Source organism: Tympanuchus pallidicinctus, unplaced genomic scaffold (genome assembly GCF_026119805.1).
Source record: "Tympanuchus pallidicinctus isolate F22 unplaced genomic scaffold, pur_lepc_1.0 scaffold22, whole genome shotgun sequence".
Taxonomy (NCBI): domain Eukaryota; kingdom Metazoa; phylum Chordata; class Aves; order Galliformes; family Phasianidae; genus Tympanuchus; species Tympanuchus pallidicinctus.
Window position 1 is genome coordinate 30,496,357 of NW_026294739.1, and position 144,179 is coordinate 30,640,535.

Here is a 144,179-nt window from a genome sequence, read left to right on the forward strand (position 1 = left end):
ATAGAACTATAAATGGTTACCTTAAAGCATTAAAGAAGGATTTTACACACATCAGGTTCTTGCATTATATACCCTAGGAAGTGTAGGGAAAATGATTTCCCATATGCATATAGAGAGAGAGCTAACACCTGGCTGGACTCAATACTACTCACTATGGATTTGCTTGGGAAGATTATCCTCTTCCCCAGCTCTTTTTTTTTTTTTTTTTTTTTTTTTAAAAAAGATGGCACACTGAATAGCTTATTTTATTTTCCTTTAAACATTCTGTGCACATATTCTCCCAACTGTTTACGTGAACTTATATTTAAAAGCATTTACATTAAAAGTTGTGGCAACTTGAAGTCAATTACTTATAAATAGAATGATTTAGTTAAGAGGCACATGTTTATTAGTAATCTGCAGCTATTTTAAACTTTTTGCATCTTTCTTAATATACAAGGTTACTCCTTTCAGGATAGGACTTTAACAAGGCTTCAAAAGGCCAACTTTCTTTGCCATCCAGGCTCAGCTATTTCTACTAACTGTTGGCATAATTGGCCTGACTAATAATGGAATTTGGCCATAAGCAGCAATCCAAGACAGAAGCCTTAATAATACAATGTCTTAAATTGAACTACACACAGAATCAGTCTATATTTTTCTAAGTGTAGTAGTTTTACCCAACAAAATATCAAGAGCTTCATTTTTTCAGTCTGTATGCCAAGCATATATTTTGTTATCGAAACACACTGGCTGGGAACAAAGGTTATTCATTATATGAAGTCACAGAATAAAGGCTAATGTGGAATAAAAGCAGAAAGACTCATAGGCCACATCTTCAGCCATTTATTCCACAATTAAAATACCATTACACATTTTAGGATTTAAAAAAAAAAAAAAAAAGACTTTCCTTTGATGCCTTAGTTACTCTAGAACACAAATGAGTAATCTATATTTAAGCTCTCCCTAAAATCGCACCCTATTTCAGAATCTTGGACAGATGTTCAATAGCTAAAGACTACTCCACTGAATCCAGTTCAGCTATTCTGACTTGTAAGATAGAAGAAACAAGAAATTGAATTATTCTATTACAAAAATAAAAAAAACAGTACAGACAATGTAAATGCAACTGTTAATACATTGTTATTAGACAACATAACAACATTCTCTCCCCCCTACTTCCCTCAGACATTGCATTGATCTCACATTGAAGGTGATATTTTGAATAAATCATCTGAACTACACGATTTAAAGGGGCACTTCTGACAGCACACCTATTACTCAGCCAAGTTCTGTGATCCTCCATGGGTTTACTGCAGAAAACGCATGTGAAGATGACACATACCAAAGACATTGCCTAAGGATTATCAAATCAGGTTTAAAGTACACTTTGCTATAAAATTTGGATCAATGCTTGACAAACTGGAAACATCTGATTGCAAAAGACAGCTGTTAAATTCATAAAACTTTTGAGATTATCTCATCTGAATTTCACTATTTGGATTTGAACATATACTATGCATAATTATTGTATCTACAACAGAGCAACCTATCTTAAGTTGATCACAGTCAGATGTAAGCAACAATCCTGCTCATGGTAATGAGAAAGGTAACCTGAGCACATCAATTCTTTGCTAATCAGAGGTAAATCACTGATGGCTGACAATACGCAGTGAGATAATTGGCTTTCAGAGTAAACAGCAGAAATCTTAAAATACACATTCAGCTAACAAAACAGTTGCAGAAATTCACATTAAGAGTCCATTTCACAAAGATGACTATTCTCAAGCAGTCTATTTCAAGTAGAAATGAACTTTCTTCCTAACACCTTTTCTTGATCTTTACCCAACATGCGAACAAGGAAGTATTTCTGACCAGATCCAAGCAGTCTATTCTCAAAGGAATGCATTCCCCACCACTAAAGAAATACATGTGCAGGCATGTGTGCTTATGTATGTAGGTGACATGAAATATCAGTGGTTACTTTGGGTTCTCTTCATAATTCATATTGGCAAATACAACTTAATTAAGGCTTACCTTGCAGATTTGTATGCTAAACAGTGCATTAATGATATATTAGATTGTATGATGTGCAACACTGCCATCATGAATAAAACACAATTTAGCAAACAATATACCATTTTCCTACACTAGAAAACTGAAGCTGTTTACGTCAAAGTCTCTATCAATAACAGTTACTCCTCCACTGCTAGACTTCCAGTAAAATGTAAGAAGTCTGCGATAGAGCATCTACTTGTTACTGTATGAACATAAGAGTGCTCTTGCACAACTCAAGTTCATCTGTCAAGAAACTAAGCCAATGGTGAATGTTTTAATTGGGGTAATTAATATGCTAAATACTCGATCTTTTCTATGTTATAAAAAATATGCAAAGGGTAGTTCTGCAAAAACATTTCAATATTATTGCATTTGAGAATAAAGGCTGACAAGCAAATTAACTACAAAGTGATGTTGACAATGACCTTTACATATATCTGCAAGAATGTGCCAAACTATAATCCGCTTATTATTAAGTAGCCTTAATTAATGTAATGGTTCCAGTCATTTCACTACTACAACTGTACTACAAGTCCATGGCTTATTCATGATTACTTTTATAAAATATTCTTTTGTCAGAATGAAGGTGTTCTATCCCAAGCAAAAGAGTCACACTGAACAATTCTCACATTGTTTCCCTTTTTTTTTGCCAACCTAAACTCTTTAAAACTAAGCTTCCTGTAAAATTAATCTAAGAAAACAGCATTTTAATAGTCATGCCTGCCACATTTGATAGCTCTTCAGTTCAAGGGACTAAGATAAACTATTTACTCATTGACTGCATCATTTCTAATCATAATTAGTGCACATTCTCAAACTCTGCAATTGAGAATGACAGCAGTTCAGCCTGTCCATAGCTAATTGCTATGAATGAGCCAGATGTTGTAAAAATCTGGACATGGGGAAAACGCAGCAAATACTCAAAAAATACAGAAATGCATAATTTAAAAGTGTTGTATGCATATTTGTCATTATAGGTCAAAAGAAACATAGTAAGCATACAGAACATTTATTAAAATTGCAAAGGGTTATTTCCCTTACATTGAAAATGTGTACCAACCACTACCACATGATCTTATTAGTCACCTTCCAGGGACCAAACACACGTATTTTGCAGGACAAATAACTTCGCATTCACATACTTTCACAGTATGGTTGCTTATTTATTCAGAATTTGTATTCAAACAAAATTGAAAACATTTCTGCTATACAAACAAAAGATCACATAATATTACACAGATTTTGTTAAATGCAAATGGAAAGGGGCTGTTGTAGGAATGTGGGAACATAGCAGAATGGGAAAAGTAGACAAAATAGTTCTACACCTTCTAGGAATATCAAAGTTCTACAGCTATATCTTCCCGGATCTGGAATGCAAGAAAACAAAGAAAGAAGTGCAAGGATAAGCCATATCTGAGAACTCTTAAGCTTGCGAACTTGAGAAAGCCTGCCTAATCTCAAGAGAAAATGCTCACAAGAGCACACAATGAGAATTTAACGTGTAGAGATTCACAAGACAATACTAAGAAAGAACATTTTTGCTATAAAGGACCAGGACATATAGAAAACAGATCCCAGCCAATTTTTCAAAATGACTGATATAAAAATAGACTTGCATCAATTACTTTTCGGTGTGGAAAGTACAAGTTGTCATAGCTTTTAATACATTGTCCTAGAAGCGACTTCACTCAGGCTCCAATTCACTGATTGATTACAGGAATCAATCTTTTCACAAGACAAATATGCAGAGAGATTAAAGCAAAATTCATTATGCATCTTTAAAGCTATTACTAATTTTATTTTTTATTTGAAACATAACATTAATAAGACTGAAGTCAAAGGCTAAGAACATGTTATTGGATGTCTTAGATGAATCATGCTATGCAAGAGGTGTTCTGAAATCTCATTTTTAAGAGGATCATCAGACCGAAAGCTCTTAATACACTGCTTTACTCTGTCAAGATTTCCTAATACCTCCAGCTACACTGCTTGATATGCCTCAAGGTACATCTTCCTTGTTCTCTCAAGAAAAGACAGAGCATCGTAATGAGTGCATGAGACCAAGCGATAAGGTGCTGTCTGTGAAACATTCCTCTGAAGTCTGCTTATACCACGACCCAAGCATAAGAGTCACAGTTAATGATGTCATTTGCCACACTGTGCCCCAGGCATTTCTCTCCAAGGTCATTCGGTAGCATTTTGTTTTTTCATATCTCCGTTGTTTGTTGTCTTTAAGCACAAATGCAATTATAGCTGTCTGCATGTCCAGGCTTCTGAGGTTGACTAATAGAAGTCAGTAAAAACAAAACCTCTAAATGCATCAACCCTTAACATTCTCAACAATAGAATACTTGTCACCCTTCTAAAAATTAAAGCTTCACCTTTAATACGTTATTTTTCTGTTTTACAGTACTTATGACAAAGAAAATCTCTCAAAATTGCACCTCCCTGTAATGAGTGATAACTAAATCTAAAAATAAGGGCTTATAGACGGACAGTTAAACTGTGGGTATACGTGAGTAACAAACCGCAGGCATTTAAGATTTATTGGTGACCCGAGGCTGACACAAGGCTTGTTATTGCAAAAATTTACATATGAAAAGGAGGAGGGCAATAATCACAATGAGCAGTTAGGAAAAGACACTTCAGAATTGTATGTTATACATCACTCTTTTTAGATCTTTTTAAGAGCGATTACAGGTAAGCAAGGCTTCCCTCCCCATCTTTTCTCCCCTAGATAGTTTAAAAAAAAAAACAAAAAAACAAAAAAGAAAAAACAAAACTACCATCCACACATCCACAGAGCAGAGTCAACATGCTCTTAGAAGTAAACACAGCTGGGAAATAGGACAGAAGAGAGCTTTCTTTTGCTTTACTTTTAGTTATTTGGGTTACATTCCTGTGACTTATTTAGTTCTCTAAAGTGTTGCAGTGAGAAAATTACGGGTCACTTCTCTACCTAGCAAAACGTACTCTTTCAAGGATGTATCACTGGCTACCTAATAAGAGTGATCTGCACATGCACATAAAATACAAAAATCTACAAACCAGAGTCTATTTGATTTTAAATGAATTACAGCTCATTTCTCTTTTAAGTCCAATTTCTGGAAAGCAACAAGTTCCAGAGCGAAACACAGCCTAGGCAAATGACAATTGCAGACAATTCTTACTGGTGTTTCACTTGACATCAAATGCGCTCACTGACCCCGAGGCTTTTAGAGCAAGTGGAATATGTCATAACTAAACCAGCAGAACCATCAAAATACTTTTTCTACTTCTTCAGTTAGGAAGCAGAGATTAAGTCCCACAAAAGACATTTAATTCATTTTGTCAAGCCACTGGAAGTCATCAAGATAGAGAAGTGTGCAGTACTCTGTGATAGAGAAGTGTGCAGTACTTAGTGAGGATGCAGAACCTCACTAATTGGTTTATGCATGTCAGAACACCATGGAAAAGAAACAGCACAGAAACCACCGTTTCAGATCTCCCACATGTTCTTATGCTTAGGGAAAGAACAAGAGTCAGCAGTCATGATGTTACTGTGCACGTTGGAAAAAACTTCTGACAGTCACTGCTACCCTCTAAAGAAACAAAAAAACAACACCAGTGAAGTTAAAGGTCATGTTTGCATTCTCACTGGTAACAGTAAGGTTGTTATAAAGGTAACATCAAAGCGCTTGCGTTGCTATTATTATTTTGCACACTGTTTTCACTGACACCATCCTGGGACAGGACCGCTTCCATTAATTATTTTTAGGCACTTTTATGTTCACTTCCAAACTCTTCCTTCCCTCGTGGAAAAGGTTTTCTCTCCAAGTCCTATTTCTACCCTCAAGAAAGCTATGCTCAAGCATCTGAGAAAACTGCAGAGTTGAGACAAATGTGAGAAAGTACAGACACCATGTAATATAATAATGGACATAGCTTTGCAACTGTTGAGGCGGATCAGTGCAGGGAATAAAAGATGCAAAAAAACCTAATTAAAAGAAAACACATTTCCACTGCGAGGCAAAAAAAAAAAAAAAAAAAAAAATTGTGCCAATGATTCATTTGTCCTTTATTGTAGGCAAATCAACTAGCCTGAAAACATTTCGTTGTAAACATACTTATAAGAACTAATAAAGCATCAAATATATAAGTTGCTTTTATCCTTCATTGCACAATACATATTTTCCTTAAGCAATCTCTTTACAATGAACTTCAATTGTGAGCAAATGTTAAGAATTATTTGACAATAGGTATTTTATTGCCTTAACTACTATTTGTGAACTGCTGCTGAGATAGGCTTTCAACTACTAATCAACTGCTAGGTTCATTTAAAGCAAGAGCAATGAAAAGCTGTAGGATGTGGATACAGGTTTTTTTTTTTTTTTTTTTTTTAAAGGATATTCTAAAAAAAAAAATGATCCACAAATCCCCTAAAAAAAAAAAATAAAAATTCAAGAGTCTGCGATACACACTACTCATTTTCCTGGAATCAAATAAAAACACATCATATTACTCAAAGTTATAAGAATGGTGGCTCTTGAGCTTTTCCATGATTGTTTCTTACATGCATTCTACCTCAGTAAAGAGCAATACTTTCATACTTTACTTTATTTTGGCTTTGTCTTGCTTTTGCATTTGTTTTTTTTTTTTTTTTTTTTTTTTTTTTTTTTTTTTCCTAAAGTATTACTCTTACCAGTTGTTTTGTGATAGACACCCAAGGTTACAGTTACAACTACTTGAAAATGACTGGTTTGAAGGTTTAATCTCGTAAAACAATGAATATTCAATTCTTTTTATTCATATGGATAGCTAATGACATTGTCTGAAATACTCAGCTCCATGGGTTCTCAAAACATAGTGCTGCAACACTATAACATGATAGAGAGTAACGTGATAGAAAGCACAGCAATGATAACAGGGTGACAAAGTCCTAGGCTGCAGAAAGAGAGGATAAGCCCAAATACAACAAACATAAACACAGAAACAAAGGAAAAAGAAAAAAAACACTTACTCTCAGAAGGCCTCAGGTTGGCAGGAACCTCCAGCAATAAGCCCCTATTTCCACTGCCAACCCTTAAATGAGATCAGAGAAGGAGTGCATCCTCGTTCCACCCCTTCTGGTCACTCAGGTTCATTGCATGCACCTGAGCTCCCCTGAGTTGGCCCTGCCTTCCCACCAGGTGCTCAATCAGTGCTTCAAGCCATAACTTAGCATTTCAGCTACAAGTGCAAAAACCCTATTTCTGTATCTGATAGGTGACATCACCAGAAAAGAAACAAGGATGAAGGATGGAAAAGAAAGTATAATTATCTTTTGTTTTCAACATCCTTTTTTTCTCATGACTAAGGTTTTCAGCACTTGTCTAGTTAGATGACTCTATTGCATCAACTGCACTGCAGTGTCTTTTTACAGCACGCTACCTAGGGTGTAGAAGTTGTGTATTACTAAGTACTGTTTGCCTTTGCATGCCATAGAGCACACATGCAGTTGCAGCAGATCTCTTTCCCTTTGAGGCTCATACTCAAAGCTTTTTACATTATTAACCAAATAATGTGCTAAAAGTAATCCCCTTCTTTCATCACTGCTGTGGAATTTTGCACAACCATTCTACACTGGCATTAAAAAAGCACTTCCATTGACATCATAACCACTCAGACACTTGCACTGACACTGTAATGACTCCTCTGGGGCTGTTACCACATCGATGGAAGTATGAGAGACACTTCATTGACACTGTAACAGCTCCAGTGCCTGGAATGTGATGGTAATGGCTCCTTTGGGGCTGTTACCATGACAGTGAGAATATATAAGACTCTTCCATTGATGCTACAAAACCACTTACACCAATATCAGAAGTAAATCCACAGAAAACAGGCAACAAAAATGAAATAATCCAGCTAAAAAAAAGGTTAAAAGTCCTAAAAGACAACAGAAATTTTCTGGAGGTGTGTTTGTTTCAACTTCACTGAAACATGCTCATATATAAAAATGCTACCACAAAGAAACAAATAAACATCCATTTTTTCCATTCAGAAGTGGGCAGACAGGTGAAATGAGAGTCTAATATCCACAAAAAAGCAACGAAGATTCTGGCTCTTTACAAATTCTACTTATAAGGAACTTTCTGGCTATGGAAGTAATTGTAAAGTTTCCTTATTACTCTTCATCAAATTACCAAATTAAGGGCAGATCTCTAAAGTAGGAAGACTCAGAACTATGAAGCATATGCAGTAGTCATATTATGAATGTAACCTCGAGGTTCTGATAATACTTTACAGCTTCTTAAGAAAAATAATTGGAGGGTTAGAACTCAAAATAAGTCATTTTCATTTTGTTTTTCATTATTGAACAGTTTGGCCAACGTTAACCCTTCAAAACATTCATGGAAAATTTGCTGATGTACTTAATTTATTATCTGAAGCTGCAAAATAATTAGGAGTCTATGAGCAATTTGTTAAACTAAATTAACAAATCCAATTAGCTTTGACCAGCTACATACAAACTAACCACAAACAAGAATTCTAATTGCTATTTAAAAAAAAGTCACAATTTTAAGTCCCAATTTCCCTCTTGGCATCCACTTTATAGGCTGAGCTTTTCCATTTAAAAAAACATCTCCTTTAATAAATCCATCAAGAATTGCTTTTGGAGCTGTGAAAGATTGCTAGGATCACAGACCTAGTGCAGAGGTTCCTTGTTCTATAGTCCACATGACTGACAGGAAGAGACTAGGAAAGCTCACCACAAATAACAAACACAATTCAGTGCTGAGCTAGAGCAGCACACTAGTACTTTAAAGAAATGCAAAGGCATCATCACTTATACAATTCAAATGAGGAAACCTTGCACTTCCAGGTAGAAAAATACCACAGCCAAAACTTCATTTTGATTACTTTTTCTCTGTTGATCACAGTGTAGATCACTTCCAGACTGCATCTCCATCACGTAAAAGATAAGTTTGTGCATGTTACCTATAAGATCATGTGATTTAATTCCTGCAATTGTAAAACATCGTTTTGACTTTAGAGTTTTCTATCTGGTTTCAAAACATTCATTCATACAACTTAAAAAATGTTACTTCCAACACACGCAGAAAAGTTTTTGTGCTGAATAGTTATTAAACTGGCAATGGTAAGAAGTCACCTATTAAAAAATTATAATCACCATCTTACAAGGTGATGCACTAATAGCTCAGATACTACTTATATTTTCCTAAGTTTCTCTTCAGTTTTTCTTCAATCAGTAGACTGCCTCCATTTGAAGTCTACTACTTTTTTTTTTTTTTTTAATTCAATTCTTCTTTTGCTTAAAATGTAGTTATAACTTTATTCTAACATTTATTTTTTTCAGTGTTATGCAATAAAGTTGGGCAGCAGCACCACTAAGCAGTCTGACTGCAGGGAGGAGCAATCTTGGAGACACCTACGGAAGCCCACACAGAGCTGAAGGGACATGATTGCCATGCTGGAACTGAATGTCATCCTGAAGAGGATAGTACTTGTCACACATGAGATTAATAACAGCAGTGGGAAGCTAAAGGCACAGCCTTCACCTAGAAGTAAAGCATCATACAACAGAAACATCCCTAGAAATACAGAAGACACCCGAGGTAGATTTAGGCAACATTTCAACCTAAACGTGCCAGCAATCAACATCCACAAAGGAAAAAAAAGCGGCAGGTTTATTAACATGCATTTGACAAGCTTTGAAAAAAAAAAACACGTGGAACTACTACCGGGTTTTGTTTCTACCCAGAGGATGAAGATTTGGCCATTCTGGGAAGGCAGGACGCTGGTATAACACTACAACTGGAAATAAAGCACACTGACTGCAGGGAACTCCCACACAAAGCCATCATGAGAGCTAGATTTTGCCCAGGATAACAATAAAAATCTCTGGTACTAATGGAATTAGTAGCAAGGATTAGAAGCCCATGAAGTCCTTGGTCTTATGAACGTGACACACACATTTAAAAATAAAAACTAAAAAATAAATAAAAAAAAAATGAGAGAGAGAGAAGGAAAATCAATGTGTGCTTTGTGAAAACGTGGGCTGTCTGAGATACCAAGCTTACTGCTCTGAAATATGCCAGGTACAGGAACCCACATACTGAGTAAATATCACGATCGCTAGGAAGAATTCTAAGTTTACAAGCAGATATAGGAAAAACGAATAACACCACGTGAGGCAAAACTATTTCTAACAGCTATATCAGTATAGAAACTGACCTCCGCAGCCCCGAAAAGCACCCACACGAAGTCACCGTATCGTTTGGAGTAAGATGGCGATGCAGGACCGGCCGCCGTCCCGCCCGCAGCCGCCCCCATCAGCCGCGCACGGAGGCGGCCCGGCCGCGCGCCGCTCCGCTCCGCGCCGCACCTTCTGGAAGCTTTCAGCACGAGGCCGTTGAGGTAACGCAGTAGCGGGGCGCGTGCTCCCCCGCGGGACAGGTTTTTTCCTTCTGAAACGTCGTCTGCGTACCTCTGTGAGCCTGCAACTGGACTGAGAGGTAACGCCGAACAACTTGTTTTGCTTCTTATTTCTTATTTTCTTAGTTGCTTATTTTCGTAACTCTAAGCTGTTTGTGCACCTGCTTTGCTACAGTTCTGAGTAGACAGTTCTGTGCTGTGCTTTGAAGAAAACCGCTTCTTAATCATTCAGATTTGTTTCAGCTTGTGCTGCGAGTAGGAGGTGAGGTGAGGTATGCATACGTTCAGATTCCTCTGCCTGGCAGATTAGCAGAGCCGCACTGTGGTAAGGCGGGTGCTGTGCCTGAGGGCACGGTTTGTTTGGCTGCAAGCGCCGTGCAACCACGTGTTGGAAGCGAGCTCTCTTATTTCGGCTGACCTGGAGCTCTCAAAGAGAAATTAGACACCTTATTATTTTATTTTTATTTTTATTTTACCTGTGAGAAATAAGTGATGTTGTTCAGTCAAGTCTCCTGTGGATGGTAGAGACTTCACAGACAGAGTTGGCTTTCTGGAAGCAGGAAAGAAAATTTCAAAGGGTAACTTTTTAGCTGGAAAAGTTGGATGTCTGCATGAGGTTCTACAGCTGTTTTGAACTTGTCACTGAGTATAGAATAGAAAACTTTTAGAAGCTCAGATGTTAAAGTACATGAACTGTTCTCTACTTTGTGTGCAAAAAACTAGTCTAGTTCTGTGGCAAATTTGGCTGTCTGTTCATTAGCTGCTTGAAAGTTCAGCATTCAGGAAGGTGATGAATCTCGCAAGTACTGATATTACTAATGCTGATGAAATGTAAGAGGTTATTTTTATTTTAATGATGGATATTAGATATGCATTGATTCCTACCTGTGTAATGTATATTTTTTTTAATGTTGTTTGATGTCATCTAATCACTTAAGCATTTTCAGTGGTGGAGCAGTGATGTTTAACTATACAATTCTCAGATAAAGATACGCTATTCAACCTATATCCGATAGTTTGCTCATATATACGTGTTACTTGTGTAACATTGGCCTGGCTGAGTGTGGGGCAGTTAGATTAGATGGGCAGGCTTTTTGAGGGAGGCCTTCTAAATTTTTCTTACTGCTGTTCTTTCTGTTACAAATTATGGATATACCTCAGTAGGTTGCATATGTTAACAAGTGGTATCTTAAGGAAAATAGCATTCCAATATTGTTTGCTATTGTCAACAGTTTTATCGTAGTCATTAAATATTAGTAGCATAACAAGCAAACATATGAATTTCTTTGGGATATAGGTACCATTTTATTATCACAGATGATAAGTCACATTGCACTCTAGTAAAATTTTCCAGCTTAGCATATGCTGGTTTCATGTAGGCACTACCACCTGTTTCTGTTGTGTGTATGCTGAGAAACAGAATACAAAGTCTGTGAAAGTATAAATAAGCACTAATTTGTTATATGTTTCATGCATCTGTTTAACAATGCTGGCATAGTAATTTTTAATAAAAAAAAAAATATTGATTTAAGTATTTAGAACAGGAACATGCTGCAGAATTAGTTTGCATATTCATAACACTCTGGTCTTTGGTATTTTACCTTTTATCCCAGACTGGATTCTTTCTTGATTGGAAGCTTTATTTTAGGCTTAGACTGCAGCATTAGTATCCTGTTGACTCAGAGAGACTCCTTTCTACTCTGGCTGCAATTCTTTCATGACTGTTTATTAATGTACTTGTCCAGTATCTTCAGGCACAAAACAAACAGCCATACAGTAGGTTAAACAAGAAAATGATGCAAACATTAGCACGTTTATAACTGTCATTCCTTTATTTACCATGCAGTGATGTAGACGTACAATCCCTGCAGCAAAAGTCTGTGATTCTCTGCCAGCTGGCTGCCTGCCTTAACTTAGGGGAATAGTGATAAATGAACCTCAAGCAAATGGCCACCGCCTGGGTAAAGCTCAAGTGAGCTTGTTTGGCCAAGGCTCCAATGTCACATAAATAAAATGGACTTTAATATTAAGATACATCTGTGAACAGACAATTCCTCCTCAGTCTGTCTTGATTCAGTGCATGTGCAGAGGTTTTTAAAGATGAACATTGTTCACATGTAGAAACAGCCATCTGATTTTGTTCTTTCAAAGCAGCCTTGGAAAGATAGAGATGCTATTAAAAAATAAGTAGAAGGAAGACAGTATGGAGTTATATTAATAATGAGTTCTATTGGGCTTATTTATTCATGTTGACTTTCCTACTTTTATCAGTATGAAATACTGATTCTTTGTTGTAGCTAAATACTTGTGCATTTGCTAAGACGTTAAAACTTTTAAATGTTAAACAAAAATGTTATATTTATGTAGCTGAGTAACTGTAGGAAAAGTGTGTATATTTTTAATCACTAAAATGTAGTGTATTATTGAATGGTTAACTGAGTCACGGCCTGAACCACTGATTGAGCACCTGGGGAAAGAGCCCCATCAGCCCTGGGAGCGCAGGTGAAGGCAATTCAGCTGGGTGACAAGAAGGGGTGGAGCCACGCTGTACCTCTCTTAGACCTCATTTGAGGGCTGACTGCCACTGGGGTAGGATCTCTAGATGGAGATTCCTCCTTTGTGGAGTCTTTCCTCTGAGCCCAGGTCTTTGGCAATAGGTGAGTACTTTTCCTTTCCCTTGTAAGACCCTTCTATCTGCACTGGTCCTTTTGCTGCTATGCACCTCTATCACCTTTCCACTGTGTTGTTCTTTTTGATTGTAACAATTATTTAAAGGTCTATTATTTTGAGCTCTTTCATTAGCTGAATCCAGATTTATTTATTTTTATCCCTGATTACAAAAGCATTGGTGGTATAGTATTTGACTCTTTCTCAACCTATTCTTATTATTAGTACTTAATCTAATTCAGTAGAAGACTGCTTAGCTTTGATAAGGTACTTAATTATCGCTGAAGTCAATATGATGTGCAACTCCTGATATGTTCAGTCACTTAGTCTGTTACTTTACTCCTATCTGTGCTGTGTGGTTAACATATCTTTGACAAAAATAGCTTGTGTATTTGTGTGTCACTTTAGTAGTCTTACCTGATTTTTCAGCTGTAGTTCTGAGGTGTGGAATAATCTTGCCAGTTAGCCCTGATATAGTTTTTTAGAATTATGGATATTCTTCATTTGCAATTTTGTCTTTTTCATTTTGTATGTTGTTACGTATGCTAAGTACATATGTAGCTCAGGAGAGTTGGAAGGGGAAAAGGAAACAAAAATCCCTATGTCTGTAGATCAGTGTTACCTCCTATGGTTGATTCAATCATTACCAGACCAAAAAATGTGAAAGAAATTTATACTTTGCAGCTTCGTATTAAAACATATTTTAGGGATTCTGACAGTATGGTGGCATCCATGGTCAACATCTTCTGATTTGCTGTTTGCCTTCCTGCCCTGTACTAGTGCTGTAGCTGACAAATGGATTCCCATTCATGCATATTCCTTTTCACTTTTTCAATATATAAAGGCACTTTCTACCTACATGAGAACTTTTTTTTGTACGTATAACAGGGCATCTGCCAAGTACAGTTAAATTCTATTGCGCTACATAATCACTGAGTACTACTATCTCAGCTGGACTTGCAATGTATATACCCTTTACAGTAACAGAGCTGAGACGTGAAAAAGCACTCTTGTGGTTCATAAACAGCAACTCCTCCAGCTGAAATAAAGGGATCATCCTTTTTATTGAGCCAGTGGGAGCTGTGCTAAGCTTCTCAGCTGGAAGTCACTCTTTACATCGTGCGGGAGACTGATTTAAAGTCATTCCTTTGAGGGCAGCTGGGGTGAAGGATTTGTTTGGGAATTAAGCAGATGCCCCTCAAAACTATCTGCTTCCTTTTAAAATCCAGTTACCATAACAACTGTACAATATTCTTGCTCTCAAACAAAGAACTTTTTTTTATTTATTAGGAAGCTTGCGCTTCAGGAGTGAAGCTGATTTACTTTCCCTGAGGAAACTTACTAGATGACATGCAAAATGTCAGGGAGTGAAGAATTCAAACTGGAGTTACAAAACCACATTAGAAGTAGAACACCTTGTGGGAAACTGTACTTTTTGAGTTCTTTTTAAATAAGATAACAGAATTGCAAGAGTTGGAAGGAACCTCAAGTTAGCAAGTCCAGCCCTCCTAAAACATGTACCCTACAGTAGATCACATAGGTAGGCATCTGGGTCTTGAATATCTCTGTAGAGAGAAACTCCACAATCTCTCTGGGTAACCTGTTCCAGTGCTCCATCACCCTTACCGTAAATAAGTTCTTCAGCATGTTTTTATGGAACTTCCTCTGCTCAGGTTTTAGGCCATTACACCTTGTCCTATTGCTCTGCACCACTGAGAAGAGCCTGGCCTCATCCACTTGCCTCCCACCACCCTTTAGATATTCTTAAACATTGACCAGATTCCCCCACAGTTGTTTTTTCCACATGCTGAGCAGACCCAGCTCGGTCTTTGCTCATACAAGAGACGCTCCAGGCATCCTTCCAGGAGATCCCTGTCTTTTGTGAATTGGGGAGCTCAGAACTGGCCACTATTCCAAATGTGGTATTTAGAATCAAAATGCTGACAATGTGTGGAGCCTGTATCGTAAAAACATACAACTTATTCTCTGCTTCTCAGATATTTTCCGATTGTTTTCTAGTATGCTACAAAAGACTTCTGGACAATGAGAATCTAAAACTGCTTTAAACATCATTACTGTATCTTATTAGGGATTGAAGTGGGGAGTATGCTTCAGCTTGTTTGTTTTGTGATGTTTTTTGTCTAAAGAGCTATTTGTAGACCGTTTTCATTTTCTTACTTTCAGTTAATAGCCACACTTTACAAGAAGCTCATTTTTTTATAAATCAACTATTTCACTTTTATTATTGACTTCAGAATGGCAACATCATAAAATGTTGTTTCTGATGTCTGTTTATCATGATTCTTAAATTAAAACATTTAATTTTCAGCACTATTTTCCTTTTTTTTTTTTTTTAACTCTCACTTTGTATTTTGGACATATTAGTATTAATACAGGAGTAACATCAATTGTGGGGTTTGGGTTTCTTTTGCAACACAACTGGTTTTGAAAGAAGAATAAATGTTGTTTTCTTTTTTAAAAGAGAATCTGCTTTTTTTATTTTTTAAGAGTAAAGGTTTATCTATGTTTAACATACTTGCACCTAAACTCTATTACTGGCATATTCTTAAGTTGCTGAATTGGAGTTTAGAGGCATGTATACTGCTTAGTGGAAAAAAAAAAAACAATTGTTTTCTTGAACTTATTTTTTTGAGACTGCAACAAAGGAGTTTTCGTACATAAATGTTTCTGAACAACATTACTTTCCGTGCTGGGAAGAACCGGAAAAGAAAAGATACTTTTATAAACAAGTAGTGTCTTTAAAAGAGATGCAATTTAAGAAAATGGACTGAAACAATGCGTTGAACCCTTTGTTGGTGGTAATCTGCCTGCTGGAGTTCAGGTATCAAAATGTCCAAACTCTTCCCTTTGAATCAGTCTTGATATGGAGGCTATGAGTTTTTTTCACAACAAACTTAATATAATCAGATTATTTGTATGATTAATACACTGAAATAAGAATATAAAAGAAATATTCATTTTTTTTAACTAGAAATCCCACATAGAGTAGCTGCTTTAAATCTAGATTTAAATCAGGAAACTTTGAAGAATGCTAAAATGTTCAAACGTAGCTAAATAGTTTGAATAAGTAAATGCCACCATCTTTTTAGTGTTTAGTATTACTCAAAGGCTTATTACTCCTGTGTGACAAAATTATCGTCCTTGAGATTGAGTTTATTGAAAGCTGTTTCATTTTAGCTCTCCTGAGCAACATAAGGCAAATGTTGGAAACCCTCTGCTAGTCAGCTCTGTGCCACTAGTCTTCTTCACTATGCATGCTTAATCATAGTTGGGAAGTAATTTGTGTGCCTATATTTACTGTAGCTGAAATATCTTTAACTAATAGAAGATATTTTCTAATCTGTCAGTTAGAATTTGAATTATATATAAAGCTGTTGCACAACAGAAAGAAGCAAGCTATCAGAAGTCATTTGAGATTTTGGAGACTGTGGTGTTTTGTAGAGTATGGGGAGGGGGAGATTGTTACTGGGAAAGCCTTTTGGAGAGCCAATAAAACATTTTGATGCAGTTTGTTAAAACTGGGATCTGTGACATCCACTTCAGATCTGACCATCCACTGACTCACCAGTTGAATGGTCAGAGAGCAAGGTTAAATCAAAATAGGTGTGTTACAGATGACAAAGTTGGAACTCACGACAGTGGCTGATAATTTTTTTTTTTTAGGTCGTTAACTGAGGGAATGTGGAGTTGTGCTTGTGTGAGAGAAACTTCCTGCACGCGTTCATGAGCCCACTTTATGCTGCTTCATTCAGTTAGTCTACCATAGATTTTTCACTTTTGTACCCACTGTTACCTTTTCTTAAAAACAGATTCCCTGTAGAAGCTTATTTTACCAACAGAAAGTATCAAATAGTTTGACCTAACTGAGCAAAATTAGGCTTGCGTGTATTTTTAAATTAATGTACAGCAAGAATAAATATTGAAAATAGCACCAACCCTGGAATGTGAAAACATGAGGGTTTCTGACTTCACTGGCTGGGAAGCTTTGTTGTGTTACAGCAGGTTTGAAGGCTTCAAATCCACAGTTCTTATGAATTTAATTACCTCGATTAGAATTTAAGTGCTTTTCTTTACCTGGGAAGTCACTAGCTGCTTCCACTGTGTCCTTGTAAACACACACACACACCTGTTTCAAATTCTCTCTGACACTGATATCCCCAGTCTGAGAATTGCTGTATTGAATTGAGTAAGATTCACATGAGAAAGTGTTTTTACTTTATGTAATGGAGTAAATTAAAAAAAAAAGAAAGTTTGTGGCCTTCTATTGACAAGAATATTAATAGTATGCTCCTTCTGGAAAACTGAGTCTTAAGGATTGTAATCAAGTCCAGAAGCTTTCAATCTTAGCTGAGGTGATCTAGTAGAAAACATTTGTACCTATGTAATTCATGTGAAAGTACTTAGTCTTAGATTACTGTTAGTCAAGAATGGACTAGGAAAGGCTAAATGGTGCATGCCAAAGAAGAGTGGGTATGAATCTGTAGTTCTTAGTAAGTGAATCTTGGTCAAAATGGAGTCAAAAATCTGACAGTCTTATGGACTTACTCAGAGTTATTGTGAGACCATGGCACTGAAGCATTTAAAATGTTATTTTTTAACTAATATTTTGCAATATATAGAATGTGCATTTAGAATGAGTAGAAATGTGTATAAATTGCAGATAATCTGTTCAGATGAACTTGAGCTTTAGAGTATCAGCTAGTAAAATTTTATTATTTAAACCTGATGCATTTATTTTAGCTGTTACACTTTCAAGAACACCATGTGATAAAACATTAAGATACATCAGCTTTCTGAAGTGGAAAGATCTATTCAATCTAATGATTAAGATGACTTTGAGCAATAACACCTAATGTAGCTTCCTTTCCTTTTCATAAAATACGTGGAATTACAGAGGCAATTAGAACTTAAAAGACAAAAGATTGTATTTTATGGAAATGAAAAGAAAATGGTATTTTTAAGGCTTCTTTGGAAACTGAAATGATTACAGGTCATTCTTTTGTAAAGGTCATAGATACAAATAGAATTCAAACTTCTTTGAATTTAATGTTCTTCAGTCATGCTACTCAATGGGAGTCTATATGATGAAGTAAGATAGTAATTAATGTGAAACAATAGCAGCATTGTATTTTCTTGACTTCCAGAGGCTTTTCAATGTGACCTGTGATTCCGAATAATTTTTGCTTTCATGTTAATGCAGTAGAAACAAATACAAAATATCTCTAGGTTTAGTGGTTATCTTCAAAGGAGAATGCAGAAATAGCCTCAATATATTTTTCTATACTTTCTGGTAGACAAAAGGATTACTGAAACATGAGGGATAATTATGAATACTGATTCCTTAGATGTATTAGTACCATCCATTTTGTATGCATAGAAGCAAGAAAATAGATTTTGTAATTTCAATACGTGTGTTTTTCCTTCCTTGCATATCTGAAATGTAAATGACCTTTTATTTATTAAATTCTGAAAAAGCCATTTTAAAGTTCTTTGTACTTGATGTGTATGGGGGGAAATAAATTATATTCCATATCAAGTTGTTTCTTGAGAAATGCAGCTATCTCTATTAAAAATCAACACAGATAGCATAAAAAAAAGTGTGTGATTGCTTTCTTAGCAGGTGCGTTGTTTTCTTTTTGGTTTCAGAAAATTGTCTTGAGATTGGATTTTCCATTACTGCTGTATACGGTAGCATGTAATATAAAGTATTTTTTTCAACTAAGTTTTCTTTTTGGTATTATGAAGACTCATCACAAAGCACACAAGAACTTCACCTTCAGAGCGTGAACAGAGTACCTGCCTTTGGACTTAAACAGAAGTTTTAGTAGTGAACCATCTACATAAATAATGTTGCATTGATCTTTTGCTCAGGTGGTGGAGCCATCTAATGCCTCAGCATTAAGGTGAAGGGAGAAGGCAAGGTGTGTGTTTGTGTTAGCACCAGCAGTGCATTAGCACTGAGTATTGCCAGCTTAGAAAAAAAGCAGGACACTTCATTCTATTTTCTTGTGCGTAGTGTGTCTAGCAGAAATGCCTACTGATTCATGTGAACTTGTGGGTAGAAAGCATTCTTAAGGAATGCTTAAAGAGGAAACTGTTTGACATGGAGGAAATGAAATAAGGCTCAGTGTAATTTTTTTTTATATATTTGGATAGCATCAATATCACGCTGCACTGAAAGTAATAGATTGAGCTTCACTGAAATTTAGAAGACTTACTTGAAACGTGGGCCTTGCTACCAGCTGATTTCCTCTCAGCTGATGTGGGAACAGCCTGTATAGAGGTCTGCAGCTCAGGTAATGAAAGCTGCTGAACTGAGATGAGCCAACAATGAGTAGATGGATGATTTATTTCTGTATTCTTGTAATAAAAAAAGAACCTGTAGAGCAAAGTGTTTCTATTTTTCAATAACATATACGTTAATTGTAGTTGTATGTATCATAGTGGTTGATTTGAGAGCCTCTTTGTTGTTTTGTTTGTTTTTCAGAATGTAGTGAAGTGGTTGCTTGTATTTCTGCTTTAAAACTTGGCAAAATTGTGTCCTGTCACCAACTTCCTGGTTTTCTGGAATGATTCTATGATGCTATTATTGCTTTTACTTTCTGTGTGTCAGAATGAGAGGCGTAGAGAGGAGTTCTTTTGGCATATTGATTAGAAATTGCACAAAATCAGTTTCAACTCAAAGCTTTGAGTTCCTTTCCTGCTGTTATGAACTACTGTTGAGAAACAGTTAAAATGGAGTCTTTCTCCTGTAAAGCAGTTGAAGGGTGACAAACAGGACAAATATATTACAGTGTGGTTTGTGAGGAATGTGAGGTCTTCTCTGAAACTAATGCCTCCTATTTAATTCTGTTGGCCCACAAGATTGGAGGGTGATGCTGGTAGGTGTGGTAGTAGATGCTGGGTGTGATAATAGAGATAGAAGTGCAGCATGCATTCATTGCTGGTAAAAATGCATAGCTAATGTTGGTGACTATGATGAATAGCTGTGTTTTGTAGCTGAGAACTTGCTTTATCAAATGATATTATACTCTTTGCATCTGTAGTAGTTTTCATGGAAATAAATAGGAAGCATTACTTTTGGAGTGACCTAGGAATAAAAAAATATTTTTTAATGAAAACCTTGAGCATCTTGGTGCTTCAGGACTGAGTTCTCTGCTTATGTTGTCCTCAGTGCCTGCTGGAAGTGCTGCTTTAGTGCTACTTTAGAAGAAAACCATGTAATGGTACCATAGGAAAACTTCAATAGGAGGTATCAAGTTTTTTTTTTAATTTCAGGTAGTCCTGTCTCTGTAATTCCAACATACATGCTTCTATTTAGTGCATATCTTCACCCTGGTTTCAATTGTTTTGTGCTTCACGTAGTATAGAACTTAAATCAGCAAATGCAAAGGCCCACCTTTTACTTTTTTTTTTTTTTTTTAGCTTATAGTATGTTATGAGCCAAGTAGTTGGCATTGGTGTATAATGTTACAAGATCACAAGACTGAGAGTTCTTAGTGTTACCTCGAGAGGAATAATCTTAAGTGCTATATAAAATTTTGCTTTTAAGTGAAAAGGAATATAGCAACAATACCCATTCAGTTGCAGATAAATACAGAATCTTTCATCCTTCAGTGTTTTCTTTTGCAGTTCATGTCATGAATATTTTGGATATTTTTAGTAAAGCTTGATAAATGGCTCATTATCTAACTTTAGGCCATTGCTCTGATCACTTAAACTTATTTTTTAAACACCAAACCATACCCTAGCCTTAGCTGCTTTTTATAACTATGAAAAGAAATTGTTTCTAAGCTCTCTAGCTTTCTAAATCACTTAGTTCAGACTGCCTGTTGTTTGTGTAGAAACTTCTTTTGAACGACTTCAGTGTTGTTTTGAAATCGAGTTCTCAGAATTGCTGAGATAAACAAAGATTTTATTTGTGCCTGTGTTCTCTTAAAATAATGCTAGTGTGTGCAGCCAGTTAATCTAGCATCATTAGGCATCAGATGTTTTTGCTTTTCTGTGTGCCTTTTGACATTCCATCTACAGTCAATCAGTGTATGAAAATATGAAATGGAAATCATTAGTGGATTGCGTGTCAGCAGAGTAGTTCTACAAAGTGAATATTCTAGTACTCGTTACATATGAAGCTCCTTATTGTTTGGTTATTTGTTATGGAACAGTACAGCAGCTTTGCTCTCTAACACTGCTTTTATTGCACTTAAAAATTCAGCTGTTTCCAACTTAATGCTTGCATAGTATGTATTTGGAAAGAATTCTGATAACTAAGTCCTGTCTCGTGTCCCTGAAGGCTCTGTCAAACTTCGTGTGTAATACTATAGCATACGTAGGTGACAAAACTTGTTTGGTTGGTTTTTGTTTTTTTCTTACAGGTGATGAAGGTGGTGGAAAATAAAATAAAAGGTGAAGCAGGCAGCACGTTTGGTTGTCCTGGCTGAGTAGCTCTGTTCCACCAAATTAGCATTACGGTAGTAATTTTGCTATTCCAAATATACTTGAGTCTACCTTATTTCTCCAGGCAGAAAGGATCTTGTGTGCATTTCATGTGAGTGAGATAATATTCAAAAGGTAGTAATTGAATATTCTGTCCTAACAGAAGTATCTTATTATTGGTTAATTAACATATTTGGATAATCACTTCCCAGGTGTCTACACTTAATAATTGTAATCTAGATAGAAGGCAAGAATTTGAGTCAGTTTAGTTCAAATCTATTTTAAAAATATTCTACTGAACAGAATGTACTGTATGATTGTTATAACTTGCTTTGAAAAAGACAAAAAAAAAAAAAAGTGAGGTGATGTTAGCTTTTTATTTGAAAAGCACTTGGAATATACGAAATATCACCGAATGGGGATAATTGGAACTCTCCTGAAGACTTTAATGCTAGACATGCAAACTTGACCTTCATGTGGTATACAAAGATGTTTTTTTTTAAAAAAAAAAAAAGTATTTAAAAATATTTGCTTTAGTTACTTTTAGCTTTTTAGTTTCATTTTTATTTACTTAAACAGTCTTTTACAAAATCTTCATTTCTTTATTTCATTCCAAGTAAACACTTCAGCTTTGCTTTCTAAAACTGCCTGTATGGGACTCTATACACATAACGCATTGCACTTCACATACAGTCCAGTTTTTTGTGTAACTTAAGAAGTTAAAATTGCGTTCATCTAAATAATGTGAGTGTACATACACTCCAATCACTCTTAGTTCTCTCAGACCATTTAAAATAACAGCCAAACCTATGAGGAATTCTAAGAATTTCTAGAAGTTACTGGTCATCAGCTGAAGTCCTCCAGCTGAGCAATAAATTGCTTTTGATTAACGTAGTCAGGCTTATAGTAAAAGCACTGCAATAAAATGGAGAAAGATGACTGTGTGAAGTACAACTGTGTGGAACTTCTGTTCCAGGAGAGGAAAAAGAAGCTCCCAAACTTCAATTATTTTAGAAATCAGAATCAGTGCTTTGGATAGTAAGAGACAATTGCAGAGGTTCTGCAGCTTTATAAAGGCTTATGTTACTTAATTTATGGAGCCCGGTAACAACTTGATGTCATATGGAGAATCTCAGTATGGCAAGGAATGAATTGGGAGTACTCAGGAAAGGGAGGAAAAAATGTAGTGAAAAATAACTTGTAACCATTGTTAGGGAGCTGCAGGGTTCATAGTATAACATGATGTCATGGCCAGTGTGATGAAAGTGTGCAGCTTATGTTGGCTTGCCAGTACTGATTATGAAGAGTGATTATTTGGCAGTGGCTTCATGGTTAGTGCAACTGACTGTACTGGATGATCTTCAAGGTCTTTTCCAACCTTGATGATTCTATAAATGGTGGTAGGCAGGCCTTCTATATTTGAAGGTAACTTGTGAAGTAATTTATTATCCTCTGCTCTGTGCTAAAAGAGTTCTATGATGTATTTACTGAGGTGGAAGGTTATTGGAAAAACTGAGTTCCAAAAATAGCAAAGTGTTTTCTTCCTGTGAAAGTCATCTTTCTTACTCTGAACACAACTGTCTCAGAATTCACCAAAGATGATGTGAAAAGAAGGTGTTACACAGTCATACAAGGTTTTAGTCCCACTGTAAAGACTTCATTGCCTTCTTTCTTTCAGTGAAGAGGAAAGAGAAGTGGAAGTCATCCCTCACCACCTTCATACCCATGTTAAACAAGTAACAGCCAAAGTAATCAGCATTAGCGGGGGGGGGGTTGGAGATTCATGATCCTTGAGGTCCCTTCCAACCCTGGCCGTTCTATGATTCATTCAAGAGACTGTAGCGATACCTGTATCCCTTGCCTAGGTTGTTATTTTTCTACTGTTACCTTCTCGTGCAGTAACATAACAAGAGTATGTATGGAAACATAAAGGTAACAGTTGATGCAATACCATTTTACTTTATTTTACAGTTTATAGCCATTGTTTCCCTTCAAGCATGCAGGTGCTACATGCTCCAGGGTGTTTTCAAGGTTTGTAAGTGTTGTTATGACTTAAAAACAAACAATAAAGCACACAAAGTACTAATTTTAAGATGAAAATTCACCTAATTGAGCAGCGTCTTTGTGTAGTTAAGGATTAAATAAAATGGAAAAATTGTCTTAGTAGCCCTTAATGCATAGCATGCACCTAAATACACTGCCTCAAGTATGTCAGTGTCCTGCAGAAATTAGTATTGAGAATACATGTGCTGAGTTGTGTGACTCATTAGAAAATCTTTCAGAATGTTTGGTTTACTCAATACTACAATTAAATTAGCATGTGCATTAAATGAGATGATTCACTGTAAAACATTGTGAAACATGTGCTATCCTTCAAGATGTTACATCCCTTGAAAGCTCTATCTCTTACAAACTTTAATTGCACCAGAAATGACAAAAATATTTAGGGTTTTATTTTGAATTATTTATTTTCTTTTGAAAATAGTTGTTAAATGACAAATTCTAGGATTATATATCAATCATCTTTGTGAATAACGTTGCCGAAGCTCTCTCTTATCTGCCTGCACAACAGAGTTGCAATAAGTTCTCCCAGATCAATAAGCGACTTTTCACTCTGTGAAGCTGAAACATTCTTCTCCCAAGTGGATACAGCTAGATTGCTAAGTGACTGCTTTACTGCTGTGCAATTGTACTCACTGCAAACTGACAGAAAGCCAACTTGGAAGGTAAGCAAGGAGCTGCACAGCTACAGGATGATTATGTGTATGCTCATTGCAAGCTATTAGAATTTTGGGCTTCCTAACTCAGCTCTTGGTGTAGACAAAACAAATATTTTTTGTTCGGTGAGGTAGAATAGCTTTGTCTGCTCCTCTGGGCAGTATTAGTGCTGTGTAATTAGCTGCTTTTGTCTTCTCTCACATTTATTGTCTATATAGTCTGTACAACTGCCTGTGTTACTGAGGAGCAGGAACGAGCGCCTTTCCTGATCCTGCCACACCAAGCATAAACTGGTCTGCTTTTTTTCTGGAATCAGAAAGATATAAGTGGTAAGAGTGGTAAATACCTTTAGTAACCTGTAGGAGGGATGTACTGTTATATGGCATACCACGTGCATTGGGAGATCCTGGAGTTCTTACATTAGATAACATCTGCAGTTAGAACAAACATACTAAATGAAGGAATCTGAGCCAGTTCACAATATTGAGAATCATGTAGATTTCTCAATTTTAGAAAGGAAATGGAGATATCTGGTAAATGTAAACAACAGTTATGGCATCTGTTTGGATTAAAGGATTTTGATGTCTAGAACAGATGGTTCTAGGCACACTTGATACCTGAAACCTTTTGTATACAAATTATGAAGTTATGATGTTTGATTAATCTCAATGTTTTACTTTTCATGCCAGGCTTGTGAGTAAAACTAAACATTCTGTGCTGAAGAGTTCTCGTGAAACCCAGATCCCCTAACTGAGTTAACTTTCCCAGTTCTTCTGGTTTTTACTTATGTGAAAGCAGTCAGTCTGCATTTTTCAATACCTTTACTTCAGGGTTTATTGCATAAAGGATATACAAATTTCCATAGTACTTTTCTGTTGTTTCATGTTAATTATTTCTGCAGTCACACAGAATCTGAACATTTTTGAAACTTTCATCTCTGTGACACTTTTTGTAGAAGTTAGATTTTTAAACTGGTGTACAAAACCATGTATTTTCATTTAACCCTGCATGTATGAAACCCGGAGAGCTACCAAATGAGTACAAGGGACTGTTAAAATACAGAGTAAAAGCTTAGTATCTAACTATCCTGAATATTCGGCTATTTTGAACGATATGAATCAGAGGAATTGTTAACTTGCTGAATTCCCAGACATCATCTATTATGTACAGACATGGCTATTCATGCCTATGTAACCTCTGGTGTGATGAATGCTTTAGTAAATCTGAAGGGTAAGTGCCCTTTTCAAAGCAGATGGCAGGCTGGTGTCAGTTAAGACACTTTCTGAATTCTGTGGTGGCCTTTATAAAGATCATAATTATTTAAAATACTGCTGTAGCATTTCTATTGCCAACTAGCACAATAAAAAAAAAAAAAAAGGAATCACAAGTAACTTTTGTATTTAGGAATACAGTAGAAATTTGGGGAATTGTTTTTTCCCCAAGTCAATAGTAAACTCTAGTTGCTTTTAGTTCTGCCAAAACTTTATTCTCAGTCAATTGAAACTATTACAGAAATGCATTGCAGGAATACATATGGCACTCTGAAGGTAATGCCTCCTATTTGTTTCCACAGGAACTACAACAGACACAAAAACCTGGATAACACTATCTGGTAGAGCAAATTCTGAGTAGTGAAACACCATCATTTTCTGTGCCTTTTCATAAGCAATTAACAAGAACCTGCATGCCATGCTTGTAGGGAAAAAAAATAATAATCTGTGGATTGTTTATTGACAATTTAAACTCCTGTCTAGATTTCTTATTGCATTGGTTAATTTTATATTAAAAATATTGCATTAAATAGTAAAGCTTTGTTTCATGATCCTCTGGATCATAAGATAGTGTTGAAGTTCATTTTCAGTTATTTGCCGGTTGGTGTATGGAATGAGATGAGATAATAAAAAAGTTAATGATTTTATTACTTTGTCCTGGGAATTTTGACTACTTCTGCATTGATTCATATAATGTTGCTACACAAATTGAATAGCATCTTCTAAAACTGTGAGGGAGGGGGGGGGGGGGGGGGGAAGTAAGATTTTTTTTTTTCAATCTGAAATTCCCCTAAGCAGTGTAATAGGTCGGAAGAAGTAGGTATTTGAATATGAAAGTACAATTGTCCTAGTTCCAGCTGAGATAGCATTAATAGTTCTGTTTCCATTATGTTTTGTTCCTGAGCAGGTTGCCTAGGTGGGTAGTCTTGTTATCAATAATGCTTTTCCATACCTGACTGATGTAAAGAAGAAAATGTGTGCAATAGTTGCCAGAGGTGATAAGGATGGACAGGATTGAGGATGTCACTTAGTGCCCAGGTAGTCTAAGAGTATCTTCTGGAAGATGGGAAAGCAGTGGAAGTACATTGATTGTTCTGGAAAGACGTCTGTAGAGAAAAGTGGCAGCTGGGTTTTATGGCAACTTGAAGCATATTCATAAGCTCATGCTGAATGCTAGTGGTTTTAATGTGTGTCTGACTATCTTTGGAAGTGAAGCCCATTTTGCTAGTAGGAGATGCATTGTTCATAGTCATTGTTCATAGTCATAGTCATTGTTCATAGAAGATTATTTCCTGATTTATGGTATGGGATTTTGTTGTTTTTGCCTCCACTGATTTCAGTAGGAATTTCAGCACATGCAGATCAATGACAGGATATTTGCTAGTGGTGAACTTGTCCAAAGCAGCTGTATGTATTACATAGTTGATTGCATATCATAGTGCTTGAAGCAGGAGGAAAGGAGAAAATATCAGGCACAAGTAATTTCAGTAACCAATGAAGTTTTCCATCAGTTGTTCCTGTGGCTGTTAGTAGAATTTACAGTATTTCAGGAAGAGGCTATGACAGATATCTCCTGTGAACTATAGCTAACTGGAACTGTTATTGACAAAAAGTTTCACCTTGACTAGCAACAGGGGACTGTTGATGCCAGAAGGCTTTCAAATGCACTTTGTAACATTACCAACATGTCTAGTAGATCACTTTCTGGCCAGGAGTAAGGTGAGATTTTGCCATTTCTCTGCAGTCTGTAAGTGAAGATGGATGAAAGAAAACAAAATCCTCAATGGACTGAAATTTGAAAAAGTAAATTGCTTTGATATTCCTGTTAGGGCCAAAGCCATGGCAGGTGTATTCTTTGTTCCAAGTGTATTGTTTTTTCATTTTACTGACTGCCATATCTAAATGCACAAATGTGGTGATAGCTAGCAATGAAAAAATTTTGGTGCTAGCTGTCTGCTTACATTTCAAACTACAATGAGTTTTCTTATTTGTAAGTTAGTCTTAAAATGCTGTTAACCTGATTGTTTTTCTTCTACAGCTGTCATTCCAACTGGTGTGAATTTTCCTGCTGTGATTTGAGGGATATTTTGATGTTTGAATGGAAAAGAGATCTATTTGAAGTTACTTTAATTTTCAATCTGTAAATTCACAAAATGAAATATTAATCATCTTGACCTCTTATTATTACAGTAGTTCTTGGGAAGGATGAAAAGGTAAAATTATTTGCATAATGCTATTGAGTTAGAAATATCTGGGAATATTTGTGTTGTCTCTATGTTTATACTTGTCCATGAGTACTTCTTTTGGTTCTTAAATGGCAAGTATGTTTGATAGATTAGATGTCTTTCTTTGTTCATTAGGGTAGAGAATGAAAAAATCAGTGTTTTCCTAATTGTAGTTTCAGTATTTTTCCATTATTTGCCATTGGCACTGTCCTAAAACACGTGTTGGGCTGCAAAAAAAAAAAGGAAATAATGTTGTTCTCCCGCACACAGTGTGTTAACTAAACCCACTTCAAGAGAATGTACAGAAAAAGTGCCAGCAGGATGTCATTATGAGGAGAACTCATTCATAGCTTTTCAAGGGAACTGGCATAGCTTGATGCCTTTTTGAAGTGCCTGTGCACAGCAAACAGGAACTGTGTGCGGTTTTAGGGCTGTGATCTTACTGGAGCCAGAGATGTGGTAGGACAGCTTGCACAACTGGAGTTTGACAGTGGCTGGACACACCTTCTTTAGGAAGGAGTGCTTTAGGACTGCTGGAATGGCAAGCATGAATAGTTGGCCTTCATGGGGTGACTAGTGGGATGTGAAGAACTCTGCTTTGGAATTGGTGCTAAGCCAGCTGAGAGCTAATGGATGAGAATTGACAGACAGGCTAGTATGAACGGTATGGGGATGGGTGTCTGCTTTAGATGCTTAATCTGAAAGAAATTGATGCCTTCAATAAGTGGAAGAAGCCACACTTTTGCAGGCTATCAACCTTTCCTAACACTTGAGCCATCCCAGTATTCATTGGAAGTAAAAGACAACGTTTGCAATCCAGGATGCTTCCAGACTGCATAAGTGCCAAATTTCTGTGGAAAGTGGCTGAAGATTCGATGAAGGAGGAAGGTGATTTGCTGGACCTAATACTTACAAAGAAAGGAATTGTTGGAGATGTGAAAACTGGAGCAGTGTTGGCTGCTATGACCACAGGATTGTAGAGCTCAGGATCCTGAGAAGAGTTAATACGTATAGGGCACAAGGAGCAATGAAGCTTCATTGTGGCAATGCTGAATGTCATATCTTACCTAATAGTATATGTGGATTAATACTAACATAAATTATCAGAGAAGGCTCAAGTGACCTATTTGTATTCTTGTAATGGGCAAAAGGCTTTTAAATAGTAGGCTTTACAGCTCTTGTAAAATTTCTACCTTTCAGAAGGCAACTTCTGTAAGTGTTGTATATTTAATAGTCAGTGGAAGCACCAGTGTTTTTTCTCTAGTGATAAAGAATCTGTGTGAGAGACTTGCAGTTTCTTAATGCTGCACAACTACGTAACCAGAGTAAAAATTGTATAACATCCAAGCATTTATACTCAATTAAAATTGGTTTTCCTCCCTCTTCATCCTCTGTGAGTATATATTGGCAAATAATGTGAAACAACAAAAAGAAAATATTTTCTGTTGTTGTAGGAAGGTCTTTCAGTTAATAGTAAGTTATTGCTTTTAGGTTCATGTCATTCTGACAGCCCTCTTATTTTCTGTCTTGCAATGAGACAGATAATATCACCGCCTGCCATAAAGATAAAGGATTCAAGGGGCAACAAAGAATCAAAAATAGGATTTTAGATTATTGATGTATTTAGTAATCCCTTTTTTTCCCCCTCTATTATTGTGAAGGTGAAATGGATAAGTTTCATAGGAAAGCAGTGTCCTGGTCTTACTGTTCTTTCTTCCCATACCTCTGTGCCTTACTTCTGGCTACTGACAGTTATTGTGGGGAAAAAAAAAAGAAAAGTATTAAAATACTTGATTGCTATAAATGTCAACATGTAACAGAGATGGGATGCTTTTTCAAGACAATAATTTTTCATTATCTGCCCTTTTTTGTTGTTACAAAGAATTCCATCTACAGTTAAAAAATCATATAAATATGTGGCCACAAAAAGGAACATTTTCTACAGGGCTTACTGAGTGGGTCTTCTCAAGGCTTTTTCATAGTATCTCGTAGCTTGGAAACTCAATCCAAGCTGAACTTGCACTACTATTCCTTAGCACTCTGCATATTTGTATGGTTTTATGTTCTTAACCACTACAGCGAGCATGGATTCTGTTAGCTAATACGAGCCCTGAGATCTTAACTTCATACAAAATGCTGTGGATTTTTCTGGTGAAGCTCATCCAAGCTGAATGGGAGCATATAGTATATATGAACTTTGTGATGTAGAATTCAGTGGAGTATAGATTTAGGACTGGGAGGGATCAAGCTTTTACATATCACAGTGACTTGCATTGTTAGTTTTCCTTCATTTAAAGAAAGGAAGAAAACCCACTTTTTTCCTTGTCCAGCCTCAGATTATATATTTAGCAGTTTTCAATAGCTATAGAATTCATTTTATGTAGCATGGCTTCTCTGGTCTGTCAAATCCTCTCAGATCGAAATCTGATGGGAAAAGTGTGATTTTACTTGAATCAAATCACCACCTTGATAGAGGTGTTCACCTTCTGCTATAGTGCTATTCTCCAAATTCAGTCCCAGCTGCTGTGTCAGTGAAGGTCACGTAGAAAGATAAAAACATGACTTTCTTGGTTTTAATTCAGAACTTTTGTGCTGAAAATACCCAGTTACAAACAAGTATTTCCAATCTAAACTGACTTTTTTTCCTTTACGGAATAATCTCACTGCAATGAAAATGAAACAAATGTTATTTAAGAAACAAAGAGTTTCTGTGCTGGAATTTGTCTGAAGAGGTGAAGTAGTAAAACCACTGAAGAAAGAAAGCAATACTAAGTACTTAGGAAATAATAATGAATATTTCTTGTAGATCTCTTTTCTTTCTTCTACCCCATGTCAGTTTTTATTGATGGCTTAACTAAAGTCAGAATACCACTGATGGCATCAAAATCAAAACATCAAAATGTAAGTGAGAATCATTTCAAAAAGGAACCAAATAGAGGAGTAGAAATACAGGGTTTTTTTGCTTGTTTGGATTCTTTGTACATTTTTCAGTATAAACATAAGCCAGATGATTCTAAACTTCTAATAAGCCAGTTGACTTCATCAAGAAAGTTGAAGTCATAATGTTCCTTGTATTTCAGTAGCAAAGTATAGATGACACAAATCCCTAGGAAAATTGTGATCAAGCAGAATCACAGGCTTGGGCTTGATGTAGTTTCTTCTTTGGTTCCTTCACTTAAAGATTAATTTATAGGCAGGAATCAAGTAACTCTGTGAGCCCCCAGAGCTGATGCCTACTTTCCTCTGGATTTTCATTGCTTGGGTCAGCTTTGTGTTTATACGTTAATGGTAAATCTTACAGGCTATGTTCTCACAAAAGCCTTGCATCAATAAAAGCACCCTCAAGGCTTCTTTGCTTCACCAATCCACTTATTCAGAAGTGGGGACTGAATTCTTTGTGACTTCTCCATTGTCTAACTTGGTTCAGATTCACCAACAAAAATTAAAGCAGTTTGTGTAAAGAATGGAGTGATGCAAACGTAATCTTCTTAGAAGCAAAACTTGTGTTAATTTGAAATAAAGTAGGAATTGCTGGTATTGTTTGAAATTCATTTTTAAAATTAATTCTGACTAAAATCATGTTCAGTTCTGCTGTCACATTTTGACTTGTTTGCTTCACCAATAGCATTTTTTTTATATTTTTCATAGAGGTTGTCTTCCATAAATCCTTGGCATAAAGTCAGTATTAATTAGGTGGTCCTGATTAGCAGAGTTCTTGTCATATTCATTTTCACTCTTTCTACTCAGCATAAAGATTGGATGAGGGAGTGATATTTACATGTAGGCTGGAGAAAGCTGAGATATTTCTTGCAGCATGGGAGTTTGAAGCTGATGTTTGTTCTCTGCTGCATTTCAGTTATGGCAGCCTGTTTGTAGGCTTTAGGAATGCTGCTCCTATTTGAAAAGTCTTCTGCACTGCTTTCATTGTCTGAAATTTTGGTACTCTTGTACTAGAAACAAAGTGAAAGATGATGAAAGTTTATCTGCTTAATACATGTAAAACTGTTCATACCCCTGCCTAATACATCTTAAAACTTTAAGAATACTTAGCTAGTTCTGGGCTTATTATAAATACAGGAAATAAAATTTTCATTGTTAGACTAAAATAAATAAATAAAATTAAAAAAAAAAGAAAAAACAAACTAACAAACCAAGATGATGCACTGAACTTCTGTGAACACTCACTCTGTTCAGTTTTGGGCCCCTCACTACAAGAAAGACATTGAGGCCCTGGAACGTGTCCAGAGAAGGACAACGAAACTGGTGAGGGGTCTGGAGCACAAGTCTTATGAGGAGCGGCTGAGGGAGCTGGGATTGTTCAGTGTGGAGAAGAGGAGGCTCAGCGGAGACCTCATTGCACTGTACAACTCCCTGAAGGGAGGTTCTGATGCAAAAGGGTCTGGCCTCTTCTCCCAGGCAAATAGTAGGACCCGAGGAAATGGCCAGAAGTTGTACCAGAGGAGGTTTAGGTTGGATGTTAGGAGAAACTTTTTCTCTCAAAGGGTGGTCAGGCACTGGAATGGCTGCACAGAAGAACTACAGATAGGTCCAGTTCTAAATGGATGTTAATAACATGTTAGAGGTATGATTTTCATTCAGGAATTGCTCTGGTTATGTATGTGGAGCTTGACTGAAGGTTTGCTTGAATTTGTAATGTTAAGCTTGTGAACTTCTTCACCAGAATTAGCAAAGACTGGAAATCTTTTGTAAAGCAGAGAGTCCCTAAAACTCATAGAGCATGCATTGATTATGTGGCAATCTGTAATACTGTTTCAAGACATCTTGATTTCTCTACTGAAATATTTCCTTCAATTTCTGAATAAATCTTATGAGCAATATCCATCTGCTCGTATTTCTTATGTCCATGTTCTTTCTTTCTGTGCCATTAGGTATCTTTCCCCTACTTAGCTAGATCTATATCAATTGTTGTGATTCTAATCATGTTCATTTTTTGACTGTAGACCAGTGCTCTTTTTGGCTTCTAAATAACTGGGATTTGAAATCAATCAAGCTGCTTCTCAGCAGTTGTTCAGCACTAGTAAGGTCACGTTCCTTGTGCACAGTGAGGCACTGAACAAGTTTAAATGGCTTTCTTGATTGGTAAATACAAAAGAACCAACCTAATGTAATAAAATTTCTTTTTAGAACAAATAATGATGAGAAGCATTTCAATAAAAATTTCTTCTTGCTCACAAGATTTATATTATACTGAGAGCTGTTTCTTTTTACCTTTATTTTAGTTAGCTATTTGTATTAAGTTGCAGGTTTCTTACGGTAAAGCCCTGATTGTACATATAGCTGCTACAAATGCTAAGAATGGTGTTACTGTTTGAAGGGTCTCACCTCTCGCAGAAGTGCAGCCGTTGTCAGTCGTGGCTCACTTCTGCCCAGCTGAGCTCCCTTTAGAGCCAGGTCTTATCAGTTACCAGATGTGGAGCAGCTCCTTGGGTTTTCTCACAGAGGCCACCCTTGCAAACTTCCCCTGCTATCAAAGTCTGGTCAAGTAAGCCCAGCACAACTGGGTGACAACTGTAGTTCCTTTCTGGCCAAAACAGTTCTATCAAATTACATAATCAGTTCTTCCCATGTTCTGCAAACAGCAGAGCGGTTTTTGAAATGCAGTGCTTTGCAATATTTGTTTAAACTCATTTGTATCATGAAACTACAAAGTAGTAAGAAAAATTTTGTTGTAGGTTGTTGAGTATTAATTGGAAATGTGTGTTACTTTTAATATATAAGAATAATCTGAGAAGAACTGAAATGTTGCCTCTGTATGCAATCATTACATATATACTTGTGATGTGAGGTATACATGTGCACATGTATAAATGTGTGTGTGTATATATGCACATGCTCAAGGAGAGAGACATTTGTTGATATCTTCATGAGCTGTTTGGAAACGATTACCAACTGAAGCACAATATTTAGCATAATTAGAATTTGATGGAAAGGACATAATACAAGGAGAAATGCAAAAAACACCTGTGTGAATGGAGACATTGTACTTAGAAAAATAAAATGATTCCCAAGATAACTGAGCTTTTGTTTTACTCTCAGAGTAGAGATTTACAAGTCTGCTGAATTAGTGCCAACAGTGCTTTTGCCATTTCAGCATCTGGAAGCCCAGCTGTTAAATAATCAATATTTATTATTAAATACATACATTTACTACACTCTCCCTGGAGATATTCCTTACCTGCCTCAAAAATCTTTCTTAATAAAAACTTTCTGTATTGCTTTTCAAAGTAGCTCAGCATATTTAGTGGAGAGTAAAGTTCCAAACACTTCAAAATTAGCCAGACAGAATAGTGTTTAGGAAGTTAAAAACATGAAATCGCCATAATTATAATAAGCCCCTCTTAGTGTTTTTCTTTCTTAAATCTATATTTGTGTGTTGACACTTCAACTTGTTCCTCAGTTTATCTGAGGTGATGATGAAGCACCTTGAGAGCTCCTTGTTTTAATCCTTAGGCACACTGCAGGTAGTTTAAGTTCACATAGGTGTGTAGAGTGAGTTGCATATTTGAAATTCTTGAGTAAGTTTCTGTGTTCAACGACAACCTCTCTATTCCTTACTGTGAAGTCAGGTTTCCCTTTATTTTTCCTATCTCTCAGATAAAGCTATTCTGTGCTGTTATCTGGCAGTATATCAACAATAGTGCTCTAAGGAATTAACTGAAGGCAGAGCTCACTGAAGTGTGTGAAATATCTCTGTATTAATGCTCACTGTTGACGAAATCTACTAGCCAATGATTTAACTAATAGTTTTTTGCAGGAGAGAAGCAATAACTTGATTCCTGGACATTTCTCTGGAGAAACTAACTACTGGGGAAAGCATTTGGTTGCTTAGCATGCTAAATCTTACCTACAGGTGCATGTCCTCTTGGGAACCAGGTAGCCTCTTTGGTCTCCAGGTTAGCGCTTTTGCAGACTCTGTTACAGGCAAGCCATACAGAGATAACACAGCAAAGAGCCCTACAGTCTTGCTAAATGCTTGAGTGACAGCCAAGGCTGACATGACCTCCTGACACTTGCTTTGACTTTGCTTTGTAACAAGAGAATTTTTAAGGTGAGGAGCATGGCATTCGCTGTAAATCCCAGAGAGAGGAAGTCAGAAGAGTGTGATTGTGTTTTTACTTGTACTAAAAATCCAAAAGCTTTCGTAACTTTACTGAGATATGAAACTTCAAGAGCTTCACTGACTCTTCAGTATTCAAGATACCCTTTAAGACTGTCGTGCAGAACTATCATGAGAAGTTATTAGCTGAAGCATAGAGTTTGCCCATCCATACTGTATTCTGATAGTGGATGGATTTTGGAAGGAAATCCTTGATAATATTTTATTTATCTTAAAATTGAATAGATTGAGTAATGGGATTTTGGAGCTCAAGTGTATTGTAGCATTTTTCTATGTGCCTTTCTTTTGTTTAGAAAAAGAGAAGGAATTCATAGTGATGTGTGAATTATTTGATTTAGATATAAACAGCGGAGGTAATTTTCTTCAGAATTCAGACTTTGGTTAGATGACTGTAACTGGCAAAGCAAGGCAGTTAGGGCAGTGTAAACGAATTGCATAGCTTTAATAATCCTTGCTTTTATATAGAACTGTCTTCATGGATGAAAAATGTGATTTGTGGAGAAATGTTCTGCTGTTTTTTTTGTTGTTTGTTTGTTTGTTTTTTGCTTTTCTTCCAAACCTTTCACTATAGAAGTGCTCTTCTTCTTTCCTACTCTCACAGGCAAAGCAGTAGGATTGTTTTTTAGCCTGAATCCTTCAGCTGCAATCTTCTCTTTTAAAGCTATGCTTATATTACAATCCCAATTGAATACACCATGAGTGGAAACTTTCATTTGGGTATTCTTGTTAATTGAAGTGACTCACAAGTGTTTCAAAACAACTGTACTGTTTATTCATCCTGAAGAACATAGGAAGGCCTGTCCCTCAGGGAGTTAGATTTAGTTTTCTGAAAGTTTAGGAAGAGTGTGCTTGACCCAGAAACTTAGGGCTCAGGGCTAGGAGACACTGTGTTTTCGCCTTTTAAATTTTTAAATCCAATGTAGGATTTTTGTAAGAGACTGGTATTTTTCTGAGATGATTGAGATCTATTTCTCTCATCTTTTTTCTTTGAATGAAAGGGCTCAGCTCTTGTTCTGTCTTGAACACCCAAGTCTGGTTCTATACAAAGATACAAAAATGGATTTCAGAGATGCTTTATCTACTGAAAATATTTTCTGTTTTAAGTGGTGAATTTGTTTTACTTAATAAAGGCTAGAATTCATGATAAGATTTAATACAACTCTTGCTAACAAGTTGTAGACATTACTGTTGTGTCAGAACCACACTCCTAGAGGCATTCTGGCATCAGGCTGGACTGATAAGTGCATTGCAGAGTAATAGCTTTTTGACAGCTGTTTTATTCTCGAACACTTCTGATTAAAGTGAGTTTGAGTTCTTAAAACTGTTATTTTCTTTTCCGCAGATATTTTCATTCTTGTGTTCTCCCCCCCTGCCCCCACCCCGACACTTACAATGGTAAATATTGTAAAATTAATAAAAATGAAAAGCTAAGATTTACATTTGAACCAGATATGAAATAGAGTTGTATGTAGGATGCTCTTAAAGTAATGCTTCCAACTTATTTCCATGGAAACTGCAACTGCAGATAGAGCACAATGGCACTATTTGACTGAGTAAACTCTTAGGTACCAAACTTATTTTTCATCATAGTCACCACCATTAGCTTTGCACTTTTACAAAAGCCTGCATGCTGTGCTCATTGAAATCTGCATCAGCTGAGGTGACCTACTGTTGCAAAGCTGCTTTGTAGGCATCATTGCTAGGAAAACATTGCCCATGCAGTCGGTCTTTCATTGGCCCAAATAGGTTGAAGTCAGAAGGCACCTAATCCAGACGATACAGTGGGTGTGCTAGGGCAGTCCAGCCAGGATTAGCAATGTGTTCTGTAGTTGTCAAACTGTTATGGGGTCTGGAATGTTGCAAGGGGAAGGTTGTCTTCTCTGCCTTGACACTGGAAGTTTGAGCTTAGTCAGCATCATGGTGTAGCAGTCAGATACAATAAAACAGGATACATTACTTTTGGAGTAATCCTTCTAAGTATTTTCCTCCCTGTTTATGCTGTAGAAAAAGTTTCCTCTTATCTCTGCAACTTGTGTGTATTCCACATTCATTGGAGGAATTTTTAGGTATCTACGCTGTGTGTTTATCCAACTCCTTCAGGACGTTAGCTTTGAACAGAGAGAACTGATGAATCTCCTCAGTTCAATAGTGTTAAGCAAATGTGAGAGAGAAGTTTGTTTAAAATGAGATGGAAGTTTGCTGTCTGCTGAGCCTGAAGTCTTAAAGATTGAAGCATGAAACCCTGGAAATTCTTCAGAGGAGGATTTGTTCTCATTCTAGGAATGACATACATCAGTAAGTAGTCAATTTCCAGAATGTAACTATCAGTGTATGTAAACAGACATCTGTTATCCGTGGTGATACAACAGTTGCTCTTACTGAGCTGAAACAGTAGATAATAGTGCTACAATGCTGTTTTACATATACTAGGCTGTTGGATGTCTTGTTTTAAACATGCTGATGTTGCATTCTGAAACAATGCAGTCATTTTTGTCTGGTGCTTGTACTTGTGCTGTATGGTATCTGAACCTTAATGTAGATGCCCAGTGCTGTTTTGGATGCATCAGTGTAGCTGTGACATCTGTATTAGCTGTGGCAGCTACAGTGTGGGAGACTCTTACTGTTCTAGAGCAACTGCTGGATATTAGATAGGATGCTCATGCATCAAAAGTGTCATTAGGTGCCTACTTTTAACAGCTGAATTATTTCCCCAAACTCACTTAGAACAAACTTATGGATCTGTGTTAGCCATGTCTATAAAACAGCACTTCACTAACCCCTTCAATGGAATGAAAGGTGAAGATGGTTTTACAAGTCAGAGTTTTATTTATTTATTTATTTATTTTTACAGAAACTTTCTCAGGAAAAAGCTATATCTAGCTCATGACAACATGTATATTGGTGTGGGTAATTTTCACATGGACAAGGTCTTACATTTTAGGTCGTGGAGACATTAGGAATGGCAGATTATATGGATCTAGATTTTATGTCAGCAGTCATAATTTAAAGGTTGCTCTTCATGTTGCCAAGAGCTTAATCATCTTCATTTTCCACGCTCACTACTATTTAGTTGTGTATATGAAATGTGTAATTTCAACATAAGACTATTTATTTATATTCTAGAGCTTAATATATGTCTAATTACAAAACTAAACGCAGAAGACGTGTCAAGTTAGTGGCCTGGAGGGAGATTGGGGGGAGGAAGTAACCAAACGGTATCTTTACTTGTACTCCTGACTTATCCATTCAAGCATTTTAACTGGCAGACTCCTTCTAATCCCCTGACAGCACCTGGAGGAGTGTTGGTAGAACACCAAACGGATGGTGGAAAGATATGATATGTGACACTGGGGCAAGATCTGAACTCAGACAAATGAAATCTGTCAGCCAGCTCCTCAAAGGCTGCCACAGTTCTTATCGCTGCTTGGTTGAGCTGGCTTGATACACAGCCTTATTGTATTATTCAGCTGGTTTGATTTTCCTTTTTATGACAACCTTACCCTGGAGACCATCCATCTCTTTGCTGTGCTGGAAAACGACCATAACTGAATGATATTTCAATATAGTTTATAATCCTATACTGTAAACAAAAGTGATGGTTGCTTCCAAGTGCCGTGAAGAATTCTGATAGGTTCATTTGGACCCTCGTTGTTTTTTTGTTTTTTTTGGGGGGGGAGGTCGGAAGTCTGGAATTGGAGGATTTTTTTGTAGTTCTGCTTAATAAATCTTTTACAAGAAAAGCTGTTAAAAACACTGAAAAAGACAGGAAATGTTTCAGAATCTGTCCAGGCAACTAATGATGCATGTGAACAACTACAGCTGCAACAAATTATTTGCCAAAAGTTTGAATAGTAGTTATTATTTTCAGCTTTTTTTTTTTTGGATAATATCCTGGAATGAAGGGCTTAATGATGATAAATTGTTCTTAAGTGAAATATCTGAATCTGAAAGCATTTAAACTAAATTTGGATCCTAAAATCCACACTTGAACTAGATGCTACGGTGAAAATGTGAGGTGAAATAGTTTTACTGCTGTTTTCTGTGGCAAGTTCGTGTGTCAAGTTGTGCTTTTTGCATATGTATCCCTCAGTTTCAAGTGAGGAAAGGTGCTTAGATTACATACAACATTGCGTGTAGTCACAATGTCTATGTGAACAAAAAGCCTATAATATATATAGGAATGATTAGTTGTGTCAATTCAATAATTAGCTATATGTCAGGCATTAATTGCACAAAAGTACACAGGAAGTTAAACTGAGTCAGTCTTGGAAACTTTTTTGCATAATCTGACAACAGCTGGCAAAGAATGACTGGGTAAGAGTGCTCTGTTGCAATCTGTGCTGTGCTGCCAAACCTCAAAATCCCTACCAATATAACCATCCATTATAAAATGCAACTGTGAAATCCTTTGACTTGAAGTCTATCAGAGTTCAGAAGATGGTCATGAGAAATCAAGCGATACATACCTGTGTAACTAGTAATCAGCTACATGCTACTGAATGGAATAACAGGAAAAAAGGGAATTATGTTATTGTAGCTAGCTAGCTTTTAATAAAATGCTGATGTCCAAGGACAGACAATCTGAATGAAAGTTGAATGAAATGGAATTATTAACAGTTAAGAAAGCTTTCATAAATTGAAGCAATAGCAACCCAAAGGAAACTTGGACTTTTATTATCTTCTTTTAGAGAATTAGACAAAAGCTTTAACAGCAAACTGTCATGCAGTGAGTAAAATATTAGATATTTAAATACAGATAAGTGATCATTATGATGACAACAGCCTCTGTATATTGATACATCACTTTTATCCTGTTACTCAGTTCTAATTGCTCAGAAGTCATGGGGGGGGGGGGAGGGAAAAAAGCCACAGCCATACTTGCTGGGATTCTCTCACTGATCTTTATTCGTATTACTTGAAATAACTTAAAATTATTGTACAGAAGTCCTGTAGTGTTAAGCATTATGTAATTTAAATGTTAAGAACCGTGTTACATTGTTACTCTATTAGAATATTGTATTCATTAAGAAATTCTAGTTTAATGTTTTTGAGCTCATTTATGGAACGGCAGGCCTTTTGCTGATAGTGGTCGTCAATATATTTTGTTTCTTCATAAAACAGCTTGGTTTTGCCACTTAAATTCCAAAACATTTGCTGCTCCCATGCAATCATACACACCAAGTTTTTCTTAAACTCTTGGTTCTTCTGTTGATTCCAGTAACAATCCTATGTGTTTCTTTACAGTTGGATTCCATCGAAACCAGTGGAAATGACTGTGATACGTATGCTGAAGCTATACTTAAAAATACCATCGCTGCGTCTTCAGTGAAGATGGGAAACAGGAAGCAAGTAAGAGAAAACAAAACTAGCTCACAGATCAGTAATATATCTTTGGCACATAGATAATCATTTCCTAACACTCTCAGCTTCTCTCCGCTCTTCCTTTCCTTCACAAATACTGATGTAACTTCAGCTGGATGTTATATGAAAAAATGAACACTCCTGAGTGAGGTAAGGATTGTGACAGTTGTGACACTTAACTTCACTGTTACGTTTCAAAAATCTTTCTTTTATGCTCCAATTCTACCTTTTTGCTCTAAGTTTTGCTCTAGTATTGGTAAATCTAATATGAAATAAGGTTATTCAGGTGACAGTTAATATGACATCATTTCTTGTTTGAATGTATATATATATTTGTTGATGGAACTGTGAAGCACCATGTGTCAATTTGATAAGGATTTGACTTCAGGTCACTTTAATTTACTTCACACTTTCATGTTTTAACTCCTTGGTATTGTGCTACTCCTCCTTGAAAAGCTATCCAAGAGCAGGCATCATAGCAGACTTTCATTTAAGGAAGTATGTTTTGTTACACTTTTGTCTCACCTAAAGAAGGATATTTAATGTTGTTTTTTTTTTTTTTTTTTTAATACAGAATTTGAAAGTTAAAAAATGCTTAGATATGTATAAACACTCAGTGAGTTGGGAGACATGCACATGTACAAACAGGATTAGGGTGTTCTTTCAGACATCTTTCAGTTTCAAGTTTTAACAGAACTTTTTTTTTTTTTTAATTATTTAGAGCTTTAGCATATTGTAGCAAAAATAATTGTGGCAAGATTCATCAGTAGCTCAGTGAATTTTTCTAAAACTTATTTACTTAAATATTATCTTCTTACAATGTTTAACAGTATCTTTAAATGTGCTGTATTTTCTAATTTTTAGTTTGTTTCTTTCAGAAATGTCTTAAACAAAAGTTTTGGGTTTTTTTTGTTTGTTTGTTTGTTTTTAGTTTTCTGGAAAAATCAGTTTATTTTGAGTGTCTCCAGGTAATGCCTACATCATAAACGTCTTTAAGCCCATGAAGCCACTGTCACTTAGAGCATAGCTGGGCAAATTGGGTTAACTGAGACCACAATCTGTTCAACATGTCCTGAAGTAATTTGGTCACTGAAGGAAAAAGATATATAATTCTGCCTTACAATAAATAGAGAATGTAAGAAGTAATGAAACAGTCCACTTCTAATCAGAAGAAGAAAACAGTTTTCTATTATTGACTTGTTGATATAAGCATCATGCTAGCAATCTATAATATCTTACACTTCTCAGTACTTCGTGCTGAGCAAGGTTCATCTTGCAGAAGAAAGTGTATCAGCTTAAAAACACAGCTGTAACTGAAAACTTTAACAGATGCTTCACTCAGGTTATGTATATTTACTGACATTTGACAAACAATTTGAATTTTCTTTCTTGCCAGTGTGTGATACTAGTTGTTTTTTTTTTTTTTGCAGTGTTTACCTCTGGGTACAGGAATCAGACCTATTGTGATAATGCTCTTGCCATGAATTCATTTGATCCATATTTTTTAACCATATAGCTTAAATAATAGGAGCCAGATATGTTTACATAATATTAATATAAAATAAAAATATTCAAGTAATTAAAAATAACTGCTAGAACATTTGTGAACCTTGTTTTATTGTTGTTTCTTAAGCTTAATGGTATTTTGAAACATAACACATCAAAGTGTTTAACAAAGCAACCTGCTCTTAATATAACTTTTTCTTTTTAATATTATTGTTACAGATATAAAGTACAAAGAGAGGCAGTTTACAAAGACAGTAACTGAAATGGAAGTATACAGTATAGCTCAATTGTAATCTCATTAAGTAATTCTATTTGCTGATGCAATACAAGGCAAGTCGAGTACAGTCTTTTTTGTACACGTCAGGTGGTTCTATAATAATTCAAACGCTGACAGTTGGCATTGTTCTCTGGCAAACAAAGCAACTATTTCAATGTTTGATCCATTTTTTTGTGAATGTCTAAAATGACATTCTGCATCAAACATTTAGAAAAAAATAATAGGGAAGAGTTTTTCTGTAGCGTGTTCAAGTGAACTAAGAACTGCTGACATATTCAATTTAACAACAGCTAATCTGCAAACGACATTAACAAGGACTGCAATATTCCCTCTCACCACAACCAGGTATTTTTCTCTGACCAATATTAAATGGGCAGGAGTCAATTCAAGGCTTTTTTCAGCGGTGTCCAGTAACAGAACAAGGGGCAATGCATACAGATCAGAACATAGAAAGTTTCATAGGAACATGAGGATAAACTTCTTTCCTGTGAGGGTGGGAGAGCACTGGCACAAGCTGCCCTGAGAGGTTGTGGATTTTCCTTCTCTGGCAGTACTCAAATCCTGCCTGGACTCTTCTTGAAATCCACTGCAGGGAACTGCTTTAGCAGGCATTTGGACTAGTTATCTCCAGAGATTCCTTCCAAACCCTGTCATTCCACACATTTCAGCATGAAAATGTTAGAGTGATCCATATAGGCTTGTAATACAAATTGAGCAAATGTAGAGACTATTAACCTGGGCAGCAGAAACTTTCTGTTGATTTCCTCACACAGAAGATTCCATCTTCTTATATCACAAAACCCACTGCCTTTTTGATTGTGTGAATACTCAGGCATTATCAGAACCTATGGTCTGAGAATGCAAGAACACACTGAGGCAGAAATAACTGATGTGGTGAGGAATGCTGTAGTAGGAGGGAAGAGTGGAAGAAGAGCATGGGATCAACTTTAATTTTAGAGAGATTAGAGATGTCCTATGATAGCATAAATATAGAATCCTAATTCAAGGATCAGTCTGCCTAAAAATGGACCTGTGCATCTTTTTCACTTTAAATCTCTTTTTCCACAGACCTACTGTAATAAAACACTGTGGAACTTTTCAGAGATGACAAAATCTGTGATGGTTCATGTGCTCATACTCAGCACAATTCCGCTCCACAGAGTGTAACTGAGGGATTCAAGAGAGGATATGGGCTTTGTTTTGTACCACAGCCAATATGCTATTCTGTGTATTCTATAACACTTCATGCTTTCAGAATCTTACTATTTCTATTTCTGAAGATTGATGTAAGTTGTCCTGGACATTTCAGCTCAGGTCTTGTTCAACTGCTAAGCAACCTACACAACAACCTTCATTCATAGCCTATCATCTGTCGCCTTATGCCATCATCTCAGTTCTGTCCTGTTTTTTCTGATTTTAAAAAATGAGGCAGGAGTCATCCCTGTTGCTCGTTTCTTCCCTTTCCTTCCCTGCTCAAAACCAAGAAAACTATCAGAACATTAAAAAAAAAAACAAAAAAGAATGCAGTAACAAATATTCCCTGTACAAATAGATTCATTACCATAGCACAGTTATCCTTCAGCTACTAGCAGCTGCAAATGGAACAGAGAGATGTTAGTGCTCACTTCTACTGATCTCATTATACAAACCACTAAAAGAAGCAAGGGAATACATTTGGAGAGCTTTCATGTGGTTAAAATGACAGGGGAAATTCATTCTTTGATATCCCCTTGTTCAATGTATCTAGCTCACTTTGTGCCTCCCCCTCAAAAGGCAAGGCTGTAAAAAAATAAATAAATAAATAAATACAAGATTGTTGAGAAAGGAATTTGAAAAATGAAAAAAGACTCTAATTAAAAGGACAGAAATATTCTTAGAAAGTGTTTCTCAGTGTTTTTAAGTTCAAAACCTGACCACCCATCCAGATCTCCTCATTAAGAGTCAGATTCAATTTTCATGTGGAGAGCTTGTACCAGTTTTCTACATACCAGGACAAATGCTTACTACTTTGATTTCTGTATTGTCAAGGTGGATAATTACCACAGATTAATTTGTATGTTTGTGACCTGATGATCTTTGTAGGAAAAAGTGAGCATCGCTTTTTTTAAATTGGGAATGAAAGCACAGATTTGTCCACAGTAACCTGGAATGCAAGACACAGTATCTGTCTGTGGAATGCCATGTCACCCAGCATTTTTTATTTCTTTTTTCCTTCAACTTCTCTCTTCTTTTTTCATTTTCATTTGAACAGTATTTGTAGGAGAATGGTCCATGCAGAACTGTAGGTAATTTCAGATGGACAATGAAGTTAATTGTATCTATATACTTATGCATGTGTTTTTTGGGGTATGTGCATTTTGAAATAGGTGAGGCAGAGAAAGCCATCGTAAGGTTTGCGTAAAGAATTAGAAATCCTGACAAATCTACATGATGTCAAAAATAACAGTGGCAGTAGAGGATTCACTGCCTTTCAGAGTGTAACAGTGTGTATATATAGTATTGAATATGGAGATAAAATGCACCCCTTTTGTTTTCAGGCCACTGATTAAATATGTTTTACTTTCTTTCTCCATTAGACCCATAGTTTAAGTCCCTGCACAGTTAATTCTTGCTCTTCAGAGAATCCATCTGTATAGTCCTTACTTCTACAGCCTTTCCAACCTAGGGGGATATACTGAAGTCTGATAGTAGAAAGAGATATGTGCATGGCCACTTTGATGGGACCTCCAAGTTATCATCATAAATAGCTATGTGGTTCCCTTAAGAATTTAATTAGTAATTTCATTTGAATTATTCACTTGGAAAAAGGCACTGCACTGGGTAACTTCTAATCTAATTAGGCTATTATCTAGTAATAGAAGATGAACATCTCCAAATAGAAGATGAATGTTAATTTTCAGTCAATAGGGGTATTAGTCTTTGAGGTAATGCACATGGTTTTATAGTGTTCCCCATTCCCGTTAAAGCAGAAATCTTTAAAACAAACAATAACAAATAAAGAACAATAACAAAAACCCTGAGGTTAAACGATGCTTTGTCTAATTTAGTTACATGTTGTAAAATAGAATGAAAATTACGTAGGGGAGGAAATGGCCTGTGAGAGTGAGGATTAAATTTATATATGTATTGTATATATTAATAAATAATATATAGGTTGCTCCAGAAGCAATGCCTTCTCTTTATTTCCGTGAAAGCTACAACACATACAAAGAGCACTATTTGATAGAGAAAATTCTCAGTTGCAAAGTACTATTTTTCTGATTTCTCCTGCTTGAAAATATTGTGATTAATAGAGTAATGAGGCTATATTTTAATTTTACTGTAGTACTGCAAATAGATGTATTTTTTTCTTCACCGAACAAAAGCATTTAAGCAGGAGTTTATATTACTGTTATGCATCAGTTATATTAACTCTGGGACTTCAGTCTGCATTACTACAATGATTAATTTAAAGGCCTTGTTCAGGATGAGTGAACATCATTATTGTTTTTAAATAGGAAAGGCAGATAACCATTACTGATTATTCCTCAATTCCCAGTCTCACTTGTTAAAGACTAAAGAATATTAAAATAGGTTGCGTAGTTTTCATGAGGCTATAAAAGGAGCCAAAAATAATACAATTAATGCGCAACGTATACTAAGGTAAAGAGTGAGAGTTGAATTAGTTTAACATTACAAAAATGCAGCACTAATGTAATTGCCAGCAGTGCTGTTATTTCTATTAGTAAAGTAAAAAATTTAGACTATAGCTTTCATTTAAACAATTTTTTGTAATTGCACATTTTTAGAACACACGTATGCTGCAGCGTAACTTAAAGCGTGTATGTGAACAGAATCCAAGTAGCTAGCCTTAAGAAGTATGAATGTAAAAATCATGTGATCTTGAGTACTTCGTACAGGTAAGGATACTAAAATTCAAAACTGTCTGCTAATTCATTGACCATTAGGTGTGAGGCACATGGTTTAAAATCAAAATGACTGAGAAATACTCTTGTTAACTTGGCTGAAATCAGGATTTGTAGCCATACATCTGTGCTGAGACCTCCGGTGGGCAAAGTCATAGCTTTAAAGGGGGATAAGCAGGCAGACATCCAGTAATGTTTTTGATATTCAGCTTGCCGAAGAGACTATTTTTGAGTGGTTGGCTTTGAGTCCTGGGGAAGAGAAACGAGAGTAGGTTTCCTATCTCAGTCAATTGCATCAGCAGGTGTATACTTTGCAAGCCTTACAATCCAACAAAATAAGTCACATGCTATGCACAACATTTTTAATCCCATGATTCCCAGAACAGATCTAGAAACTAGAAAATGTTGTATACAGGCATTTGCAATTGCAATAATTAGAAATTTAAGTTATGGAATCAGATTGTAATCAGTCTAGTTAAAGCTGGTAGATTTAACCACTAGGTAAATTAGAATTCCTCAGAATTGTAGTTTAAATTGCTTTACTGAAGATGTTATTTATCCAGTTTTAAAGAAGGAATGTGGAGAGGGAAGTAATCTGAGCATAACTGGAGCATCAGATACCTCAGATGTGATAAGTAAGGAAGAAGGATTGCAATCTTTTGTTCTTCTCTACTTTTTTAATAGAAGTCTGTAGAACAATGATCTCAGCTCTCATCTTCCATGGTGCATCTGTTTCAGTAATGTAATTAAGTATTGTTCTGCTTTATGTTCCTACCTTAATCCATGTTTCTTCCATCTAGTATCGTGACTGATTTCTAGCACAGAAATTGTAAATGGGGCAGTTAAGGATGGTGTGATGTGTGTAACAGCTACAGACAAAGTAGCTCTCAACTACAGCTTGCACCAAAATAGAAGCGTTTGCTTGGTCTCACCTTTTGGCCAGAAAGAAATGGGAAGAGCATAAATTTTTACAGTATGATGAAAGGGAGAAAAATGCTTGTACTGATTATGGAAAAAAAAGCACTCTTTTTAAGCAAGTTGATAGATAAGCAGAAAATAATCAAGCAATTGAGATAATGTGTTCTACTAAACAACAGATGTCAGCATACAAGGAAGGGACGAGGGTCCAGGATTCTACTAGTAAAAAGATTTTTGAAATAACGCATGACAAATCTTCAAATAGTGTAAACTAGAATTACCAATAATAGACAAAACATAATGTTTTTCAAAAATCCCTTTGACTCCAGTATCCTGACTATATACTTACAACTTTTATGCATGCAAAAAAGTGAAACAGTAAGATTGACTGTGGATTTCTCTCTCCTTCCTTCAGAAGGAAAAGATTTCTTCCTTCAGAAATGCTGAAGAATAGCTTTCTAAAAATCTTTCTAGTCATAAATAGGGAAGATTGGCTATCGTTTCATTTATGATGGACTTCCAATTGAAGTTCTGTATGATAAAAAAACAAAAAACAAAAAACAAAAAAAACCTTCATCTCTAAATATTTCTCAAAAAACATTTTTCTTTGTGTGTGGTGTTTTTTGAATTATGTATTTTCTTTTAGGTTAAATTAAACATTCCAGACTATCCCAAGAAACTTAGCACTTTGTCTTCCATTCTCTAGTTCTCTAACAAGTGAAGTCTTTTTGAGGAATTGAGACATCTATTATTTTCCCACTTTAGCCTTCCAGAGAGAGCATTTCTAACTTAGTTATTTCCATCCTAATGCATTGTGGACAAGTTATTGTTCTATATATACATTACTGTAAATTAGAGAAAAAACAGGCTAAAAATATTTTTCAGAACAGCTGCCTGAAATGGTTTCAATTTTGCATTGAGGATGACAAAAGGCAGTATTTGATTTTCTTGAGGCTGTAGAATTGAATATTTTAGCTAGAAGGAAACTTTGTGTGATACCACTGCCATCTTGAGTTTAACAGTTGAATTTCTATTCAAACCAATTCTTTACATCTGAGACTGAGGGTAAAATGCTGAAAATTTGCTTCAGTATTTGTATTTTAATTTAAATATTCTGCTTTTACCGTTCACCTTTTTAAGTTCTGAAACTACGGTCGTCTGGAAGCTTATCATGTATTTGGATTTTGGTGGGGCTAAAAATAATGGAGAAGTCCATTAATAATAATGAAGTGTAAGGCCTCATCCAGATGAGAAAATCCATAAATGTAAACTACTGAGAGTCGAGTCTGTAAGTACTCGACTTTCTCTGTTCTCTCCTAAATAAGACTTTGGAGTTGTAATAATTAATAGCTGAAAAACTAGGGAAAAGAGACCCTTTGCTTGGGCCAGTATGGAAGCTCTCATTTTTGTGAAAATGTTCATTTTTGGAAAGCACTTGGATAATACGATAATTGATGCATTAGAAGAATGAGACATAATTTTAGTTGGCTCGTTCCTACAAATGGTGTTGGAAAACTATTCTACATAACTTTCCTGAGACCATACTGGGTTTGATTCTATGGATTTGAATATTTCAAGGCAGTTTCAGAATCAGTAGTGCAGAATTGAGAGAAAGGGATTACAGTGAACTAATTCATATCAGTCACAGTATTTGCATTCAAATAGTGTACTCTTCCTTGTATAAGTAAAATGAACATCATTCCAAGATAATGCTATCCATAGTTGAATGTTACAGCCTCATGCTTACCACGATGACTGTCATTACAGGCTCCCATGTTTCAAGCTGTGCTATTGATTGTCTTCTACTTCCTGTATTTGAGTTCTATTAGCCTCAGTGGTTGCTGGATCTAAGGGTCTCTTTAGCCTTGCTCTGTCCTTCTTGGAACACATGCATTTCTTTGCAGTAGGTCCGTTTGTTTCACAGTACGTTATAGTGGTTGTCTCTGCTACAAACTATAGGAGCTCAGCCCCCGTGCTGTAAAGAGGGTTCTACTTTTATTTTCAGTTATTGTACATCTAGGTCTTTTCTCCTCTGTTTTTAGCTTCAGTATTTTTTCCTTGTATTGAATTTCACTTGTTATACTTTGTTAGTTACCTAAGTGGGTTTCTGTTTTTGTTTTCATGCTCTCTGTGAGGAAAATCTTTTTCCATTTCAGACTTCTTTTTTTGTATATAAATAGTATGATGTCTATTGAGTTAGAATTTTTTTTTCAAGTTCCATGAAATGCAGTGTTTAAATACTGCTTCTAGAAATAGTTTGATTTCACCAACTGCCTTTTTTTTTTTTTTTTTTTTTTTTTTTTTTTTTTTTTGCTGTTGTGTAATGCATGATATTTTCTAGCTTCTACTTCCAGTTTGTCTTTTAAGTGGTCAGTTGCTAGTATGGTTACTTCAAACTTTTGACCTCCGCTCCTCAAATTCAGTATCCTCAACATGTAGTATCAATGCATTTCAGGTTTTTGGTTGATCTACTACTTTTCTGTCTGTATTAGTATGTAACGTGGTAATTTTAGAACCTAATTTTTTGAAGATTACAGTAAATGTAAAGAAGTTTCTACGTAAAAAAAAAAATAATTCCATCTTTTATGGCTAGAGGAATACTTTCGTGAAGTATTATGAGTACGATGGTCTATGAAATTCTGCACTATGATTGCAATGAGATTTAGGAAAGCTTTTCAGCAACTGGATTTTGGACTTTTATTTTCAGTTTCAGGAAGGTAAAGCTCATTTAAGGCTTTTGGGGTTCAGTGATTTTGAAACTAAGCCACTGTACAAAACTGTCACAGGACTTACCCATGTGGAAGCCCAGGAAAGATGATCTAAGCTAGAATTATTTATGTCTTGTTTTTCATGTTACTGGTGAGTGAATTACTATGTCAGAGGGTATAGCCAAACTGTATAGCCAACACAAATTATTTCTGGAAATCCAGATTCCTTTTTGCGTGTGGTCTGAAGTAACTTTACAAAGGCAGATTGGAATGCTTTTTAGAAGTTTTAGGTAGCCCACTCTGCTGAAGCTTGCTGAGAATCTCTATTTCTATGTGATTATCAAGTTTTATATTTGAACTTCAGTGAGAATATAATGCTTGTTGTCTATGCAATCCTTTCACAGTTTTTGATGAATTTGGCAACCTGATATTGTTTTTTGTTTCTTTTTTCCCTTGCTAATGCTATTTCTTCAATGAGAATTTGGTGCAAACACACTAGATCTCACCAGGCTATCATCAATAAGTTCTTTGCAGTCAATTCAGTCCTGAGTATAGGCCTGTGTCTAAACGATGGTATAAATTACGTATGACAACTCACAAGGAATCTGTCGTCTACTACCAAGGCCTTTGTCTGGTCTAAATGCTGCAGATGCATATTGAAAATTGTAGGTTTATTTGATCTAGGCTGGACTTCCAGGGACTTTCATCTATCTATATTCACTCTAATTCAGAATTCACTTCAAAGTCAGAATGAATCTGTCTGACCTGTACTGATCATATCCAGAATACCAGCTTTTGATATGAACATGCATAAGCAGCTTGAATGTGCTGTAATGTTCTTGTTTCTGATGTTTCTTTGGGCAGCAATGTGCATGCTTTATACCACTTACTGGCTGTTGAATGGAGGAAAAGGCAGTGACAGCTGTCATACAAAGTAAGTAATGGAAGAGGAAACCTTTAAGGATGAGATAAAACTGACCACAGCTAGTGGGTAGATGATGGCATCTTGAAAAAATGAACTTATTACATTTTTTTTTCTGTCAGAATTTAGCAGAATATTTGTCTCCTTTTCTTTACAACCAGCAATTTCAAGCTCTTTATAAATGCATCTTAAAAGTGGCTGAAGATAATAAAAAATATCACAATTAGCTACTGTGTAGGAAAGCGATCAATGAGTTGTAGATTTATGATAAGAACTCAGAAGAAAAGATAATGCACAGTACTTGTCAGTGCTGTTTACTTTTGGGAAAGGCCATTATATTTTTAGAGTATTATGAATTACAAAAATGGTGAGTAGGCAGCATTAGTGATTAAAGTTAACTGTGAAAAGCCAAGTGGAAGTGGGTAAGAGTTTGTATGGAGAAAGGGCGTGGGTTCCATGCAAGCTGTACTTGGAAGAATGACTAGAGGTGTTTTTGTGGGAAATTGAAAGCGTACATCAGACCTGAGAAAAATAGGCTCTGGGGAAAGCTGATTGCTTGCTAAAGCTACCTGACAGCAGATTACAGGAAGAAGGTGTGGTCTCTTTTCTTATGAGACAAGTGATAGGACATGAGGCGTTGTTCTTAAATTGCATCAGAGAGGTTTAGATTAGATGTCAGGAAGAATTTCTTCGTGGAGAGAGTGGCTAGGCATTGTAACAGACTGCCCAGAGAAGTGGTAGTCGCCTTCCCTGAAGATGCTTAAAAGATATGTGGATGTTGTGCTTAGGCACATGATTTAGCGGTGGACTTGGTGGTGGTTGGACTTGATGATTGTAAAGGTCTTTTATAATCTAAATGATTATATGATTCTATGATCAGCGAAAGTTCATTTATTTTTGTCTTGGGAAGTGCTTACTGCGTGGCATTTCTGTGTGTCAAACAACTTGCCTGGATATAATATGTCGCTCTTTCCTGTGGTCATGCATTTACATTACAAAAATAGCTTAGGTTATTTAAAATCATTCCCTAGATCATATACTCTGAACAAAATATAAGCTGCTCTTCTTGAAAAAAAAGTTCTGAAGTGTAGTAAAATGTGTGCTTGTGAGTTGTTTTTTTTTTTTTTTTTTTTAAATGGCCTTGGAAGTAGAAGTAAATCATTTTCTTGTAAAGACAAAGCCCACATTTACTTTTGTCACGGCAGACAAAGTCAGTGTCACATTAAAGAATGTGAACAGTGAATGGGTAGAGTGAAGCAAGACCAGATATACTGAATGCAGGCTTTAGAGATTAATGGGCATCTTTAACTCTGTGAAACAGGGAACCGTAAGAAGGATCATCCAAAATAGTCCTTATTGGCTGGTGGGGTAATGTAGGTCTAGAAATTAGCTTTGCAGAGCTTAGCTGTAGTTTTAGATTAGTAATTGCTTTGTTTGACAAAGGAATAATTTTTTAAACCTTCTTTGACATTTATGTTCAGTATGGGAATTGAAAGGGAAACTGATCAAAAGATAGTTTTCATTAGATCTGGGCTGCGATGGTTAGGAAAAGACAATCATTTGGCCTGCTGAGAATATGGGAACCAATTGCATCATTAAATAAAGAAGGTTAAAATAAATTGTTTCATTCTGTATTTCCTGTGACACTTTGAATTGCCCTGGATCAGTAAGATAGTAAAGGACAGATTACAGTTGTAAGAGGTATTTTTAAATGTGTCTCTGGTCTAATAAAAGGACTTAATTTGTGCATTAAACCTTTTTGGATGGAAATTTGTGCAAAGAATTAAGATGTGTCTGGCAGATATAAAGAAGGAATTCTTTGCTGCTACAAATTTAAAATTCTCAGAGTGCTCTAGTAATGGGAAATGTTTGTTTGCTTGTATAAGGAATTGTCATGGAGAGAAAATGTAATTCGATTCATACCCGTCTCTAACTGCCTTCCATATTATCTCTAGGACTCCTGGACATAATGTTCAGGATAGGCAGAGATCATTAACGCTCCTGTAAATAATCAGTTGTAGAATTTAGTTTAATTTTCAGGTCTTTTTTCATTGTGAATTCTGGTTTAAGGGCTAATTGTTGCAGTTTAAATTAGCAGGTCTGATGTTGAATTCTACTTCATAGCAAGATTATCTTCCAGTTTATGTAATCTGATGTAAAGTCCTTTGAAATCACTTTGAGATTTCTGCTATTATCAAGTGTGTTTGGTCCAAGCCTTTAGAATCAGTCTTACCTGTGCTCATTTGTGTGAAGACACAACAAATCTGCACTGCAGAATAAGAAAGTAGATTGTATTTTCTGCATGTTTTTGTTAATATTTTTCTCATGTTGTTATGTTTTTGCCATAATCTAAATCTTCCTTTGCACTGTTGGCAACACAGTTGACAGGGGTTGCAATAAAGCTTACACAGAGAGAAAGAAGTCAAGTATTATGGTAATTTTAGTTATCTGTCTATTCTAGTAATGGAATGTGAAGGAAACTCAGCTAAAACTATTCCTAATTCAAACAAATATTCTGTGAAAATGCTATGGAAGCTCTGATTCATCTAGTGATTTAATGTTTGTTTAATCATGATATTGTGGAGGAATGTTTGTGAAGCTTGATAAATTAAGCTAAAATTTGGTATGGCAGCAAATACAAATGGTATCCACGTAAGTATTCAAATTCTGATATGTGTGCAGAAACCAGGTAGAGTGGTTTACTTACTGAACCCACTAAAGTGTGGTTTGATGCAAATGAAATATGCAATTCCCAAATGTGAAACTACATTATTTTATGAATATACATCTCTAATAATGAAAAGAATTTGTTGAGACTAAAATTTGTTTTAATGAATATTATGATGACATAGGAAACAAGTGATGACACTTACTAGAAATACTTTCTCAATATGCATAGATATATTTTCTGCTATACTATAAACTACTTTGGAAAAAATGCTGAAATTTGAATTTAAGCATCATGTGCTAGGGTAGCGATTTTTCTCTTTTAAAATGCGCACTTGTGTTTGAACTTTAATTTATGTGAAATTTTCAGGGATTCTGGTGCGAATATTCTACTTTCTATGTGGACTATATAATGAACCTGTGTAGTAATTACTGCTCTAACAGAATCACAGAATCATAAGGTTGGAAACGACCTGCAAGATCATCTAGTCCAACCACCCTCCCATTCCTTATCAGTACCACAAGCTACTAAACCATTTCTCTTAGCTCCTCATCCAGGCGCCTCTTGAACACTACCAGGGATGGCGACTGCACCACCTCCCTGGGCAGCCATTCCAGTGCCTGACCACCCTTTGAGAGAAAAAGTTTCTCCTAACATCCAACCTAAACCTCCTCTGGTACAACTTCTGGCCATTTCCTCGGGTCCTACTATTTGCCTGGGAGAAGAGGCCAGACCCTTTTGCACCACAACCTCCCTTCAGGAAGTTGTAGAGTGCAATGAGGTCTCCGCTGAGCCTCCTCTTCTCCACACTGAACAATCCCAGCTCCCTCAGCTGCTCCTCATAAGACTTGTGCTCCAGACCCCTCACCAGTTTTGTTGCCCTTCTCTGGACACGTTCCAGGGCCTCAATGTCTTTCTTGTAGTGAGGGGCCCAAAACTGAACACAGTACTCAAGGTGCGGCCTCACCAGTGCTGAGTAGAGGGGGATGATCACCTCCCGGCTCCTGCTGGCCACACTATTTGCTCTAGCCTTACTTCTCCTAGTGACTCTGTTGTACTTTTGCGAAGAGAACAGATAAACAGAGATTTATCCAAGGATTTGATGACAGTTACTCTAAGTAGTTCAGAATTCTGCCAATCACAAAACATTTCCAGGCCACTGTTACAGCATGAATTACATATTCATTTCTTTATCCACTGAGATCCTGTGTGTTCTTGCATAAGAGGATGATAGAAGTTACAGGAGTTCATGAGTAAAGACTGAAAATGAAAAATGATGTTAAAACTCATGAATTATATTCTTTTGGTAGCAACTGATGAACTTCCTACACTTCAAATCTCCAAAGAAAAATATTATAAACCTAGTAGTAGTATCACTTGTTCCATCACCTAAAACTCCAAAACCTCTCAGCAGTCATCGTATTATTTCTACTGCTAGAAAAGCAAGATGACTACAATTTGTTGTTATACTCTTGGAGTGTCCAGAGATGTTTAAAAGAGATGAGTCAAGTGCTTTAAGTGTGGTCAACCATGATGTGTTTAGTAATTCACACCAACTATGAGACTTAATATTTTATAGTCTTCATGACTGTGGAAAAATTTTTTTTTTTTAGGGGCTGAAGATTTTTTTTGTGTGTGTGTGTGATAATCTCATTTACTACATTTTTTAGTTCATTTAATTACATATAAATTTTGATAAATTTAATTGGGATGTTGCTTAGGAACTCCATGATACGCTGTCAACAGCTTTTTTTCTTTTCTACTTGCTTTCATGGGTGTAACTGCCAAGATAATAGTAAGGTTGGCTTGGCAACAGACCTAAAAATGAGCCAACTGGGGGATGCAGCTGTGAGCAGGCTGCCATAACTGTGATCTGGGCAGGTGGATTGGATTAGATGATGTCCGGAGGTCCCTTCCAGAGTCAACCATTCTGCAATTCTTTGTTGACACTTACAATGCATACTTTCCTTCCAATGAATAGCAGCACAGATGTAAAAGACATATATGTAATACCTACAATTAATGTGGAGCAGTGCCACTAATGTCCATAAGAGCCATCTGAAACTGCCTGAAATGATGGCCTTTGAAAATAAATTGCACTCATATCACCCAGCTGCAGACAATTTTAGCAAAAACATTGCTGAGCTGATATGTAGGTTGATGATGTTTCCATTGGTTATGGTTTGCAAACCTATTAATTTCTCAACAGAAGCTGCATAGTCATTCATCTTTAGAAAAGCTATTTCAAAGACTTACGAAAGCATAATATGAAAATAAGACTAATGTATTATCTGTAAAGGCCATTAATGTTCATGCTACTCACAGCATAAATCAAGGGTCAAGTGGTCATTCATATCAGGGTAGGTAAGACTCCCTCTATTACTCCCTTTAATTCACACCTACTAGCATGCATTCTTTCTTACCTGCAATAAGAAATGAGCCAAAGTACATTGCTTTTGTGGTCTGTACCTAAAAATATCACAAAAATAGCAACACCTGGAGAGACTAGAACAGAGGGAGAGAAGTATATTGAAGATGAACATCCACTGTCTCCCTGTGAGTTTGACCACACTGTGTGCAATAGAGTTGTGTTGAGAGCTAAGAGATGCATTTTGTTCTGAGACAGCATTTGTAATACTGGAATTATATATTCCTAGTCCCAATTTGGTGAATCGCAAGAAGTTCCTCAGTTTATTCTAGTCTTCTGTGTATTAAAGTACAACTGTTGTAATTATGCTGATTTGGGCCTTCAAAGAATGATGAGAATAAAAACACGTCTTTTACAGAAATGATTAAAATGCTTGTTTGTTTTCCTTTCAAAATTTTGAGGGATTTTTAAATTTTTTCTTTAATATTTTGCTTATGTACCAATAAATCCAGGTATCCATGAAGTGAAATGTAATCACCAGAATAGAGAACAGCAAAGCTACAAAATCATAACAAGAGTGTCATTAAAAAACTATAGGTGTGAAATGGCATTTAGCAGTAGATATCCCAATGGAATGAGAGATAACTCAAGACAGGATAATTTCTGAAAATGCTGCAGTGTTGGATGATTATGAATATGCCTTTATAAAAAATTTTTAGAGTTGAGAGATCCAGGAGAAAAGTGCAATGTTAACATAGACTCTGTGTCAGGGATTTCAAAATTGCACCAATTCAATACCCTTACATGAAAAAAGTTTTGCATAATTTAATGATTGCAGATAGCAGTCCATCCTGTATCTAGTTCAAAAATTATCTGTCTTGACAACAGCTGGACAAGCAACACTTTCAGTCAAACTGAATCATTACTTTGCTCCTTGTAATGTAAAGCCTAGCAAATTGCCCATTTCTTTGTCTAGGTATTTCCTGAAGATTTCATGTAACAGTTTTGGAATTTCCAGCTGACTTTGTTTATTACATATGTTTTAGGTCTGGGGTGGAGGAAAAAGTCCTCAGTAGCATGCATCTCATCCAAGGAAAATTTCTTTTTAATAGTAAAGGCTGATACATACGTATTCCTCTAGTATCACATATGTTTTAGCATATGTCAAAGTAATATTTTCTATAGTATCACACACTGAGCAAATATTAAATTTACGTGTGCATGTATACCCTGTTGCATTAGCTTGAGGTCAGTTTGATCATTTCTGGTCTTTTCCTTCAGATACTCAATTTTCAGCTAAACTAAACTGTGGCACCTCAACAGGTTCCAATACGAGAAGTTCTATTTTGAATATTGCCTGAGGATATTGAGCCAAGAGCTGGCAAGAAGATGAATGTTCATCAGAAGTAACAAATTCAGTTTCCTGGAGAAACTGCTGACATCGCTGTTCCAAATAAAGGTGCTTATCTGCCATTTGAGGTGTTGTAATGACAGCAGCTGTTTGGGGTGATCCTAAAGAGATAACGGACTTGATGAATTTACTGCAGAGTCCCCCTTCCTTGTAAGTTTAAGAATAAAATGCATTACTGTGGTCTCAATAGGTAATATAGTAAGGTAAGAATTTCAGATTGTATCCATGCAATTTCTTGAGTGATCTTTGAAATTTATACTGGCTTTGAAAACTTCTTATGTGATTGAAGGCATGACATACATGTTTGAGTTGTTAGAAGGACTGATTATAATCACTTACCTTTTTGTTACTGTTCTATACTTCTATTAACTAGTTCTATTTGCATATCTGTAGCTATGTTATTTGACATAAGAATTTTTCCTAATAGTAAAAATAGCTGTTTTGTTAGTGAATTGAGCATAGTCAAAAAAAAAAAAAAAAAAAGTGAAAATGTACGAAGGCCATAAAGTCAAACTACCCAACTAATATCAACAGATGTAATGTAGAGTTTTCTTTTAATTATTCAAGTGCATTCAAAATGGTTCAGATAAAAATTTTGCTGAGAATCTGAAACAGATTTGTCTAGCATTGACTCTGTTTTGATAATATGCATTTTTTGTTGAGACTCTTAATAGCTTTTTGATGATAGGTTATTCTTGTGATGCATGTTAAAAAGGCTAATAAATTTATTCTTCAATAAGCCAAATGACAAGCGTTGCCAAATTTCTACTCCTCACATTGTAGCTAAAAGAAGCTGAGTCCAAAAAGAGTAGTCAAGATAATATGAAAGTGAGGAATTAAAATTTGGGGATGTAATAATTTACATAGTTCTGTGATCTTCTATGTGGTGTAGGTAAAAGTTTTTCTACAGCAGAAAAAATTAATTTTTATCAGGTATGAGTTTCATATTGTACTGATCTTTCCAACAAGGTTATTATTATTCTGTTAGAGTTTATTTTGTTCTGGGAATATCACTTAGTGATGAATCCTGTGCTGTTTTAATAATCATGAGCCTTTTGAGAAAATAATTACAATATAATGATTTCTACAGAAGACAATTTATATTTTGATCAGAGGTTATAGATGTCAAACTTGATATATTGCTTATCAGCATTTTTCTGACATAATCAGTAGGGATTTTCTTTATCCATTTTCTAATTTTTTTAAAGATTTCCATCTAAGGTCAAGAGAATTTAAAATCTGAGATCTGCTTTTATTTTATCAAACTTTAACTGATATATGGGGGGTTTGCCTTTTCTTTAAGGAAGTGCCATATTAATCTTATTCTGAATTCAGATGCAGCATAGTCATTGAGGTCTGTAAGTATCCATTTTTCAGATGCAACTTTTGTTTCATATGCTCTATCTTTAGGAGAAGCTTACGTAGTGTAATTTTTCTTTGCAGATTAAAAGCAGTGCGAAGTTTTAGCACATATAGGCACCAGGCATGTACTTTTTATGACTATGCCTGTCAAGGCACTTGCAGAAGTTTCCTCTGTCTTTTTGAAATTGCAGTGAGCTGTGGAGATGTTGTGTCCAAATTGTACTGAGAGGGAAGAGGGATACTAGTGCTGTTATGGTCAGATTTGCAAATGCCTGTACATTTAGTGATGCAGTGAATGACTGTGAAAGATGAGTACAGATTAGGAAGATTCTATTTGCATTAAAAACATAACTTTTCTTTATCTGGGTACATAAAGTATTGTTTTGCATACTTTGTGAAGCCTTGCAATGCATGCTTATGTGATTAACTTGTGTCTTAATGCTTTATGTTCTTAGCAAGTATGTCATAGCATGGATATATGGCTTCTGTGTATCTCCATTCAGTTTTTTAAAATATGTCAAAATACTTAATTAGGATATGCTTCTAATTCTTGATTCATGACAAATATGCACCCTTGATGCACCATAACAAATATTTTCTCCCTACTCATTTATATTCAGAGCCAAAAGTATCACAAGAGCAACTGAACAAGTCTATGATTAGGAAATGCTAATAAATTGTGGCTTTTTAACTGACATCCCAAAGCACTATGCTGGTCTGCTGAAGGAACAGATTATGTACATACCTGTAACTGTGAGCTCAGTAACCAGAATTTTTTAAGTTGGTATTTAATGTAAAAAACAAACAAAAAAACAAAAACACCCTAGAAATGAAGGAAGGAAAAAAAAAGATGGATTTCCAAACAGAAAATAATTACATGAGATTACGTTCATGTTAAATTAGGGGAAATTTTTCAGGCTCTTTAATGGACATTTCTGTACTGGACATCAAAATAATTTCTTCCTCTTGGCTGCTCACAAGTCTCAATTATTGGAGTTATATTTTGTGTCTTTTGAGTCATTAATGCAACTGCTCATATTTAAACATGGATAGAGCATTCAGATATGTCTTTTCTGGATTAGCAGGCCTTCCTTACCTTCAATTATCTATTGTACTTTATCAGATCCTAATGACTCTGTCTTGATCATATGAATTTCTGTATGGTTGCATTTCTATATGGCATGCAATCTTCTTGAAGAAAAGGAAAATTATCTATTTCCCTCAATAGTCTGCTGTAACTGTTCCATCATAGTCACTGTTTAAAACAATTGTTCCTTTGTTTTAATTGTAATTTTCCTGGCTTTTTTTCATGTTGCATTGTTCTCTGCTCAGAGAGCCATTTTGTAAGTGATACTTTCTTCTTATGCATGAGCTAATCATTTTTAATTGCTTTCAATCTACTTTTTGATAAGTTAAATAGACTGAACTCTTTAAATCTCACTGCAAGTATTTTCTTGCAGTCTTCATATAATGTTTTATGTCTTTCTCTGAGCTTTCTCCTCCTTTTCAGAATGACTTTTAGCATTTAAGCAATCTGCATGACATATTCCAGGAATGGCAGTGAAATTATTTACTGTTCTTTGTTTCCTTTTGATTTTACCTCTGAATTGCCTAATCACTCTGGCATCAACAGTATGAAAGTTTCCTATTCTGTTTGTATGTCATGTATTTACTGCCTATGGTGTGCCAGTTAAATTAAAATGAATCTTGTCAGTGGAAGAGGTGGAGGAAGTGTTTCAGGGACATTTTCTTTCCATGTATCAGGACTGCTCAGTGTTAGAAACTGGATTAGCAGCTGGCATTCTAGCTGTGAAGGGTACAGTGCTTGCTCCCAGTTCTTTCCATCTCTGCTGAAAGCAGAGGAAAGGAGGTAGTGTTATGGTAAAGCAAAATGAAGTTTGAATTTCCACTGCTTAGTTAATTTGTTCTCCATACTTTGCACAACTAGAAGTTGCTTTTACATATCAATACAGACATCAACCTATGTGAGGGAAACTGCTTTAGTGGGGCATTTGACTAGATGATCTCCAGAGGTTCCTTTCAACAACTCTGTGATCTAAAAAACTTAGAGCCAATCAAGATTGTTTCTCACTCCTGGACTCCTGTTTTCTGTTCCCTATGAGTCTTATTGCTTTTAGTCTGAATGATAGAAGATATCACTGGATTGCTAATGTAGACTGTGTTTTTCCTCAGAATCACTGTCAGATACTGTGCTGTTTTCTATTCTTAATTCTGCTGAAGCTTTGTTCTTCCTGTAAATTCTTTATAAGGCCATTTTGCTCAGTACATTCCTATCAGTATTTCTAAGTGAAATACAAATATATTTCCAGCTGTATTACCTGTAACGTAACAGTATTCTCCTACTGAAAACCTCTATACTCAATCTCTTATTTCTGCATTGGGCAGTTCATTTTCTGATATTGTAAATAATGAAAAACTTATGGGATGTTTTCTTTTTTCTTGGCTCACAAACTTCCTACTGAACAATTTTGGTTTTTAAAATCCTTTGCAGAATAAATCTCTGTAGGGCAAATCCTATCCCTAGGGTAAAACCCATACAGGTAGGATATGTGTTAATATGTGCATCTAAGGAAATCTTTGGTCAGCTGATATTTCTCCATCAATGCCCTCTGCAGGTATTTCAGTGTCCTCCACTCTCTTTCCCTAAAGATACATGTCATTATTGATCTACTGACAGCACAAGCCTGCTGATAAATCTTCCATAATCCGCTGCAGAATGTGTATGTACTGACACTATAAGCATTTTATGGGCTTATAAAGGTGAAACCGTAAAGTTGTGTTTGTTGCAGGATACGATCTTTTCAGCTGCAGGAGAGAAGTAAAATTACCTTCCAAGTTATAGAGTATGGAGTCTTTCCCAAACAATCAAGCCTTCAGAAATGGGAATCATTTTTGAGTCTTTCTGTACTTAATCAAAATAATATTGTATTTAAAAGCAGACAAGGCTAGCATCTTTTTTTTTTTTTTTTTTTTTTTTAACAGTATGAAGCTGGACTGGTTTGGTTTGCATAACAAACTAATTTCCAAACTTAAAATGTGCAAGAGTCTTCCTAAGCTCTTAGTTCATTTCCCGAGTTGCCTCTTGTTTTTGCAAGAAGTGCTTCAGAACTTTTTCCAGATCATAAAACCTCCTGCTGCAGTCTTGGAGATGAATGATCTCATAAACGTAATTAATAACATTATCTAAGTAGGAGAATGAGATCAAATTTTGGTCTAGTCCTGTTATTCTCTGGATGGTCCCATTTTTACTGTGACATATCTTTGTGCAGGAGGTTGAAAAGCAACACTTCAGTCTGTTATTCTCACTTTGTCTATTTGATTGGATTTTTAATTATTTAGCCAATTTGTTGAAGTTTCCTTCAACACGATGTTCTGGAAATATGTTGTTTACCTTACTCATGTGAAACTGCTCTTCAGTAGTGCTCCAGCATATCAGTTTAAAATCCTCTGACATTCTTACATTGACTATGGTCTGATTGTAAATGTAGACAATTTGTTTTGGTGGTTTAGCCATCAGGGACTGGATTGCAGCCACCAAATTAGCTGGAACTATTACAATGTTATGTAGCAGATTATAAACACGGGGCATTTAGTATAAATAATCTAGAGGAGAGTCCACTGCAAGCTGTTTGGTTTTCCTTCAGGCTTTCTGCAAAACTTTCTACCTTGCAGTCAGCCTCCAATGATGCAGTCTGTGTAATGAGTTAATTTCCTTATTAAAATGCAAATTGGTTTCTTTAACATAAAGTGTATAATATGCCCTAAATGGCAACACTAGTGAGACAGATAAATATATGCAGATTCATATACTAAAATTTAAACAAATAGGTGTATCAACTCCTACATTAAGTTGGAAAAAAATATATAGTGCATATAGAACATTCTATTTTGGGGAAAATAAATGAGTATTAAAAACTTTAATTGAATCATTTCATTGTTGAGATGAAAATGAATATGAAGCCAGGATTCGCTTTGATATGCAGAGTTGGAATTGATAACTTTTAATATTTTTATCAGTGTAATTTCCACCGTTCGGGTACAAAATTGTGGGTTGTTGGTATCAATGAAACAGAACGTTCTGATATGTGAATAATTATTCCTTGGAATATCCTTAAAAGTATGGTGTCAGAAGAAGTAACTTGTCTCTAATGTATTTCTCACAGTACTATAGCACATGAAATACGAGTATAATAGGATTCCATACACATGTTCTAAAGCTGGTATTGTCTAGGTAGAATTCCAAGAAGTGGATGTATAGCTTCCTAGAAAGCTTTTATGCTATGTGGATTTAAGTGTATTCTTCTCTTCATGACCAACACAAAAGTTGATCTTTTTCTAAGATCATTTTAAGCATATAAATGAGATACAGGAGTGCTAAACAGAAAACCCTCAGGATCACAGATGTCGCGTTTACTGCATTGCAAAGGACTGTTAGACTGCACGTGCTATGGGGCTGTAAGGCATGCCCAGAGTCGAGACTATTTCTACATCAACTGTGGGGTAATGACTTCCAGCTTAAGGCATTGCCTGTATGCCATCTTGATACTAGAATCCCCTCCTAAATGATTTCCATGCTTTAAAACAACACTAGAGCTAAGCAGTGAAAAAATGTTAAAGATCCGTGTTGTCTCCTTACCTTCCTAGAATGGTGTCTGCGCAGCAGGTTTTGCAAGTAGAGTGGCCTAACCACAGAGGGGTATGGAATTTCCATGGTCTTCTCCATTTTGCATGGTATCTGCAACCATTGCTATTCAGCTCGTTTTAATTTTATTCTCTGATAATTTTAATTAAGATTATTTAGCAGAAAACTTATTGTCATATATTTCCCTTCTGTTAGTGTTAATGTTGCTAGATTTCCCTCTTCTGTAGTAATGCTTTGTTGAACATTTCTTAATTTAACTAAAGAAAAGGGTTATTTAAGTTCTCAATGAACTGAGTTTCTGAAATTAACAAATAAATGGAAACAAACATACAGTCTAAAGTTAAATAGCAAAGGTATCTTTATCCTCATAATTACTTGCAACATAGCCAGTTCCCTTTCACAACTCTACTGACTTTGTTGAAGTATTATGTTGAAGTATTCACAAGAGATTTTTCTTCCATTAAATATTTAACCTTTATTTTCTTCTCCATTTCCTCGCTGATCATTTAAGCCAAAACAGCCCTAATCTTGTTTCCTACTTTGACTCCCTGAATCCTATCTGATTCTAGAGACAGAAATTTGAAATTGCAAAGCTTTAACAGCTTCCCTTTTGCTTCTGTAGAGTACCGAACTCATTGCTATGCTCACTAGATCTCTAAGTGCAGATCTGTTCTCTGCTATGCTCAGCTCTATGTTAATTTGTATTCAAGTTAGCACTATACCTTACAGACGTTTTGAAAAGGCAAGTTTTATCATTCTTTGCTCAGTCACAGGCCTTGTGTTTGACTAATCCTTCAGTGCTTCACTACAGTATGAATTACTCCCGAAATGAACGACAGTGTCTGAGCAAACTGCCCACATTTACAAGGCATCTGTGCTTCATGAACTGTACTGAGGTATTCTGTGGGATTTCTCATGTCTAATGCTAGCTTCTGTAAACAGTTTTTGACGGTTGAGAAGGTTTTGATTTCCAGTACTTTGTTACATCAACAATAATAATTTTTTTTTTTCTCATCATTAGTGGCTTACAGCCATAAATCACTGGGCAAATGTGACACAGTGGTGTAGCTTTCACATGTGTATCTGATACCACTTTGCTTGTATTCAAAACTGCTTTTAGAATTTTCTCTTACCTCTTGAGAATTGTTCAGGCCCTTAAAAACCCATTCTTCTCATTAGTATTTGGATTACTGACAGTGAAAAAGCCCAGTGATTGTATATGTCCACAGGAGAATGTAAGCTGACATCTGGATCGTTCAAACCATCAGTCAGAAAGCACTCTAAAATTCAGTGGCTGGAAATGAGGGTAGATTCACTGGTATTGATGTCTCTTCAGAAGATAAGTAGTTTAGGGAAGGTAGGAGTTCTGATCATCTGACCTTATGGCCTTAACGTATTAGAGAGCAGTCAAAGAGCAGCTTCCAGGCTTTGTTATATAAAGTAGAAATCTAGTTCTGTTTTTACCTTTAAGGGTGGAAAGAAGTGGCTTTTCTTCCAAATTCTTAAAATGATTGCTATTTTAATGTGTGATTCTGATATTTTGTTCCCTAATGTAGAAATGGAAAAGAGATGTCTCCTGGAAATATTCTGCATCTTGGCAATAGCATGCTATCTTGTGTATATAAGTAGGAACTCAGGATATTCCTTTATTATCGTTATTTTGACAGTTATATCACCTTTTGTATCTATATGCAGCGAATAGAAGTCAAAGAAATCACTTCTTAGAAACTCAAAACCCATTTTGAGTCTGGGTTTAAATGTTACACTGCTAGAAGCATTATTTAAGCAACCAATAATAAATACTGCTTCGAGCTTCCAAAAAGACAATATAGGTAGGCAATGGCAACCATGAAATAGGCAACCAATTTGTAGTTTTAATATGCTGTTCTGCATGCTTGCAGTAGCAGGATGGTCAAGTCAGATCTTTAAACTGTAAGTTAGACTGTAGTCTGTTTTTGATATGAGAATAGGAAAAGTGGATTTCAGGAGGGGAAACAGTTATATTTCCAAACAAAAAAAATAATTTTTCATTAGCTTTCTAATGATTATGATAATGATTTAAAGATTAAGTGTATTTTTAATAATATGCTAATGATTATAGCAGAGCAAGCTACAATATATCAAAATGTAGCAGAATGGAAGTCTTGCAGGTTGGTATAATGAGAGCTATTATTGTCACTTATAAGATTAAACCGTTTCATTTAAGCAGTTCTGAATGCCAAAATGCTCAAAGTAAAATATCAGTAGTTGTTAACTGTAATGATTTTTAAATCAGGATCATTAAACAGAAGGATTACTGCAGAAGCTGGTGATGAAAACTGTAGCAATGATGCATTCCATTTAACTATGTGTAACAAGTTGTAACAAAGATCATGAGTGTTAAAGTTAACAGTTCATGATTTAGAAAAGAAATTGACTTCAGTCTTTTTCATGTATCCATAAACAGATTTCAATCTACATTTTCTGTATGTTACCACTGAGTTGATCACCTCGTTGTACACCATCACCTACTCATGTATGGCCAGAAAATTCCTCCTGAACTTGCTAAAAAAAAAAAAAAATCAATGTCACTTAAGTTGGCAGTTGCAATGTATGAATGTGTTCTATAGAGCAGTAGAGTTCAAGCGCATAGGTGATGCAGAGTAGGCTGTTGGAGGCAATAATTGCTCTATGATCTTTACATCTGCCTAAGTAAAATGGTGTGCAGTCTGTACCAGATATCATTTTTTTTGTCATTAAAAAATGGAAGTTCACTCTGTCCTGATTCAAACACATACACTGTATGAAATCTTTTACATCTTTGTTCTTTCATGAAAAAGTATCCTATTATAGAATTAAAAAAAAAAAAAAAAAAAAAAAAAAAAAAAAGAAGTAGAATGCTTAGACTTCATCACTATAAAATTATCAATCAGTCTTTGTTGGATAAAAATCTCTTAATATTCAATGTTATTATGTATCATTTTATTTATGCTTTTGGTTGATCCTCTGGACTTTTCAGTGGTTTTTCACTAAATATCTTCTGCAGATTTCACATCTTGCCTTTTTAAAGGAAGTTTATTCATAGAATAATGCCACAGAATCATAGAATGGCTGAGGGAGCCATTGAGGGACCTCAAAGATCATCTAGTTCCCAACCTCTGCCACGGTTAGGGTTGCCAACCACCAGATGAGGCTGCCCAGGGACCCAGCCAGGCTGGCATTGAATGCCTTCAGGGATGGGGTATCCACAACTTCTCTGGGCAGCCTGTTTCAGTGCCTCAGCATCCTCTAAGCAAAATTTTTTTCCTCATGCCTAACCTAAATCTTTGTTATTTTAGTTTCAAGACATTCCTCTTTACCCTTTCACTGTCTACCCATGAAAAAAGTTTGTCCACCTCCTGTTTATAAGCTCTCCTTACCTACCAGATGGCCAGAGTGAGGTCTCCCTGTAACATGTGCCTTTTCAAGCTAAACAAACCCAGTACCCTCAACTGTTCTTCATAAGAGAGATGCTCCAGCCTTCTGATCACCTTCATGACCCTCCCTTACTGTCACTGAAGTGTAAGTTATGTGTCTACTCAACTAAAACATGGTTGTAGTTTGATTCCAGCAGTGATGAATTGCTGAAGTGAATTCATGCAAACAGGGAAATTGAAATTAAATTCATCACAGTAAGAAAACCATCCCTCCCCATGTAAATTAGTAGCTTTTTCTGCTAAAATCAATTTGTTTTGGTAAATTATGCAAAAATTCTCTGAGGACTTAGGTAGGTGATTTATTACACTCTCGGTTGTTTCCTAATGTTAGAAAATGAAATTTATTCACACAATATTAGATGGCATAAGCTGAGAGGTTTAGTGACAATTTCTGTTTATTACAATTAATCTAGGTTGTCAGTGGTGAGAGAATTCCCACAATACAGAGGACATAATCTTTATGAGAGATGCTTCTTATTAATCTTCACACAAGTGTCGCTTTGAATAGAACAGATCAATTATTTCTGTATCAAAAGATCTCTCAATTGTTCTAATAATCTCTAATGAAATCCAGTGTTTTCATGAAAGTGCTTTGTATTTTGAACTCTTAAAACATCAAAACTTAAAAATTGTCTCAAAATAAGAACTTCCTCAGATCTTACAAGCAGCTTAAGTGGGAACCGAAAAAAAAAAAATTTCTTTAGACGTCATGTTCAGAGCTCTAAAGGTCTGTTTTGTAGTTCATTCATGCTGAAAGAGATCTGCAGCTGAAATGATCAGAGTTAATGCTAAGTATGTGTTGATATCGTTTGATGGGATATAAACCCCTAAAGAAATAAACTGATAGCTAGTGTGGTAGAGATACTTTAGGGAGAAATAGGATTGTAAGGGATATGATACATCTTAATTATGGTACGTTTGGTGTGGCAACTTAAACTGTACCACTAGAATAAGAGTAGCATATAATCATTTAGGTTGGAAAGGAGCTCCAAGATTAAGTCTATCGAATATAGACTATATATCTAATAATCCACTGCTAACTCATGTCTCTTAGTGCCACATCCACTCATCACTTCAGTACTGCCAAGGATGATGACTGCCACCTTTCTGGACAGTCTGTTCTAATGCTTGACCACTCCTTCTGTGACAATGTTCTTTCTGATATTCAAACTAAATCTCCTCTGGCACAGCTTGAGTCTGTTGCCTCAGACCCTACTGATTATGATCTGAGAAAAGAGATTGACACCTTCTCATTGAAACCTCTTTGCAGGCAGCTGTAGAGAGCAATGAGCTCTTCGGTCAGCCTCTTCTTCTCCAGGCTAAACGTCTTCTTTCCTCAGTAGCTCCTCATTAATTCTTATTTTCTGGTCTTTCACCAGCCTTGCTGCTCTTCTCTAAACAGGTTTGAGCATCTGAATAACTGATAATTAAATTGATACTTTCAAACAAAATTTAAGTTCTAACCAACAGTATCAGTTAAAAAATTAATCTTCTGTCACAGAGTTACTTTACAATCATTTACTGCATCCAGTCATGCTGTTCACAACCTGAGTCAGTGAAATGTAGCAGCAGGTCTTAGGGGTTGAATGAAGCTTTGTGAGTATTAATTACAACGTCAGTGGGCAGGCAAGAGCTGCAGTCCCCCAAAGCTACTATTGTAAAGTGCCTGGTGGCAAAATGTGATGACCCTCTAGATGGGCATATTAATTGACCATTGAATCTAGCAGTTTCAGTGCATTCCCAAACCTTAAGTTCAAGAATTTTGTAATATGAGACTTAGGATATGCTAAGTTTGTGACCATAGGAAAATGAAAATGCATAAAACTGTCTGAAAGTACATTTTTCCAATAGAATGTTTTTATTATGTTTTTTTCAGTTATAAAATCTGGGACTTGCTTCAGAAACAAATATGTGAACTATTCTTACTCTGCATAGAAACCTTATTTAAAAATGCTTGAAGACGTTTTTACATTAAAATAGTTATGTAAATTTAAAGATCAGAAAAGTCATTGAGGAGTTATGTAGCAGTTATGATGACTCACATTCATAGAATCACATGTTCATTGTGCCACTAACATCTACTCCTGATGTTCTGGCTCAACAGAGCAAAATAGGAGGCATTACCTTTGGCATACCTAATGGTCCCTCTCATGCAAGGGTTGTTCCAAGAGTAGCATAATATATATATTGATCATGATCATGATCATCTTCAATGTTTTGTGACATTGAATAGTTACACTATTTACATAACCTTATGCTTTAAACAATAGTTCACTCTTTAGAAAAATCCAGTCCTCTAATTAAAAGGGAGCTATACAAAAAATTAAAGCTGTTTTTATGACTGCAGTTGCTACTTTTACATTTCAGTTCTGTCTACTAGAAGTGATCAATATGTTATTGGGAAAATGTAAGTAATTTATTCAAATTGGATTATTTTTCTCTGTTTGGTACCTTTAAATTAATAAAGTCACTTCTTTTGACTTAAAAGATTTTCTTTCTTTTTAGAACTTCCATGTAGTGAATTGGCATGGCCATCTGGAGTATTAGAAAGCATTTTTCCACAAGGCAGTAGGAAAGAGAAATGCTAAATAAACAATATTATGCTGTGGGTCACCCTCAAGATGGCAGTAGTAGAAGATTTTGTAGAAGTTCAAATACTCAGGAAGCTCTCCTTTGCTTCTGATAAGTATTTGGAAACTTAATTTAGGTCAGAGAAAAGCTGAGACAGAAGTTGGTTTGTTGTCTTCTTGTTCCCAGAATTATAATAAGATTATTAAAAATAGAGCATGAACATGCGTACAAATGTCAAGGCCATTGGTACAGTGGAATTTCTACTACACAAAGTTGTGAATGACATTTATCTTGTCTTCTTCCATCCAAATTCTATTTTTGGTGAAAGGACTCAACTGAAATGTTTTCAGTGTTTGTCAAAGGACTGCAAGATTATTTGTTAGGAATTAAACATTCACATAAATGTCCTAGTTTTCCATCTTCCCATAAATTTGAATGAGATCTCACTACATATAGGGATTTCTCCGAAGATCTAAGCTCCGAATTTCAAAAGGTATTTAAAAGGTATTTAGTACCTCTTCCATATGAAACTGTGCCTCTGAGGGTTTTTTCTGGCATGCTCCTACACTCTGAGGCCTTTCAATTGGAGGGGAAGGGAATAACGTTCCTTTTGCATTGCATTTGCTATAAATCCTCTAATTCATTTCTTCTGCTGTTGTTGTTGTTCAAATTTAGTAACAAAGTGAATTAATAGGTGGCAGTCTCATCTTTCTTGGCATTAATTTGAATAAGGATGATAGGTTCATGTTCCCTAGGTTTAGATGCCTATCAAGACTAATTTGGAGCTAATGTACTGCACTTTCTATAAAACAAACACTGGATTTCAGCGTCTTAACCCTCAGCAACCTCTGAACTGTCTCCCCCTCTGTCTCCACCTTTCAAACTGAGAGTGAAAGAAACAATTTCAATATATGCAACCATGAAGTTGGTAAAATGAAAATACTTGAAAATAACAGGTGTTGCAGTCAGTAAGTACCTTATAGCTTACCTTGAAGTTTCCTTTCTCCGCTGCCCAGCGGACAATCGCTAGGTAAACAGTGCAGACATCTTTAGTGAACTGAGTCTCCAGTAGGTGAAAAGATTGAGTGACACAAGGCAGTAATTCTGTCTGGTGCTTTCGTGCAATAGACTTTGTTTCTGGAAGTTCAATTTCTGACTTCTTTCTCTGACACACAGAATGTGTTATGTCACACTTGTGTCATGTAAACAGTACCTGGATCCTTTACACAGTGAATGGACAGATAAAATGAGATGAAGTATAAATAAAATACTTATTGAATCTGTTGATGATATTTTATAAATTCCAGCTTTTTACATTGTCAGAATGTTTAATATGAAGCTCAGTATTTTATTTTCTGTGATATTTGGCTAGCAGTGAATTTAGAGAGGATTTGAGTAGATAATTGAGCAGATACTTTGTTTCTGTGGAAACTGAAGTTTCAGATGAAATTAGTTTTTTATCTGAACTAATTTCAGAGAATTTTGTAAGCATTGTGATGGTGAATGCATTTGGAAAACAGATGTGTAATATCATTTGCTTAATGTATATATTTAACTGCAGCTGATACCTTGTTGCCTTACCAGCACTATGTTCTTGGTATATGAACAGCTGACATTACCTGAAAACTACAGTGGGAACTTTTGGGTCTCTGGTACAGTCTTATGCTACTGCTGGGTGAGGTTCAAGTTATTTTTAACTTAGTGTAAATAAAGTTGTCTGTTTAAGTCTAAATTTCCATCTTGCACACATATATCAGTTTTGTTCACACCTTTTTGGAGAATACAAGTGTAAAATTTGAGTGATTATTGATGTAAATAGTGAAGCTTATGTCAGCTGACTAAAGAAAGAAAAAAATGTTCTTTTGCTCTTGTTCCTCTCCTGTTCAGTGATGGTCTAAAACTGCCCAAATTATTTTCTAACAATAAACACCAAGACTTATCGACCTACAGTGTCAGTTTTGACAAAAGATCTTTTCCATGTGAAATATTGATGCAAAATCAAAAGGTTCTCTAATACAAAAGAAAGATAGAAATATTGAGAGATACAGGCTATATGTTTAATCACAGTTGGCAAAAGCTTATTTAATAGTTTCCAAACAGACAAAGAATTAAGACCTGGCAAAACTAATCTCAAGATTTATTCCAGAAAAATAATAAAAATAATACATCATTCGTTTTCACGTGTGGTTTTCTATAAATTTTCCTGGTCTTTTTTCCCAGAGAGAGAGAAATTAAAGGAAGGAACTAAGAATTTCTTACCCAAAGTATCCTCCATTTAAATCTTTGTATTGTGAAATTTTTGAAAATAGTAGTTTTCCAAATCAGTTGCAATATTATGCCATTTCCTGTTCATTCCTCTCTTTTTGTTGGACTATTTCTTTGGACTAGAAAATTCTGTGGGAGTGTAGGTAGTAATTTCATTATGTTTTTATTATTATTATGGCCCTAGAGTAAGCCCAATGACTGTGCTGTTTTTGAATCTCTAATGCATTTTAATACCACATGAGGGCAGAAATGATCCATCATTTTCTCTGAAAAAAATAGGATGAGTGACAGTAATTAGCTTGCTCAGTTTCCTTGTTTTCTTCTCAGTAGTTATCTGCAATTCATTAATGCTTGTTACCCATTTTCTTTTTTTTTTGATTTTCATTAGATGAATTCAGAGAGGAGGGAGGAGTTTAAATCTGATCTTACCAAACATCAAATAGTAACTTTCTGTAATTTAGAATTAAAATCACATTTGGAGCATGCCCAGAGAACTAAACATTTTGATTCAAGCAATTTGTTAAAGACAGACTATTCTATTTTCAACATGTTCCTTCATGAGTTGTGCAGTCTGTAGCTACATGTACCCAGTTTGTGTTACAATTCATCATTTTAATTTCTAGTATCTTACTGCTGCCTTTTAAATTCATGCTGCTTTTACCAGGAGCTACTGACATGAGTTCTAGCTTTTGTTTTTTCCGTTTTTATTCTATCTCATGTCTTCAGAAATTCAGCTTGAAAAAGTTCTTTAATCTCCTATTCCTAGTAAGTTACAACGGATATTTAGTTTTAGCAATCTAGAAGTTCAGTCAGACAAATCAAAGACATGATGTCACTGTTATATTTACTAAAAAATTAGTAATGTCCACTGTGTCCCTTATAATTGAGATGGTAGTGGTAAGGCAAGTATTAAGTCTTCAAATTAAGATGCAGTCTTTAAAACTGGAAGTAAAATAGATGTGTGTACTATTTATTTTATTTCTGTTGTATGAGTTCTTAGATGTGCTGTCTTTTTTGCCTGATTGAAACTTTCAAATATTGCATGATTCCAACGTAATGTACTTCTTTTGGTATTTTTATCTTGGCAGAGAATAAAAACAAGTTCCCGGGTGACTAAAGACAATTAACTATTAATCAAATCTCCAGTATATTCTAATTTGACACTAATTACTTTGCTAAAATTCATTAATAAATATTTAATTTGGCCTTGAGCATGTACTGATTGTTTGTTCCTGTTAAGACCTAGCACGAAGTCATTGTTTCTTGTGACAATAGATCGAAACCTATTCAGCAGCAACTTTAGAATCTCAGGAACAAAGTTAAATGGAGTTGAAAAAGTTTTAGCATGGCCTAATACCAACACACACAACAGGCATGAAGAGCTTATGATGCTGAGAACTTTTTATTTGGCCAAGCATTTAAAAGCAGCTCTGCCTGAAAAAAACTTGGCGTTTTGTCAAACAATTTCTGCTTACTCATCTCTTTAAAATTATTTTATACTTTGATCTCAGTTTGCATATGGATAAGCTTAGAAAATCAGTTGTCTTCATCTAGAATTTAGAAGATTTGTAGCTGCCAAAAGAAATGATCTCCATTTAGATTATACCTACCCATAAGTAAAAATATCTGCATGAATACATTGTAGGAGGCAAAGAAAGAAATTGATGAAATTTTGGTTTGTGCAAATGAATAGGACCAACAACTTCTGATCTTCAGCAGTCCATGCATTAATTAACAGAGTGACAGTCTCTATAAGGTTGTACAAATATGTTGGATTGTTAATTACAAAGGAAAGTTTGGATGGGTAGTTTCACAAATGCAACTTTCTGTAGAAATTGAAGTCTTTTACTAAGACTTTATAGTAATGTTTTTTTTTAATGTTGGTGTACTGTTGCTTGTAGGAATAAGCATTTCTAAAGCAAAGAAGGCAGCTTTATTGCTATAAAATATCATTGTTTTTATCCTTGTTTGTGGGACGCGGTTTTTAAGTTCCATCATTCAAAACTTTCAAGATTTGGGTTATGATATAATCTGTGAATATTTCTTAACAGGAGATGTTTTACCTGCTGCAGTAATGAGTAATGATATAGATGCACCCAGTTGTAACAAGCAGATAGAGATTTCAGTTCTTCTGTCCTCGCACAGTTTTCTTTCTTCAGCAGAGAGCTGTAATTTATTTCCCACAGTATCACTACCATTCACATTCAAATAGATAAGAAGCCATTAATAGGAATGCTGAAAAAATGTACAAAGGAGGTAAAAACTAACAGGAATAAACTAAAAATTAAGGAACCTCTCATTCATGTATGTTTTTGGTTGATCTGTGTCAGTTGCTGAAACAATACAAAGAGTTTGACTTCTCTATACCAATAAGAAGATTGCCCTGTACAAGTTCTTTAACACTTGCAGTTTTCTCTGTGATTTTGGAGCTCTTTGGATATAGTCATCGAAGTATATGTGAATTTTCAAAATGATTATTTTTGTCTTCCATTTACGGTTGTAGACTACCTTTTAATTCTTAGTGTCTTTGATCTTAATGGCATATGAATGCATAGATTAAAGACAAGTTCTCTTTTCCCCTCCCTTCCCTACTGCTAACATCTGAAAGTCTGATTCACATCCCTTGTATCTAATGATCAGATATTAAAATCAGATAAGCTCACTAAGCTTTCATACAGACCTTAAAGGAATAAAAGAAATGAGTTCAATAATATGTAGCTTTAAACTTGATTCCTTTGAGAATTAATTTGTTCACCTTTACTATAAAGTAGAGGTGGGGTAGAGTTCCTGTAATTACTGAAGCTGTAACTGGATTAGTTTTCTAATCTAACACATTGAGTATAATCCCTGCTGTTTTTCACGAGTGACAAATGCAAGAAAAATCTGGAAATAACGACTTAACCAAACAACCTGTGCTATGAATCTGCTCATGAGCAATGCTGTCACTTTAATAATAGAATAATCATATCTAAACGTGCTCACGGTTTTTTGTGGAGCCGTACCTCCCATGGTTTTGTTTAATAAATAAATAAATAAATGAATCAAAAAAAGGCCAAAGTGTGAAACATAAATCAATGACTAAAAAGCATTCTTACACTATCTATTCCATCTCTTTATACCACGGGAGGGGAAATTACTCTTGTATAGAGACGCAAGCATTAAATTGAAACTTATTTTTTTCCAGGTGAGAGACAGTTTGACACATGGATAATTGACCTCCGATATGTAATATCCAATTCTGTGTTATTTTTCCTATTTTCTTTTGTTCTAATCTCAGAATCAATAGCAATAGTCACATGTAAATAGCTCAGAGCTCACATTTACTGCCATACTCGATCAAAGCTTTATATAAACAGGGCAGAAGGAGCCTTGTTCCATTGTGCTGCCCTATTAGGTAGAAATAAATCACCTGGAAGTATAATCACAGTATAGGTTGAAAGGGACCTCTGAAGGTCATTTGATCTGCTCAGAACAGGCTGAGTAGCACATTCTGATAGCACTGAATAGAGGTTTTATAAAGAAAAGAATACTTTAGAAGTCTCTAGTGTAGAGGGTTTGTGTAAAAAGACTGTAGGAAACTTGAGCATTTCTTTCTCGTAACATTGTTTCACAACAGAGGGATGAAATAGCTGTTTTGTTTATAAAACTTTAATTCAGTGACTTTGACATAATGTAATCTTCATGTTTTATGCTGAGTATCGCTGTAGGAGATGGTCTTTGCTGCTTCTAAGTTGACTGTGATTGGACAAATTTTGAGTTTTGATGCTGTTGCCAATTTTCAGTGGGGGAACTCTGGAGTGCATTTTTTAGCCAGCAGTAAGAATAGATACACAGGTTGTACAGCATGATTTAAGGGGATTAAAAACATACTGGACCATTCAATTCCCCAGACTGTTCTATTTGCAACAGAAATCAAAATGTATTGATTTTCAATCACTGTAAACTTTTCACAGAAATCAGTGCAGAATTTTGACCTTAGCGATAAAAAACTTTGAAATGAGATTTTGTAGTTTTCCGTAGCTATTTTGGATGTGTTTCCAGTTTCTCAGAATATTTAGTATTTCCTTTCTTTTCTGGTTGAAATTCAGAATATGAACTGCAGAACATACAGTGTACAGTGATGGCACAGCCCAAACTTTCTCTGTAGTCTCATATATTTTCTTAACTTCTTCAGTTTTCATTTGTGGTCGCATTTGTCTTTCTGATATATATATAAGTGGAAGACCAAATGGAAGGAATAGAAGTATATTTCCCTTCACTGATAGTAAAACATCGCTAATATTTTTGGTCTTTATTCCTCAATTCATTATTCACTAGCTTCTTTCTAAGCCTATGCTGTTGCACAATCAGGCAATGAAACTAGACTCACTCAAACCATTTTAGTTAAAATTCTCTATGTTCAAAACCCTGTTCTGCACATGGCTGCTTCAGCAAGGCTGACTTGTAGCATATCGTGCTGTACAGGAGTGTCGTTGATCCAAGTCTTGCATGCATACGTACATGTGACAGGTGAGAATCTTATTGTGTCCCATTTGCCTTTCTAAGTCTTCTCTTTATGCTCCCCAGTGTGTCTCTCTCCTTATGTTATTATAACACATTCTTCTCTAACCTTTTACTTTCACCTTCTGTTCCAGGAATGAGAGAGATATGCAACAGCAGTTGTTTTGGGAAATTCAGACAGCAGTTTCTTTCTAGGGAAAAACTGATTACATTAGAGTTTTAAAGAGAGCAGGTGCATCTGTGGTCAAATGATTGGGAAGCTGAGGTGAATACAAGGATGACTATAGAAGTATCACTAAATCTCTGAAGGTGTAGTGGCACTATAAACTAGAGTAACGGGATCAAGGACTCTGGCTTCAACCACCTCCATGTGACTAAAATTCCCCTTGGGAGTTTGGATGTTAGCATTATTTTCTGACTCTTGTTAACTGCTTTGGACACTACGTACACATAATCTGTCATATTTTGGGTAGCACACTAAATAAGTCATTGTTTTTAATATCTGTAAGGAAGTCTGCCTGATTTGACAAGGGAGGTTGGAGGAAGGGAAGGCAGAGTGCTGCATCCATTCCCAGTGAATACAAAATACAGCTTACTGAACATAGAAACAATTTCCCTTGCTGATACCCAGGTGACAAATTGTAACTCAAGTGCCAGTGTTGAATTGAAAGGGATCTCCATGTTTCATTTATTCTTGGTAATCAATTATGCATCTCTCAGCTAGAGGGAGATTTTTGTCCCACCACAGACTTGTTCGCCATGCATTACTTTATTACTTGATTGTCAGACAAACATGCCAAGTAATAAATTGGTTTTCACAGAAGCCACAGTGAGACCAGTGTGTCAGGAGCCAGTCTTTTGATATCCAGATGACAAACAAAAATACAGATTGAGCTAGTGAGGTAGAATATGGTCCTTCCAACTTGCTAGGAGACTAGCCCAAGAGGGACAGGAAATGCCAGTCATTTTGATAAAGCATCTGTCTTATTTAACACTTAAGAGATTGTTTTCAAATAACTGAACATTAACAATGTGAATGAGTGGTCGATCCAATCCTTACTGTGAAAAATAAATGTGTATATTATCAAACCTTGTGTCTGTGTGTGTTCCTAACTTTGATATGTTGATAACATGAACAAATTGAAATGGTTTTGGCTAATGAGCCACTTACATTCAGGCAAGATCACAGTCTTGCAGCATGTTGTGCTCAGCTAAATTACTGTGTGAATAGCTAGTAGCTTTCTATGCGTCTCATACTCCTGACAGTGCAGTGAAGAATCAGTGCCACTTGTCAACTTGAATGTGTTTTTTTCTGTCCTAAATCTTGAAGATTTTTTTTTCCACCCTTAATGAAAAGTGCCAATACTGTAATGAAGCCATGTCTTTCACATCTAACTCTGGGATTATTTCTGAAAAGAAGACCATAAAAAAAGTAAGAGTGAAAAACAGTGATTTCATCTGAGAGTTGTAGCTTTCAGTTTATCTGGGTAACATGGAAAACACTGAAAGAGATTTGAGACAAAATGGTTCATTGTGCAGTTCAGGGGTTCATGGTGTGTTCCATGGTTTACCTTCTGAGATGATGCCAAGTGAGTGAAAACATATCTTTTGAGTTATATTTATGCTACATACCCAATCAAATTTGGAATTTTGGGCAGAAAATTTATCTGACCTGAAGGACCTTTGATTTTTTTTATTTTCTTCTGTGTCTGAAAGAAAGCAGAGTTATCAGACAGTGTTTGTTATTCCATTTCAAATAAATTAAAACATATTGTGTACAAAGAAATGTATGTATCTAAATATTTAATCCTTAATGTCTTTAATTCTGCGGTTTTGTCATCTAGCTTTTAAAGCTAGATTGTTTACCAAAATTGTTTGGTTACCAAAACAACATTCTTAAATGGAATAAAAGTAACTTAGAAAGTTAATTTGCATTGTCCTAGTATTACATTATGATGATATCTATTGAATAGAAAGTATCTGAGGAAAAAGAGTTAATAGTAAATTTTAGAGATTCTGTGAAATATAACTTGGAGAAACCTTATAGCATGGTTGTTTCTGCTTTCTAAGAAGAAAACATTCTGTCAAACTGGATGAAGCAAAAACAATATCAGCAAAGCAATAGAAAGTCTCCTACTCAGGCAATAAGATAAATAGACAATGTTATACTATCAAGAGTTTGTGAGCCATTTGATTATTGTAAGAAACTCAAAAAAAAAAAAAATAATAATAATAATCAAAATAATGTAACTTTAAGAACAAAAAATATATTACTTGCTAATTTTTTTTTTCTTTCTCACTATTGTATAAAACAGTTTCACATCCAGCAAATGATATTACTTTAAAGGGTGTATTCTTTCTTTTCTTCCTTTATCCATAGATAGCCAAAATGTAATTTCTTACTTCTTCAGGAGGGAATGATATTTGATTGACAAAAGAAGCAAGTGTATATTGTAATGAATTCCTGCTTGTTGATAAAGAAAATGCAAAATCTACTATGTCCAAGTTTAGCTAAATTTCAATTTAAGTATCTAACAAAGATTTTTCAACATCAGAGCTCTATTACTTATCCAGTTTGTGTCCTTGGTTTTCCAGCATTCCTAGCATTTGTTTTTCATTCCTGTCTCACACAGACGCTTCTTGTCTTTCCAGTTCTCTCACAGACATGCATCACTTCTCAAATTAATAACTAATGAATTCCCATTGCATTTGTGTGCTTTACATATGCGTTTATTCTCGCTGATTACGGGAATGTATTTTCTGTAAGGATTCCTTTAGTTTCAACAGTTGTTTTTGTATAGCAGGTTAATTACTTATAACAACAATCCTGAATAAATAGCAGGTATACAAATAAAACAGTTAATTGTAACTCCATTCACACAAAAATACTTTGAAAAAATTATCTATTTTAATAATGATAGTTCTGATTAGACAATATTAATTCACTTTTGGCAATATAATATATTCATATTTTATACTAAAAAATGTAAGATAACAGTTTATAATATCTTCTTAACAGTTGTTTCTCTTAGCTTTGCCTTAAAGCAATTTTACTTAAGAGAAGGAAATAAAGATTAAATCGATAATTAAAAACTAAACCTAAATCCTACTTGGTTTTCATCTTTTTCAGAACAGATTTCTGAAATATGCCCATAACCGTGTTTCTGTTTCTTTTCATTTCATTTTCTGTACAGTGACCCTCTGCTGCAAAATATCTTTTAAATTGTAATTATTTCCATCATTAACAATTCAGAATTCTTAAGGATGGATATGTGGTGAAGAATGCTGCAAGCAATGTGTTGTTTTTTAAAGGATATTTAAAAGACTTCATGAAAGAGATGCTGGAATTTTAAAATAGTATAGTTACAGTAATGGTATTCAATAATCTGCATTACCTGAAGACCTTGTCCTATGCCTTCAGGGCACACTCTGTACTTAAAGGCATTTTCACAAGCAATGATCTACCAGAAGAAAGAGCTGTTATTGAAACTGAAACTGTTATACAGGTGTTCACTGTATAGGCAGAAATAAATACTGATTATCCCAGCATTTTTTTTTTTATTTTTTTTTTTTTCATCTGTTCTTTTCTGGAAGGATTTGAGAGAAATTTGTTGTAAAGATATTTCTAGAAAAGCATTCATGATCTAGTTGCAATGAACTGTAATGAATTAAAAATCCTAGTTCTTGATTTTCCAAATACCTTTAATGCTTATTGAATCTGAAATTCACTTTATCTTTTCCTCTGCCAGTATCTTGAATTCATAATAAAGCTTAAGGCCATCAGGACTCTGTTTTTCTTTATCCTGTCAAAAAAGGAAATACTGTGATTCTCTCTGCCTGTTTCTTGTTTCTCTCCTTGTGAGATATGTACTTCTAGTAAATGTTTGTCACTGTCACTTTGTTGCAGCGATAGAACTACCATGTCATACAACAATTTCCCTTTAATCAACTGTGTCTAGGCATTCTTTATAAAGTACTAAGTATCATAAAATAGATTTCAGATGTCTTTGTCCAACAATGAGAAGTGTTGATTCTAGAAAACATTCTGTCCTCTTTCCTCTAGTATCTGTCATTTAATAATATGATGACTGTAATATATAGTGTATGGGAAGTGTAACAAGAAACCTCATGTCAGACAGAGCCAGGAGATAGGAGATGCTGTGGCAGAGCAATCAATTTGGCCTCTTCCGGCAAAACTTGATATTCAAACAATACTGCTATTTTCCCTAATAATAATAATTTTTTTTTCCTCCATGTTGGGCATAAGAGTACTAAGCCTATATTTCTACATAAAAATAAATTAAAAGAAATTGTTGAATGTTCTATAGGTATTGGGTCTAGAAATTTAAGATAGTTGCATCAATTGGTCTAGTGGATACTGGCTTAACTGTATCACGTTTGGCACTGAATTTGGGACTTATGTAACTATTGGCTGCTTGTAAGACAAATTCTTTAAAATTTACATCGTCTGAAAGATAAATAAGTTTCATGAAAGAAGATCCAAACTAAAAATATATTTCTCTGTTTCCTATCGCTTTGATGATATAAGCTTAGAAATAAAGTCCAAAATACACATAGCATAGCCACTGCTACGTGCACAAAGAGTCTCTGACATATTCAGGATCTGTATATTGCACTGACACGATGAAAGGATGAATTATAGACTTGGTTTTCCTACTGTGTGTAACAAATTCCTGTGGACATGTAGATATGGAGATGCTTAATTATTTACAGTTCAAGTTAATTTTCAAAACAAAGCTCATTAATTCTTGCAATGCTATAACTCACTATGTTGTTGCGCTGAAGATATTAAATTGAAATATCAGATTTTGGTAATTACATGTTATTCTCATGAGACAGCTGGAGTGTAACTAGATATTGTTATTTACTTGGCAAAATCATAATTACACCAGCTACCGTTTTGATCCTGAAACACTATTAGAGCAAATATTTTAACCACTGAACCACAGTCTAACAGTGGGGCATTTTTCAGGCAGGTAGGAGCAAATTAAAGACAAAGTTAATTGCAGATTGTTCTCTGTGAGAAGCACAGAACTTGTAGCATGAACTTCTGGAAAAGGATTATCAGAGTGAAAAAATATGCTTTTAGTAACATTCAGTTAAAAGATATCCTTACAGATCTGTGCATGAATAACAGTGCTACTCATAAACAATAACTGATCATATGCAAGACTCAAGTTTTCCTTTTGTTCATGAAGCAGGTGAATCTTAAAGATTCTTTTCAAAGTATATTGTGTTTCAGAATCTACTATGTGGTATATATATACTATGGTACCTATTTGTGCTATTTTAGTATTATACCAAAACCATCATTCTGGTTCTACAGGATAGTTCTGAAGTATTTCTAATGCAAGAATGTTTCATTGAAAAGCATATAGGGAAGATGTTACTGTAAATTTCTCACTATTTAAGTGAGTGAGAGCAATATGCAAAAGGATCTCAAAGAATTTCAAACCTGCTGTTAAGCCCTGTGAATAGCCAAGAATTTTTTTCTTGGAGACTTGTTCCTCTTTCATAAGAAACAAAGGTGAAATAAGAAAGAACGTTTTGATGGTAACACATAGACAGTCAGGAAAGCTAACTGGATTAGTCAGACCTCCTTTCTATGTCTGATGGGAAATATGTTTATAGGTGAAATTTTCCAGTGAGATGAAATTTCTGTCTATCTGTAGATCTCTGAACAAGAAACTGTAGACTGAACAGTGACCTAAGCCGAAACTGCAACCTTTCTTACTGAAAAATCTGGAAGTTATAGGTGAAAAAAGAAGAAAAGGAAAGATTCATACAATTGTTTGTTTGTTTGTTTGTTTGTTTGTTTTTTGTCATAGCGGCTTGAGATTTCTTCCCAAAAAAGACAAGCTGAAACTCAAATCCTGCAGTTCTGGTAGAGCAGGGGGCCTTCATCCTCATAAATGGGATGAGCAGCCACTCACCTCCATGTACAGCCATGAAGATGGCTACTCTCAAATTATAATTATGATCTCTAAATGAGATATAACTGTGGAAAACAGTGGAGTATTAGTGTTAGTGTGCAGTGCATGTAGAATTATAAGTAGAGGGACTTGTGAAGAGAAAGTACTTTTGCATACTGTTAATTGCTCAGAGTGCTTTAAGTACATTTTTTTCCCCTCATTCTCCATTATTATATTCTTCCTAAGCCCAATTAATTTATCATTTGAACATGAAGAAACATTACTCATTTTTTTGTAACCTTCAGTAACTCTTCTGACATGTTGCTGTTTTTGAGCCCCATTGGTTACTTCTTGGTAGAGCTCTAGCTGCTGTTAAGTACAGGCTGTGTTAAAGATTTCATGTTATATATTGTGCTATTCTATTATGCTTTTCACTGAAAGGAACCAAACCAAGTCATCCACTAAAACTTCAAAATCTGCCATGTGAGCACTTAGCTGGGTGAGAAAGCTGTGTTTCTTGGTAGTGAATTATTTACCCTTCCATAAATGTGTTTCATGGTGTGATGTAATGCCATTCTTCCATATTTTCATCCTTTTCTTGTGAAGGACTGGTATGCAAATAATCAGTAATGACTAGACAATTATCTTGAATAGGCTGAGATGTCATTGTTAATGTCTGCAAATCTGATATGTGTAGTTATATCCCTTATCTAAATTGCATATGTTGGAGTGCCCATTTGTGTATAGAAATGTGCATTAATTGATAAAGTGAATTAGAGCTATGCGTAGAGCCATTAGTGCCTCTGGTAGCCCGGCATGTACTAGCACTTGCAGTAAAAGGTTTTGCAAGCATGACTGTGCCACAGCACTTGCCTTTAAGAGAAACAAGGTACAAGTAAGCTCTCCCTGCTGTGGGTTATAATTAGTTTCTGTTAGATTTTCATGAGAGGAAAAACACTTCTTTGTCATCTTAAAACTCTGTACAAAGCTTGTTGGAGTCAAAGAGAGTTGGGAACAAGTCTCCTTGTGTTATCAGTGCTCAAATCTGCAAGGAAAGTTGTATGGTCTGTGAAAGAGTTCAAACTGAAGTGCAAGAATGTCAAAGGAATATGTAAAATCACATAGCTTTTTTAAGGTGGTAATTGTATAATAATTTTCCTTCAGTCCAGTGGAGAATTCCCATGTGTATTCTCTTGGTGGTTCATTGTTATATTATCAAGTGTCTCTAAGATAGTAGTGCATGAGTGGCACTTGTGGTTGTAATGACTGCCATTCCAAGGGCAGTGTCGCATGTGTTTATTGTCTCTATCTTTGGAGGTGTTTTCATTCAGTGAAGTTAAATACTGTTTTGTTTTGTTTTTACGCAACCCGCCATCTCTGTGTCTGAATCTCTGGAGTTTTTAAATCAGAACAGTGATATGTACCAGTAACAGCAGTCTTAAGCTTGGCAAGTGGGGCGATAAGAGAATATCAGCAAGCTAAAGAAATCTGTTATAAAAACCTCTGTCATGCTTTCTGTATAGATAATTTAATTAGTTTTACATTGAAATGTCAAATACGTATTTTGGAGCTTTCTGTAAGGAGGAAGCTTATTAGTCCTATGTGGAATTTATTTATAGTTTCTTTTTACTGGTATGTTTTTACAGTATATTGCAGTATCATTTGTATGAAGAAAAAAAAGGCATAATAATATAGTTACTAAACTAATCTCGTGATTCTGTTTGTGACATTTAAATAACAGATACAGACAATTTGAAAGTAGCTATGAAGGATGCTTGGCCTTTTCATGAACTCTTGAAATTATGGTGACATGTATCTGGAAGTCAGGGCAAGTTTTTCCATAAGACTCCTTTTGTACAGCTTCATGACTGTCAAGAAATTAAAAGCACTTCTTGGTGCTTTGTTCTGTAAGAGAGACATCATTGATGTCACAGGGCAAAGTGAAGGGTAAATGTGTTCTGTAGTTCATCTGTCTCAGAATCTTGTGATGTGCAGTAGTAAATTACTGTATATCTGCTGGGTGCAGCTAACACAATCTAATGCCTTTTAGGTGAATCCAGGCACATGTAAGACAGATCCATGTGTGCTTTTCCTTAAGGTTGAACTGCTGCAATACTCTTGTCACTGTTAGTGTTCATCTGTGATCTTTTCCTGAGGTACTGACACTTACTCTCCACAACTTTTCTCTTGACAATGAATATATAAGACCTTCTTAGAGGATTATAAGATGTTGATTCAGGAGGACAGTACTCAAGATGCTTCATCTTTGTTGCTTTGTTCTTGCATACTTTTGTCTCTTGTCTTATCTTGTGCTTATTTCTCACCTTCCACATTCAGTTGGTTTATTGCACAGGATCCCATTTCTTCTGTGCACATTTCATCTGCAGCTCAAAGGCTACATGCAAAAAAAATAAATTCAATACTACGGTATATCTGTGGAGTTGGGACTATTTCTTAGTTTTCAGTAGTATTTCATAGTATGTTAGTAGGAACCTTAGGAGAAAGATTCTGTCACTCATTCCCAAACTAACTAGATGTACAGCATAAACAGAAAATCTCAGCTGCTGCATTAAAATGTAGCTTTTTTTTTGCTTTTTTTTTTTTCTTTGTTTGGAAGTCTGGATTTTGTGTTACTGTGTATGTCCTAAGATCCTAACTTAGAAAAAAATTGTCTTATTCGTGGCTGCTTGCATTTATATTCCATTAGATTGTGTCCTGTCATTGGGACCAATTAATTCATTTGGAATCACAGTAAAACTTGCAGTAAATTATAAAAGTCCTTGTTGTATTTAATTTCGTTATGTCCACTAAACCAGGAGAACATTTTTTGGTCTTTATAATAATATTTCTGCAGAAGCATTACAGGATTTGTATTTGAACCAAAGTGAGTACCATATTTCCAATCCAATATTCTTGAGATAGAAATAAACAGGGTTCATAGGTTCTTCCCCAAGAAAATATGCATGAGACTTCAAAAGAAGATTTTCTTTCTATATATGTAAAAAATTAGGTCTTTAGATCAATTTCTTTGAGCACGTAAGCCTTTCACAATTGCTTTTCTATTACACAGTAATGCCAATTTAATTGCGTAATATGAGTAATAGCCATTTCAAGAAAACCTTCCCCTAGCTCCACGTACAATTTATTTGATGATAAAATGAGTATATTGCTGGTTTATTTTTCACTGCCTATGAAACAGATGTTTCTCACTCTCTGAGGAATTTTTCATCTTTTTCCAGTCATTCTGGCTTGGTGAGTTGCCAGATGTTTTGTTTCTCTGTTGCATTTCATAAGGGTACTGGAGATTTGGAAAAGCTTGCACAAGTCACAGGAACATACATAAGTGTTATTGGTGCAAAGATAGTTCACAAAAGAAGATATGAAGAAACCATGAGAAGAGCATAATTCATTCATAAATGTCTGCCACATACGTATACATAAGTCCATTGTTATTTCCCTGTAGGCCTCAAGATATGATCTTAGTTGTTCCATACTACAAACTCACTTCTCTTAGTTAGCAACACAGATCAGATGTTTTTCAAACTGAATTAATAACTCAAAACAAACAGTCATAAATTGGACCACGCATGCATTCATTAGTATTCAGCAACAAAAATAAATCCCGCTGGATAAACAAAAAAAGGTAAAAGGAGAAAATGGCAATCCATATGGAGGTTATTAAAAACAAAATGTTTGTAAATATTAAAAGATCAGGTACCATTAATTCAATTTTAATGCATTTTCCCACACTTCCTACTAGTCATGAAACAGTAATTACTGTTTTGTTAAGCAAAGATATCGATAAGATACGTTAGTGAAAAAAGTAATCTGATAAAACACAGGTGACAGGTGATGCTTCTAATTGAGTAGTCAAAAATGATCTTGAACCACTTCTTTTTGAAGTGCGTTTGCTGTTATTATCTTGCTGATAGGGCAGCTGCCACCTACTTGTCCTAGCAAAGCTCAACAGAATTCCTAAATGAAGTTGTTGTCTTTCTTCTTCCAGTTTCTAATATGTTTTTAACTGTCTGTTATCTATTCAAATTTGAGCTTGGTTTGAAACCTTTTGAACTATCTAATAGAAATGTTAGAGAAAGGATGTTTGAAACAAATGCACTAAAGGGCACAAGTGGTCCTTCCACAAGTGCTGAGTGACTGAACAGTAAGAAAGGGTTGCTCTGCAAGCCTTAGCTGATTGTGAGGGAAAGGTTCAGAAGAAAATTCATTGCTCTTTTGATTATTTTTATTCATTTTTGCACTTCCCAGAGGTGAATCCATTATGTGGACAAATTCAGTTGCTTCTACTAGAAATAAATTCCTTGGTAAATTACATGTTATAACCTGGTAGCAAAATCAAAACAAAGCTGAATTGCAAGGTTGTCTTTTAATGAAGAACAGATGTAGGACGCTCACTTGAGAGAAGAAAGTACAGAGAAAGTGACTACTCAGCTATTTGTGGGCTGTGACTTTTAGCAAGCTTAGTAAATAATAAATAATGGAACTCACTGGTAAGCATTGACAATTTTCCATCTTTAATAATAAAATAATTCAATGGTATGGAGTAGCGGTGTACTGAAAATGCTAATATTCATGTTGAATATTCTGTCAAATGGAGGAAAAATGTCCTACAAATTTCAAAACTGCATTTGACAGATTGAGAGATACGATAGGGTGCAGATTTGTTTGATTTCTGCCAAAGGCATACATTATTGTTTATGTCAGTGCTTTTATTTTAAATCGAAGGAAGAAACTCACTTAGGCTGTTGCCTTTATGAATAAATATTTTCTTAAGTGGAACATGTTTATAACTATTTGTTTTTCAATAACTTCTGAAGGCTTGTAAATGTAAAAGATATTAATGAGGACTTACGTTACATATTAATCTATTTTCTAGCAAGGTTCTAAATGTTATACATTGGAAGGATTATAATAGATATTGTAGTTCCTTTTTAATTCCGTTAGAGGTTGCTTGCTTCAACTTATTCAATTTCTTCATCATCATCATTACAAAGCACAATTAAGATCAGTATAAAAAAGCATTTTTCTGTTCTCTTTGGTTCTTTTAAAGATCAATCAGAGAAAAGGCTCTTGGATCTAAAAAAACAAATGACACTATTCCACTTGAAACCTTGCAAAACATACCTTTGTAGAGATTAAGCTGAATAAAACAAATCTGTGACTCCATCAAAGTTCAAACCTAACCCTTTTAAGACTTTGAATTATATTCTGTATAGATGGCAGGGGATAATTCCAAAAGTTCCACTCTGGCCAAACTATGCCATCAATTTAAATCTCATAATGAAGTTACAGATTAAAACTTATTACAGTGGTTTTCTCAGACTTTTCCTTATAATCTTTGTGGCAAATTGAAATCTTTAGGACCAAAGTCTGCATAATGGATAAAAGAACTTAGAAGAATGTGATTACATAAAACCTGGGGATAATATAGGTATTTTGGACTGTTCACTGTACTAATATAATATATTTCACTCAGCAGTGAATTATCTATTGATGGATCTTCTGGGAAAGCATCAGTATCATTTGGGATGTAAATATCATACCTAGCTTGATAGAGGTGTCCAACAAATGTGACAGAGAGCTGGGAGGATAAAATGGGAATAGAAATCCTGTTGACAGTTCTGTGTGGATGCTTGAACCTAATGTCTATTTGAAGGCAAGTCAGAAAAATTTGCTTCAGTGTCATTTACATTTCACACTCTTCATTACAGAGATGACTCCCATATCCTGGTACTTGCTTAACAAATGGATATCTGTGATAAGATTGCTGTTATTTCATCCATACTGATTCTCAAATATCCAGACAATTTACAACTGAAATGTCTTATAAGGAGAGATTTATATATTCATCTGTGCTTTAGGCTATATTAGGAAGGGAGATAGGTCTTTCTGTTTGCTGTGTGTTTCTTGAGCACACACACATTCCAAATATTATAAAAACCTTCACTTCTTCCAGATTACTGACAAGAACAATCCTGCTAAAACTTAGCATTGAAAGAACAAGTTGGATGGCTTCCTGTCCCTAAGGTGTGTCAGTTGCACCCCATAGCTTGGTGCAATCTACAAACTTGCTGGGGGTGCACTTGACCACACTGTCAGTATCATTGAAAAATTGTTTCTAGTACTTTAAAATGACTTGTAATAGATTTAAATAAGAATTGAGAAAAAAAGTATATATAGTAACATTTATAAGACTAAATGTGATGTCATGGGAGTGCATACATTTAACAAATCTGGCTCAACATATTCTGCAAAAGATAGGTTCTTTCTCTCCAGATTCTGTATCCCTCAGTTATACCAATTTCTTCATATCTAAGCCATCTGAATATTTCTAAGTTAAGCCAAATAATAAAATTAGACTTCTGCTATGGAGAATCAGATTCCCTAATTGCAAATGTAAATGTTGCCAGATGTACTGCTCCCATGTTCTGATTAATAAATCATTAGTAAACACAATTAATAAAGGCTACTGGTTCAACCTGCTTCTAGAAGGAAGAATGGAGATGAAGAGGAGATAGCTACAATGTTAAAAATGGTGAGAATTCAGGGAGCTTTTTGTAGATAACTGGAAAAGAGAGATTCAGATGTTGTGTTATCACATGCCGAAGTGCAAAAGGGAGATTGAGAGAATCAGATTAAAGATGGAGCAAGAAAACAAAACATTTCTGTTTCTGTGGTTGAAGAGACAGTATATCTGATGTAGGCCAGACATTATTTAGTTCTCTGTTCTCTGTTCTCAGCTTAAGAGGCAGTCCTAAGGTCCATTTCAAATTGCCTGCTAGTTGCAGTTGCTATTTAGCAACATCCTACCTTGTGCACAGTTGAGACTTCACTGAACGAAACTCTGAATTTTTTTAAATATAATCTATACGCATTATATATAAGACCATACAGTTGACAGTTATTTTCATGCTACCTTTAGAACTCTTACATTACTTTTTTTTTTTCCACTGGTAGTATTACTGTTTTTTCCCCAGGGCTTTCATAATTAATCAGTTTAAGTCACCAAATCTCAAGAAGTTGCATGGAATAAATCATTGATCAAAACCTATAATATACCAGAATATAGTGCTTTTCTGTGGTTGGTTTATCATCAAGAAGTAGTTAAAATTGTAAGGGCATGGTGGCTGCCTTCTGTTCTACAAGTTACATTCATGTCATTCCCCTTCTTCTCAAGTCCTTAGAACTGGCAGTGGTTTGGTTTCTTACTCATCTTTTGGCATAATGAGGGATACAATTTTGGTAATTTGGTGACAGCCAAATTCTGTTGTTTTGGATCAATGCATTCTAATATTTGTAACTTATCTGAAGAAATAGTCTATTTAACAACTCTAGAATAAAAAGAATTTGTCTTCTGCATATCGCTTGTTAATTGAATGGAAGACCAACATCTCTATCTCTGCATAGTGTGAGTTGAATAGAGGAGATAAATCCTTGTAGAATGTAAGTAAAGAAAAAGAAAGGTGAGAAAAGGCTGGGGAAAGTATACAGGTAAAGAGTTTTATTTTATTTTTATTTATTTATTTATTTATTTGTAAATCCATCAAGAGCCTCTGACATAAGGGAAGTCTAAATTCTCTCACTCTATGCTGTATTGTCATCAGGAAAAGGACATACGGCTATTTAGTTTGTGCTAGAAGAGCTTGAATAGTTGAGTTGGATTGTTACCGAATGCTAGTATTTGAATCAGCTCTCTGGTCCCAAGTTTCTGTTCAGGAAGGCTGTTGGAGAACTAAAACCAATCTATGGCAGCCATCCGGCAGAGGGATTAGATTAACTTCTCATGCAGAACCTTGAATCACTCTTTTATCTTTGGCTGAGTAAACAGTTCTTACAAATTAGATTACAAACTCATGGGAATAATGTGCAAGAGAATACAGAGAAAATAACATAATTTGTTACTCAAGCTAAACGTTCATTCAAAATCTAAGAGAAAGATGAACAAATGAGTGAATTCTGTATCTGACCTAGTGTAGTTTCTTTCTTGAAAGTAAGGACTTTTTTTCTATGAGAAAATTCTGAAAGGTAAGCACAAACTAAGAGCATAACTGGAGGAGTTAATATGATAGCAACTTTCCAAGTAATCAATACAGGCAGAATTGCCAGAGCAGCATCACTGCATTGATTGCATTTAACTTAGATAAAATAATTGCTGACTTTTATGATCTAGATTTGAAAAGCATCCATGTTAACAAGCAAAAAAAAAAAAAAAAAAATCAGGAATCAGCCCAATACATGGATTTTTATGGGAGATTCTGATGACAGTGAAAAGTTACAATGTAAATATTGACATAGTAATGATAAACTGTGCAATCTGAAGACTTTAATTGTTCTGTGACTAATCTAAAGCACAACAAAATTTACCAAAATTATCTTCTCCATCAAACAAGGAAACAGGAAAAAAGAGAAAGATTTGTTGTTCAGAACTAAGTTCATCATTTTGCTTCTCCCAAGCATTGGGTGTTTTGAGGGTGCTAATCCAAGAATTTCCTTTCATCTTTTTCTCTCTGGAGATGTTCTTAACTCTACTACAGCAGGTGGTATTACCCAGTGGTGTTGGAGAATGGATTGTATCAGACTAATGGCAGTGAACCTGCACCCTATGAGTGAAAATAAACAAATGAAAGTTTAAGACATTTATTCACAACTGAAAGAACAAAAGCTGAAGAGAACTTTGCTTGTCATGCTGTAGTAATTAATTGTAAGATTTTTCTCCTGGCATGATTCTGAAAATATTTCTGACTGTCTTTCAAACAGCACGTACTGATGACCTCTAAATATCAATTCCGTGACTAGAAGATTTAGATTTTCTTAAATCTTGAATAAATGACAGGGGCTCGCCATTATGCTTTACTGTCCTTGTGTTAAAAACCAATCCATTAAAGTTCTCTGAAGCCACTGTTGCTAAAATGCTTAGCCATAGTAATGTAATAAACCATTTTTGCTTTAATAAATTGAGCTAACACACACAAAAGAAACAATGACTGGAAAAAGCTGATACCTGGACAAGTGAACATCACAGAGTAGGGGAAGTAAAAAAAAAAAGAATGACAGGAGAGCTAGTAACATGTAAAACTTCCAACAAGGAAGCAGCATTTGATTTGACTGTCCTGTTCACAAGGCATAGGACTATCTAAGGTTCAGCTTTGTTTAAGCCAATGAACTCTCTCAAATATGAGAATGAGGCAGCTTCTCAGCATAAGGAGGAGCACTAGAATCTGCATTGCTAACTCACAGACTGCAGAAAGTTCTTGAAGCCTAGTAGTCGGAAGTAGCTAGGTGTTAAAAGCTATCATGAATGCCATTCTTCAGCTCTAACGTGCACTTGGCAGCGTGTGACTAAAGTAGTCCTACTGATATTAGTGTCTTAATGTAAGAACTACACAATAGAAGTACATGTGGGAGAACTGGGTTCAGAATTGGTTTAAGTAAAAATTAAGATTAATCTGAGCAACTACTGTAAAATAATAGTTTAATTTATAGACAGAGGTGTTAAAAATCTTTAGTTTTTTAAAAAAGAAATTATCCAGTGTCAGCCTAATGCCTGAGTTCTCAAACCTAACGCTGTAGCAATAAATGATCAAGAAAACAAGTCAGAAGGATTTAAGAATAACTGCTCCTTCATCTTCACAACAGTGCTGCACAGACTGATAGTGCTGTTGCCAGTGCTGCCTGGCTGGACAGAAGGTCATTGCTGCCATATCTCAAGTTCTGACAAGTCATACCAAGATTAAGTGATGGGGAAGACAAAACTCTTTTCAGAGTTGTTGCGAACTAAAATATAGAAAATAAAGAAAATACACTGTAAGAACACATAGTGAACCACTTTACAGCTGTTGCAGAATTAAAACTATGCAAGTGGCACCGACTTTTTCTAATGCCTTGTTTCAAGGTGAATGACATTGCACGTCATTCCTGTGCTCCCACACTGAATTCTCTCTCTCATAAAAGAGGAAATTTTATGGCCCTGTCATACAACGATCCTCTGTGTCAGAGCAGAAAATCCCCCTTTTAACCTGAATGCCTATAATATCTGTACTAGGCTTGACATGTGATAGTTTTTGTGATTAATACTCTGTAAAGGCATAAGCTACTGCAGTGTGTATTGTAGAACTCAAATAAATAAATAAATAAATAGACAGACTCATAGAAAGTTGGACCGACCCATTTTTTAAGTTTGAGAGCTCACTTTTCTATTGTTTAAAATAAGCTCTGTGTGAAATTTGACATTAGCAGAAATTGATCACAGGGATTATTTTCATTTGTCCAAAGCCATATTATGTTTGTCTGAATGTTAAAGGCTAGCAGTATTCCAGATTCCCTCAGTGCTCATTGAATACTTGCCTGTGCTGAACTTTGATGCTTGAATATAAGGGATGAAAAAAGTTTCTACATATATGTTTAGAGGTAAAATCACTTGTTTTTTTCTAATCTTCTAGAAGCCGCTTTAACATTTTCATCCAGCACTAGCCATCCCAAATACCAATTCACTTAGGGTGAAAAGAAAGAGGCCAGTAGTGTTCTGCTTAACTGAATCTCTGTAAAAGCAATCAATAAACTTTCATCTCCTCTAGGAGACTCACACATTTACATAATTGTCGCAGCTTCCTTTCTGTATCTGATCCTCTGTCCTTTCCTAAAGGTTAAGATACAGGGCAGATGTCTATATGCTTGCTGCTGTTATTAGCGTGCTTTGGCCATCTCATTTCTCAGTGGCTTTTATTGTGCTCATCTGTTCAGGAAGAGTAGGTTTTCCAAGGCTCATTTGCTGGTTAATTGCATTCTCAGATCCTCTAAGATGTCTGTAGCACCTGCTCTCCACTTCACAGACTCTTTTGATCTCTCTAGAAATATCCAACTTTGATTATGTGAAAATCTTTCCTAACTGTACTACGTGCCTAGAAAGCAAGCTCAAAGACTGCCATTGTGACTACTGTGACCTAGGTTTTAATTGAAAATTTAATTCTATAATATACAATTCCAACATGAAAAGTGATCTTATTTGTAATTCTGTTTGTGTTCTTCAGCCCTGCCTCTAGTCTTCCTTGCCTTACCAACACTTAGGCAAAACATAAGAATTTATGAAATACTAGATTGCACTGCTGCAGCATTCTACTTGGTAACTCTTAAAATACAAATATTAGGCCAGATTATCACCTGCTAGCATGAATTTTCCACTTACAAATATATTGAAATGCTTTTTACCTGAAATATCTCCACTTACTTCCATGAGTATTTACTTGGAAATGTAGAACAGGCAGTTTTACACATAATTGTCTATTTAGTAGTAGAGTTGTACTTTGGTTGGAATAAAGGCTTGCTTTGTGTACTGTCAGTAAGTTACTGGAATTTGGTTTTGGCTTGGCCTTTTTTGTATAGTTAGTATGCTAGAGAAATAAAAATAAGGAATACATCTCTCCTTTGCTACTGACTGATTACACAATTCAGCAGTTTAACTATTGTCTTTGAATGTGTATAGTAATGCCTTTTTCACAGAACTTTCTGTATTTAGCCTGGAACAGATAAATCTACATTTCTTTCCATTCATTTATAGTACTGTACATTTTTAATTACAATTTTCCAAGAGTTTCTCTCAGACTGCAGCTGTTTGCAAAGTTGTAGCCAAAACTGCACATCTGTTTCTAAGGCTTGGAAAAAAAAAAAAATCTCTTAAAATATATCATTAGTCTCTGTGTTTAACATATAATCTGTTTAATTCCTCCAACAACATGAAATCAAAATTTGGGAGCAGTTGGCTGTAGGGAAAAGTAAGATGTAAATGTATTAAATCCTAACAGAAGGTATCATAACATGCATTCCCAATCAGAAGAAATTAAAGTTACAAAGCTAACTTAAATTCCAGCGTTGCTTAACTTCTAATACTTGACTTTGTAAGCCTAATATACTCATAATATAACTGTGATTGTATGCATGCATGCATGTGTGTGTAATCGCTGCCTTTCTGTGTTTACCACTGATGTTTTGGAGTGATTATTCATGAAATGCCGTTGTTCGGTCTGTGTCTGATGAAAAGCTGCTATACTGTAATTACATGCAGCAATATAGTGTTGGCAAAAATAGGAAGAAGTAATGTGTGAATTCAGAAAAAGTGAATACTGTAGGAGACCTAAACAAAGGAATGTGATTTCTTTCTTTTGATAAGTGAAGGTCAAACCATGTGCTACTGTTAATGCAATGGCTGCTCTGTGTAATGACTAATGTATATATTTACTGATGTAAGCATAATTTTTCTTCTGGTGAAGAAAAACCTTAGAAATGACACTAATTCACCTCAGAATTCAAATAGAAATGCTAATGATACTGTCCACCAGACTTGCAGAGTGCCCCTGAAAGCACTAAGCACAAGAGATTTATATCGAATGCAGTTGGATTTTCTAGCCTTCTCAAAGTTGACAACTAATTTTGAGTACTCACTGATAATTCAAGGTCTGATGAACAAGTCCTTCAAGCTTACTTACTAAAGATTGCAAATTTATGGAGTCTCATGATGCAGAGCAAGTTTAAAAAAAAATGAAAATTCCCACCAGATGCCACTGAAGCACTGAGTGCCAGAAAATTTAAGCTGGTCTGAGCCTGAAATTCATTAGGACTGTAGTGCCTCTAAGCCAATGTTCAGAGGGTTATTACTTTCCATGGTTCCTATCCTGCAAACAGTTTTGGAAAAGCCTTACCTTATGCCCAGGTGGATAGTCTCCCATTGTAACGCTGATATTTATGTACTTGAAGTTGGGCGGGTTTCTAATGCCAGGCTCTTCAGCCTGAGAAGACTTTATTATCCAGTTGCTGAAGATAAAAACATGAGAATAAGTTTTTTATAACCTCCTGTTTTTCTTTTCTTTCTTTCTCTTAAATATAATTATATATAGGAAAAGATGATATAATGTGTAGAAAAGCAGATTTAATATTTAATTCTAAGTACCTTTTAGAAGTATTGTATGATTTTATTTTCCAGGCCAAGTTTCAACCAAATCTACTTCATTGCAGTAGAAAAACCATATTAGGCAGCCCTCTACTTTTGTCTTTAGGAGATTAGAAGCTGTGAAGCTTAGCATTCTCCGTGAACAAGATCTGTCTTGTGCTACATTCTCAGAGGAGCTGAAGAACTAGTTCACTGCAAGTAAACTGGCGGATCTAGAGTTTCTTAATGAGAGGCAGATCAGACTTAATCACATAATAATCCAATAAATTATTTCACTATCAAGCTATATATTTTCATTGGAAATTCTGATATTTTGTGTTAGATATTGGAGAGAGACATGAACAGAAATTTAATGTTTTGTGGCACATCATCTTTATGTGTAATATCAGGCTTGTCATAACATTTGTTTGTAATGCATAGAAATAGATCAGTGGAAATGAAAAGTAAGCAGAAGTAAAAGTTAAATGTTGATTGGTGAGACTCCTGCTCACTAGACTCGTAGAGACATTCAAAATCAAACTGAGGAAATCTTTCATTAATAGGCTCGATTCATTTATAAAGCAAAGGGTCACTAGTGCTTAGAATCTGCTGTATTTCCAGTATGTAGTGGATGACATTTTTCAAAAAAATGGTCTTTTTGAATGGATGTATTAATGCTACCTGTCATTGCCTTGCACCTCCAGCCAAAAAAGGATTCCAATTAGTCTATTAGGATTCCAGTGAATACCAGAAAACTGAGCAAGGATGCACTTGTCAGATGTTGAAATTCACACCAACAACAATTGTCTTTTCTTGTTTTTATGGTTACCTTTGGGGTCGGTAGTAACTGAAAAGCACTCTGCTTAAAATCAGTTGTGGAGACTGTTGAGTGATGATAGAAACAAAACAATCAAACAAACAAATGAAACCAAAACAAAACCGATAGAAAACATGCTTTTTTACTTTCTACTTTCTCTTGCTTCATTTCCTGTTTACTGTGCCACAAAGTCTCAGTTTTCAATCCATTAATCTGAAGCAAAGACCATTTGCTGTCTGAACACTACTGAAAATCTGTTTCTTTTTGCTATTTAGATTGTGACAGATTTATTGAACAAATTTGGTGTATATGCAGATTGGACTAGAAGGGGTGCAGTCATTTCAGACAGTAATGGACTGCAACTAAGAGTTTAACTATATTAGATTTGCACAGTAAGGTTTTGTCACTACTGGACTTCTTGTGGGAAGTATGCTGTACTATTGATAACTCCTAACTCAATCTCTTAACAAATTGAATAATCCCAGCTCCTTCAAAATGTATGAGGCTGCTCTGAAAGTAATGTCACAGGCATTCATCAATATTTGCAGACAGTTATGGAGACTGAGCAGAGAATGTGACATGGTGTGTGGTGCATTTCAGAAGTGAAACAGCAACAGTGGGTCACCTCCACTGCTGCAGATTGTTAGGAGCACAGCATGCAGCTCTTTTTCATAGCTGAAAATGAAAATACATAGCCAATAGTGGTGGCTATGTTGAAAAAACGTGTTTTGTAGCTGAGAATTTGTTCTATAAAACAGTAATATTGTGCTCTTTGTATCTGTTGTAGTTTCCATGGAAATAAATAGGAGGCATTACTTTCAGAGCAACCTACCATATTTGCCAGTTTAAAAATGCTGAATAGTTCATCATTACTGGGAGGAAAAAGGAACTAATTTATTCAGTACTATTGTTAAAGTGTGGCTTTGGTATGTAACATAGAAACAAGACCAAACTTTCTCTAATGAAGCAGCTGTTCCTCATGCATATTAGATGTCCAGACTAGATAATTCTAAAAATAGCTAAATCAAGAGTGGATACTTGTACTGCTGTTCTTGCTTTGGGAGAGTTTCTCTGTGAAGCCAAATTTCTTCTGTCAGTACTTCATTCTGTCCCTCTCTTCCCAGATATATTTATATACCCTACTTGTGCTTCCTTGGAAGAGGTTTTTGAGAACAACTGATTTGTGAACAACTGATGAAAACTGTTTTAAAGATGCAGATTACAACTAACTATGTAGCTGCAATTAGTAAGGTGATATAATGATAACAGAGGGGATATGTCTTATGCAGCACTGGCATCTGGTGCAACATGTGCAGCCCTTAGAAAAGAGAATTAGATGTTGTCCCTACATTGCTGCTGAATTTCTGCTTTGTGTTGTGGCTGCAGATCAAAATGTGTCCTACTGAGCTGAGAATTTCATATCTTACTGTGATCTGTGTGGGTTATGTTGAGCCAGGTGTCTTTGGTCGTACTGATGATGAGGTTTTGTGTTGCACAGGGAATGGTTGGCAGTGAACTCCTAGTTGGAGGTTTTTGTGCACCTGAAGTAAGTTCAGTCTGGGTGAATCATAGCTATGACCTAGTAGATTTTTGCCTGGCTTGGTCATTCTCCAGAGAGACATTAGATCTGCAAGAGAAGGCAAGAGAGTAGCAGTTCTTTGTTAGTTCTTCTACAGTATATCTTTTCTAAATCTGCAGTTTTATATCAGAAATATGCTCCCTGTTCTAAAAAGATTATTTAGAAGCTGAATAAATTCTGAAGAAAAATAGCAGATAGCCTTCTGCAACTTATTTTTCTAACAAAACTTATTCGGTTGCAAGTTTTGTTTTTAACAGTTCATTTTCTTTAGTAATTTATTGAAAATATCTTGTATTAATTTATATGACTGCAGAGTGTGTATTCTAACTATTTATTGATTACTTCACAGATCAAAGGTTATAGCTTTTGCTCATCTGCAGAAAGGGTATAGCAAAAAGTTATCCTGTAAAGCAGATAAAGCAATTACTATATGACAGATGAATCAAAGCAATGGAAGAAGAAATAAAGTAAGAAAAACTGTACATATTATTTATTGCACGTATTTGTAGCTAGAGACCCTGTTGTGGGCTTTTTCTGTTCTTCCTGTCCCACAGGATATCTTATATAAATACATCTTATCTTGTTTATCCTAAATTTAACTATTTCTTCACAACAGTTTATGAGACCTGGTCTTTATAGTGTAATTTATTGGTGGAGAAAAGATGTGAGCATACTTCAGAACAGTTGTTCTGAGTATGTTGATGATGGTAGGTACAGACATGTATGAAATGAAAACCTTAACTATGAATTCCTTTGCCCACTAGGGGACACTGGGACATTATATTTTTGTTCAGATGAAAGATATTTCAACAACAACGTAAAGGGAAAATCTTCGGTTTTGCTCTGAAATAAAATAAAATTATGCATATCTCATTTCTAATCTGTGCAGAATGATGTGTGATATGTTTTAAAAAGTTTAATGAGTGTCAAGCTTACAGGCATGAATGCAAGATCTCAAACATTTTTTAGCAAGTAGTTCGAACTGGTCCTTGATAATACAGGTTTTAAATTGCAAAGATAATGGATCATAATTTTGGCATTTCCCACTCATTAAAAATTGTGTCAGAATGATGGATTAATCTATGGGCATTTTTTGTCCTTGCTATAATCTTTGTCAAAGGAATGAAGTACTGAAATTATAATGCCTTTTGTACTATACGAATTATGAGGGCAGGATTTAGAACTTTGACTTCCTTTTTTTTTTTTTTTTCATGGTGATTAAATAACCTACTATTTTACCCTTTCTGCAGATGAGCAAAAACCAAATACACAATCTGAATGAAAGTAGAAGCTAAGTCTGGAATAATAAACTAATATGAATGAGAGTAGGTTAAGATGTGTGGTCTGTGTAAAAAAGCCTTATGTACTTCCCGTTAATATACTAACTTCCACAAATATATGGTTACTGACTTTTCCTCTTGCTGTCTTTCACAAGAAATGAGCCTATAATTTGTGTGGCTAGACTGTAAATTGTGTTTTCAAGCAGGAAGGAGGAGCCCTTGTATGCCTTAAGAGCGATTTCTCTTGCTTTATTTTAGTTCCTTTTTTGGCAGGTCCTGAACATGGGCTGAAGATTTGAATTGTTTCCCTGCTACTTAGTCTTAGTCTCATGCCACTCATGTGGGGTACTTTAATGTACTGCAGTAATGGGATATAGGCACACTGTGAAGAGAGAGCTTATGACATTTAAGAATCTCTCTGAACAAATGCTTATTAAGATGAAGCACCATCTACACATCCTTATAAGAGCAATTTAGTTCCCAACCTGAGAGTCAATGAACTTAACCTGTTTTGTTCCTAAATTGCCCAGTGATACTTTCCAGTTTATGATCGGAAAAGATATGAAGAAAATTATCTGAATAATTCTTTGACTATAGCTTACTAGAATGAAGTAAATACACTTCTGTTATGGTAAATATGGGGCAAATGTTAGGATCTACAATGGTCTGGATTTAAGTTTTCTTTCTACAAAATTCTATAGTATTGTTAGTCTGCATATCATTGACAGCAAGGAGTGAGAAAGTCAGGGATGAATGCATACAAATCCGTATTTTTATACTGTGTACCTTTTTATTATATACTCATTTTCTGAATGAAGAACTACATTAATTTCCTGAAAGTTGCAAAAAATATGAGTTTACTTTTGAGGTATTTTATAGATTGTTCTATTTCTAGTGATAACATTTGGAAAATGGTATTGGAATCGTCATTATTAAATAACTTGGAACAAAAAACTTATGTAGAATGCAGATGTTCAGGACACATAACATCTCATAAAAATTCACAAAAGATAAGTAACTCCTATCACCTACCAAAATCATTGGTCCTCAAAGAGCATAGGTCAAGTGTACAAACACGTCCCCAAAATGAAAGGAATATTTCTCTTCGTGAATCTTTGTATGCACAAATGGAGGAAAAAAACAGACAAAAAAGTGGTATGTGATTGTTCCTGAAGACCTTAAAAAGATCTCTTTTTTTTTTTTTTTTTTTTTTTTTTTCATATTTTTTAAGTTTATTTACTTAAGTGCTGGAGCTCATGCTTGATAAGTGATGATATGTAAGTACTGTTTGTAGTCTGTTTCAACTCAATTTGTGTATATAGGTGACGCTTATTTGAAAAATGATATTTGTGACAGCATGACAAAGTATATAAATAGGATAGTTTATTATTCAAATATACATTTCACTTGTACAGAATGTGATTTTGACAACTTTAATTGGGGAAGAAAGAGGAGATTCATAGAAATAGGAAAGATTCTCTTATGCTATTATTTGAGCAGGAATTAGGAATTAGTGTTCAAAAAGGGGAAAAAATAAAAAAATAAAAAAAAATAAAAAAAAACCAAATAATTTAAATCTTAACTGAAAACTTCTGTATACTTCTTTATGCTTCACAACATTTAGTCCAGATGCCCAGAAAATCCAGCTGAGAGGCAGGAGCATGGCTTGGAGACAGGAGCAGACAGTGCTCAAGGAGAGGCAGAGGGAGCTGGTTTTTGTAGTCAGTAGAAGAGAAGGCACATGGTGAAGGAACAGGAGACTATAACCACAAGCTGCAGTAAATGAAATTGCAATTGGATATAAGGAAAAAAATATCACTATCATGATAGCAGTTAAGTACCTGAACAGATTACACAGGGGAGCTAATGTGTCCCTGTCCATGGAGATTTTCAGAGCTTGGTGAAACGTAGCCACATCCACAACCTAACATTATGAAGTTAGCCTTGCTTTGAGCAGGTGGTAGCAGTAGGATTTGAAAGATGAGAGGAATAATATGTTATGTTTTTTATAAGGTGTCAAAAATCTGTAGCTTTAAGAAAATCTGGGAAGTTTTAACAGCCAATAATTCCATCGATGGCAGATGAATCTGCCACTCTGAATGTTTCAAGTGCATTGTTGCAAACAAATGTGAAGGGAATTAAAATTAGATTTTTTCCCATTAAACAGAAAATGCACTTAACAGTGTAGATCACAAAGCTGAAAATATGAATGCAGTTTATTCTAATACTTACATACAACGGATTAAAATTCTAGCACATCATAAATAACAGCCTCTCAGTGACTCTAAGGCATGAAACGTATTTAGCTCTGACTGGATACTTACTCTAGTCACCTGATTGCAAGATGTTTAGATCAGTAATAAGACTTAGTGATTTCCGTGGGTTTAGATCAGGTTGTGTATCATAAACAGCAGTTAGAGTTCTGTGCTCAAGTTCAGATATTGAAATAAAAATGACCTGAGGTAGAGCCTCACAGCTTCATTCCATATCAGTTGGTTTTATTTTAATAAAGTTTACAGAATTTGTCTTTCCTGAATTATGACAGAGCCTAATTTTCAAGTATGTCATTTTCATTAAAAATTAAATACGAAAATGATTCCAGTGTTTTTGATGTCTTTTTGGAGTACATAGGAGAGCATATTAGAGAACAAAAGCTCCTAAAGTAGTTCACATTTTATATGGAAAAAGTAAATAGCTTCAAACATTCTAAAAAGATGAGCGAAGTTCTCAGCTTGTGAAAGCATTACCGTATACAGAAGATAAAGAGAATATTACAGAGGCTTGATTTAATGCACTCTATTAATTACTATTAATTATTTAAAATGTTGTAAAACTCCCCCATGAATCCCTACTGAGATGCCGGCATGTCAAGCAAGCAATTAAAATACAATACAGTTAACTATAAAGTAGAGTAAAGGAAATAAAATATTAAAAATCTAAGCAAAGTGGTGCTGTTAACAAATCTTTTTCACTTACTGAAATTCTAAGTTCCTTGGAACTTAACCAACTGCATAAACTGATCTGTTTTTCAACTCATGCTGTCCTATCTTCTCCAAAAATGATACATCATAAATATCAAATGATTTTGTCTTTTATGATCTGTGCTGTTGGAATGGGCTAATTTATGACAGAAAGAGAAGGGAATCATGAATCCCAGCAAACAGCAAAGTGTAGTTATTAAGATGGTATTTCCTTGACTCCAGAAGGTACTTTGGGAAGGGGAGGTGCCTCTTAGATACAATGTTCTTCTCTTTAAGTGCTAAGGACAACAGCAACAAGAACAACAAAATTGAAAAGAGTGAAAACTCTGTTTTAAAGGGCAGAAAAATAAATAAATAAATAAATAAATATATATATATATATATATATATATATATATATATATATATCTAACAGCCACAGTAAATGCCGCACTACAAAAAAATGCAGCTGTACAGCTGCATTTTTCTGCTTTGGAAGATACCATAAATATTTAATTTTGAAAATATTTTTCTTAGTATTGCCCAAATCTCCTACTAATAATGATGTTTGGTAGCATTTATTTGTGTTTTGCCTCTAAGCAATGTCGCATCATGATACTCATTAATTGTGCAGGAACCAAGTTGAATAAATGACAGATTTAAGCAGTAGGCAACTCTCTCAAAAATCACTGAAAAAAATATTTGATTTATTTATTTACTTTTTTCTTAAGGAATGATCAGGAACCTCTTGACCTTACTAGTTCAAAAATCATAAAAAAGCAGACTCCATGACTTCTGTTTCACAGTCAAATATAATCTTTTAGGAGCCAAATGTCTGAACAACTGGGATAAGCATTTATTGCCAAGTATTATCAAGTCCTGCCATTGTTTGTTTGCTTGTTTGTTTGTTTTTAGAACATTTCAGGAAGGCTATCTTTGAAACAACTTGTCAAAACATGTTGCCTTTAATACTGAAGACTTCAACTTTATCTATATCTACATGTAATATTATTAATTCTTTGAAATTAATAAGTTGCTCCAGAGGAGATTCAGGTTGGATATTAGAGAAAATTTCAGAAAAAGGCATGGTGCATTGGAGCAGGCTGTCCAGAGTGGTGGTGGAGTCACAGTCCCTGGGGGTGTGCAAGAAACTTATTGATGTGACACTGAGGGACACGGTTTAGCAGTCATGGGTTGATGGTTGGACTAGATGATCCTAGAGGTATTTTCCAATCTTAATGATACTATGATTAATATTCAAATTATGCAGTCCATTATTAAGACTCTTTTCATAACAGATTCAATAATTTTCTGTACTGTATCATAAGAGTTAAGATACTAAAAAGCCACTGTTTGGTTTTCTTCTAAAATGTTTTGTAGGGTATGTTTTGTAAAAATATGTATGACGATTTCTGTCAGATCTTCTCTTGTTCTGCATTCTCATCTGAGCAGTTACATGTAACACCTTCTGGCCATCAAAGAATAGTGAACAAGAAGACACACATTTTTTTTTACTTCATAACTTTTCAGAGTGCAGTTTCTTGTTTTTGTTTAATCTGCAGCCTGATTTTATGAGAGATTCTTCTTGTTATTGGAAAATAGATTTTTATGGAGTTATTATTTCCTAAGCACATATTTGGTATATCTCAAACTTTTAAGCCAAAACTCTTTTTTTTCTTTAAAGATGTTCTGAAACATTATTTCAATAGTTAATAACTGACTATTCCTGCACTTAATATGTCATTTAGCTAGCTAAAAGTGCAAGCCTTTGTCCCTCTAAAGCAGTTCTAACATTTTTCTGAGTATATTATTTTTTATTGTTATTATTATAATTTGAGTATCCTAATTTTATAATAGGAATATCAAGGTCTTGAAGAATTAAATTGGTGAATTTTAATTCAGGTATAATTTTATGGAACTATAATTGCATCAAATGTTGATTATCAGTAGATCACAGAATTAGTACAAGATTGTCATGAAATTTCAATAGAATTCTGATAGAAGATTAAGGATTACTTGTAACAGACATTACAGACTCACTACAGCAATACATAAGCAAATATACAGCCTTACTCCAGAAGTCCTCTGAACACTATGAGGCATTGTTTTATGAATAAAAGGTTTCACGTTTGTGTCATCAAAAGCCTATATACATTACTTTGTCCAGGTCATGCACTTCAGCATTTCCTTAAAGCATTAAAATGAACATACAGAAATATGTATGTGTATTACGCAGCAGTCACTTATGGCATTGAGTGGGGCCCAGAAGAATACCACAGCTAGACTGAGGAAGTAATCAGCACTGCTGAAGTGAAATTCTGGAATTTGTTACCCCAGGAAATAGTAGAGGAAGGCAGCGTCAGCTGCTTCAAAAGCAGGTTAGACAAATTCATGGCTATGTGCATAAAAAGATAAATAAGAAGATTGGCAGAGGTGTATGTTCTATCATCTCTATTCCAAATGACTTTTGGAAGAAGGAGAAAAAAACATGGATTGCCGGAAGTGGCTAAGCTTATGTCATTTCCATAAAGAGCATCTTTTACTGTCACTGCTAGAGATAGAATATTAAGCTGGACCATTGGCTTGTCCCAGTAACGCATTTCTTGAAAGAGGCAGAGGGAGATAAACTGCTTTTCCCTAGTTTAACATGTTTCTGAGATTGTGCCCTAGTGTTTTGGCTCCAGGGCAGCATGGACCAGAATGTATCATAAGGCAAGACCTAGTCATTGTTACGAGGTAATGTTTTTAATCCTATATTTGAAAGGATGAAAAAATTGAGAGGGCTGAAGCTTCTAGTGGGAAGTGTCGGTGGATCTTTATGGACTGCAAGCCCTCAGTACCTAGAAAATCAATTAGCTGGTGTTAGCTTAATGTCTTCTATCAAGTAGAGAGAAATTGTGTGAGAATGTCTGTCTTTCTCATTGGCTCTGTTTTTCAGAATCAAATATATTGGGCACTGCATAAGAATAGTGTGGTATTAATGTAACCTCCCAGAGTCATCACAATTCAAGCAGCACATAAGAGAATTTGGGCCTATGAAGTACTCTTTTGGATACTGTAGCGTGACTATATCTAAAGTCACAGGTGCAGCATTATGTTGTTTTCATTTGGAAAAATGCTATAATATGGGTCTCAAAGTACTTATGAATGCATCAGCAAAGAAGGGTGGGATGGGATAAGAGATTATGCATGTCACAGCCATGTGCTATGTAATCACAACCAGAAAGGCTTTTAGTTAGACACTCCTTTTCTACAAGAGAGGATTAACAGTACTGCTAGCAGGTGATTGTCTAATCTGTCTTTACAGGTCTCTATTAATGTGGGCTTCATAATCTCCCAGTCCATTCTCCAATTTCACTGCCACTACTGCTAGAAAGGTTTCTTTTCTCCTCTGTATTTGACTCAAATGTTCCCTATTCCTGTGAAGACTTTTTCAAACCACCAGCAAGTCAAAGTTTATTCCAGTTCTGCTACTAGCTGGTTGTAAGGAAAAGGTAAGAAATGTTGGAAGCTTTAAAAGGTGCAGCTAGAGAAAAGCTTTTCCCAGTCCCTAGAGACATCCACTGAATAAATCAATGTGAATAAAAGGAAATATTCACAAGATTTTGTGTAAGCTTGCTTGCAGTGATGTATAAGATAATCAAATGTTTTTGGAGATAAGGAAAAGGAGTTTTTAAAGTGAGGTAATCTCACAGTTTTTTTTTTAATGCTTAAAAAACATTTAGAGAAGTATCCAGAATGTTTTAGAATTCAAAATGTGACAGGCCAGTGTTATATCTAAATAGGAATATAATGTGGAAAAAAAGAAAAAAAGTCTTCTTAATAAATAGAAAATTAGTTCCGTAAACAGATTTGTTAGTTCACCATAAGAACACAGCTGAAAGGATCCCAGTGTACTAAGTTAGGAGCAGGAATCTGTAGATTTTTTTAATGGTCCTTTTAAACAATAATTTTTGTTAATGATTATGGAAATTTGCCTGATGGATCACTAATTACAAATGAACTACACTATTGGATTAGTGATGGTATTTCTTGGACAAAGGAAATTGAATTCTCAAGGTTAGCTTTCTTACAATAAGCCAAACATTCCCTGGCGCTCTGCAGCACCATTTGCATTTCAATTAGATTGTGGCTCAATGCCACTGGTTACTGTACCTTGTCTTTAGTCATCCTCTGACTGAAAAATAGAATACTCATTTTTATTCTAAAAGCTGTTTTGCTGTGTTTTTGTTTTTTAATTTATTACATACAACATAAGATGCCACAGTTTTATCTATAGTTTTAGAGGCAATACACTGGAAAGTTTAGTAGCACACATAAATTGCAACACACATATATTATTATTTCCTAAGAAACCTAGGAATTACAGTGTCAAATTCATTGAAAGCTCCAGTCACTTAAAACAAGAAGCTAACTGAAATTTTCAGAAGTGAGATTTGTACTCCAGTACTTCTTAAACCTGAGTGTTTCACTTCACTGTTCCTTCAATAGGGACAGATTTTTAGGAAATAGGAATGCTTCAGATTGCTTTTCTCTCTTTTATTAAAAATAATATATAAATAAATGTGTTGCATAATTGTTCTAGTAGCTCCACTGGTTTCTATAAGTAATTTTTATACCAAAAATCAGAACAGAATAACTTAATTCTGAAGGAGAAATAGGTGCTCCAAAGAGAGGTTACACATATTTAATTTTTTTGTTTGTTTTCCTGAATTGGCCATGGCAAGTAGAGGCAAGTCTTGACAATTCCTGAATGTATAGAAAACTTTTCTTTCCTTCTTTTTTGACAACTTATCTTGAGGACATACAAATAAATGTTGATAAAATGGACTTCACATTTGTATGCAGTCTCTCTTCTTATCTTTGTACTTGCAGATCTAAGGTGTTTCAGGATTGAATGCTCTAACATTCTCTTCCACTTCTGAACTGAATAAAATGACAGTGTGCTGAATCAAGATCACTAATCTGGTACAGAAATATGGAGACCTTTGACAAATACAATAGTAGCTAACAGAATTATCACTCTCTAACATTTTTCTTTTTGTTAAGCTGAATGAATATGGAATTTTATATTATGTGTCTTCAGAATGACACTGTACGTCAAGAAATGGGGGTTGGCACTTGTCACCTAAAACAATAGCTAGGAAATAAATGCATTCAAATTATCACTGTACAGATTAGGCAGTGTCAAAGACAATGCCATCATTCTATTGTTAGCATTAAGAGCACATGAAAGACAAATCCAATGAGACGTTCTGTATAGAGTTCTTGAAAGGGACTGTAAAGAGAAAGAGAGAGTTTAGTATTGGCATGCTTTAGGGCTGACACTAGCATTTTCTATCTCAGACCTCATGAATGTTTAGTGACTCCCACTTATAAATTCTTTCTTTAGTTCTACCTCATTTTATTTTCCTGATTGCTAATGAATTAAGTTACTTTTTGAATAATTTGAAGTGATGAGCTGCTTTCAACGTTACTTTAACCACAATCAGACAAACTCTAGTTATAGTATTATTAGATCTTCAGTTAATCTGATCCGTATGAATCATCCGTTTAATGATCAACCTTTCAAATGAACTTATTGCAGTAATGTGGGTAAGTGGTAATTCAATAGATAGAGTTGTGGAGTATAAGTCGGAATAGTTTTCTCACGTTAATTGCTCTGTTCTCATAAAGATGTTGGCTTTCATATGTGAAGAAAAATTATTTCCACTTACAATAATTAAAAAAAAAAAAAAAAAAAAAGGAAAAAAAACAAAGCCAACCTGTGTCTTTTGTATGTGCGAATGCAGCATATTTGTCAGTTTGCAGTTGCTTGTTTACTGGTTTGTTTTATATCCCCTTCCTAATGTCATCAGAGTGCTCCTGGGGAAAAACCTAAAACAGCAAACATCAAACTGACAATAGGCAGGATAAGTATTCCCAGACCTTGTATCATCTGAAACAACCACAATAAATAATTAAGTGCAGCGATAGCATCAAGCAAATGTTTGACCAAGGAGTGCTGTCTCACACTGCATTTGAAATGTCAGTAAAATCAGGTTCTGGTGAACAACTGCATGAAGAAAATTTAATACCAAGTATCTGCAAATGTCCTTTTTCTTTAGCAAGCAGCAACACTAGTTATTATCACTGAAGCACAGATGCTTTCAGGGGAGATCAGTTATCGTGATTGTCCACATAGAGATTCTGTATGAGTAAGATCATGAGACTCCAATGGGACCACGTTAAAAGCCACAGCTTCTTTTCAGATCTTTTTAATGGAATCAAAGTGTCAGGCCTATATAAAAAAGAAACATTAACTATCTCTGCTTAATCAATTTTTCCCTCTTCTTCCACATAAAGGCATGCATGCTCTTTCAAGCCTTCTGGTCTAATGTGTGTCCCAAGTCCTATGAAATGGATTTGGTGGAGTCTTGCAGGAAGAAGGAGCTGGATGATCTTTAAAAGACATCTGGTTCAACTTCCCTGAAGCCTCAGCTCCAACCAGGTTGAAATGATTCCCCTAAGCAGTTCCAGGCTGGAGACTTACACCCATTTCCTTTCTGCAAGGCAATTACTCACCACCCACCTACTGGCTGTTGCCCAGCTAACAATAGCACTGTTTGTCAACAGACACCCAGTGGTGTCTGGCAGTGTGGCAGTTCTTAACCGTGTGCTGACCAGTGCACAGCCAATCCCAAAGCAATGGCCAGGGCCTAGCTGACTTCCCAAAACTTAATGGCCTTTTGCATGATGTCACACAGTATGGAATAACTGTATGCCTAATTCAAAATACCTTGTCCTGGCTCCGCCCTGCCCACTGCTGCTGTATCGTAAAGGCAGAGTATATCCCCTGCTAAGTGCCCTGGTGTGTTCTCCCTTTGCTCTAAAACACCAAATATTACTGTGCTATTGACACTGCCTCTGTAAATGAGGGCAAGTTCCTGTATTAGTTGTGTAGTCCAGTAATCTTTCTTGGTCATTTTAATGTAATATTAATTCAGAACAGGTATCTCATTTCTGGTTATCATATTTAAGGAATTACTTCCCTGATATGTCTCAAAGTTTTATTGGTTTAATTACTACCACTGTATGAAATGCATACATAACTTGATGCATTTTTGTGATTTCTTCAGTTTGGTGAGTGTTTGTCAGGACCTGGAAGTGTCCCTGAACTTGGTTTAGGCTACTGAAATATTTGTTAGCATAACAGAATTAGTTCTTCAACAACCAGCCTGCCAGAATAAAAGTCCTGGAAAACAGTGTTAAGACAGGATTTCTTCATGCTTGAGGAACTTCAGGAAGTTAAAGGCTTCACTGTGAAGACATATTATTCTCAAACTTGGCCAGTCAAGATTATGCATTCATGTCCTTCCTCCCAAAATACCCTCTGCCCCCAACTGCAGCTAAAGTATCTCTTCCATTATCAGTCGTGAATGTCATTGATGATATACTGCCATTTCAGACAAAATCAATGGCTGTCATGCCAAAGTCAGAAATTAACTTAGCTTTTATTATCACTGCAGGCAGCGACTGCAGGGAGTGGGTGGGAGTTATTCATATTATATCCTCTCTCCTGACCACTAATATTAGACTACGTGACTACTATTTAAGGTCTTGATCTTTCATGGCGTGTGGACATCAGTATTTCTTGACTACCAGTTACTATAGTCCAAATAGATGCTATACCAATTTTTTTGTTTGTTTGTTTCTAATATGTTTCAGAAGACATAGGAATAATGCCATTTGGCATTTTGGAGTATTAGGATATTAAGTACAGACAAGGCTAATTTTTTGTTTATCACCTTCACTAACTTGTGTCTTAGTGCCAGTTTGGGAGCCATCCATCATCTATGTGTATCTGACATGGTTATTCAGCAAGTCAGAACTGATAAATTTGAATTATCTGGTCTCACTTGTCAGCATGCTTGTCATCCTTGAGCAAATGCAAAATCAATTCCAAACCAAAGGGTATGCTCCTGCCAACTGCTAACTATTGACTGCAGAATAAGTTACATTTCTTAGTGATTAGGAGACGTTGGCAAACTTCTTGACTCACAGCTTAGTTTGAGAATTAGGATCATACATATAATTTGAGGGCAGTGAGTTGGAGCACATAATGACTGTGATATTGTGTTCTGAAACATAATTTCTCAGCTAATGCACTTTCTCTGCATTCTTCTTCCATTTTCCTCCTAGTGGAGGGGGGGAAAAAAAAAGGAGGGCTTAGTGATAATTCAGATTGTCTCTTTAAAGTACGAGATGGACAGAGAAACAGGCTAAAATGAACAGCTCAGTAATTCTTTGAGAGTGTGTCTATAATGCATGGCCAAGCACAGCCATGACATAGTAAGCCTTCTTTCCAGATAGCCAGATCACCTTCTGATTAGCAAGAACCAATTCTTTCACTTCTGGGAGGCATCACCTCACATATGAGAGGATGAAGAATCAGCTTGTTGAAATCAGCTGAAGCTAACCTGTTTGAGAATAGGTACCAAAATGAGCTCAAGGTGGACTAAAATGCTTACTACTGCCATACATGGATTTTCATTTCTCAGCTGGAACATTTGTTTAGCCTGCCTTTAATTGCCCTGCGCATGCAACCTTGCTCACAATGTCATCACAAAGGGCTAGTTGTCTGCCAAGAGAAAGCTTCTTGAACATTTCCATTCATAATGAAAGAGAAACCAAGCTTAGTTTTAAAGAGTTAATAATTCTTGAGCAGAGTTACAGAATGATCTTCAGAATGAACTTCTCTGTGTACCTGACAACACCTGAGGCTGTTGCTGTTCTTTCTCACTACCAAATATTCATGCAATTTAACATGTAGAAAGCAAGATCCTCAAACTTGCTATTAATTATATGCTAATAGCCATCCAGACTGAATGCTGCTATGCCAGCTCTTATATTCTTTAGAAAATTGGTGAGTGGGCTTGTAAAAAAACCACAGATCTAGCTGCGTAGATAGACTTTATCATTTCCAGACATGCTCAGGCGCTTAAGTATCAAAATGAAACAATAAAAAATTAACTCCGTACACTCCAGCCAAAATGATTGTTGCATCTCAAGTTATCAAAAAAAAAAAAAAAAAAAAAAAAAAAAAAAAAAAAAGAAAAGAAAAAAAAAGAAAAAATTTTGAAGAAAAAAAAAGGTAAAATACTCACTGGATTGTTATATGAAGAAATAAAGATTCTGTGAAGGTATTTTTAATAAAGAGAGACAAAGATAAACATAATTTATAAAATAATGTCTATTGAAATCTTTTTACAGGGAACCACTTTATGGCGACTACCTCTCTTTTTATATCTTTAATTTGCTGAATAAAACCTAGGTGTTTTTTTCTCTACTTTGTAGAAAAACCCTGGAGTTAAACGTGTGAATATAAGTGTGCCTACATTTTTATGTAAGTGATCCTTATTGCAAACTAGAGAGCAATACAAAAATCCATTAAGCAGAGATAGCCAGCTATCTCCTACAGCTGTGTCCAGCATAACAAATAGTGTAATGTGGCATGGAGATTTTTTTTATTATTCCTCCACCTTAAAGATTTCCAAACAAGTAAGTATTTCCAAAGTGTTATATTAAAATATATATACCTATTAAATTCTTCTAGAATAACTACAAGATCAGTCAATTCAGCTTTACAAAATTAAAGATTTTGAGAGTCAAGATACAGGAAGAGAATGTCAGGTGTCCATTTTAATGCTTAATTCAATTTCTCTTTGATTCATACAAGTGATTGCATTCATTCCACATCTAATTCATAACCAAAAATTTACTTTTTAACATGGCTTTTAAGAGCTTGTGATAACAACTATAAAATAATGAATCTGATACTGATAATCAGTGGGGCTTCAGTGGCTTTTTTTTCTTGCCTCTGTATTTATAGGCTTTACTTATTTGTTTATTAACAGCAGGTCTGCATCCGAGACACAAAGCTGTTTTGGATTTGATCGAATCAGAGCAGGTTAAAATACAGATACGTAAAGTATAAACTGAAGATGCTTACATGATTCAAGAAGAAAAAAATTGTTCTAAAATGTAGAATGACTGAAGGTGAGTGTTCTTAAGCACGAGACATCCCCAGTTTATCACACTCACCAGGCTACAGGTTTGACAGCCATTTCAGCCATTTTCTTCAACAGCATAAGCACTTCACTCAAATCCTCACTTTGTAAGTGATTCTACTCTTTTTTTTTGTTTGTTTGTTTGTTTGTTTTTCTTGGAGATGTTTTCTTTTGTAGCATTTACTGTTTGTTTAGGGCAAGTCTGAAAGATAACTAATTAAACTTTTTTAAAAGGCATTCTAAAAAATAATTTTTTTTTGTGAGGAGGAAAAAAGTCTCAGGTACTTAAAATATGGATTTTATTGGAGAACTCATTAATACTAGTTAGAGTTTTCTTTCTTTGATAGCTCATCTAATGGCTGCTTCTGAAAAATGCTTCACTGTTCTTGTCATATTATGTTTTTTTACACTGCATGATGAACAGTTTGCCCTTGTCAACCTTGTCATAACTGCAGTCCACCTCTCCTGAAAATCCTGTTCTCTTTGAAAGAATAAATGAAGATAATAAAAAATAGAAAAGAAATAGCAGGCATTATTTGTTTAGTTCTACTAAGAATATTTTCACATTAAAAATGATAAGCATACACAATTTTTATATTTATCTCAGTCAACTAATACATTTGTTGTGTTTTAGTCTAGTGATGGGAATCGGTGGAAATTGGTCTTGAATTTGTAACAATATGAAATATTTCTTGAAAAAATTCCTAGCTGGCAATCTGTGCTGGAGGGAATTGTTTAACTGAACAATTGCTACAGTTGCATCTTCAGCATTTAATTTGCAGAATTTAAGATGAGAATATGGCATTTGCAAAGATGAAGAGTTCTGGTTAAAGTTTCAATTCGTTGTTAAATGCTTAAGTCTTTCTTTAAAGCACATTCTTAGTTGGTCTTAAGAGATTTTTCAGACTGGAACATATAGTAAAGAATCACAAGTTGTTATTCAATGGTGTGATTCCATCAGAAGTATGGAAGCTAAGTTTTATGTCATATGATGCTCAGATCTAAACTCTTACTAAACAGTAAGTACACAGTATTTGCTTTCCTAGACACCTTTTTGGACTTGTAAACTGGGCAGAATCTGTAGCGTGCAAATACATGAAGTACATAGTGATAAGTGACTGTGGAGACCATTTTCCCCTCTACTTCAGTGTTTTCAAACTCAGAGTTTCATGTTTCATCTTAAAAGAAAGAAGGCTGTTATACTGTGGCATCATTTTGGTTTTAGCTTATTTATTTCAGTCATGACTTTACATTCTAAGACGGCATTGATATGTCCCTGGATCTGCTTTTGTATTACTCAGAACTGGGTAAATTTTTGCTTTCAGAAAACACTGTAAGAACTAAAAACAATTCTAGAAAAAGATAAAATCAACAACTGGCAGTAATTTGAGATTTTTTTTTTAATTGATTTTTCATAAGAAGGCAAAGAGGGACAGGTTTTTTATTCCCCAGATAGCAGGGTTACTTGAAAGGCCAATTGTTCAGTAATTCCTCCTATTACCCACAAAAAGAAAGCAAGAATCCTTTGAAAATGTCTAGCAGATTAAGGAAGCCAGTATAATATGTGAGCAGGACTCCTTTCATCTATTTATCTTCTTTCTCATTTCTTTATCAATTATATCAGCAGGTGACACAATATTTCATATCTATGAGATTGTGATCTCTTTGTATTTATGGAATATTTTAGCAAAATAAAGTTTTACTTCAAACTGCTTCTGTATTACAAAATAAAAATGTGGATTTTTCAGTGTTTGAATCCAAGAAAGCTTTGGTGATAAGGTCATTAAAAACACATATGTTCAGATAATACTACAGTTTAGTGTGTTCATAGTATTAATGCAACTGTATGATTGCTAAAGAATGATTACATGCTTAAAGCTGCAGAAAAAAAATAGAAGTTTCACCTTTTACACCTCTTACCTACCATTTTCCATGTTCCTTTTTCCTTTTGTTCTGATATTACAAAGTTCTTTGAATTGTATTAGCAGTCAATGGGAGAACTACTTACTTTCTATCCACAGTTCTTGACATCAACTAAACAATGCATGAAAGCATTTTACAGAAAGAGACAGACAATAGAAGAGATATAGAGAAACTAGAGATATAAAATGACATTACACATTTTATGAAATGACAAAAGAAAATACTGCAAGTCAAAAACCTCCAACAGTAGGAGCATTTTAGAATACCCTACATCACAGTAAACAAGATTTTTCAGAGCCTTTTGGTGAAGGCAGTAAGATTTTGTCATTGTTTTCTATTGGTAAATCACCCTTAAAAAAATCAAGGATAGTGCTAGCAAAGAATAAGTAATGTTAGAAAACTTCTCCTAGCAAATAAGCAATGCTGTTAGAATAGTATCCCATCCAAAGGAAAAATATATGGTGTAATTATGGTGTGGAAAACATATTTGCAAATTACATATTACTGTTCTTCTCACTGCAGTGAGAACTAGCTTCATTTTGTGAGATGTTAACATCTTTCTTTTCATAGGTCTTGTGGTTCTGTTTTAATTTTCCACTTCTTTGGTATTCTGCTCTATCAAAATTATAATTTAGCACTTTATATTAGCAATAGTTGACTAAATTACAGCACTGTTCGTATTAAGGGTTGGGATGACAGGATCTCAAAGAATAAAGTTGAATCCATACTGCTTTGAAGCTGTTAATCTGATAATTTAGGGATTTAGTATTTCACCTAACCTGGTAAAAAGCTTCAATTTTCTTTCACGTTGGTCAATTTTAGGCTGTTGATGTGAATATTGTTCATTGTTTGATGTATGGTTGCATAATTCAGGTATTATTCCATTGGTGTGAAGTAGCATCTAGTGATATGTTCTATGTATTTTAACAATAACATTAATTTACATTATCAAACTAAATGATATGTAGAAGGTATGTAGAAGATACACACATGTTAATTGATTTAGCTTTGTATCAAAGGCTTCTTGTACTAGATTTCATACAATTACCAACTGAGTACAATGTTCATGCAGATTTTCAATGATAGAATACATTGTGCAGATATTCTCACAAACTCCTGGAAAAGCTACGTAAAAATATGCATGTTTATCTAAGGTCATAACTGACAATATAGGGGGAAGTTTGAGAGTAGATATAATTTAACAGTGGGAGAAAATTAGGAATCAGAACTTGTAAATTCTTTTCCTGATTCTCCTATTGACTTGTCTTTTGCCCTTTGGCCAGAACTGTATCTTCCCTGTTATTCAGCTACTTCAAAAAGCAAGTATAAAGCTTCTTGCCAGTCCCTTCCTCTCAGGAATGATGTCAAGCTGAAATAATGCTTTAAAAGCATTTTAAGATCCTGTAATTGAGGCAGTGTATAAGTGCACTGTATTAATATTTTACTGAATACAGTAATTCCTGAATTTTAAGCAGGAAACCTGCTGTTAAACAGTATAGTTGGCATGACTGTAAATATCAAATTGTTGCATCCAAATTAGAATTTAAATCAGATTTCCTTGTGGAAAAGTCACCACAATAAACATTCCCTTTTCAGCTGGGTCATGCCTAGGTAGAATTTAATAAAAAATCATTTATTAATATACCTCTTAAACTTCAACAATATAGATAGTATTTTGCTGGATTTTTATGTGAGAGATACAGATGACATTCAAATTGTTTTTGTAATGAGGCACCCAGAAATACAGAGCATAGAGGGGCAACAAATGTTGGTTTGAATTAATATTTAAATCCAATTGTTTGAAACAATCCTCTTGAAAGAAAATAACGAGTGATTTTTAATAACATGGAAGCCCTTAGAGTCCTTCAACTCCATCAGCTCTGTAGTGTCAGTCTCTTTTAATCAGTCCTTCTTTTATCACTAAGCCCTAGATGACAGCCTGAAGTTTCACCCTGAGGTGTAGAGCATTGAAATATATATGTGACTTATCTGACTTCAACTTTAAAAGAACTGAGTGGAAAACGAAGGACAAACATTGTTCTGATCATATTCGGCTTTCTGGATGTCGTTGAAAATAGCACTGGCAAAATGAAGAGGCCAAAGAAGTATGGAAACAGTAACTTTTTACATAGTGATATTTTATTTTACATTATAATTATCGAAGTCAGCAATTTCATAACTTTTCACACTGATTTATAAGATCTTAATGCTGATAAGAAAAGCCTAATCTACATAACAGGCAATATTCTTCCCTGATGCAAAGGGATCTTGTATTTCGTCACTTGTGACACTTTTTGACTAGTGAAAATTGAATATCTCTTGGCAAATACTCCAAAGTTCTTCTCAAATCAGATTTTTCTTGTTTTCTGTCTTGCCTATTATTGCACAACTATATTGCCTTTCCTCATTCAACCCAGGAGTGTCTCTAATCAAGACTACTGTCTACAAAACTTAAAACCCTGCAAGAGTATCAATATTGCCTTGTTTTCTAGTCTCTTCCTTACTGAGATAATTTAGTCTCTTACATGTCTGTCTTTGTAGCCATTAGATACTTCTATTTACAATATAGTTCTTATTTTTAGCATTGGAAGAACGCTACCACTGTAGCCTCCCAAATTAGACCTTTAAGAAATTACCTTTTTTAATGTTTTTCCACCCACTTTCCAATAGGTGGAATTGGGCATCCTATTTTTTAGAAGATGCATAATGCTAATAAACTAAGAATCTTCTGAAACAGCTACCTAAGACTTGCATCTTTTAGCTAAAAGGCCAGATCCATCTAAGTACAGCTAAGTACACGGCTTACTCTGACCCTCCCAAGCTCTCATACTTTCCACAGTATGTGAAACCTCTAAAATTACTTTATCAAAACAGATATTTTACTTAAGGAATTCTGATAGCAAATCACAATTATGTAGTATTAACTCAATAATATAATCATGTGAATAAATAATGCCTATAATGGATACACTCTGCTCTGAATGATGACTTCTTTTATGTGATAAAGAAAATGAAAGTCCTCGATGTCTATGTCATTCAAATGTATTTGGATGGATTGCACTTACAAAACTGCAAATCTTGGAAAGCTGAAAATTGTCAGTAGAGGGAGCTCCCACCGCGTGTATTGGAAAAGACGTTTTACCTTTGCTAGACGTGCTGTTTTGCAGTTGTTATCAAGAAGCTGCCTCTTGTGATGTGCTCCCTGACCGTTTGGCAGCATATTTGAGGCAAACTACATAATAACACAAAAGGAAAATGCCTTAATATCCATCTGGCTTGTCATCTTCTGTATATCATGGATGCACTGAAGGTTGCAGACCACAGCAGCATTATTGTTCTACTCTCTTTCTTTTCTAGATCTCACTCTGAACCTCAAATGTCAAGCAAAGATTGAAAAAAAATCAATGCTAAAAAAAAAAATAAAAAATCAGAATGACATAGTGGAATTTAATTTGTCTAAGTGAAGAGGCAGGAGAACAGAAGAGCAATTTTTTTCCTCAATATCAAAAAGGCGAATCTTGATCAATAGGATACGCTATTTGCTGATCTGAAATTCCAATAACAACTTTCCAATGTTCTTAAAAATCTTAAGGGTGTCAATTACTCATATTCTCACCTGTCTTTTTTAATAAGAAAGAATACAGTTTGATGAGATCAAGCACCAGTGACCTTCTCTGTACAGTCCCTAAGAAACTTCTCTCCTGTGGTTTGATTCCTTTGACAGAAAGGAATCTGTGGTCACTATTAATAATGACAACTAGCAGTAGCATATGAAAAAAAGCCTCTGGCATTACCGAAAAAGGTCAGATAACAGCACACGGTGCATTTCTGCTGCTATGTTTAGTCATTTTCAATCACGAACTTATTACATATCTTACACATCTGAGCAGGTTATATGACTCAACACTATAAACTGTTACTAAAACAGAGGACAGTGAGGCTGTAGTTACAAAATGTACTGCTAAATTCACTTATATCATTTGGTCAAAGGTTTGCAAACTCTGGGATTTGCCTAAAATATATCATCTCTTGCCCTTCTTCTCCTTACTTCCCAATTAAAGGTATAATTTGAATAGCCAGACAGATGTCCATCTTTGTGTTTGATAGAGGAAAAAAATCAGATTTTAGTATTTTCTAAATAAGGGAGTGCAGAAAAGGCTTTAAAACACTTCAGTGTATTCATGTTTATACTTTCTTTATATTGTATTAAAAAATTAAGCAGTTGATATTAAATTAACAATTTAAGCATTAGTCTTGGTCAGTTTTTCAGTATATGTGTGTATCTGGATACACGCACAGGTGTTAAGATTTCTAGAATTGTTTAAATTTATTTCAGATTGTAAATCTTGCATTTCTTGAGGCATAATACTTTAAAAATCCTCTACTTAAGTGCCTAACATGGCTAAATGTCATTCTGAAAGTATTAAAAACAATATTTTGTTCATTGGTTGATTAAAATTAGATTGCCTTCATATATGGATTTATCAATTTTCTCATCTCATGGCAAACTGGATTCACATCTCATAATATGGGGCTCAGCCAGAAAGAGATGTTTAAATTGCATACTGCAATGGCTTAATAGATATTCAGCTTTTATTTTAATATAATTAATTTGCTGAATGATCTTTTATTTTTCTCCACGTCATTTAGAATACTCATTGTGAAGCCTCTTATTTAAAAGATAATTAGTAAAAATTACTGATTATTTTATAAATAAAAAAAATAATAGCTTATATTGATTTCATACATTTTTTATTATTTCCATTGGGTAAAAGGAAGATCCTTCAAAATTTAAAGTGTTGTTTTTTTATTATTATTATATCTATACATTCTCAGAATACTTATAAATGCATTTAGTAATTAATAAGAAATTATTCAGGTATCAGTCATGTCAGATGTCTTAATCTTTGAGGGATTTTTTAATTTGCCATATATATTTGTTTATACAACTTCTCAGTAAATAATACTTTACACCACTTACTTTTGTACGTTACTTTTTCTTCATTTTAAAATTTTATTTTCTGTAGATGTGTCCCAGATTCTGTTGTGGTCCAGGAAATATTAGCAGTAGGCTCAGTGTTAGAAGTGAGCATAATCTAGAAATGTTTATGCTAGTCTTCTGTTCATAGTCCGACTGAGAAAGTTTAGGGATTCTAGGGGAAGAAATGACAGTGTATGGACAGATTGATGCTATATGAAAATATACAGTAATTATCATGTATTGCTCAAACTATTAGCATTTTTATGATGGTAATTATAGCATTTTTAAGGAACTGATACATAATATATATAAAATTGACACTTTGAACTGCTGGATGACTAACCTATCCAAATGAACAAATGTATGATATACTAGCTAGTAGCTTTACAGCTAGAATAGAAGCTGAGAAGCCTGGCTGTTAATGGCTGACTGCAGTGCATTACACTGGAGCCAATGCATTATGTTCTGGGCCAGCAGTGCTAGAAATGTATCACTTCAGATGTGCAATTTTGTTTTAGACAGAAAAGGAGATGGATAATTATGCTTAGATTATGGGTATTTTTATGCTCCCTGTAGATATATTGATGATAATCCCTTGGTCTGAGACATTTTATTCCATTCTTGAGGCAAGGCTTTCATATTTTATCAAGGCTTTTCCTGGAGCCAGCCTTAAGCACTAACAAGAAAAATGACTGCTTGAGGCTCTGATTTAGCCGTAGCAAGATGGCCCAGAGACTCAAAGGCATTAGGTGTCATGACACAGAGCTCTGAGGAACCTAAGTTTAGGCTTCTGACCTATTCACTGACTACTGAGCTGAGACTACTCATATGATCTGCAGGCAGTATCTTGTGCTTCAGGATGAGATGCATGAAGGTTAGCAGGAAGTACAAAGAAACAGACATAATAGCAAGAAATTTCAAAACTAGAAAGAATGATGTTCTGTTTCTTCTGCCTTCTTTGGCTTTTTACCTGAGACAGTCAAGTTCACCCACAGACACAGCCTTTTCCATAGTGCATAAGACCTATAAAAAGATACACATATTGTGAAGGCAAATAGATCTCAGATGGAAAGAATCCTTCAGTGATGGCAGAGCAGGGAGTTAATATCGACTACATTCCTGTTTTAGGCTCCTTCAATGGATACATAAGCTTCACTGTGATGGATATGGTCTTTATATCCAGCAGACGCAGGAAGGTATTCTTCTTCAGTTGTAATTCACAACTCATAGTTTCTCGTTAAAGTAGAATTTTAATTCCTTTATAAAAGAAAAGAAAATTAACTGCTACTTTCAGGAGATAGGTGAGAGGCAATTTCTGTTTCTTGTTCCTCTCTAACCCTTCTCAGCATTATATAACCTTTTGTAAACTAGAGCTCTCAGTTAAGAATAGTGATTCAAAGGTCTCTTTTTGCACCTGTGAATGCAACTCCATTTACTTAGGAGAATTCCTGAAATCCCAGGCTTCACGGTTTTGCTTACTCCCTTATTCCACTATTCAGATCAGCCTCTTTCATTCTATTATGCAGTGCAGAACAGCTCATAAAGCAGGAGGGAGGGAGAGCAACACCTCTCCTGCAAAATAACTTATAACAGTAAAAACCTACCTTTGCAGCTTTCCTGGATCCTAGGCATCTCTAGTATTTGCCTTTAATTTAAATTTCAGTAAAAGTGAAACTGGAATACCATATTTCTCATTACTTGTGTGAATCATTGTGCATAACACAGCCATCTTTGAAGTTAACTGAAGAAGCTTGGTCTCATTTGACTCTGATTTAACTGTTGGTTTGGCATTAAAACTTAAAACTAAATGACTTGTGGCTTCCGTAGTTCTTATTTCATTTATATGGAAAGTTCTTATTGTACCCACAAGCATATAATAAACTCTTAAAAATGCCTGATTCCTAGCTCATATTTTGCTGACAAAGAAAATAATTTGCCCGTGTAACAGCGCTTTCCATGGGTAGTTAGAATTCCTCAGCTTTGGCTTTTTCACGATTGACATCATAAAATTGACCATAAAACCAGGCAGGCAGCAAAGTTATAACTGGGACATACCTGCTGACAGTTTTAAGACATCTTAATAAGAAAAGGAACTTAATTGGAAACAGTCAGCATGGATGAGATATCTGACCAATGTAATAACCTTTGATGGTGAAATCATAGACTCAGTGAACAAGAAGAGAATAGTGGATGTTGCTTCTCTTGACTTTAGCAAGGCCTTTGATGCTTCTGCCATCCTCATAGATAAACTGTTGAAATATAAACTAGAAAAATGGACATTAAGGTGGATTGAAAACTGACTGACCCAATGGACTCAAGTAAGTCATGGACCACAAAGTCGGGAGGGCAGTTATTAGTTATGCACCCCAAATGTCAATACTATAACCAACCAATAGTGACTAACATTTTCTTTAATGACCTGGATGGTGGGACTAAATGTACCCTCAGCAATTTGTAGATAGCACAAAAATGGCAGGACTGCTTGATACGTCACATGGGTGAGTTGCCAATCAGAGGGACGCAAACCAGCTGGAGAATTAAGCTTAATTTAATGAACTTAATGATGGTCAATAACAGGAAATGCCATAGTGTCCTGCCCTAATAGTTTCAGTTTCTTTAGCAATCAAGTACCCGATGTAACTTCTGGTGTTTCCAGAATTCTCTTGGAATATGAAAATAAGACCAGAACTTGGTCTCTGAAGCTATGTTAATGCATCCTTGCAGACTGAAGATTATTTAAGTCTTTTTTATTTTAATGGGACCTAGTATTCTGATCAGCATAACAAAAATAATGTGATGAGTTCTGATTGGATGCTCTAGTCAATGGATGCTCTAGTAAACTTATTCCATGAAATCACAACAGACGACCTGACACTTCAATGCATATTCTTCCTTTTTGAAGTATTCTGCCTTACGGGATAGCATTCTCCCTTTCTGTGCTTCATCTCCCAAGGAATTGGGAGATTTAATTTAATGGTTAGCTAAGCAAGGATGAGCTTAACACTGCTCATGTTAAGTTAATCTTTGTCCTGGATGTGAAAACTTGTTACAGAATAGTTGATGCATCCTGTTTGTTCCACTAACTGTAAATACAATATGGGGAAAAAAAAAAAAAAAAAAAAAAAAAGTTCTGCGACCCTTTACTGACTGCACATTAGGTAAGTTTAATTAAATGCAGAAGTCACTGTTTAAGATTCTGAAGTTCTAAAGAGTAATCTTTCTTTCAAAGTGTAGGAGAGAGCAGGAAGTTCAGCAGTCAGCACAGACTTCTCAGGAGCTTACAGCAGCATTTCCTCTTGCATTCAGTGGTGATATCTAGATTCTTTTAGTTACTGTTGTAGGGATAAAGCCACTTTTTGACACTTAGCTAGATGTGTGGGAACTGCTGAGTCATGACCTGAACCTCTCATCAAGCAGCTGGGGAAAAACCCGGTCAGCGCTGGGAGAACAGGTGAAGGCAATTCAGCTGTGTGACAGAAGGGGTGCAGCCTGGCTGCACCTTTCTTAGACTTCATTTAAGGGCTGACTGCCACTACGGAAAGGTCTCTTTTTGGAGGTCCCTCCTTGGTGAAGTTGTCCTCCATAAGTCTAGAATCTTCTTGTACAGGTGAGCAATCTTCTTCCCTTCCTTTATAGTGCCTTTCTATTGTGTTGGTCCTTCTCTCATCGCACCTCTGTTGTAATGCCTTTCCTTTTATATTTCTCTTTCCAGTTGCTACAATAGGCAAATGTCCAAGCAGTAAAGCAGACTTAATTTGTATATGATATCTAATTGTGAAGACCAAGCACGTTGTGACATCCAATTTACAGATTTCTGAGAAACGGAGAAGTATCTATCCTTGTGAGATCAGAATCAAACAGGAAGCCAGAAGAGATAGAGAGGGTATATGAGAGGGGAGTATGCATGGTAGAAGCAGGAGGAAATCACTGATATTTTTAAAATCCAAAATTAAAAGAAGTGGTTATGTTTAAGCAGCCCATATGAAAGTAACCCTTCTAGACAAGAACCCCAAGCAGCTAAAAACCAAACTAAGAACTGAAGTACATGACATCGCTGAGCCAAGCCTTTTTTTTTTTTTAGCCATGATCTTGTATAACTCTGTCAGTCACTAGTCATGCGCATGAGTTTTCTCATTTTTGTTATTCCTGTTTTCTCCCAAACCTACTGGGGAATAAGAGAAGGTGAGTGTCTGTGTGGTGCCTAGTTGCTGACTAGGTATCAACTTAATGACACCACTAAAGCCACCAGAAGGGCTTGTGTGATGAAAAGCTGTGGCAGAGAAAAATAAGAAGCAAAGGGGTTTAGGATCATCCATTTTGATGGTACCATACCATTCCATCATGTCAGCTGTAACCTTACCTAAAGCTAACTGAAGTGATATTGGTGGCTTAGATGACAGGTAATTCTGAGGAAGGTAATAATTATTAGATGAAGGTACACATAGTGCTTTCCAGGCATGGAGTCTAAAGCAGCTTGTATAAATAAGAAATGAGAATGAATTAGAATGAAGTTTGCTTTCCTGTAGGCTTTAAATGAGTCCAAGTTATTTCCCGTGTCAAGCTGTATCAGTAACTGACACTTCCTGAACCACAATGTTAGCAGCCTCTAATAACGCATGGTTAAACCATCAGTTACCCATTTAGTATAACCTTTGCTTCTGGTAATTGAGAGCATGTATTGCTTAGACAGCTTTGAATTAGAATTAGTCATAGGGAGCTTTCAAGGAAAATATGTAAAAAGCTTCATTCTGAGTCCAATTAGAGCTAAGGTCAGTCTTCTTTAGCCCCTCTCATTAGTATACTATGGAAGTAAATGTTGCTTCAAGATTCTAAACATTTGATTCATAGATATTTGTTTCGAATGTGTATCAGCTGTTAGGAGAGGTGTAGTCAAAATATAAGAAGTTATTTAGACTAATTTTTGTCCAGATAAATGTGCATTTCTGCATGAGTTTTTTTTGTCATGTTATCAACCTATTATTCCATTAAGGAAATCAAGTTTTGTGAGGAGCCTCAATAACTTTTACTCTAATGGGGGCTGATGCATTAGAATCAAGCTTCATAGCTATCCTGTTTCCAAAAGGAGAATATCTGAAACTGACTGGAAAAAGTTGATGTGGAAAACTCAAATGAATGTGCAGTCAGTGGGATCTTTTATTCATTAATACTAAACTTATACAGCCATGCTTGATGGGAACCTCGTGAAATCTACATCTATGTCTGCATTATTTTAGGCTCATAAAAGAAATAATTGCAGTTCATATTCCATAAGGGTACTTGGAGATAAAGTATATTTCTGTTCCTAAGGATACTGAGACTATGTAATGGGATATATATGTATTTTTTCATTTCCCTTATATATGCTTTTATATGTTTCCAGGTGTTAAACTTGTTAAACACCTTGAATTCCAGACTGGAATCTATACCTACAAGCACTTCTATGCTTTGGAATCTGTCCACAACCTGTTCAGTGCTAACCTGCTGCATGTTCAGAGTGTAGTCTGGAACTGTTAATGAACTCAAGTTACTTTAAAAAAAAAAAAAAAAAAAAAATCCTCAATCATCAGTCCTATCCCATCCCTTGCTGTCTAGACATCTTCACACACAAAAAAATTATTCCACGCTCATCTATAGCCTCAGAACATTCCTGGATCTTATATCAAGGTTAGAAGAAGCTGTAACATAAGGCAGATAGTTGGTATAGCCCTTGCTCCTGAAAGCACATGAAGGGTCTCAGTCTTTACAGGTCTTCAAGTTTAAGACAACACATTTTTCACTATGAAAAGCTGAAGTGTTTGTGTAAAGTCAAGAGCTTTTTTGGCTTTGGCTTTTTTTGTTAGCTTTTTTGGCTGTATGTATTTTGAAAAGGTGTAATTACAGCAGTCAGAGGAAATCACTCTGTAAATGGTTTGTAATGAAAACTCTGAGGTAAAGCTTATGGTTCTTTTAAACCAGTAGTTTATTAAGCATGAAAGGGAAAAGTTTCTGAGAAAGTGATAAGTGGGTCCCATTTGGCTGCTAATGCAATGAAGAACCAAATAGCTCACTCTAGGCACAAAGTTGTCCTTACAAAGGGGGCAGTGTTGGGTAGCACCGACAGATTTATCTGAGGACTGTACAGAGACGCAACATAACATAGTTCAGCACTTTCAGCGAGAAAGTCTTTGCATTAAACTTACAAGCTTCCAAAATCTGGTCTTCTATCTCATCTCACTTCATTATTGGGCCACATTTCTGTTCCCTGGGCCAAATTACTGTTTCTGTGATGCAGAGATGATAGAAATATTTCCAAGTGAAATTAGGTTTCTCAAGCAGACCTTTATTTGTCTTTCTTATCTTTATCACATTTCCTTTCTCACTCCTTCTATGCATGGAAAGCAATGTGTTGTAAATTTGGATGGAGGAAGCCACCAAAACAAATTTCTAGCTGTGTCACAGATGAGGTATTTTTGTCTGTGTTTAGAGTTTTATTAGTAATTCTTACTCATTTCCTTTGTTTCTTTCAAAGGAAAATTCAAGATAACATGTTAATGGATATTAAAAAATAAAATACAGTAAGTGCCATATATTCAATTTAAATGTCCCAGATATGGAAGCTGGATATATATGAAAAGTGGGAAGTGCCTTTCATGAATGCTTTGTATTCACATATTTTACTTCTGTGATTCAAGATGCAGAGAAAGTCAGGTATGACTTTGAGCTAGTACTACTCTATTGATAAAATAATTTCTGTTGATCATGCAATTAACTGCAGTAAACAAGTACAATATGTAGTAACTCATAATTGCAAAAATATACTAAATCCAATGGAAAATCAGGCTAACATGGTGAAGTCTTAAATGTCCAAGGGAAATAAAGTCAAAATGAGATAAAGGTAGTTTTTAGAAGGGAGACATTCACAAAACAGGTGCTGTTTTAGTAGTAAATAGAAATAAATGTTTATAAATGCATTTTTAAGTATTTCTAATAATACCTATGAAGAAAATGGTATTAAAAAAGACTAATTTTGGGTAGGAAGATGAAGTTAAAGATTCCTTGTTTTCCTAAAGGAAGCAGTTACTATTGTGACTCTTAATGACAAGCAGAATATATAACTTAGCAGTAATGTTCTGAGGATGCATGTGAAGAAATACAGATGGGCAAAAGGATTTTACATAAGTTTGTAGATGGCAGCAGAGCTAATTTGTGTATGGAAGGCAGTAGCAAATGTCAGGCTTTGCACTCACTGATCAGGATTGTTGTGTACTCTGGAGTCAGGAGGGAATGTAGCAGGAACTTTGGCTCAGAGAGGTTACAGTGTTGTGTTTTTGTTTTTGTGTTTTCATTTATTTGTTTGTTTTTTATACTATGCAAACTAGATTGACAGTGCTCTTGCTGTTTTTTTTTTTTTTTCCTCATTGCAGAAGTTAAGAAAAAATCGTATGCCTGGATTTCAACAAAATCCCCGTGTTTTCATGTGCAAAGTTTTCATTCTGATCTCTGTAAGGAAGCTTTTTCGTATTTTGAAAGGAAAAAGGTGTTTTTCTTGAGTTAACTAGCAGACAGCTGAAGGCCAAACTATAAGCAGGATGCACCCTTACATTTCATATAAATTTGTGCATTTGGTTGTTTGTTTTCTGAAGGGTAAAACTCATGTTCTGTTGAAGGGGCAATACTGTCCCCTTAGATTTTGTTATAGTAGCAAATGAACTAGTAAAACTAATGCTAACTGAAGATGTGTGAATTAGTTGAGCATGTTGCTATTTTACCCTTGAGGGGGGTTAAAATAGTGATTTAATTCCATTTGCTCAGAATCAGAGAGCATAGTGAGAAATACTATCATTCTTAAGTATGAATTCTGTGTGGTAAATGCAGATTAATTTTTTTTGAGAAGTACAATTTGCATAGCAGGTGGGTCATGCAAAATTTGTTAATAGAAATTGGAGTATATTAAGTAACAGTTCTGAATATAGGTTTAGTGCTTAATAAGACATTCACTATCCCTTAACAATCATAAGTAATATTCCTTTAAGAAGCACTTGCATGTTTGGCAAGTTTTACAATGGCCAAAATGTCCTTTTTTTTCCCCACAAAAACTGTTATAAATAATGCCTACACTTATGAGGATCGCTCCAGAAGTAATGCCTGCTGTTTGTTTCTTTGGAAGTGACCTGAGAGAAATACAAAGGCCACAATAGCAATTTTTGATAGAGCAAATTCTTGCCTACAAAATCTATTTTCCAACATACTTACCACCATTAGCTCAGTTTTTTCACCAGCAATGACCCTGCATGCTATACTTGTAAATATCTGCACCAGCAGAGTGGACCTACACTCACTGTTGCCACTTAGGAGTGCTTTGAACATAGAGCTCAAAATTCATTAGCTCTATATCAGGTGCTACCTTTTTTTTTTTTTTAATATACTAGGCTCTGAATACTGAATCATATTAATGCATGAGGAGTAAAAAGATGTGTACAAGAATTATTTGCAATATTTTCATCGGTGTTGAGAACTCTGCGAACATAAATAGAACAGACTAATGGATATCATAGGGGATTGAAGTCCGAATTATTTAATGGCATTCTTCGTTGGTGTTCTACACATATTTCAGTAACAAAACAAATAACTTGCCCTGTCTATATGCTTTTTATCTTAACTGTAAATGAAAGTATTCACTTTCACTGAGTTTTTAAAGTGTTTTTTCAATCACTACATGAAGCACACTAGAAAAATACAAACTGAACCAGTACAAACTTTTAAACTGGGGGTAAAGCAGATTTCCTTAAATGATTTTAAGTTCAGATGTTGGATTGGAATTGCCCCCAAATTACCTCTTAACAAAGAAAAATGCCGAGTAATAAAAACGAAGTATTTTACCATAACTACTTTCTGACTACAGTGTTCAAGGACATACAAATGCCTTTTAGATAAAGTTCTTTCAAGGGATTCTTGCTCTGTTCTATGCTATGTCAAGATTAATTAAGTTGACTGTACATGTAAAATTCAGCTTCCACTGTTCTCTGATATAGTTCTCCCAGCATGCCCCAGCCAAGTCATGACTATTGCAACTAATAATTCCCAGATCAATCAGTACTGCAGTGACATGTATGATCCATCTTATGTTATTATTTATAATTGATCCCCATGGAAACATTGCTTATCTGCACGTTACTCAGAAGTTTGAAAATATACAAAGCTGAGTGTGAGGGTGTCATAAGAGATTTAGGATGTCCGCAATGGTTCCATGATACACCACTGTTTGCTATTTCAACAGCTCATCTACTCAGATAAAGCAATAGTAAATATTGGAAGGTTAGTATTTGCACTCTGAACAAAATACAGAATAAACTAAGATACTCAATGAACTATGGGGAAACAGATGTAATATGATCCCTATAGAAAAACATCCCTGACAACAGTGAAGCTGCTTTCTAAGCTGAAATTTTCTAAGTGTTCTTTCTACTATTCTTATCATGCAGAAATTATGGTGTACCTATATTCACAAATGCATCTAGCTCTTACTGGTTTGCCTTCCAAAAATAATGTTTGGAAGCAACAGAATCAGAAATTGCTGGAATGAGTTTCACATCACATCTTGCTTAGTTATTCCCTATACTGCTGAAAATCTAATAAATCTCTTCTATCAAGGGGATTAGTAATAACTGCATTATATTTGCGTGTTTTCTCTAATCAGCTAGCAGCTATCTCTCGTGTCTTGTAGAGACCAATCTTCCAGACTGCTGTAGTGTTCTCTCATGAGTCTTAAAAAGCTACTTTGTAGCTTCACCTGTCATAGAAGGTGATAATTTGTCTACTTATAGGTGATTGAAAATGATTATGTACATCAGGTACCTTGGGCTGCCAGGTAATTCAGAAACTGCAATAATCCTTCTGTGGCTCTAAGTGTGCAAATATTCTGTGGGAGAGATGCCCATTTAGTGCATTTTCATGGCTTTCCTCAGTAATAGTGTAAACTGTTTCATTTCAGTGTCTTTCTGTGTACGTTTGCCACTGCTTAAGATTTTGTTTTGCTTTGCTTGCTTTTTACCTTCAGGGTATTTGCATGAGTGGAGACTATTTCTGGGTAGCTGCATTGGTTAATCAGAGTGTCAGAGAGGTAGCAGGTGAATGTACCTGGTGCTCATGCCTTCCTGTTACAACCATCTTAAACTAATAGGTCATTATATGCAGTTAGTGTAGTGAGCCTACATGACACAGACAGCACAAAAATAGCAGACAAGCAGAAATTAGAGTTCCTGCTGCACCTACGGGAGCTATAGTTTAAGATAAAACATATGTTGGATATTTGGTAACACATTTGAGAGGAATACGTAAGTACTTCAGCATCAACAGAGAACAGAGCAGCATTGTAAAACTCCAACTGGGAGTCCTTATGGAAAAAAAATGTAGAAAAAATGCATGAGACTGATCTTTTTGGCTATAGACAGATAATCTTCTAAGAGTGTGCAAGAGTTACAAGCTTTTGATTCCTATGAACATCACCAATACTGTAGATTAAGCAATGTAACATGTACATGAACTCTGCACTCAACAGCCTATCTCAGCCAGAACAAAAATGTCTGTTTTCTGTCTTCTTAAAAAACAAAATTATATATATGTATATATATATTTATATAGCAATTTATGTATATATATATATATATAAATTGAATATGCTCCTTTGAGTAAGAGGCTGTTTTTATTTTGGTTTTGGTTTTTATTAATATGAGGATTAGACATTTGGGGGCATGGAATAAGGTGCTACGTTTTTTTTAAAAGAACTCTACTCAAGGCTGTGTAAAAGGAAAACAAATTTTTGGTGAGAACAATGTACTTAAAGATTTAAAATGATCGCGCTTTACACTTTGGTAGACAACAATAAATTGTGCCTATGTGAACTTATGGCTCCATGTTTGTAAGTGGCAAGCTATATATTAGGTCATCTTTAATGTACACTTTGGATAGTTGATTTTGCTAATTCATTTCTCTTTATAAGATATTGCGTTAACCTGTTTATTAGTTTATAGACTGAAATTATGAAAGCTACATTAATCTGACAGGTTTCAGTGAGTTGGGCCAGTGACTAGCTTTTCCTCTGGAATGCTGTGACTCGAAGGCTGATAAATTATTGAGGTATTCAAGAGAAAGAAATTACTTTCACAGACAGACACACATAGTGCAAAAAAACCCTATAATTAAAATGTTAATACATGTATCTCTTCGGATATTTTTAAAAGGTAATATGTGTATTTTTGTTAGAAATTGGCAAAAATCTGTTTACTGAAGTGTGTGTGTGATTTTAGTATTTTTTTTTCTGATGGCATCCTTACTCTGAGGATCTTCTGAGAATCCATTCATCATGCCTTCTTCTGTAGACCTCCTGCTTTGAAACATTATGTTCTCTTTTATTCTGGTCTCACACCAGAAGGGAAAATAAATCCAACTGTATTTTGTGCATTTGACAGCATGAACGCTTTGAGAACTCTTTGGGCTCCTCAGACTGCTGATCATCTCCTTTAATTTGACTCCTTATCATAAAGTAAAATAGTATCAAATAGGTGAGCTGGTGTGTATATGAAATTCATAAAGGAAAATATACACAATTCCCTTTTCCATTAAAAGATAAACTGAAGAGTACAATCTAATAATTTACCAGAATGTAATTAAGTGGCAAGGTATTTACTACCATGAGAGCTTCCCCTAAGGAACTGAGATCTGCATGGTAGAATTGCTTGAAAGGTGATGGATTTGAATGAACAAGAGAAAGCAGTAATAAAGAGCTAGAGAGAAGATTACATTAATAGTGCTTATGTAATTCTTCAAAGGGTCAAACACAATGAAGTCAGTTGTAACTGGAGCAAATCCTGTATGTCTAACAGACTCTATAGACTTTATTTCATCCATAAATTTATCATTAATATATGAACAAATGTTCACTCACTGTGTAGAATGAAAAGAACATTTTTTGCTACCAATCAGAAATAGTTGTCAAATGAAGAAAAAAGAAATAGTAAATAGAAATCAGTTAAAGACAATTTTCTAATTTTGTTGTAAGAATGTGTAGTAGCTACATTGATGTATAATGAAGAAAAATATTAATTAAATAGATCACTGAGACAGAATTGGTATTTTCACACTTTAAAATTGACCTTTTGTCACTAGAGTAAAGGAGGAGCTTTATGTTAATGCCTAGCAGAGATGATTCAATATATTTTTTTATATAGCTGACAAAATTTAAAAATTACATTTCCTAGTTCCATGTGTTTTTCTTTTAAATCCTTTTCACTGCACTGAGCTTTACTCATGAAATCATATGTCAAAGCATCTTGTTGATAAATCTAGTTTGATTTCTTTTGGGCTGGAAACTTACACAGTTGAATATTTTCACACAAAGTTCCCTTTTTTCCTTTCTCTCTGCTTCTTAGCTTTTTTTTTTTTTTTTTTTTTTTTAGATGTTCCTCTTTTCCTTCAGTCTACTCTCTACCTATAACTGATGGATGTGTATGTTAGGGCTCACTGTAGCTTGTGCCATATAGGTATTCTGAGTACTCATGACTTTTTTAAAGTTATACATCTAAGACACCATTTCAAATCCAGTACAGTGTGGTGTCCAGCAAGAATCTCATCTGAAATATGTCATATGAATAAATTTCAAGAACATATAGTCTGGGAACATTATCTGTCTGTCCAGTTCCTGCCAGAGCTCCTTGGTATGATCAAATGATACCATTTAGTTACTTCCTTGTGGATTCCCAAGTTTCTTCCATCCCATCTTGCTGTCACTTCTAATAAATAAAGGCATTACTGGGTAATTAAATGATTGAATTAATGGTGACAGATGGTGTTTTTCAAACACCATCTTGATATAAAATCAGATACATTACTTCAGGATTATTATCTTTAGCATGTTATAAGTTTAAATATTCTTCAAAACTGTTTGACATTCTCTTCGTTATATTACAATATTACATCATTTACCTTGCTTAATAGTTTGTTTACTGAGAGTCTCATTCGCTCTCATTGATATCAATAATAATTTTGTTTAAATTTAGTAGCCAAAATTTTTTTTTTTATGAAATAAAATGATCTCCAGTTCATGTATTTTTAAGGTAACACAGTAACAAATATTCCTGTCTTATACAACTAACTGTTGCCTTTTATCTGCATAGAATAGTGTAGTACAACTACCAGACCTAGAATAGTTTATTCAGCCTGGAAAGGAGAAGAATTCATAGGGGATCCAGCAGCGGTCTTTGAAGTCAGAGATAGGCCCTTCTGACTGAGGCATGCTGGGAGTGACTATGGGCATAAATTGAAATTAGGAAGACCTTTTTTAATCATGACAGTATCCATTCAGGGAGGTCTACGGGACCTGATTGTATAAAGGCTGATTGAACTGCTGACTCTGCTTCAAGCAGAAATTTGGTCTTATGTGGCCTTTTGTTGTCTCTTACAATCTGGATTGTTCTGTGATTCTATGATTCTGTGTTTCTGTGATGCTCATCTGTTTCTCTGTTGAGAGCCTGACAGAATATTCAAAGCATGTTCTAAGCTAAGGTGATAATTCTTGCTTAATAGATGAAGTTGTGAGGCACTAAAAGACTTGGATTCATCCTGGTCTATTTTGGAGGTGTAATTTGAAATGCCACTGAATTCAGGTATTTGGATTCAGCCCATAAAAGTTCTTCATGTCAAAGTTTTTCAGTGTGTTCCACTGCTTTTGGTTCTAATGCTTCTAGCCTGTAACAATCCTCTAAGCAAGCTATGAAAGGGACTTATAGACCACTTTGCTCTGTCAGTTGACATTCAATTTCTGTAACCCTAAAATATACTGTAAAACAGCCTTTGTGATTCTTGAATCTCCTGTTTCATTCATTATTCATTTTTCACCTTCTACAACAAGTGAAGCAGAAGTCTTAAGAACAGCAACATCCTTCAGTGAACTTTAATTAAGTCAACAAAATATGTCTCGTGTCCCGTGGGGTAAAATACTGGGGGGAAAAAAAATATGCAGTGTAATATGCTGTAATCCTAAATGTAGAACTGTAGATGTCTTCCAAGCAATCAGATGTACAGATTTTAATGATGACACTTCTATGTCTGTTAATTGTACTGAATTTACTGCTCAGACTTCTGGTGTCTTTCCCATATTTAAGAAAAATTAACTGGAATGTGATATCCAATTGGCTCTCAGGGGTGTTATCAGTAGGGTAATGTATTTGATTCACTGCATCCATGCTGTCCATGTAAGCAATCAGCAAAGTCTGAGCAACCAGCGTAGTGAATATTAGGGCTGATATTTATAACAGTATATAACTCTGACAGCACTTTGATTTCACAGACAGCATGGTGAAAGTAAATAATAGATCATTTTTCAGGCTTCATATGGACATTTTTAACTAATAAATTGTCTCTTTTTCTTTATTTTCAGCTTGGTAAGTTACACTGCATGCTTTCCAACCTGCTACTATTGTATCTCCTCTCTTGCTTCTCTCTGTTAATCCTTCACAGAAAGCCTTTTCTTCTTTATAAAAGGATAAACTCTCCTTTCCCAAAGTCCCTTTTTCATCTCCATCTAGTTAGTAATCTGCTAAGTTTCTCCCCCATACTCTATCTTGCAATTTGCATTTCATTCCTTTCAACTGACTCCCATGTCTAGTCCTCTTATGTTGTTAACTTTCAGTAGTACCACTCATAACTGTCTTCAGCTCTAGCATGTAGTATAGCTCTCTTTGCTGAAATATTTCACTCTACCTATTTTTGTTCCTGCCTCTATGCAATAACCTAGGAGTGCCCATAGAAAGAAATTTGTGCTATACCTATGTTATCCCCTTCATATTTCTATTGTTTTGCACCTCAGAAAGTTCAAAAATTCAAAACTGAGGCTTCATCGCATTTAAAATGATATTTTATTGTTCGAATTCCTAAAGTAACTGATGTTTGTGGAACTACTAATTATCTGCTGAGATTATGCATGCTGTGATTTCCAGAGGCTGTAACTGTCAAGTATAGATTACTTTCAAATGGATGGGAAAAGGTTCACATTTGGCATGTACAGTGACCTCTGACAAATCCCAAACTTATAAATAACACAAATGATGGAGCAGAAGATCAGGTACATTTTTTTGAAACTAGAGGAAAAGATGTTTTCCTTTCTCTTATTTTCAGAAACAGATGAAATAAGAATGGGGATTTCAACCCAAATTGAGTAGAACTTTAAACAACAAAAATTGATAGTGGGAATGTTGGGCAATTTACCCATACTGTGTATAATGTGGCAGAAACTCTGCCTGCCTTCCTTAAACACATCCATTGAAGTGAGTCCAAGGAGATTAGCTTGTTAGGATTATGTGCTTATGGCAATGAACAATAATATCTCATTAGGAAAACAATGTTTTCCTAACATTTTTTGTGTTTAGTTTAAGCAAGATAAATTAATGCTATAATATATTGTTTTTTAAACTGATTAAGTCAAAAGTATTTTGCCTGCATCAAAACTAGAATCTTAAAATATTTTTAGTTTTCACAATACCAAATAGCTGTTACAGAAATGACTTTGAACTTAATCCACCGAGTATATCACTTTCTTTGCTTTCTTGCACATAATGATACTCAAAGACTGAATTCTGCTGCGAATTAACCATCATAAATGTGAGCTTAACTTTTACTTAAAAATTGCAAGGAATTTTTAATTTATTGAATTTTAAATTTATTTAAAAGTTTAGATGGAAGGAATCCTAAAATAGAAATTTTATGCTTTTTCTGAACTGTAATTTAGGTTATACATTTCAAAAAGGGAAAATTTCCAATGTGAATAAAAAGCAGAGTTCTTCTCTTTTTTCTCAGAACAAGATTGGATTTCTCTAGTTATTGTTTTTCAAATAAAAAAACCCTAAGTCTCATGTTTGTCCAGATGAAAAAAATATATACACTAATTATCAGTTGGCCAGTTGTACTGGTTAAATGTAAGTAACCTAATCTTTGATATTGATTAGCATAACAAAGGAAAAATTCAGATGATATTTCAAATTTATATAAAATTAATTTTCTATTTTTTAAAATATATTAATTTATATCAAATTATAATAAAATTAGTGTGCTTGGTTTTGCATGATAATCAAGAGTGTTTAATCAGATCACTTTTATTTAGAAATACAGGTATAGGTATGTATGATTGAAAACGTGATTGCATTATCAGTTTTTTTTTTTTCCTCTGGACCTCATCATGCTGCTCTCCAGTTTTCCCCTGGTGCATTGACTTCTAAACAAAAGTCTTTTTCCGTATGTGAGGAGATACAGTTTCAAAATTTCTGTAATGGATTGCTGGAGAAAATACGGCTTTCACATGCTTAAAGGTTTGTGTTTTTTTCTTCAAAGGTATATCTTTTCTGCTTTGGGTTCCATAATTACGCAACTAGCTCACACTGGTGGCTCATGTTCAAATGAGCATTGACCAACACCCCCCGGTTCTTAATTTGAAAATGTGGCAATATAGTCAATGTGATATCACATTGCAGTTCATTTTTCTTATGTATAGTAATACAGGCACCAAAAAATCTGTATTTCAGTGTTATAACCAAAGTAGGAATAACATCACGTGTGAATACTGAATATAGTAGAAAGTGTCCCCTTTTTTAAAACTGTCCTTGAAAATACTCTTGAAATTATATTAGCACCAGTTTTGTTGTCACAAAATAACTTGGTATTTCTTGCTCTGTATTGTGAATCTTTTTTACCACCAAAAAAAATAAGTTTTACCAAAGTCATCATTCAACTCCTTTAATATCTTCGTGTCCCAGCCTCAGAGGCATTGTTCTTTATGCAACATGACTTTAAGCTTTCATTTCTGTTTGTAGACTGAACTTTTATATGAATTTTGAAAAAATGTTCTGTAAAAGTGATGAAGTAGAAATACCATACAAACAGATATATTCCTAATGATCCTGTACTGAGATGATGGCAGACGAAGTGTATTTTTTATGCCATTGTTGCAGCTATGTTTCCTGTAAGAGTATTCCACATGGAGTAAGATGTCTTTGTAAAAGATAAAATCTCTACACCATCCAGAAACTGTTCTAGTCGTTGTGAAGATGGTTGCAAAGTATTTTTGAATTTATATCTATATATAAAGCTTTGAACTATCTAGTGTGAAAATCATGTGCAAGCAACTGTATGCAGTGAATATAGCCTTTGTCCATAGATCTCTTCAGAAATTGTCATCTCTTCCCATTGTGTGCATGTCTGAGAGACATATACCTTAATTAGGGAAATCTTTCAAATCAAGGATACATGTTTGGCTGCAGTAGTTATGGTAACTTCAGTGTTTAAGTAAATGCTCATAATGACGCATATAGAACCTGGAATCTGAACCTTATAAGACAATTTTATAAGACAGTGTGGTTTCTAGTTTTAAGAAAATAAAAAAGAGAACCTGAAATTCTTGAAAGTTCTGGTCAAACAAACAAGACAGTTACTTTTTATTTCCCATAATTAGGAAATAGGATTTTTCTTTCTCATGGCAGATACTTTGCAGAAGAACATAACTCTTATTTTTTTTTCTACAGATAACCAAATGCCACACTGTATTTGCTAAGATATGAACATTTCTGCTAATGTAAGGAGTAGACAGATCAAATATTACTTCATATAGCATTTTAAACAATTTTGCTTAAGATTTCTGAATAACACCTTATACAGGCAAAAGAGAAACTTGTTCTTGCTTCTCTAAGAGGAACGTTTTCAATGTGAACAGTGATTGAAGTGCCTTTTCCAGCACTAATGGTGTGTGGAAAAAATAAAAACAGTGGAAAATTTTCTTCTTTATGGAGATTGAGAATGAGAGCTGTAGTTCATTTGCACTGAAAGGACAGATGCAGCCAAGCAGCAGGTGCTCTAGCTGGAAGGATGACATGGGTTGGCTACCTGAGTTCTCTTCCTTGGCACAAGAGGCTGTCAAATTGCTACCTCAGGAGATTGCCCAAGCAGTTTTCTTTACTTTCTGACTGTGAGGTTCTGTGATTTTTGCATCTTCTTGTCAGCTAGTTAATTACATTGCGTGGATTGAGTGGATTTATTTTCTGATTTTCTTATCAGTCAGCATCTGCATCACATGTTATATGTGTTGATTACCAAACATTTTTTTCTCAGTTAATTGTTGCTCCAGACAACTTCCATCTAAGCCAAAGATTCTATAAATTTAGGAGCACTGCACCATTAACACTCTCTGAAATTTTACTGATAATTTTTGGGGGATTACTTTATCAGTGCCAAGAGCTATGAAAGTGTAAAATCACAGCTAGAACTCCACAATGTGTAATAAAGCATTTGCTAACTACTGAAAGAACACTTCTATTTGTGGCACTGAATATGGTATGTTGCTCATGTCGAGGATGTGATTTGCAGGAGTCAGTGATCTGAGGCATTTGCTTACTCCCTCTAATTAGCTCACACCACATTTTGTCTTTAAATGTAGCTTTCAGCAATGGGGAAAAACATTCTTGGTTATTTGTACTTCTCCCTACAGAAAGTAACTCTCTTTTGACAGTGTTTGGCTATTCTTCTGGTTAATTGCAGCATTCCTTGGTTCAATTTCACTGTGCCCTAGAGAGTGGGAAAGGCAAGAGGAGATAGAAATGCAATTAGATATTTTGGTCCTATTTTGATGTCAGGATGACTTGATGACTTTGGGGGACTTTCTACTGTACTTTCTTTCAGCTTTCAAATCTGTGAAGCTAATAGGAGCACTGCGAAACAAAATTCTGCAATGAAATCAGTGCTCCTCTTTTTGGTCACAAGCATTGTTCACTGAAGCTCAGTGGTCTGTATGGATGTAGAATATATCCCTATAAGCAACTCTTATTATAAGGTGTCTGGGTAAAACAAAGTTGTGTTCTTCAGAATACAGGAAGGACATACTTTTGATCTTCTCAAGATGGTGAACAAGATGAAATAAATCACAATTATTAAGTTTTTGTAGAAACGTATTCCTTCGCTAAAAACTGATCTCTGCTTGATTTTCAGCATAGAACTACAAGTCAACTAGCTTAGTTGTTGGTTTGAATGACAATTATTGAATGACAATTATTGAATGACTTTATTTAACTTTTTTTTGCTTTACAGTGCGTATCCTGATATCCTTTGCAAACAAACAAACAAACCAAAAGCATTAAATTAGTTTATAATTCATTCATGTCTTTATTAATTGCACAACTTGAGGTTTGGGTTGTTTTTTCTTTAATTTACAAACTGAAAAAACTTCTTCGCAGAATTGGTTATCGTCTTTCCTTCATTTTTCGTAAATATTTCTTTATTTCTTCTTTCAAATTCTTTTGTTGCTGTACCACTTTATGAACATTAACTCTGCTATACCAAAGTTGATGTCTGAGAATAGTAATACTCTGCTCTTTCATCTTGAATTTAAACTGCACTTCTGCAAAATGAACATTACAGTTGCAGACTCTGCTATAAGTAAGGGCTGTATACAAGAGTGTGTTTTTTACCCAAGGCAACAGTACTAATGGCACTGTTCAAAAGTGATCTTAGGTTAATAGAAGTTATTAAAGAGCATATTAAGCTTTATTTAGTTCTTTTTTTTTGTCTGCGTAAGAGTCTTTAGATGTAGAACATATATTCAAAGAGAGATTGGTATTACATCCACTATGAATAGACTTTATGAATTATAATTTACTAGTGTAATGGTGTAGATCAGCATGAATTACCCTTTGCAGAGTGAGAACTCAGTGTTGTATCTTCTGGGTGAGATAGATAGTTTATGGTCATGCATTACATTGTTTTAATTGCATTTATCTAATTCACATGTGAAGCTTCCACTGAATTGCATAAGTTTTATTTTTTTTATATATATTTCTTTTAGGTTTCCAGATAAAGGTACCAAATTTAAAATAAACTTAGGACTTTCACTGAGATGTAAGCATCCAGTCTGTGTCCACTACTACCCATGTTCCTAAAGTAAAGCATATAATTATAGTTATTATCATAGAATCATACAATTGTAGAATGGTTTGGATTGGAAGGGACCATTAAGGTCACCTTGTTCCAATCCCCTGCTAGAGGCAGGGACACATCCCTCTAGACCAGGTTGCTCACAGCCCCATCCAACCTGGCCTTTAATGCCTCCAGACAGGGGGCATCCACAGCTTCTCTGGGCAACCTGTTCCAGTGTCTCAGCACCCTAATGGTAAAGAATTTCTTCCTTATATCTAGTCTAAATCTACTCCTACATCTACTTATAAAAAAGGGGAGGGAAACAAAACAAAAACATCTCATAATAAGAAAATAGAGGAAAAAGAACAAACATAATTCTTGCATATCACATTTCCTCCACTTTGTTTGTGCTTGCTCTTTTAGTGCCCTCCTGCTACAAGTTTTTACATTTCTGTTTAATGATCTTATTTATAGAAACCTCACTCTGGCAATTTGGAAAACAGGTTTTAGTGATAAATTCTTTTTAAAGAGTATGTGTTCAATTAAATATGTAACCAGATGTTATTGGTTATATATGCCTCCTTAAGAAGCAGCCTTTGTTTTACTTCAACTGCTGGGGATACTATATTCCATATCTCACTTTTACATAATTCTATCAGCTACTCATATTTTACAGACATCATTTTAACTTTTTCCACTGCTAAGTTTCTTGTATCCTTATGCATACTAATATTCTTCAGAAGGAATGAAATCACTATTAATATATTTGTATAGGTTAATATATTAAAATACTACAAATATAACTGTTACCATCACTAATATATGACTTTTCTACTATTTATTCAGCTTTCTTAAACTGATATTGTTGTAAGAAATAAGTCCAACCACAAGCATTTTAACAGGATGAGCACTTGTACTCTTCACATTACTTTCTTCCTGTTCTGTTCTGTGGCTGTACAGAGGTCAGTAGCCATTGGTTCTATTTCATGCAGCGTATAAAGCTAGGATCAAGACATAATTTTGTTAACTGGTAACTCTAACTAAATCTTTATTTCTTACACAGAGGAAGTCAATTTTGTGAATGTTGATTGTAAAATTTGGTCAAGACAGACAAACGAAAGCTCTAAAAGCAAATAACCCCAACTAACATGGGGAAGGTAATCAATCTTCTTGAATCATCTCCTTTGTAGGCCTTTTTTCAAATCAAATGCACCAATGTGTGTTTGCAGACATCTGGCAACCATGCTAATGTGAAGGAAATTATACCTAAGGTGCACCATGGACAGATTAGGATTAGATACTGTTTTTTCTCTTCGCAGGGGAGCTCCTCTTTCCCAAAAGCATTGGGAAAGCTGGAAACTTTCTTCAGCTTGGGAAAGGGTAATTAAATCGGCAATATTTAGGTGAAATCTCATTAAAGAAAATTCAATAACAAGTTAAACTTCTTAATTCACTTCAGCTTGTGTAGATGAGGGAGAGCAGTGGATGCTATGTACTTTGACTTCGCTCTTTCTTTCCAAGGCTGAGGACAATTAAGTAATATTTCTTTTCAGTCATATAGTGAGTACAGAGATTAGGAAAGTAAAATATAAAGACCTGTTAATTATGAAATGCTGTTTCAATGCTGCCTTGTCACCTGGAAGGTCCACAAAGATCTGACCAGGTCTGATTATGCTCTGTCCAGCCCTGCTCACTGTGGGATTAGCCATGGACGGTGAGTGCCCTGTCTTGCTAGGTGGGCTAATGCTCCTAGTCCTACAGAGATGCCAACCCTCACTGCTCCCATGCAGTCTGTACCTGAGACTGCAGACTTCTGAAAACCCATAAGCTATATAACATTTCCACCATTATTGTCCCTCCTGTATGCGTAAGAGAGAGCCTTGATTTCGTCAGATCAGAGAATGCTTGACATCACAAGGGACTTCCTCTTGTCTAAGCTCCCTCCTCAATCTGTGCTAGCTAATTCAGGTTTCTCAGGCTATATAAACTACAGTTTATTTTATTTGCAGTTGCATTATGAGTTTTGTGTTAAAAGAAGTGTATTATGCAGTCTTTCTCCCATACATGCAGAAAAACAGAAGAAATTTGAATGCCTGTTTAAAAGATAAATTAAAATGTACTGGAACCATTTTAATCCTAATTGCTTTCTTGCAGCACATCTATAATGTTAGATGTAACAATGTTTGTTACAGAGACAATAAAACAAGTAATTACAATCATATAAGGCTGGCGGTGGTTTTGAGGTCATTTTCTTTAAGTTGATCAATAAGAAGTTCGCATCATGTAATCCACATTGAATTTATTCTTGTAATATATCTTTGTAATATATCATTGCTTCAAGTGAAGCAATGGTTAATTGCTAATCCATATTCATTGAACAGAACAAATGAGGGCAACAAAAATAGATACTTCATGCACCATCACATCAAATGTGTGAACTTCTGAGCTCAGTTGTTCACCCAGATCACTTCTGTTTTTCTACTTTCCCCATGACTTCAGAAAGTACTTGGAGATTATATGCAGAATTTCACTGACTGCAATTGTGCTTTTATTGACAATGCCTAATATTTGCATAGACATTAATTAGGTATTTTGAGTTGTGCATATCTTCTTGATTGTAGTTATTGTTGATCATCAGTGTGTGTGCTTACATTTTAAAAGACTGATTATATTTTAGTAATTACTTTTCTGAGGCACCCTTCTGATTCTATATCTCTTTCATCTGTAACATATTAAACTTCTAGTTGAAGCTCTTGTGTTGTTCTTGGCAAAGCATACGTTTCTTTTTAAGGCTCACTTTTGAGCACAGCATTAGTTTATTGTACAGCTTTTAGGGCTTAGTCAAAATCCCACTGAGGTTGACCTAAAAATAATAATAAGAAAAAAAATTAGAAAATGAAAAGGCATCCTTTGACAGTCAGCTTTGGATAATATTCCTAGTCTTCTCCTTTATGTGCATTACTCACAGATTGGTCCCAGTTGGGTACATTTCTATCAAGTGTTTGTGAAGCAGTTTCTACATCTCAGTAAAGAAGTTCCTCACCAAGCATAGGGATACATAAACCTTTTTTTGAATTTTTTTCTGTTCCCTATTGCTGTTGCTTAATTTGTAGCTAAAAGAAAAAAATACTTTAGCTTCCTATTCTATAATGATTTGATCTTTAATAAGTGAGAAACAATAAATTGAAAATAGTAAACCAGAAGCAAGAAACAAGTACTATTATCCTTGTTTAAAAAAAAAAAAAAAAAAAAAATCCCTCACAGAAACGCAAGTATTTATATAAAGAACTGCATTTGATGAAACTTGTATGATTTGAATGTGTATTTCTCTAGCACTGATAGTGTTTGCGATCTATGTCTTATATTGTTCAACTTCCTTTTTATCAGTACTTCCTTCCATTAATATAAATGGAATTAAATTGAATAGTCTTAAGGAAATTAAATATATATGGAAGTAATCCAAGTAATCAACTCAAATTCATTAATAAATTGCATGAATTCCACTTGTAAATATGACTTTAAGACCTTATTTATCATGGGGATTGGACTCCAGAAGTCCCTTTATACTCTTATTATTTTGTGAAGTTTTTCACTTAGAAGGTGGTGACATGGTGACACAGCTGGCACAGGCTGCCCTGTGAAGTTGTGAATGTCCCATCCCTGGAGGTGTTCTACACCCTTGGAAACCTAATCTAGTACTTGATCTGGTGCTTTATTTAGTGGTTGGTATTCCTGCCTGTGATAGGGGGATTGGTAGTATATCTTTAAGTCTTTAGTCCCTTGCGGTGCAATCTATATTCTATGATTCTGTAAGAAGTGCTGTTTTATTATAGTCCCATAAGTAAGAAAAAAATCTGATAGTTTTGACTGGGAGACTAGCAGAAGCTTTAAGGATGACACACTTTAAGTAAAACAGTTAATTCCATTCTGAGTTTAAAAGAGAAAATATTTTTCTAGTGGATATGTTCCTTGAATGGTCCCTCCTCTGATGAGTTAAAGGATTATTTTTTTTTATTCTACAACAGAAAGTATCTAATATTTTTAGTGATCAGTGTATATTTGTACAGTCTGAATAAGGATTAGTATTTACTACTTCATGTTGTCACCACAAGGGAAATTGCTGTGTCAAAACTTGAATTTAGTACCTAATTTTGTATGCATTATAATACTATAAATATGCTAGCACATTCCTAAATTGCATTTTTGTTTATGAATCACATGTAATATTGTTCTAGACCAAGAAATAAAACAAATATGGAAACCAAAATTAACCGGACTTCCGTTTTATTATACAGCTGGACAAATGGAATAGGAAGTGTAATTATGTAATATCTCATCCACACCTGTGACATAATCTGAGAAGTATGAACAGGGTTAATGATAGCAGTGATCTTTGAAGACAGAGTCCTACTGAATCACAGTATCACAGAATGGCCAGGGTTGGAGGGGACCTCAAGGATCATGAATCTCCAAACTCCATCCACATCCACCAACCTCCACAGTTAATACTAGACCAGATTCCCCAGGGCCCCATCCAATCTGGCCTTGAACACCTCCAGGGATGGGGCATCCACAGCCTCTCTGGGCAGCTGTTCCAGCGCCTCACCACACTCTCTGTAAATAATTTCCCCCTGACATCCAACCTAAATGTCCCCTCCCTCAACTTAAAACCACTTCCCCTTGTCCTGCAGTTATCAACCCCTTCAAAGAGTTGATTCCTCTCCTGTTTGTAGGTTCCCTTTAGGTATTGAAAGGCTGCAATGAGGTCACACCACAGCCTTCTTTTCTTCAGGCTGAACAAGCCCAGCTCCTTTAGCCTATCCTCGTAGAGTAGGTTTTCCAGTCCCCTGATCATCTTCATGGCCCTCCTCTGAACCCTCTCCAACAGCTCCCTGTCTTTCCTGTACAGGGACTTTCTTGAATTGAAAAAGAACCCTGTGGAATATGATCCTGTTCTTGAGAAACAGTGACAACTCTAGGAGGAGAAAAAAAAAAAAAAAAAAGATCTTGCAGATATTGCAGATCTTGGCACTACTTGTTTTATGAGGACATTTTTAGAAAAGTTTTATAGCAGGTTTCAGTAATGTAAAATATTGGTTTGATGTATTGAAACAGAATTGTATAAGAATCTCTGATTTATATAAGAATAGCTTTAGCAAATGGAAAAATTCCATGGTTCATAACTATTTGTAGTACAGTATAGATTGCATGGCCTGCATGTCTTAGTGCATACTCTTAAAATGCAGCAAAAACACGTTTTAATACAAAGCTATCTTTCATTTTCATTTGAAATGCTGGTTCCAAATAAGTTTTCCATAAGTCACTTGGATAGTGACTAGAGTAGTTATACTCTCTTTTTTCCATTTGTTCCATACATCATTCATAATGATTAATTAGTTGTAGGAAGTGGTTGGTTAGTTTTTCATGTATCCAGACTTGATGGATGTCTAAATATATCCTATTGTTTAGTCAATAACAACACGACAGCATAAACCACATTAATTGAACTATGTGATTAAAATGGCTCCCTTGTCCTGAGTATAACTTGAATTTTGTTAATGGGAAGATTTTATGTCCATCTTTCATTGAAATAGTGAAGTTATTGCTCACATTGTGCACTTAGCCTCAAAACTGTCCACATAAATACTCTGTGAACATAAATCCGCATTGCCTGAGGATAGTACTGTTAGATAGGAAAGAAGAAAATAAACAGATTACTTACCCAATACTTTCTGTTTCTAGAGGTTAGTAGTGTGTACTGTCATTATTACCAAGTGGGCACATCATATAGCAATTATGAAATTCTATTTATTATGTATATTTATTTTCATAATTCTTGGGGTACGTGTACCCTGCCAATATTTAAACTTATGGAGATGTTGGGGGAAAAAAAAAAGAAAAAAAAAAGAAAAAGTTTATATGTTACTGTATTCCTAACAAGATTTCAAAATATATTTTATTTTCCTTTTTACTTTAGCTGTCAAGAGTTTTCTGAAAACAGAC